This window comes from Catharus ustulatus, chromosome 2 (genome assembly GCF_009819885.2).
Source record: "Catharus ustulatus isolate bCatUst1 chromosome 2, bCatUst1.pri.v2, whole genome shotgun sequence".
Classification (NCBI taxonomy): Eukaryota; Metazoa; Chordata; class Aves; order Passeriformes; family Turdidae; genus Catharus; species Catharus ustulatus.
The window spans coordinates 29,691,598-29,821,082 of NC_046222.1; the positions used below are offsets into that span (position 1 = coordinate 29,691,598).

At 51.2% G+C, this 129,485-nt stretch overlaps 11 protein-coding genes and 1 non-coding gene across 19 annotated transcripts; 11 read left to right on the forward strand and 1 right to left on the reverse strand.

Moving 5' to 3' along the window:
• The first annotated feature begins 5,100 nt into the window (after positions 1–5,100).
• GPR162 (G protein-coupled receptor 162) lies at positions 5,101–11,469 on the forward strand. The gene is made up of 5 exons (XM_033052383.1): positions 5,101–5,188; positions 6,942–8,718; positions 9,509–9,698; positions 10,262–10,413; positions 10,580–11,469. Exons 2-5 carry the CDS (start codon positions 7,879–7,881, stop codon positions 11,105–11,107), a joined length of 1,710 nt encoding a protein of 569 aa, XP_032908274.1. The 5' UTR covers positions 5,101–5,188; positions 6,942–7,878; the 3' UTR covers positions 11,108–11,469.
• Positions 11,470–12,395: 926 nt separating this feature from the next.
• Positions 12,396–23,483, forward strand: P3H3 (prolyl 3-hydroxylase 3). 2 transcript variants are annotated; one of them, XM_033052331.1, is made up of 15 exons: positions 12,396–12,871; positions 13,481–13,633; positions 14,301–14,487; positions 14,609–14,740; positions 15,540–15,673; positions 15,962–16,051; positions 16,372–16,424; positions 16,605–16,657; positions 17,821–17,945; positions 18,070–18,165; positions 19,139–19,289; positions 19,447–19,564; positions 21,911–21,986; positions 22,400–22,540; positions 22,798–23,483. In XM_033052331.1, exons 1-15 carry the CDS (start codon positions 12,461–12,463, stop codon positions 23,008–23,010), a joined length of 2,133 nt encoding a protein of 710 aa, XP_032908222.1. In that variant the 5' UTR covers positions 12,396–12,460; the 3' UTR covers positions 23,011–23,483. The 2 variants fall into 2 exon arrangements, with proteins under 2 accessions (XP_032908222.1, XP_032908223.1); XM_033052332.1 differs by having other exon boundaries at positions 22,400–22,509; positions 22,798–22,890.
• An 82-nt stretch (positions 23,484–23,565) lies between these two features.
• On the forward strand, positions 23,566–35,309 carry GNB3 (G protein subunit beta 3). 2 transcript variants are annotated; one of them, XM_033052334.2, is made up of 10 exons: positions 23,566–25,268; positions 29,848–29,949; positions 30,473–30,511; positions 30,661–30,767; positions 30,871–30,934; positions 31,039–31,201; positions 31,302–31,368; positions 32,273–32,474; positions 33,585–33,801; positions 34,368–35,309. In XM_033052334.2, the coding sequence occupies exons 2-10, from the start codon at positions 29,893–29,895 to the stop codon at positions 34,472–34,474; spliced, it is 1,023 nt and encodes a 340-aa protein (XP_032908225.1). In that variant the 5' UTR covers positions 23,566–25,268; positions 29,848–29,892; the 3' UTR covers positions 34,475–35,309. The 2 variants fall into 2 exon arrangements, with proteins under 2 accessions (XP_032908225.1, XP_032908224.1); XM_033052333.2 differs by having other exon boundaries at positions 23,566–29,949.
• A 788-nt stretch (positions 35,310–36,097) lies between these two features.
• On the reverse strand, positions 36,098–38,480 carry CDCA3 (cell division cycle associated 3). Its single transcript, XM_033052335.1, has 4 exons — positions 38,367–38,480; positions 38,160–38,293; positions 36,796–36,913; positions 36,098–36,396 (listed from the first exon to the last, which is right to left on the reverse strand). Exons 1-4 carry the CDS (start codon positions 38,478–38,480, stop codon positions 36,262–36,264), a joined length of 501 nt encoding a protein of 166 aa, XP_032908226.1. The 3' UTR covers positions 36,098–36,261.
• Positions 38,481–38,853: 373 nt separating this feature from the next.
• Positions 38,854–55,752, forward strand: USP5 (ubiquitin specific peptidase 5). 2 transcript variants are annotated; one of them, XM_033053205.2, is made up of 20 exons: positions 38,854–39,009; positions 40,375–40,500; positions 40,790–40,856; positions 45,843–45,976; positions 46,277–46,422; positions 46,714–46,898; positions 47,456–47,550; positions 48,054–48,247; positions 48,400–48,471; positions 49,710–49,791; positions 50,009–50,134; positions 50,566–50,719; positions 51,076–51,250; positions 52,559–52,647; positions 52,839–53,030; positions 53,575–53,718; positions 53,872–54,017; positions 54,099–54,252; positions 54,903–54,987; positions 55,154–55,752. In XM_033053205.2, exons 1-20 carry the CDS (start codon positions 38,902–38,904, stop codon positions 55,245–55,247), a joined length of 2,568 nt encoding a protein of 855 aa, XP_032909096.1. In that variant the 5' UTR covers positions 38,854–38,901; the 3' UTR covers positions 55,248–55,752. The 2 variants fall into 2 exon arrangements, with proteins under 2 accessions (XP_032909096.1, XP_032909097.1); XM_033053206.2 differs by having other exon boundaries at positions 52,839–52,961.
• A 103-nt stretch (positions 55,753–55,855) lies between these two features.
• Positions 55,856–58,596, forward strand: TPI1 (triosephosphate isomerase 1). The gene is made up of 7 exons (XM_033053211.1): positions 55,856–56,064; positions 56,737–56,860; positions 56,937–57,021; positions 57,148–57,280; positions 57,392–57,477; positions 57,673–57,760; positions 58,032–58,596. Exons 1-7 carry the CDS (start codon positions 55,953–55,955, stop codon positions 58,148–58,150), a joined length of 747 nt encoding a protein of 248 aa, XP_032909102.1. The 5' UTR covers positions 55,856–55,952; the 3' UTR covers positions 58,151–58,596.
• Positions 58,597–62,076: 3,480 nt separating this feature from the next.
• On the forward strand, positions 62,077–67,944 carry LRRC23 (leucine rich repeat containing 23). 2 transcript variants are annotated; one of them, XM_033053209.1, is made up of 7 exons: positions 62,077–62,213; positions 62,290–62,402; positions 63,235–63,488; positions 63,579–63,709; positions 66,378–66,514; positions 67,094–67,316; positions 67,598–67,944. In XM_033053209.1, the coding sequence occupies exons 1-7, from the start codon at positions 62,127–62,129 to the stop codon at positions 67,634–67,636; spliced, it is 984 nt and encodes a 327-aa protein (XP_032909100.1). In that variant the 5' UTR covers positions 62,077–62,126; the 3' UTR covers positions 67,637–67,944. The 2 variants fall into 2 exon arrangements, with proteins under 2 accessions (XP_032909100.1, XP_032909101.1); XM_033053210.1 differs by having other exon boundaries at positions 67,097–67,316.
• A 152-nt stretch (positions 67,945–68,096) lies between these two features.
• ENO2 (enolase 2) lies at positions 68,097–77,643 on the forward strand. The gene is made up of 12 exons (XM_033053208.2): positions 68,097–68,277; positions 71,133–71,224; positions 72,132–72,227; positions 72,503–72,561; positions 73,559–73,628; positions 73,792–73,925; positions 74,641–74,863; positions 75,315–75,512; positions 75,641–75,842; positions 76,052–76,160; positions 76,298–76,356; positions 76,695–77,643. Exons 2-12 carry the CDS (start codon positions 71,140–71,142, stop codon positions 76,762–76,764), a joined length of 1,305 nt encoding a protein of 434 aa, XP_032909099.1. The 5' UTR covers positions 68,097–68,277; positions 71,133–71,139; the 3' UTR covers positions 76,765–77,643.
• Positions 77,644–83,358: 5,715 nt separating this feature from the next.
• Positions 83,359–109,269, forward strand: ATN1 (atrophin 1). Of its 3 annotated transcripts, none has more exons than XM_033051619.2 (10): positions 83,359–83,445; positions 99,994–100,186; positions 100,385–100,522; positions 100,896–101,009; positions 102,301–104,315; positions 104,528–104,750; positions 104,859–105,576; positions 106,877–107,020; positions 107,278–107,458; positions 108,017–109,269. In XM_033051619.2, the coding sequence occupies exons 2-10, from the start codon at positions 100,109–100,111 to the stop codon at positions 108,048–108,050; spliced, it is 3,645 nt and encodes a 1,214-aa protein (XP_032907510.1). In that variant the 5' UTR covers positions 83,359–83,445; positions 99,994–100,108; the 3' UTR covers positions 108,051–109,269. The 3 variants fall into 3 exon arrangements, with proteins under 3 accessions (XP_032907510.1, XP_032907509.1, XP_032907511.1); XM_033051618.1 differs by lacking the exon at positions 83,359–83,445 and adding an exon at positions 83,611–83,884; XM_033051620.1 differs by lacking the exon at positions 83,359–83,445 and adding an exon at positions 83,896–83,975.
• Positions 109,270–109,555: 286 nt separating this feature from the next.
• On the forward strand, positions 109,556–110,598 carry C2H12orf57 (chromosome 2 C12orf57 homolog). Of its 2 annotated transcripts, none has more exons than XM_033051474.1 (3): positions 109,556–109,647; positions 110,042–110,218; positions 110,290–110,598. In XM_033051474.1, exons 2-3 carry the CDS (start codon positions 110,095–110,097, stop codon positions 110,436–110,438), a joined length of 273 nt encoding a protein of 90 aa, XP_032907365.1. In that variant the 5' UTR covers positions 109,556–109,647; positions 110,042–110,094; the 3' UTR covers positions 110,439–110,598. The 2 variants fall into 2 exon arrangements, with proteins under 2 accessions (XP_032907365.1, XP_032907364.1); XM_033051473.1 differs by lacking the exon at positions 109,556–109,647 and adding an exon at positions 109,666–109,935.
• On the forward strand, positions 109,692–109,752 carry LOC116993256. Its single transcript, XR_004417246.1, has one exon. It is a non-coding gene; the product is annotated as a U7 small nuclear RNA (small nuclear RNA).
• A 5,491-nt stretch (positions 110,599–116,089) lies between the features above and the next one.
• PTPN6 (protein tyrosine phosphatase non-receptor type 6) lies at positions 116,090–126,939 on the forward strand. The gene is made up of 15 exons (XM_033051470.1): positions 116,090–118,252; positions 118,510–118,632; positions 118,945–119,139; positions 121,227–121,446; positions 122,216–122,332; positions 122,509–122,625; positions 123,026–123,122; positions 123,514–123,593; positions 123,685–123,834; positions 123,942–124,073; positions 124,348–124,502; positions 124,777–124,844; positions 125,225–125,376; positions 126,048–126,145; positions 126,252–126,939. The coding sequence occupies exons 1-15, from the start codon at positions 118,245–118,247 to the stop codon at positions 126,358–126,360; spliced, it is 1,821 nt and encodes a 606-aa protein (XP_032907361.1). The 5' UTR covers positions 116,090–118,244; the 3' UTR covers positions 126,361–126,939.
• Positions 126,940–129,485: the final 2,546 nt, after the last annotated feature.

The window sequence follows — 129,485 nt, forward strand, 5'->3', positions numbered from 1 at the left end:
CCCCAGACGTGCCAGCCAGAGTGCCGAGCCAAGCACCTGCCAGTAAAAGCTGGCATTTCGCAATTGTTACAGTGTTACCGTGTTGCCCTGGCTCCCTGCAGTCAGCACAGGGGGCGGGGAGAGAGGCGGGAGAGCTCTCTTCTTCCCTCCTCTGCCGCAGCCCAGGGGAGGAGGGGGGGGGGTGCCCGCCATTGCCGCGGCCTGGGGAGGACAAGGTGGGGGGGGGGCCGTGCCGCCATTGCCGCGGCCCGGGGAGGAGGGGGGGGGGGCCACGTTGCCATTGCCGCGGCCCAGGGAGCCGACGGGGGGGGGGGGGGGGGGCGCCGCCATTGTCGTGGCTCCGGGAGCCGACGGGAGCCCCGCGCAGCCATTGCTGTGGCCCGGGGAGGAGGCGGGGTGCTTTGTCCGCGCCCGCCGCCGGCGCCACGGGCGCGGGAAAGCTCCGTCCCCGCCCGCTGCCGCTGCCGTAGGAGCGGGGGAAGCTCCGTCCCTGCCTGCCACCGCGGGGCAGCGCCGACCCGGGGTGACCGAGCCCAGTGGCAGCGACGGCCGGCCCTGAGCGGCAGCACTGGGCTGGGCCACCTGGCCCCGTCAGCGGCCCCTAGCGGGCCAAGCCTGCACAGCCTTAGCTCAGCCAGTAAACCCCGCCCTCCCGCGGTTCTGTTACTAATTCCACGCGGGTCCTCGCTGCGAACCACAGAGCGGCTTATATTCGGGTGCGGCTTATTTATGGACAAAAACCGAAATATTTGCCAACACCCAGAGATGCGGCTTATACTCAGTGCGGCTTGTATTTGTGAATTTACTGTATATTTCCTAGGAGGAAGCACAGGGTTTGTAAGTGCACTCACCTCTGAGCAACACCTCCAAACCACAGCCTTTGCCTCATGGATGTCAGCATCCTTCCTTGGCTTCCCCCCTGCCCCCCGCCCCGAAGAAGCCTTTGGCTCTCCTTATGTTCATTTTCTAGCCAGCTTGGCCAAGTCTTAGAGGTACTTCCAGATTTGGAGAATCAAAGAACAACAGAGTAAGACGTAGTGGCAGAGATTGCCTCGCTGGCAAGGCATCAAAAAGGAAGAAAGGAGAAACCCTAGCTTCTCAATGCTTCAGCACCAGCTGGCTCATGTCAAGGTGCCTGTTTCATGCTCCAGTGATGGGAAGTCCCACCTCTGAGTTTGTCCATGTGCTGTGTGGAGATGAGACTCTGGAGGTGAACAGCAGTAACAGTGATGCTGGCTGTGTGAGGACTGTGGCTCCAGGGAGGCCAGCACACCACCCAAAACAACCAGGGGAGCCAGAGAGCTTCCCTGGCAGGGGCCAGCTGCATCCAGCATCTTAGCAGGGCTCCTGAAAGGCCAGGCTATTTTTGAATTAAATGATTTTTCTGGTCTTGGGAAACCTCAAACATACCTAGAGAAGTCAGAGGTAAAACAAAAATTGCAATTCAGTGTTACAAATTTAAAGCAAAGAAGTAATTTCGGCCCCTTCCAGACATTGTGGGCTTCCAGACTAATGATTCAAGAGCTCCTAATTATCTTTTCTGTATATGAGAACAAACAAGTAAGTGTTCAGTAATTTTGGAAAGCAGCATAATTAAATTCTGAAATGACAGTTTTACGTCTTTTACAGACTGGAATTCACTGAGCTGGGATATCAGTGATGCCACAAGAGCAAGAGGGATGAAAAGGGGGTTCCTAACACTCAGAAGAGAAGAACACACAAAACATTACACTGGATGGGAAGGGGGATGGGGGGAAGCAGGAGGATGTACATACCTCTGCAAAATAGCATGCAGCATCACAACATCATATATTTGACAAAGCTACCCTGGCAATTCCTTTTCTCATGGTAAATATCATATACAAATATTTCTCTGCATGACAGAGGAAAAAAAATTTTGAGAGTGTCCAGCTACATAAAAGTAAAAACATTTAGTGGTAAACAGGCATCCACAAGTCCAAATCCTAGTTAATACATTGTGAACCCTTAATATTTCTGTGAAGCTTATAACCAGCACTAGTCATCTGTCCCCTGATGAGAGCTATTATCAATTGCCCATTTTGCAGATGAAATATCTGAGAAATCTCTCTAAATCTTGCTGTACAGTGCTAGAAATAGAACCTAAGGTTTGGATATGACAAATCTACATTGCAGTCGCTGTCATTGGAGGGAGATGCTTGGCTGGATTCTTGTTAGCCATTAACCACACCCTGTTCAGAGAGGCAGGAAGAATGCCAGGAAACCTGCTTGCAAGCACACCAATGTAGCAGGAGGCTGCAAAAGCCATGTTGGGACTCTGAGGGTGGATTTAATTGCATCTATGATCAGTGAGAATAATGTGAAACCTCCCATGGTCCCTATCAAAGCCCTGAGTAAGAGCTACAAACCATCAGAATCCTGTGAAGTGCATTTGACTGTCGTGTAAATGCTTCTGCTTTTAGGATTCTGCTGTTATTCCTTGGTTAATGAGCTCTGTTCCTTTAAGGATCCAAGGCACCTCTGCGAAGTGCATTTCCCTGGATCTGCAGAGCTGCTGTCCAGAAATAACTGATCTTTATGCAGTGAACTTTTCCAGAAACCATTTCATACCCCGACATTGTAACAGCACTGTTTCTTCAGGCCCAGATGCCTTAGACTATTTTAGTGAGCTGAGACTCCAGACAGCAGGTTGCTGGTCAGAATACAGCCTGACTCTGTAGGAATTAAAAATTGCTCCCAGCTGTGTGAGTCCTCCTAAGAGATGAGTCTTGTGGGGGATTCACACTTCTAGCCTGGACTTCCTGGATACACAGGGAACCCTGCACTGTGAGGCTCCAGGATTTCCAGGTCTGAGTATTCATGCTCCTTTGCAGATGCAGTGTCAATATGCAGCACATACACAGTTGCAATACATCTCTTATGAAAACCAGTGAAACCAGATGTCTGGAAATCTTTAAAATACATTTAAGTGACATGGATGGACAAGCATCTGCTTGGGAGTGTGACAGCCCTAGGGTAAGAGCTCTTCTTCCGACAGAGTTTGTTCTGCTTCACAGTAAATCTTCAATTTTTTGCTTTCATTCAAAGTAACAACCCAGACTAATTTGCAAACACAAGAAGCTTCCTTGAGACTGGAGGACTGCTCTCATCCACCTCTCCTCACCAATCTTGTCAGGGGTAGCCTAAGCTATGAAGAGATGCTGGGCTGCAGCTTGTCCCTTCCTGTGCAGAGAGGAGGCAGGCAGACAGTACAGAAAGTGCTGGAAGCTTGGTTTGCTGTTTGCCTGAGAGAACACGAGGATTTATTCACCCATACAAGCAGGCTAACTACTCCTGTTAAGGAGACTCAACTCCTGAATCAGAAGAGGACGGTGATATGGAAGTTATACATTAAGCAATTCATACAAATGACACAACTGAAGCTGCACAAATGTTTACATTTGTGGATACAAATCTTCTCACTTCAAGGCATAAACCTCCCGCGAACGATACAGGTTGAGAAGTGGCAGAGGAGGGGCATTACTGTCCCTTCTCACATCTTTGGCTCCTGATGGTGCTGGACTGGCCACTGAGCTGAACCACCTCAAGACTGTTCCTCTGTGGGAGTTCCTCACGCCAAAGAATAGCCACATCACGGTAGCATTGTCACGGCCTGTCTTCCTCAAAAATATCTCCTATCACCTACTGGACACAAAGCCGGATCTATTCCAGTGGTTCCTCATTCTACTCACTGTCTCCAAAACAGACCTCACTCACAACAATGACTGCAATTCAAATCTCTTTTTTACCTCTGGAACGGCCTTCTCTGCTGCCCCTGGGCTCAAGAACCAGCAGTACCTCCAGTCTTCTTCCTCAGGAGTCTCTCCTTCTGCTGATCCTACAAACCTCAGATGAAATTCCTTGCTATTTAAGATATTTGGGGTCACCTTAGCCAACACTGAGAATGAGAAATGAAATTCTCCTGTCAGCAGGGTGATAAAACTGAGCAGATCCTGGATCCGTAGGTCCACTTTAGCAAACAGGGTGATGAAGCAGGAGCAGATCTGTAGAGGGAAACAGCTGATGTTGAAGACTTTTTGGCCATGCTGTAAATGTCTGGGAACTTACTTCAGGCTAGCCCTAGCCCAAAGCAAAGCTGAACTCTCATAATGGTCAGAGCATATATGCTGCGCATCTTGCAGGTCCTTTCACCTAAATTGTTCATGTTCTCCTGATCCAAACTGAGGTGCTAATGCAGCTGCACCTTAACTGTCCACCAACACAGACTCTTATCCCAGTTCTGACGGAGCAAAGCAGCACAGAGATATTGGCAGACAACAGGCTCTAAAACGAATGAAGACAAGGAAGGTATTGGTGCCTTCACTTCAGTAGCAAGATGAGGGTAACAGGAAAATGAGATGTCTATTGTCTTGTGAAGACTTTCTAGCCAGGATTGCCCTGGCTGAGGTGACACAGCTGGAGGGGGAAATTTACCCCTCTGACATGACCAAAGAATTCCTCTGAGCACTACTCCCGCTCCTGTCCTCTCTTCCCCCTTTCCCCGGTCTGTAGGACCACACTGTTGGCTGGTGATGGAACAGGCCACCACAGTAGCTGTGCAAACTGAGGCACCCTGGGCATCCTGTGCCCTGGGCACCTTGCCCTCCAAGCACTCTTTGCAGCACCAGCTCTTTGCCTTTCTCCTCACTTCGCACCCATCCTCCCTACGTCTCCTACGGCCGGGTGCCTCCTCATATCTTTCTTTGGGAAAGGGAGCCAGCGCCTTCTTGTCCCGCCAGTGGCACCGTGGGGTCGGCCCGTGTGGCCCCGTGGGGCAGGAGGGCAGCACACGACGGGGAGCCGCCGTGCCCGGGCCATGGCAAGCGCGGCTCCAGCAGCACGGCCAGGCGCAGCCCGCCCCGTCGGGAGCAGCGGAGGGGCCGGGGCGGGGGCCGGTGCCGGGGGCGGCGGCTCCCGCGCCCGTCCGCCCGTCCCGCCCCCTGGCTGCTCGGGCCGGCGGTGCTCCCGCCGCCGTCCCCCGCCGGCGCTCCCCGCCCCTCGCTCCTCGCCGAGCCCCGCCCGGCGGTGGCCGGAGCGCGGGGCCGGGGCGGCTGCCTGCGGCGGCCGGAGCTGCGGCGGCGGCCGGGGCCGGGGGCCGGCACAGCCGGGCAGAGGCGCGCACAGCCGCGCGGGGCGCCCGTCGCCATGGCAGCGCTTGCTCCGGCGAGAGGTAAGATGGGTCCCCCCGGCCCCCGCCACCGCCGCCGCGATCGGCCCCCGCTCTGCCGCCGGCGGCCCCCGCTCCGCCGGGCGCAGCGCGGCGCCGCCGCTGGCAGGCACGGCCGCGCCCCGGGGCGCCCCGCGGGCTCCGCGGCCCCCGCCCAGCTCAGCCCAGCCCAGCCCAGCCCCGGCCGAGCCGCTGCGCTCCGCCGCCGCCGGGCGAGGCTCGGGGCTGCCAGACCCCCGCCGTGCCCGGGCTGCCGAGCGGTGGGCGAAGGGAGGGGGCGGCGGGGCAGCGGCGCACCTCGGCACGGCCGGCCGCGTCTCCCGGCACCCCGGCTCTCTGCGCGCTTCTTTGCAATCATTCTGGGTCACCTTCCCCTCCGAGCCCACTCCCTCGCCTGCCCCTGCATCAGCAGCCTTGCCAGCGTCTCCTTTGCTCTCTCCCGCTGGTGGGATGGGCGGTGGGTGCACCCAGGGAGCGCGGCTGGGTGAAGACGGGTTTCCCCGACCTGGGCATCCATCCTGCATTAGTTCCAGGGCACTCCGGTCTCTGCGAGCGAGAGGACCACAGCTTGAAGCAGAATTGGGCCCCAAAGCCAGCAGAATCGGGAGGCTTCCAGCCCCATCCAGGGATCAGTGTGGGCCACCAGAACAAGCTGGGTGGGAAGGGCGACAGAAGGAGATGCTGCAAGGAAATTCGTTCCCCTGGGATTATCAGAGATGGGTAGTTCTATAACCGTCTCCAGAGGCCACAGGCCTAACTGCAAGAGTGGTGGTGCTGGGGGAAAAAAAGATGAAACAGAGTAGAATGGGGTATTGCCAATCCAGTCACAGCAAACTGCTCCAAGCAGGGAGGAAAGGAGGCAAAGCCTCGGGTGGTCACAGAGAGGATGAGTAAATAGGGAGAAGCAGAAAGAAGGGGTGGGGGGTGGGGGGTGGGGGGGGTGGGAACTGACCCGCTAGCTCAAGCTTGGGTACTGAGCATCCACATAGAGACACAAGTTTGCATCTGCTCTGGTCAAGGCACAGAGCAGGCCTGTACCTTCCTGGAATGTACTGCTTGGGTGTCCCCTGTGCATGAAGACAGAGAAAGGGGTCTGAGCTGGTAGGACCAGGGAAGGCAAAGGTAAGTAGTCTCAGGAATAGGTTAGTAGTCTTGTTCCCTGTGTTTGGGACTGGTGGAGGGGGGTCTCTGTATACCAGAACTGCTCCAGCAGAAACATGTGGATGAAAGACTTGTGTTCCAAGAATGTGGAATGGCAGGGTACTATTGGAATGGTGGAATGCTCCCATGGATGGGACGGGATGGGAGCAGCAGAACCAGATCATTGGCAGAGAGAAGCTGAGGTCCAAAGACTGTTGGAGCTGTGAGTGCTGAACAGCTGAAACAAGGGGTCTAGCAGCACACACATGGGGATGGCAAGGTTGGAATTGCAAGGGATGATGCAGATGAGACCTTCCATGCCAGAAATGGTATTAGTAATGCTTTGGGTAGGCAGCCTAGGACTGGAAGGGCAGGGAGCATGGTGTATCTCAGCAGCACTGGATTGAGTTGGTGGGAACTAGAGTCCAGCCTGAGCTATGCAGGAACTGGTGCAAATTTGGCTCTTCTGTTCCATTAAAGACACAGAGAATGCTCCATACCGTCTAAATCATGACAAGGTGTTAGTGTGGGCAAGGAGAGAGAGGGAGAGTGAGGGAGAGATCTGGGAAGATAGAATGATCTTAAATTACTTTTTCCTCTTTTCTCTCTTCCACAGTGAAACTCATGCCCTGAATCTCCAAGGGAACCTTTGAAAAGGATCTTCCCCTCCCTGCCATCTCCTTATTGTTTGCCAGCTGTGCCCTGTGCAGGAAAGCTTTAAAAACCAGCAAAAAGAGCACAGCAAAAAGGACAATGTAGTGAGAGTATGGTGAGGTCTTGGGTAGGGAGCCCTTTGAATCTTGTTTCTCACCCTTCCCTCTTTGTTGACAGCTCTCTGACAGCCTTGGCAGGAACCTCTACCTGGCCCTGAGCACGGTGGCATTTGGTGAGAGGGGAATTACACGCAGTGTATGCACTACCCTCACATTTTTGTTGGGACCTTTGCTCTTTTTCCTGTCATCTCTGAAACACTTGCCTAACTCCTCAGTCCCTAGGACACTCGGAAGCAGGCAGTTGCTTCTGCCAAACAGTTTGGAGTCCCTAGAAGTCCCTGTTTGTGTGTAGCTTTCACCAGTCCCAGCAGAAGGTGGTCTCTGAGTCAGAAGGAATCTGGCGGGCACATGAAGTAAGGGGAGTTTTTTATTTGGGAGAAGAGTGGAGGAGAGTGATGTAATAGATGGGGAGGAAAAAAAAAAAATGAGCCCAAGTGAGTGAGGGAAGAAGCACTGACAAGTGCTCACGAGAGAGAAAAAAGGTGGAAGAAAGAAAGAAAAAGAAAGAGAACAAAGGGAAGAAGCAGATGAATAAGTTAGAACAAGGGGAAGAAATATAATCAAATAGGAGGGAAGGGGAAGACTGGAAGCAAAACAGAGTTGACGGCTGTTCTGCCTGGCACCTGGTGGCAATGCCTTGAGAAATCCTTCCAGCGTGCAAACAACTCACATTGCAGCAGCAGATGAGGAGAGACGTGGCTCCCCCAGTGCAGAATCCCACTCACCCTCCTACAAAATCCCAGCTGCAGAGGCAGGGTACAGTCTAGCAGGGGTGGCAGCATGGGGGACTCTGAATCAGAGTCCACCTTGCACAACAACTCACTGTGGTGGCTGGCGTGTGGGATGTTAGCTCTGTTGGCCAACTCTTGGATTATCCTCAGCATCACGGCCAAACAACAGAAACACAAGCCTCTGGAGCTGTTGCTGTGCTTCCTTGCTGGCACGCACATCCTTATGGCAGCAGTACCCCTCACCACCTATGCTGTGGTGCAGCTGCGGCGCGAGTCCTCTGACTACGACTGGAATGAAAGCATCTGCAAGGTCTTTGTCTCCACGTACTACACCCTGGCACTGGCCACCTGCTTCACTGTGGCCTCCCTTTCCTACCACCGTATGTGGATGGTGAGGTGGCCGGTCAACTACCGCCTGAGCAACGCCAAGAAGCAGGCTCTGCACGCAGTCATGGGGATTTGGATGGTGTCATTCATCCTCTCCACCCTGCCCTCCATTGGCTGGCACAACAACGGCGAGCGCTACTATGCCCGTGGCTGCCAGTTCATTGTCAGCAAAATAGGCCTTGGCTTCGGTGTCTGCTTTAGCCTCCTGCTACTTGGAGGAATCGTCATGGGCTTGGTGTGCGTGGGTATCACCTTCTACCAAACCCTTTGGGCACACAGAAGACGCCGGCGGTGCCACCATCAGAGAGCGGAAGAAGCATCATCCTGCTCTTCATCAGCACACACAACTTTCAATGTGCCAGCCATTGTGGTGGAGGATGTACGAGGCAAAAGGAGGTCTTCACTGGATGGCTCCGAGTCTGCCAAGACTTCCTTGCAGATGACCAACCTCATAAGCGCCATTGTCTTCCTGTATGACACACTCACTGGGGTGCCTATCTTGGTAAGCATCCAGTTCTCCCTTTCCCTTCAGAGTCTGCACTTAAACCAGATTTGCTTTTCTCTCAAGTTTAAGAGAAGGATCTCTCCTGTCCCACCAGCCACAGAACTGCCGCATCTGAATTTGTGTTATTCTGAGTGGTGGTTTTAAAAAGATTGCTGTAATTCTCTTATCCTTCTGCAGCAACATTTTCTTAAGTCTAAGCCTGGGGAATACACACCTAATATACACAGCTAAAACCACTGTGCAAGTTTTAAATGGCTAAGAGGAGAGGAAATTATTCTGAAAACTTACTTGTGAAAACAATGAGACTTCTGGAGAACTGATACATCAGCTTTAATAGCTGATACATCCAGTTGTCTTTTTCTTTCTGCTTGTATGGCTGTAGGCAGCATTCAGGTTTTGGCTAGCCAATCAATTCTGTGCAATATTGAAGAGCTAGAGAAGTTCTCAAAAAGAACCCTTAAAAGAGGAGAGGCTGAGTCACAGATTATTTTTTTTTTCCCAGTGGCTGTGTCCTTTGTTAGCACCTATTTAACTTCAGCTGGTAATGAGCACAGGAAGAATGGGATGCTAGCACCAGGTCTCATGTTAGAGATGTGACAGCTTGGAATATGGTCCAGCAAACCTGGGGCAAGAGCCCAGGAGCAGTTTTTCAAAGGGACACAGGGTAATTACTTGATGAATCCTTTAGAGACAGATTATTTTCTATTACAGAATTGATTCGTGTTTACCTTTGCTCCTTGATCCCTACTCTGCCTTCTTGGCATTGTTGATCTTTCTTACCTTAAAGGTCGTGAGTTTTTTCAGCCTGCGCTATGATACGGCCCCCACCTGGATGGTTCTGGCTGTGCTCTGGTGTTCCATGGTGCAGACCTTGCTGCTCCCCTCTTTCATCTGGTCCTGCGAGCGCTACCGAGCAGATCTCCGCACTGTGTGGGAGCAGTGTGTAGCTATCATGTCTGAGGAAGACACAGAGGATGGTAAGCTCCTCACCTCACTACAGTCAACTTTCTTCACTAACCAACCTCCCCAGAAGAAGGGGTTTTTGGGAAAAGGATCTTGTGGTGTTGTGGGTGGCTCAGTGACATTCATGTTACAGCTTGAGGTCAGCAACTATGAGAAAATTTATTCTGTAGAGAGGCTCTGCCACTCGCTCACAGCCTTAGGACTAGCATCCAGGAAGCATCAGTGCAACATCCTCCTCACTAGTTTCGAGCATAGATACATTGTGTATGTGGCTGCCAAACCACAACCGAAGCAACATGCTGGGCCTCAGCCCAGCTCACTGATCCAAGGGTCCCACCCTGGCAGTGCGCGATTCAAAGGCGAGATAGGGCACTGTCTGGGTGCTTTAGTGCTGCAAGCAGAAAGATGAGGTCCTTCTTCAGAGGTGAGCTCTGAGGGCTGCAAGTAGGGCAGCACAAGTCAGATAAGCATTAGGGTGGTGTCCTGGTGTCAGATAAGCATTAGGATGGTGTCCAGGTGCCCTGGTAATGCTCCTCTTCTGAAAAGTGTTGACTGCTGTTCTTGTCTTTGCCAACAGATGGTGTGTGTGATGATTATGGTGATGGCAGGATCTGCAAAGTGAGATTCGATGCGAACGGCACTGCAGCTGCAAAGCGGGACTCCCGGGACATCAAGCTGCTGCCCATGCACCACATGTTGTTGCCCCAGGACAAGGTGCACTACCTGCAGGTGAGCCGAAAGCTAGTGGGGCAGCCCCACAACCCACTTCTTTCTCTGTCAGTTTCCCACGCCTTTGTGTCCTCTTGACTCTCTTCTCTGAGAAAACCTCAGCTACTCCCTTCCTGTTCTGACTCTTCAAGTCTTCCATCACCTGCCCCCCCCCTCTGTTTTCCAGGTCCCTATCTCACGGAGAATGTCACATGATGAAACTAACATCTTCTCCGCCCACCGCTCTGCTCCATCCTTCCTACACAAGTGGTCTTCATCTGACGACATCCGCATTTCCACCCCCCGCAAGCCTGGGGGCCCTGGTTTCTTGCCTCCCCAGCTGCATGACTACCAGCACCGCCGGCGGCCCCCAGAAGATGAGCTGACGACCCTACGGCAATTTTTGGAGGGGGGGCTGTTGCCCCGGGGCTCTAGCTCCAGCGCCTGCTTCTTCCGAGATGAGATCACCACGTTCATCGACGAGACACCACAACCCACCCCAGCCTGCAGCCCACGGCACTCCCGTCTCCTGCTCGCATCACGCCGCGACCGCCGCCTCTCCCTTGGCAGCAGGGAGGAGGAGAATTCCGACCGGCCACGGCGCTGCTCTGTTCTTGGCAATGAAGTCTGGCATCTGCAGGACGGAGAGCAGGCGCCGTGTGAAAGGACCCTAGAGGCCTGCGAGCCACAGACCTTCCAGGACCCCAAACTATGAGAGACAGCATCAAAAACATTCAGTGCCATCACAGTTTTTAAATAAACATTCAAGCGTTCCCTTTGTCCCGGGATCCCATCACTAATTTGCATTTTCATCTTTCTCGCCAGCAGGCAGAAAACACGGCACCCCATGCTGGTGGGGGAAAAAGAAGTGGGACAGATCTGCAGAAGGGAGCACAACGGACGGACAGACAGACAGCCTGTGCCTGCTCTCAGGTTACAAACACATCCACCGCTGCCACCGCCACTTGGCACCCTTGCCAGTCCCGTCCCTTTGTGAACTCCACCCTCGCATCCGCTCTGCCCTAAGAGACAAGGCAGACGCAAAATGGTATTAAAATTCTATATTTGGAGTGTCAATTGTGTGTCTGTTTTTAAAATACTATATTAGTAATAATTTTGTTTCCATAGAAACAAAATGATTGGCCCGATGCTTAATGAAGCTTCACAGGCTTTTGGAAAGGAAATGCAGAATGTGCAAGGCTCCTTTCCTCCCTCTTCATCCTTTCTTGTCAGTTCCTCTGAAAGGCAACAGATGCTTAGCAGCCTGGGAAAGGGAGTGATGCCCTTAGAGGAGTTGTTATGGGAGACTGGGTGAAAAGTCTTCTGACCATTTCAGAGTGGTGCTAAGCAGAAGAGGCCTTGGGTTTCTAACATTGCTCAGCAAAAGATTTTGCTTTGAGGCAACTCAGGGCTTGGAAAGAATTCTCTCCAAGAAGACCCTGACCCTTAATATCTTATTTCACCAGTGCAGACTGTTGATTCCAGTGCAGACTTTGTGTGAAACTTCAGATGGCCCGAACTCAGCCAAACAGGAAATCTGACAGAGGCTTCTAGGGGAAGGCCCCCTCAACTGCCCGCGCCATCAAAACTGGAGCAGTGAGGTCTGGAGTAGGCTCCAGACACAGCCCTTGTCAGGGAGATGCAAGAGTTGTGTGTGGGAGATGGACCTTCTGGCTGGTGCTGACTGTAGTTCCAGCCATGGGCAAAGGTTTGGCAGTATCATCCCCAAAGCAGTTCTCCATGTGATGGGAGTATGAAGTGTCCGAGCGTGACTCCAAGGAGAGACCTCGTTCGAGGCCTTTGGGTGACCCACCCCAAAGGGAGAGTTCGCGCTGGGGCGGCCGCCCGGACCAGGGGCCACGTCAGACACTGGGAGCGGCAGCAGCACTGGGAGCCCCCGAGGCAGCGGCGGCTCTCGGCCGGCGCAGCAGGACCTGGGCCCAGCCTGCCCGCCCACCGCGGCCCCGGACCGGCGCCGCCCCCGGGGTGGGCCGAGCCTGGGGCCCGCCAGGACGCCCGCCCGGCCCGGACCCCTTCTCATCTTCCTCCGCCTTCTCCTCCCAGAGCCATGGCCTCGCTGCTGTGCCTCAGCCTGCTCGCCGCCGCCACGGCCGCCACGTCGCCGGGCCGGCTGGTGCCGTTCGACCTGCTGTACGCGGACGGGGTGCGGGCGTACCTGGCGCGGGACTGGGCGCGGGCGGCCGAGCTGCTGCAGCGCGCCCTGCACAGCTACGCGGGGCTGCGGGCGGCCCGCCGCGCCTGCCGCACCGCCTGCGCGCGCCAGGAGCCCTTCCCCGGCGGGCCCGGGCGCTGGGAGGCCGCGCTGCTCGGGCCGGTGCTGCAGCGCGCCGGGTGCCTCCAGCGCTGCCTGGGGCGGCGGCTGCGCCCCGCGCCCTCCGCGCACCGCGCCAGCTGTGCCGTGCGCCGCGACTTCGAGCGCAGGGAGCCCTACAACTACCTCCAGGTGGCCTTCTTCCAGGTGGGCACCGGCCCCCGGGGGAGGGCTCGCCCCAGAGGGGTGGGAGCTGCCACCTCCGGGGGTGCTGTCGTCCACGGCAGGGGGTCGGCGTGGCACGGCTCTGCTCGAGGGTCGCCGGGCGGCCGAGGGGGTGAACGCCCTTCCCGCAGCCAAGAGAAGAGACAACCGAGAGGGAACCTTATTGATGTGCATAAATATCTGCAAGGGGGTTGCCAAGGGAATGGAGCCAGGTTCTTTTCATTGGTGCTAACCGCTACAAGAGGCAACAGGCATAAGCTGATGCGCAGGAAGTTCCACCTTTAGGTGGAATATTAGGAAGAATTTTAATGTGCGGTGACCGTGCATTGGAACAGATTGCCCAGAGCAATTATGGAATCTCTCTCACCGGAGACATTCTGAAACCATCTGGATGCAATCTGGTGCCATGTGCTGTAGGACGACCCTGCTTGTGCAGGGAGGTTGGAGCAGATGACCCACTGTGGTCTCTTCCAATCTGACCATTGTGTAATTCTGTGATTCTGTGAATCTGCAAAGCAGTGGGATGAGGGGTGGGTGTGAACTGCAGAGACCTGCAGGAGCATGACAGGCACTGCTACCTTTTCTCCGCAGCTGAAGAAGCTGGATCAGGCCGTGTCTGCCGCTCACACCTTCTTCATCGCTAATCCCCAGCACCTCCAAATGCGGGAGGACATTGAGAAGTACCGGCGTATGTCAGGGGTGAAGTCAGACAGCTTCCAGGACCTGGAGGCTGCACCACACTGGGTGAGGGCTCAGTGCAGAGCCATGCATGAGCAGCTCTTATTCCATCCTAGGGACCGGTCTGGTACCCTGATCTCTTCCCATACAAAGGCCACGGCTTGAGACAGGTCTTCCATAGACAGAATCATAGATAGATTTAACCTGGAAGGGACCTTTAATGATCACCTAATCCAAGTCCCCTGCAGGGACACCTTCCACTAGATCAGGTTGCTCAAAGCTCCATCCAACCTGGCCTTGGAACACTTTGAGGGATGGGACATCCACAGCTTCTCTGAGCGGCCTGTTTCAATGTCTCACTACAGTCATCATAAAAGTATCTTATCTCCAATCCAACAAATATTTTGTGTCACCAAAATGCTTTTCCAGTTTAATACCTTTGCCCCTTGTTATATCACTGCAGGCCTTGGTCAAAAGTCTTGCTCAGACCCCTTTGTGTCTGAAAGGCTGCAGGAAGATCTCCCTGCAGCCTTCTCTTCAAGGTGGGGACAAACCACTGCAAGTGTGGCGGAGAGACAGTTATTCGGCTTAAGTCTAGGATTTGCTATCACTGTGTGGTTGACAGTGTATGAGCAGGTGTATATCAGCATCACCCTGTGAGCAGCTCAGAAGTCTCGGGGCGTCCTTTAGTGTCATGCACTCTGATGAAGGGACCTGGATCTGTCCTTCACAGGAAGCATACGAGACTGGTGTGCAGCACTATGATGCAGATGAGTACCTGCAGGCCGTGGCCTGGCTGGAGGAGTCACTCTCAGAGGCCTTGTCAGCACTGGAAGAGTGTCGTGCCCTCTGTGAAGGGCCTTGGGAGGATGAGGATGAAGAGGAGAAAATGCAGCCTGGCCTGTATGAAGCCATTGCAGGTAGAGGCATGAAGGATTGGGTAGGAATGCTGTGCTCCCCACACTGGGCGTATCCTGTCTCCCAGCACTCCTGTCTGGAAGGAGTGTGAGCTACTGCCTTTCTTGCTTGTCTCTCTTGCAGCCCATTATATTCAGGTTTTGAAGTGCAGGCAGCAGTGTGTCCTGGAAATTGCCACAAAACCGGGCAGAATTTCTGCCACAGAAGATTTCATACCATCTCATCTTGATTTACTGCAGTTTGCCTACAACCAGGGTGAGCAGAGCCACAAACCAGTATGTTGTGGCACCCCTACACTTGCCCTTTGCCTCTGATCCTGGAGGGCAGCTTGTTATGGGGAAAAGTGGGCATACTGACCTGAGTTCTACTTCCATTTGCCTCCTAACTCTTTCCAGAACCTCTGTTCAAGTCTGTGGCCACCTTGGGAAATAACCCTTGTGGTCTTCTTCAGTCTCATTGCCCAGGTTCTGCAATGTGCGGCTGTTCCCATGTTGAGTGTTTTATACCCTTTTCAGTGCATGGCTCCAGACCAGGCTCCCGCTTCCTGCCTAGAGGCTACCCATGCATCTCACCTCAGCAGTGGTGTTCCTTCTGAGGCAGCCCTACCTGCCCTCGCTGTGCTGATGGCCTGTCATGACACTGGTCATCCTCACTGTCATTTTCACACATCTTTCAGCCCTTCTTTTGCATACCCCTTGACCCCCCACGCTGACCCAACTGTTTCTTAGTTCCTCTCTCAGACTACTTGTAAAACTTGTATCTCAAAGAAGCTGCTAGACCCCTTCTCTTGTCTGTTGCGTGAGGGAAGTGGACCATCTCTCTTTCAGAACATACTTTTAATCTGTTTCTTCTAACCCAGCTCCCAATAAGTACTAAAGGCATGCCTGTTCTGTACCAGGTTCATTCCCATTGTTGGGTGGAGGCAGGGGTTGATGAGTACCTGGTGTAAGGCCAGCTCCAGGTCCTGACAGGGACACTGGGTGCTGCTGGCCTGTACACATTTGCTGTTCAAGTCTTTCAGAGACGTGTTTGTTCTCTTCTCTCCCTGCCCAAGTTGGGAATCAAACACTAGCTGCTGAATGTGCTGCCTCCTACTTGCTATTTTATCCCACGGATGAGGCCATGTTGGAGAAAATGAAACAGTATCGCACAGAACTGGGAGAGGACACAGCTGTCACAGCCAGACAGGTAGTTACAGCTCCAGGTCTCTCCTTTTTGGTCCTCCCCGTCCCACAGGACAGGGTCACAGTCCGAGAGACAAAAAGGGAAAGGTGTTTCACTGCAGACACGTGCTAAGGCCAGGACTGAAGAAACTGGAGTTTGCTTCTAGTCTGTCACAGTCAGTGTCCATTCAGGACAAGAACAGGCTTTAATTGTGCACAGTAGCATGATGGGGCAGGCTTCTGCCCCTGCTTTGGACAGAGATGAGGTTGTCTTGTGTGAGGTGGTTGTTTGACAGTCTCTTTGCTTCCTTAGAGTATTCAGCATTATGTGCAGAGATCTTTGATGGAGAAGAAGTTGATTTATTATGCAGTGGAGCATCTGGGAGAAACATTTAATGACCCTGTAAGTATCATCTTAATCTTCCTGCCATGGTTTCACCAATTGTTCACAATCACAGTTGTCAGAATTCACTTTAGTAGGCCATGATCCAGAAAGGATCAGATGCTGATGAGAAGGACCCCCAAATCCTTACGAGGTAGATCTTTAAGGCCTTTGTGCTGCTCCGGAACTGAAGTTAATTTGAAATTGCTACTGTAACCATATGCATTGGCTCAATTTCACTGACCTGAGAAGTTGTGGGCCACAGTGGTTGGTCTGATATTCACTGGAGAAGCGGTGCAAGGTTTGTTATGTACTGAACCACCTGTGGTTTTTTCCTACAGGATCTTTGGACTCCAGATGAGCTGATTCCTGAAAACCTAAAGCAGAAATACAGGTAAGATTGGGCACATCAGCTAGGACTGAAATATAAATAGGGGTGGTACAAGGAACAGTAATATGTAGAGAAACGGGCACAAAAGGAGCTGGAAGGATGTGAAATGCTGCTACAGAGGAGGGTTGGGCATAGCTCTGTGTGCTGACAGCCCTGGTCTCTGTTTTTTCCCTTGCTCCCGAGAGAGGATCAGGAGAAGCAAAAGCGGGAAACTCTGGAAGAGAGGGAGAAGAGGGGTGAGTAAAAGAGCTTGAAGGAGGTCTTGGATGCAGTCAGCCAGGTTTACTCAGTCAAAGGGCTGTCTTCCATCCTCAGACATTTGAATATGAGCATAGATGCAGACTGACTTGAATGGCTCAGCAAGTCTTCTCACTCTTCTTTTCTTCGTCTTTGATGCATGTGTAATCTTGCACAGTCTCACTGCGTACATCTCTGGCATGTGAACTCAAAGGGCACTGTGGCTGGAGAAGCTGAGAACAGCCTGAGTGTGTGACAAGCCTGTGGACGTGCAGATCCCTGTTCAGTGTGCCAGGAGTGTCTACACCAAACCTGGTTCAGCTCCACCAGCCCAACTTCAATCAAAATTTTTCTGAAAGGGATGTGAAGGGAGAGGCCAGGAAATGGAAACTGGAAGCAGGCTATGTAGCTTGGGCAAATCTTTCCCTGAAAAACAGAGGTCCAAAGGGTTTGTGGCTGAATAATACAGACTGCAGTGCAGAGTCTCAGGTTCTTTCTGGTCCCCTATTGTTATGTGTGGGTACAGAGCCTCTTGGAGGGCTCTGTCATATAGTCTTTGCTTAAAATGACCCCAAGTGGTTCCCTGCTGTGGCACATGTGAGAGTAGAGTCTTCTAAGAACCTGAGTGCCTTGACATTCCTCATCATCCATATGTCAGAGGGGGTGGGAAAAAAGACCGAAGATCAAAAAGCTGAATCAACAGCTAATGTCCAGTGCTTCTCTTTGAGGGATAAAGAAAGCAGAAAGATACACTGGAGATAATTCTGGGAGAAGATGTTGATGAAAGATGATTGAAAGGAGGGTTGATGGAGGTGTTTACCTGCTTCTTTTCTCCAGAGCCTTACTCCAGTAGGCTGGACCTGTTCTGCTGCTGCAATCCACAGTGCACTCAACTTCCCCCAGCTCCCTGCTGCTCTCCCAGCAAGTCCCAAGTCTCTGCTGGCTCCTGAAGCACACGCTGTAGGCCAGCTTCCCCAGCTGGTGCTCTGGTTCCCCTGAAGCATGTGAGGGGTCTGCGAGGAGCGGGCACTTCTGAGGAACTGTCCTGTCTTCTCAGAGAATGTATAGTGTCTCTCCACTTCCTTCTCCAGGCTGGGAGTTGGTGTATGAGGGATTTTCGTCCAAAGCTTGCTCATGCCTATCTGTGCTTGCTTCTCAACAGGTCCTTTGCCTTTTGAGGGTATTGCTGTCACGATGGATTCCCAGCAGATGAATGGAACCCAGAGAGTTGTGTTCGACAGAGTGCTGACAGAGTCTGAGTGTAAGGACCTTCTCCGACTAACAAAGGTGAGGCCAGGATCTTGTAAAAATTCCTGTGTGTGTACTTTCCTCCTTAGCAGGCAGGACAGTAAGGGTTTCCATGAAGAGGGGTGGCAGCCTAATGCATGTCATCTATATCCTTCTATTCCAGGCAGCAGGGGAAGCAGGAGATGGATACCGGGCAAGACGGTCGCCTCACACCCCACATGAGAGATTTGAAGGGTTAACTGTTTTGAAGGCCATGCAGGTAAAATGCATCTGTGAGTCTGCTGCCTTCTTAATTGTCCAGAAAGAGAGTTTGCCACCTGAGTGTTTTCTTCTGTGAATTGCACTCTGGGTGGTATCGTGGGTGTGCTGTCTCCCTCACAACACTTGTGGTCTTCTTTGACCTGCTTCCTCCTCAATCACATTCAGTACTGTTGTGCATGGAGGGCTTGACAAGTGCTTTCTCTTCTGTGAGGCAGGGTTTTGGGACTGCTTGACCCTGTGAGATAGCCTTACAGACATGCTTAGTTTTGAGTTGGAGAATAAATTAAGGTAGAAGGAGCCTCTTGAGATCTCTAATCTATGATGACCTCCAGCTTGCAGCATGTCTAATTCCAAAGCTAGATAAAATTCCTCAATTTTTAGCGTAGGCAAGTTCTGAACATTTCCAAGGGTGGAGATTCTCCAGCCTCTCTGGGCACCTTTTTTGGTGCTGTACCAGTCTTGTGAGGGTGAAATTTTTCTTCATATCTAGCCAAAATTGCCCTTGCTGCAGCTTTTGTCTGCTGCCTCTTTTCGGTGTGTCTCTCTGAGGAGATGCTGTCTCCATCTCATCTGTAACCCCTTTTTAGGTGACAGGAGGCTGTTCCTGTGGCCTTCTCTTCTCTAGACTGGAGAAAGCCTCTTTTTCTTTTGGCCTCTTTTCTAAGTCATGTGTTCCAACATTCCTGCCATCTTAGGACTCTTCATTCAAGACTCACTTCAGTCTGCTAGTATCTCTTGTGTAGTGGGAGACCCAAAATTATGCAGATGTGGCTTCATGGGCCAGGGAGAAGGAGATAATTGCTGTGCTGTACACTTGTACTCCTGAGTTATATTTAAATGAGAAAATGTGTTCTTTTCTTACCTGAGTGACCACAGGACTTTACAAAGGTCTCTTCTTGTGTGCTGTGTACGTGTATAATTTCTTAGAATGTCTTTGTAAGTATTGTAACAGACTTGTTTTTCACTTGTAGCTGGCCCAGAATGGGGACGTGGAATGGAGAGATGCCAAATTGCTTCTGCAGGCTAGTGAGAAATCTCGGAAAATCATAGAGTCCTATTTTACTCCTGGAAAGAAACTCCATTTTTCATTCACACACCTTGTGTGTCGCAGAGCTGTAGACGGTAAAGAACCTTTCATCCTGCTAGTCCTTGTCTCCCAGAGTCTCCTCACTCCTAGCCATGTGCTCTCAGAATTTATTCTCTTTTTCTTTTCCCTTTCTCTCTGCTTTATTCTTTCTTGAAACTGAAAATGCCCATATTCCTTGTTATGTATTTTCAGGGGAACAGGAAGGCCGCATGGATCTTAGTCATCCTGTCCATGCTGATAATTGTCTCTTGGATCCTGAGGGGCAAGAGTGCTGGAAGGAACCCCCTGCCTATGTGTACAGGGACTACAGGTAAGAGCACCTGTGTTAGATCATGTGAAGATATCCCTGGCCCCATCAGAGGATGAGCTTAGTTTATAGAAATTGGGTGATGGTTGGCTCAAAGCCATCCAGGACTGTAGCATCAGGCAGAAGACAGCATCAGCATCTTCAGAAGGAGGTGTGAAACACCTTCCCTGGGTTGGGAAGACCTGCCCTTTTTCCCTCCTTGCTTCAAACAGCCAGCTTTAACAGAGGGCAGAATGAGGCTGGGAGGCTGCACAGATTAGAACCATGGTATCAGACTGTTAACTTGTGGGTCTACCACAGTACTACAGTCAGTTGCCAGCCCTTTTGACAGGCTGTTTCTTGTAGTGGAGTTCCATCTTTTACAGAATTCTGTGAATTACAGGAAAGGGATCGTCAAGTTCCTTGGATTCCTTTTGTTTGAGCAGTCAGTGTACTTCAGTGACTATTCTCTCAAGATTCACTGCAAATACTTTGTGTTGGGTTTTTCCATTCCATGTGAGAGTTTATGTTTTTTCCAGCCTATGGCTGGTTTTAGTACTCCTCTGTGAAAGACCCTGAAATACAGTTTAATGTGATGCAAGTTGTTGCATACTGCAGCCAGATGAGGTCAGTTCACTACAGCTGATTGCTCCTACTTGCCATCTCATCCCTGAGCAACCAGAAATTTTACTTGTCTTTTCTTTAAATGGTAGCTGTATCCAGAGTAGAAATCTCTAAGCAGCTATGATGAGGATATGGGACTTAGAGGGAATTCCATTATCATTGAGTTGTTTCCCTTCTGATACCGGTGTTTACTTGCTATAACCACATTGTAAAGTTACTAGACTTTATCATGTAGCTAGTTGGATCTCCGTCCCTCCTGTGAGAAAGCCATCCTGTCCCTTCACTGCTCCCTGAGTTCTTTGACTTCCACTTGAATGGATGGTAAAATACCTTCCCAGAATCTATGCTATGGTGCTATTTTTGGGAGTATCCCTGTCCTCTTGCAGTTCAGGTTGTGACTGCCCAATCAGCTCAAGGGCTGAGCTCTTACAGTGTCCTTTTGAACAAAGTCCCTGTGTTCCAAACTTCCTGGATCTTTTCTGTGGATCTGTGCTATGGGCATTAATGTCAGTATTGAACAGGATTGGACTCAGGAGCACACGAGTTCCAGTGATCCTGCTCTGGGTGCACAGTGCTCCTTTGGGTGCCAGTGGTACACTCGACCCTGTGTGCTGTTCATGCTCATCTTCACCTTCTCTTTTCGTTAGAAATTTCCCCCATGCCACCATTCTGAGTCCTTCTACCAGAGTCCAGATTGCTGAGATTAAGCATGTAGTGTCTCCTTGGAAAACCCACTATTTTTCCAAACCTTGTGTGGGTAGTCCAATTTTAGTACCCCCATGTTACATTTTAAGACCATTTTCCATTTACTCCTTGTCCTCCAATTACCCTTCTCAGAAATGGAGTCTAAAGCCCTGCAGACTATTGAGGTCAGGATAACACTGTTTGTACTTCAGCCATTATCCCTACCTTCCTGTCCCTTTGGATGTATGAGAGCTGTCCTTGCTTTTCTCCACTCATGTCACCACCCTGGCTTCACAGCCTCATTAAAACCCTGTGCCAGAAGAGCTACAACTTCCTGTGTTTCAGGGCTGGTAATCCTCTCACTGCCCTTATGCTTCAGCAACCAGAGTGTTGATTTATATTTCTTCCTCTCAGTCCCATTAATTAAGAGCCTCTGTTATTCCTCTGATGTTTTCTATCAGTGTAATTGAATACCAAGAGGAACCTGAGTAGTTTGTGGGCCATTCTTTCACCTACTTGACTGTGGTCTCACTTGTGCTGTAAAGTGGCCTCACTACCTCTCTTTTTGTATAACTTTAGTAAAGAAGTTTCTTGGTTTAATTTTCTTTTCTACAAGCACCAGTTCTCTTTTTGGTCATTCTAATTATAATATTACCCTGAAATTCCTTGGCTGTTAAGACATGGCTTTCTTTCCTATCAGTCTCCTCTTCCAGGAGCTGGATTATTCCCAACCTTGAAAGATAAACAACAGGTTAGAAACAAGGTCTGTCAAGCCCAGGGCGTTGTCACACCAGTGCTCCAGATGCATGCTGCAGGGGATTAAGAACAAACCAAAATAAAACGGGACAAGTGTGTGGAGCTAATTCCCTGACACTCTCCCAGCCTCCTGTGGCTTGCAGCTCAGGGACTCCCCTGAGCTAGGCACTGCTGTATTTAACACCCTAAGATGGATTCTCCTGCTAACTGGTCTACTTGCTTTTGAACCTGTGACAAGGAGTATGGGGAGGCACCTGGGAGGAATAAGCTTCACTGTACATATGTACTCTTTCTTTTTGTCTACAGTGGCATTCTCTACCTCAATGATGACTTCCAAGGTGGAGGCCTTTTCTTCACTGAAATGGACACTGTGACTGTCACAGTAAGTCTGGGACTGGCCAAAAGAGGGAGAGAGGACTGAGGGCAAGACTTAGTCTGGGCAGGAGGAAACTGGTTGGTTATTGGATCCCACCATTCCAAAAACAATCCAGTGCTGGAGCAGGGGCAGATTCAAATGGGGGCAGCTAAAGGCAAATTGAGGCAAATCTCAGACAGAGGAGAGTTTGACTCTTTCCTAGCTGAGATTTTCCAGACTCTTCCAGTCTGTGACCTTTGTTGTCCCACTGATTCTCTCTGTCCATCTCCAAAGCCTGCCTTACTCATAGACTAGCTGTAGATGCCTAGCAGCTCTGTGCTTTTCCACATTCCCAGAGGCAGTGTCACCTCTGCAGAAGGACTGTGTACTCCAGAGCAGGGGTCTGCTGGCTTCATGGTCTCGTCTCTCTCTCCTGGCAGGCTGAGGTACGTCCCAAATGTGGGAGGCTGGTGGCCTTCAGCTCTGGCAAGGAGAACCCCCACGGCGTGTGGGCCGTGAGCCGTGGAAGGCGCTGCGCCATTGCCCTCTGGTACACGCACTCGCGGGAGCACGCTGAGCAGGTGAAGGGTTATGTGGAAGAAACAAATACAAGTACCTCCAAGTGAGATGAAATCCCACTGAGGAGCAGCTTTTGGGCTTTCCCTTGGGGCAGGGCCTAGTGCAGCAGCTGGGGGTTGTCCTCTGATAAGGTGTCTGGTGGAGGGGCCAGCTGTGCTGTCCTAAAAAGGGGGATTGGGCTCTGGAGAGGTTGGGTGGATATGTTTTGCCGAGACCCCAGCAGGGAGGATTCACATCCTTTCTATCTCCATGGCTGCAGGAACGGGTGAAGGCAGAGGAGCTGATGGAGCAGAGGGCTGTGGAGCAGGACCAGCCTGATGGAGATAAACATCAGGGGACTGATCGCAGCAGCATATCCTCCTCAGCGCCTCGTGCTCCCAACCGTGCAAGCAAGACTGCAGATCAGAGACAGAAGCCTGGCTTGGACAGGAAGCAGCACCCCAAGGTGTTGCGGGCCAGAGATGAGTTCTGAGTGCACAGGCCCTGTGGACTGTCATACACCGTGGCCTGGCAGGTCACAGGAGGACCAGGACCACAGAGGCCTGGAGCAGTGTATTAGAGAGTGGTAGAGCCGTAGCTATGGGGAGGGTGCAGCTTTCTTCTCTGTGGTGTCCCAGCAGCTGAAAAACAGGAGAAGGGCACACTGTGACACCAGGAACTTTCTTCGCTGCCTCACCCTGCTTGTCTCACTCAGAAGTAAGAAGACGAGCTCTTCTCACCCCACTCCTCTCAGTGCCAACTTCTTGGTCATACAGGGCTAAATCTGAGAGGGGGAGGAGGAGCCTGGAGTCTTTCCATATTGTCTGTCTGACAGTCAGGAACTCAAAACTAAAGCCTTTGAATTTCCTAAGCATCTGCCAACTCCAGAGCCTTGCAGGGTGACTTGAGACAGGAAAGGTGAGGGACTGTGAATATATGGAATAAAAGCCAAATGCTGGACACAGATATTGATGGGACCTTGAGTCTGTATACCAGGTAGACCTGCACTCTTGTGCCTGATTGACATTTAATTAACAAATGATGGGAGGGGATCGCACCCTCCGTGAAAGATAACAAAGTATTTGCCCAGATGTCAGCTACTTCCAATGAGGGAGACCAAAAGAGAAAGTCAGCTGTGATGTGTCTAACATGGAAAGGGTGAGGACTGCCTTTAAGAAAAAGCACTGTACACTCATATTTCCCTGTACTGAGACATCTCTTTTGTTTTGTTTTCATTTTTTTCCCTCTCCATGCACTAAATTGTCCCTGAAAGCAGAAGAGAGATTTTGTTTATCATTTTCCACCCTGATAGAAAGACAATCTGCTGTCGCTGCCCAGGGGATTAGTGTCCCGAGATGGGATTATAATGTAGCCAAATAGGAATTGAATGGGGTGGATATGGAGTATCTAAAAGAGCAGTGACCCTTTTCCTGGGAAGCATTAGAGCAAGAGATCAGTCTGTGGTCATGACATACTCAAGCCCTGGTGAGTTGTGCAGGAGATCCCAAGTGCAGTTCAGGCGGAAGAAATCTGTAGAGCCAGGGCCAGTGTTATAAGAGGTCGGTGGGTGATCCCCTTGTCGCTGTTGGCACAGGGCCCCTGCTTCATGGAAAGGGAAGTCCTTCCTCAATCTGAATCCTGACACTTCTTAACATGCAGGCTTGGGAAACCTGTGTTGGCAACCCTTTTTGCTTCCCATCCTCCCCAGGATCACAGGAAAAAGTTTGATTGTGTGCATTTTGAATTCCCTCTCCCTGGCGAGGGGCCTGTTGCAACCCATCACCCACAGGTCCATCCTTATGATTTGTGGAGGGTGCTGGATGGTTCCTGTTTGATGAGGTCATGTTGGGGGATGAGGGGCCAGTGTCCACATCTCTGCCTTGTTTGCCCAAAGGTGGCCTGGGTGATTAGACTGATGGCATCCTGACGTCAGATGAGATCCGTTAAAAGGTATTTATCTCAGGCTTGGGCCAAAGCTGCGGGAGAGATTAAAAGAGATTGAGGCCAAGATAATCCCCTCGCAGCATCCCACTAAAGTGGCTGCCAAAAGGCATGCCACCAAATCTTTTGCCACCCCTGGCCCCTGTGCCCAGTTCTGTTTTCCCCATCCAGAGCCCTTTTTGCAGTTGAGAGAGGGTGTGGTGGCCCTGCCATTGGTTTTCCCTTTGCAGGCCCTCTGTGGTGGCATCATCCCTCTTTCTACACTGCCCAGGACACAAGTGGCATACTGTTCCTGGGAAAGCAGGAATTCCTGTGACTGGGAGGTACAGCAAGCCCTGCACTGGTGGTTGATAATCCTAGGCTGTTCTGGCTAATCTTTACTTTATTAGTTTGTTGCTGATATAAGCAGAGGGAGTCAAATCCGCCTGGGATTGTTTCTTTCCCTTCAGGAGCAGTGTGCTACTCTCTCTTTTCACCCCTCCCCATCCACCTGCTTTGCATTACGTCCCAATCCGATTTCCCCAAGTCTCTGGTGTCTGATTTAATTTGCCTGACGCTGCTCCTGGAATCAGCCCTCCCCCAACCCCTCCCGTCCACAGCCTTCCAGCTCCCCATGGGGAGATCAGTCCTGGGAGAGGCTGAGGAGCAGAGAGGGAGCAAGGGACTCGCTGGGTGGACGAACGGGACTGACTGGAGGCTGCAGAGGTACGAGGGACTTCTGGGCAGTGAGGACCCATTCTCAGCAAGGGAGGCAGGCTGTAAGGGTCCCATCGAGAGGGGGCTGCAACCCACCTTGCTCTGCAGATCCTGGTAAGTTTGCTGCCTTGTGATGCCTGAGGTCACCTTGGTGACTGGCATTTGGAACCCTGAGTTTCTTGGAGTGATTCTGTGGGGAACCTTTGAACAAGGGCTCATCCCATCAGAGGATGAGGGAGGGTAAGATCATGGAAAGGAGTTGGGGTTAGCATTGAGGTGCTACAGTGCTGAGGGGGCTTTGCACTGGGATGGGGTTGCTTGTTCTCCACTTGGTAGGTAAATCTCACCAGTTTCCAGACTGGAGTGGGAGGGTAACACCTCCCCTGAGCAACCTGGCACTCGCTGCTTGTACGCAGCCCTGCACTCCCAGTGCACCCTGTGCACACCTCTTTGCAGCTGGCTGCTGTTCCAGGTAGAGAAGGAGCCCTCAAAAGCAAGAAGCAGAGCAGGGTAATTTTATCCTGACCTTTGATCTCCATCACAGGAGAGAGGGATCATCTCTGTATCCGGCTCTGCAAGGAGTCCAGGGTCACCAGGGCGAGCCTGTGAAGCTAGTCAGGGATTATGCAGAGACCCAGGGACACTGCCTATTCACACTGAGTCCTTCTTCTTGCACCTTTCCCTTTTCCATTCACAGCCTTCTCCCAACATTTCACGGAGTGAACAAACCTTCCGCAGTGTGGGGGAAGCTACCCAGGAGCAGATAATAAGAGGGTTCACCTTGCTTCTTTTTCCCACACGTTACTTGCACCCTTATCCCCACCAGGGAGTGATGCAGGTGACTTGGAGGGACAGCTCCCAGGAGCAAGCTGGGCCACCTCCATTGTGCAGGAGTATGACCACTGCTCTGAAAAATCAGGGTGTGGCAGCAAAAGGCAGATGGATGGAAGATGGATGATTCCAGATCCCCCTCTGCCTTGCACCACAGCAGAGGCACTTGATCTTCTGTGAGCAGACACTGAAGGACTCAGGATGGGCTTGGTTGCCCAGACAGGAGTGCTGCAGCAAGAAATTTGTTAGAAAAGGCAGGAGTGAAAAAGAACTGTCATATTGGAGAGCAGAAGTGTGATTTCAAAAGCCAAGAGCTGTGAACTGGATGAGCACAGCTAAGGCAGAGCTCAGCAGTGCTGGCATGAGCCAACCAAACCCAGGCTCTGTTTGGCTGTGCCATGCTTGCTCCTTGGTGGTGCTTGCAGGAGGCAAAACTCTGGAACAGTGCCAAGGTCCTCCTGTCAGTAGCTGTGCTGAGAATGGTGAATTGTCTCTTTCAAAGGTACCTAAGGATTTGGTTTCCTCTAGTGTTTAGCATTCACCTGAAAGAGCCCTTTCTTCCAGAAAGCACCGAGTGTGCACCATTTAGAAGCCTTTCCCATTAAAACTGGCCTGGACAACCACCATGAGCGACTGTAAGCTGATCCTTATATCCACAAGAAATCTGTATCCCTAAGGTCCTGCTGATCAAGGCAGGAATGTGCCTTGGCCAAACTCCATTTCCCTTTCCTCTGTTTTCCCCCCATGTTGTTCCTCCCATTTCATGCCCTAAATTTACATGACCATAACAAGCTGCTCTTTTGCACACCTGCCCTGGTCCTCCTGGGAGGCAGCTGCACTACGCTGGGGATCAGGTAACCCAGTCTCCACAAATTGCACTGGGATGTGATGGATAGAGGTGACAGGCAAAGATGGAGCTATTATTATCGCTCCTCTGTGGCTCCTTGTCCTTCTGAGGCTGAGAACAATTCCCAACTTCATTTAGATTTTTCCCTCAGAGGGATTTAAAGGTTCGTACACAGTCCTGAGCTGCACCTTCTCTATATTTAGCCCTTTTTATCCGTCCTCAACATCCTGCCCCTGCTTTTGATCTACCTACAGCTCCAAAAGCCCCTCATCTGGTCGAGCAGCTTTACAGAGCAGTGAACTGGCATTCCCTTGCTAGTGCCAGAGTTGAGAAAAAACCAGAGAAAGAGAGAGAGAGAGAGTAGTAAAAAAACAGAAGCAGTGAAAGGAAGGCTGGGATCCAACAGGTAATGAGGAAAACATGTGCAGCCAGCTTCACCTGGAGCAGAAATTGGAAAGAAGGAAGAACAAGGTTCCCATCTCTGTGCTGGCCTGGGTAGGCAAAACCAGAAGTCTACAAAGGAAAATTAGGCCAGGTGGATGGACAGTGATCTGAAATAGCCAAAGGCATATGAAATAACGGCCTGAAGAACTTGGAAACCAAGCAAAGAAGGCTGGAAGGAGAGAGTCAGAGAGAGGAGGTTACCTAGCAGGAAAAGGCAATCCAAAGCTTTGGATTGATGGATCCATCCTAACAAACACTGGGAAAGGGCAAAATGTGGGCCACAATGGTTGGGCTAGCTGCACAGGGTGGCTGGAAGTTCAGGTGTGCCGCTTGGTGTGCTCTAGGCTGTGACCAGAGCTAGATGGAGCCTTGCAGCCTGACTGTACTGAGGGACAAACACCACAGGATAAGGAGGACGTGCAGCCTATGACTGAAAGCTGCGAGGCTTTCCCCAGCATCTCCCCACTCTGTCAGTCAGCTGAGAGGTGGAGTGGAACATCAGCCTTTTCCCAAAGGAGGGGAAGTGCAGGAAGGTGGGCTTTCATGGCCAGGGTCATTCAGTGAGGTGCAGCTGTGTATCCTTTTTGGGACGATCCCCCTCATGGCTGCTCCATTGGAACAAGAGAAGAAAAGCCAGTGGGATGGGCCCAGCTCAGGTGCTGGTCTGTTCCTATCCTTCAGTGTAGCTGAAGGAGGCTGAGGCTGGCAGCCCCAGGCCATGGCTAAGGCAAATTCCTCTGGGCCATGACAGTGCTGCCCCGAGCTGCTTTCCTGCTCCCTCACCATTTGCTGGAGCTGGCAGCCCCATCCAGTGCATGAGCAGAGAGCAGGAAAGAGTCAGCAGTGCTGTGGCTCTATCCAGCCTTGCAGGCAGCAGGCACAAGTCTCTCTCTGCAAAGTATATACTGAAATAGCTTCCTGCTGGGATAGCCTCCTAGGAGCAGGGGGAAACCTGTATCTCGTTCTCTTTCCTCCACTTAAAGCCATGCCTCAAGAATCATTGAAAAAGCAAAAACTCACTGTGCTTGGGGGATCAAAGGAGAGCTGTGGAGACATTCAAGGGAAAGAATTCTTAAAGAAAACTCAAAGTGCTCTAGCAAGCAACAAGCAAAGGTGGCACTTGGGAACTGTCTGGATGTGCTTGCCTGTAGCAAGAGAGCAAGTGTGGCATGAAAGGACACAAAACCTCTCTGACCAGAGGAAATGAGGCCTTCAGGCAACAGGGATAGAAGTTATGTGACCCAAAGCGACCGGGAGAAATTCTCAAATACTGCTGGAACATTTCTTGTGCTACACCTGGAGTACATCTGGACACTCACATCTATCTGGGTAAAATGTTGAAGCAATTAAAGATACTTTTGTCTATAAGAGTAGGAGATGCTGGAACCACTGGTGAAGATTTAAGTGCACATAACAAGAAAGAGAGAACAAAACAGATGTTGTATAATAATACAGTACTCCTGCATCTTAAATATGGATTACAGTCCTGGTTCCCCACTCTCCCTGCAAAAACATATCATCTCTGCTCTGTAAACAACTGAAAAAAAGCTCACAGAACAACAGAGATAATAGGATGTAACAGCTTACACGGGAAGAATAACTAAGTTTGCCCTGCAGTCTGGAAAAGAGGTGGGTGTGACAAAGATGTGTAAAATACCAAGTGATGCAGAGGTGAATAGAGACCAGATATTTGCTGATTCTTCCAACTCAAAATAGAGCTACTGTCAAGTGGAACTACTGCCACCGGGAAGTGATAGAAGCAGGAAGTTCTTTGCAGAGTCTGCCACCCAGCTGTGGAAGTCATCACCATGAACTTGACATGGGCACAAAGATGGAGTGGATAAATGCACAGAAGAAAAGTCCATCAAGGACTTCCACACAGTAATGCTGCTCTAGCTTTGGTCATCAGTGAAAAGCTGGGGCTGGGCAAGTAGGAGATGTACCCCCATCGGCTTATGTTATTCTTAGATCCTTCCCTAGGGATCCACCTTTTTTAAATTTTTCTTTTGGTTTGCTTTGGGATTTTTTTTTTGTTTTGTTTTGTTGATTTGGTTTGGTTTTGATTGTGAAACTGGAAGGGAACCCTGAGAGAACACCTCAACAACCCCATAGATTTTCTTGGGGATCAGAGAGTTGGTGGGTCCTGCCTGGTGAGGCTTTGCTTAGGAGAATCAGTAGGAAACAACCAATGGACTCCCCCCATCAAGTTTCTTCCTCCTGGAGCTGAGACGGACAGTTTGGCCATGAACAGGGAGAAGCTGATGAAGAGGACTCAGGGTTTGGAATAGAGAGGTTAAAAATGAGCAGACATGTGTGGCCAGAACCTCAGCAAGACGCTCTGGAGTTCTTTAGCTTCTTCACATGTATATATAAGCAGGTTCCAAGACAAAATGGACCTTTGACCAGCACAGTGTTCCCAAATGCTAAGGGCTATGGCCAGATACAGCTGTGGCTGAGTATTCGGCCAAGCAATGGTCACCAATCCTTTATCAGAGATACCTACATTTCCATAACTGAGCAATCACCTTAGTGTCCTAACTCACTCCTCTCTCTTTTGATTTGTCTCCCCAGAATCCAGGCTGCCCCACGTGGAGGAGCCACCCCTAGGTCAGAAAGATGGGGGAAATGGAACAGATGAAGCAGGAGGCTGAGCAGCTGAAGAAGCAGATTGCGGTAAATGCTGGCAACAGTCATGAAACTGCTGAGAGCACGTCTCCCCCCAGCTGCATGCCCAAACTTTCCTCCTCAACCACAAACTGGAGTTGGGCTTTCTCCATTTACATACTTGGAGCCCTCTGCAGTTCTCCACAACCCTTTAAATGCTAATGGAGATCTTCACACCATGGTGGGGGAAGAGCAGTAGGGAAAGGGAAGGAAGAGGGGACAGGTGTCCCAAGAGTGTAGTGAATCCCCAGGGTCTCCTCTGTCTGTGAGACAGCTGGTGTTCTGTCTGGTGGGAGGGTCTATGGAAAGAGTGCAGCACAGCAAACAGGATGCTGAGAAAATTTTGGCTCACCTTCCTGACATTTAACTGGTGTCCTAATCACAGACAAAGATCTCCCTGTGCTGGCCACAGTCCAAACACAGCAAAGCCACAGCTCCTACTTCCAGTAGCCCTCAGACTTGACCACTAATTTTACTTGTCATTGCCTTCCCCACATGTTTTTAATGTCTCATCTGCTCGTCTCTTCTCCAGGATGCCCGGAAAGCCTGTGCAGACACAACGCTTGCTCAGGTAAGGGACGAGGCTGCCTGGGCAAACTAGCACCACTCTGAGGGGGCTTTTGTCCAGTCAGGAAGGAATTAGGAGGCAGAGAAGTGGAAAGTAGTAAAGCTCCTGGTAGTCCAAGATAAATCCTTTCTCTCCCACCACTCTTTCTTTAGATTGTGTCTGGAGTGGAGGTTGTTGGACGCATCCAGATGCGGACCCGAAGGACCCTGCGGGGACACCTGGCCAAGATCTACGCCTTGCACTGGTCCACAGATTCCAAGTGAGAGCACTGCTGCTGATCTGCTGGGTGCAGGGCAGCACATGGGCGTGACGGGCTCTGATGAGAAGAAAGCTACTAACATGATCTTCTTCCTTTCTCACAGACTTATGGTCAGTGCCTCACAAGATGGGAAACTGATTGTGTGGGACACATACACGACTAACAAGGTAGGAGTCAGGTGGCTGCTGGAATGGGTCCCCTTGTAGCTGGTGTCCTTGACCTGCTCTCTCTGCTGCCAAGAGTCCTGACATGGTTTCTGGTCCCCCTGCAGGTTCATGCCATCCCCTTGCGTTCCTCCTGGGTCATGACCTGTGCCTATGCCCCCTCTGGCAATTTTGTGGCCTGTGGAGGCCTTGACAACATGTGCTCCATCTACAGCCTCAAGTCTCGTGAAGGCAGCGTCAAAGTGAGCAGGGAGCTCTCAGCCCATACAGGTGTGTGCAGTGCCTGCCTGCAACTGGGTGCCCCCTGCTTCCAAACTTCACCCTTCTATCCCTTCCCCTTTTCTCATATTTGCTTGTTCCCACTTCTCAGGATACCTTTCCTGCTGCCGATTTCTTGATGACAACACTATTGTGACTAGCTCTGGAGACACCACATGGTGAGTGCTCTCTTCTGCATCCTATTGACATGACCTCTGCTCTTAGCACAGCAACAAGTGCAGTCCCTCTGCTCTTCAGCACTCCCCTATCTAAGGAGGAATGGTTCCACAAAGCCACATGCAATGCCTTAGGAAGCCCCATCCATTCTTCCTCCCTTGGCAGAACACATGCTTCTTTTCTCAGCTGTGGCTAGGTCAAGCAGTAGGGACTGTGTCAATTGTTCTCACAAAGAACAGTGTCATTTATACCAGGACAGAAAGTGTTTTAATTTTATGTGGAGCATGCATGTGTTCTCCACTTCTCAAGTCTTGTCCTCTATGTGATGGACACTGCAGAGGCAGTGCCTGGATCCTTTGGTTCCTGGTTCTCAGGGCTTTCTGTGCTGTGACTCTGAACAGTCCTATTTATTCACCCTACCCCATCCCAATACCTGCTTTGAAAGAACCTCTTGACTAAGGACAAGTGTCATTTCAGTCAGAGATCAGGGTTACACAGAATTTGCTTGCCTGGCTGTGGTGTGGGATTCCACCGAACAAGAGCTTTGCATCTTGCAAGCATGGACATAGAAGACATTTTTCAGCTGTTTGCTATTTTTTGCAGTTTGTGTCCTTCTTACTGTCTCCCAGTATTCCCTTCAGCTGTTACACTTATGGGAATATACCAAACCTCACACACCCCCAGCCTTAGTCTAACTGTTTTGGTGAAGGCATTGCCAACAACAGCTGTGAATATATCTCCTGCTGTATACAGCTGGCTCCAGGGATGCTCTCACCCATTTACTGTGCTGTAGCCACAGCTTCCCTACTTTTGTTTGTGAGTGGGACAGTTCTTCAGCCCGGCTGTAGGTATGCCCTGCCTGGGCTGACCCTGAAACATTCTCTCCTCTCCTCTCTTCTCCTGCAGCGCGCTCTGGGACATCGAGACAGGGCAGCAGAAGACTGTATTCATTGGTCACACTGGAGACTGCATGAGCTTGGCTGTCTCCCCTGACTTCAAACTCTTCATCTCTGGGGCTTGTGATGCTACTGCCAAACTGTGGGATGTGCGGGAGGGCTCCTGCCGCCAGACCTTCTCAGGGCATGAGTCTGACATCAATGCCATCTCTGTATGTATGCTGTCTGCGCAGTGCTAGGGAGGAAAATGGGGGGCAACAGCTCCGAAACAGCCTTGGCACAAGGTTGAAAGAAGCTGTCACAGTCATCAGGGTAACAAGGGTCTTAGACCTTGGCCCCATGATCCAGCCTGAAGCAGGGAGTGCCCAAGTTCACTGAGGTTTGGAGGAGGGTTCTCCCCAGGCACCAAAACATCCAAGTTTTGTGCAGGCAGCTCACCATGGTCTGTGGAGCTGAGCACCCTGACCCAGGTGCTGGTTCAGCTCTGCTCACAGCACCTACTGGGAACTGTGGTTCAGGCATGCTCCAGCAGCCCTAGGGCAAGACACAAGTGAGGTAGCAGGAGTACCTAACTCAACTGAGGTCAGCTCCAGACGGAAGAGGTGGGGACTTAGGATCAGAGGGAGATCTTCTGAAGATTAAATTTTTTTGGGAAGAAGCTCAGACATTTGGGAGGAAGCACCTCCCTCAGAGCTGCAGAGGTGGCAGGACAAGAAACATGCCAGACTAACCCTTGTAGCTAACCAAAGAAACCTGCCAGCTTCCTGCAGTCTGCTGCTCATACCACCCTCCACTGACATCCATTAGTAAAACCTTTCTCAGTTGCCCCATGGCAACCTTGCCAGGCACATGGTTTTCTGCTATACCTGCTCCTGAGGAGCCTTTTATTTACTCCTCAGAGCAAGACCACAGAAAATGAGCCTGTATGAGAAGGCTGAGGTATGAGGATCAGAGGAAGGCTCTGGTAACCAGAATTATGTCAGACCTCAGCTAGGGGATAATGGGTAGACACTTGTCGAGGCCCAACCTAACTAACAGCTGGAGTCAAAATAATCCTTCCTCACTCACTGAGATATCTTGCAACAGCTCTAGCCCCTTAGGCCATTTGTTTTCTTGCAGTGGAAGGGATTTATTAGGCCTTATGAAAAATATCAGTCTGCCCCTTCAGCAGACTCAAATTTTATAATCCAATGTCTGGTCCCACCAGGTTTTCCTGCCTCCATGGCTTCCTGGTGGTTAGCAGGGGGGGTGACAAGTTGAGGAATTCCATCAGGATCTGAGGAAAACCTTATTAAAATATGGTGTGTGCCCTCCCTCCCCAGTTCTTCCCTAACGGCGAAGCGATCTGCACCGGCTCTGATGATGCCACCTGCCGCCTCTTCGACCTGCGGGCAGACCAGGAGCTCATCACGTACTCCCACGAGACCATCATCTGCGGAATCACCTCCATTGCCCTCTCCCGCAGTGGGCGGCTTGTGTTTGCTGGCTATGATGACTTCAACTGCAACATCTGGGACTCCCTGAAAGCAGAGCGTGTGGGTGAGTGGCTCGTCGAGGTCCCTCTTTCACTCCCTGCAAGGCCTCTTGTCCCTACCTTAGGGATAATAAGACACTTAATTTTTTTCTAAACGGAAGACATCCAATACTGACTGAAACAAAACAAAACCCCCCTTGCACTTAGGGAGCACGCTAGAACTAGGACAACTCTCACTGGCACAGAAAAGCAATTGTTTATGATGTTAAGGAACAGCGATGGTAAACAACATTGTTTCAAGGGGGGCAAGAAGGTTCCTCTTAACTAAAACTACTCATAACTACCAATAGAATACCCTGCTTTCTCCTAGTTTGCCGTTTGCCAGTTCCAGGTACTCACAGTGCCACTTGGTGGCCGGGCACCAAGCCAAGTGTGCACCTGGGCTTCTATCCAACATGTTTGGGTACTCTGTGATGCTCATACACAGAACACACAGCACTTTTTTCAGATGTGACCCCTACCCTCTGAGAAGTCATGAAACACAGCCCACCAATAGCGTTACTGTTTCTCAGCCTTAACAAGGACCCCGTCCTATCTTAGTCTTATCTGTGGCTCTTCTTTCCCACCACAGGAATCCTTTCTGGCCACGACAACAGAGTGAGCTGCCTGGGAGTGACAGCAGATGGCATGGCTGTTGCCACGGGCTCCTGGGACAGTTTCCTCAAGATTTGGAACTGAGGATGCCAGCAGAGAGGGGAAGAGCAGCAGAAGCACGGCCCACAGCCCAAGCAAAACAGCATCATCAGATGAGCACAGCAGAAACGCCTACCTACCACTCCCACTTGTCTCTAGACACAGGTCACTTGTAGGAGTCTCCCAGAGTGAAAGGGAAAGGAGATCAGGGAGGAGAAGCAGGGGGAGCTGGGGAGCAGGAGCACATGCACTGGCACTTCTCTCCACCTCTAAGCAGCCCAGCAGTTTCCAGCCTTGTGCAGGCTTGAAGACCAGTTCTTGATATCTCAGGACTTTGCAGTACAATTCAGACACCCTACACATTCCTTCAAACACCTCTACCCATACTGATACCCATCCTTCTCCTTCAGAGGACCCCTGATGCAACACCCCTGAGTAAGCTCTGTCCCTGCTTTACCTCTGCCTAACTTCTCTGTGCAGCTGTCCTGTATCCATGCAGACAGCCTCAGAGACACACTGGGTTTGAGGTTTCTATGGCACCACCTCAAACATAAAGCTAGTGCAAATTTGGCTCATTTCCATGGGGGAACACTTAGCTCGATTCCTATCAACGCATAAAAGGGGGAAAGGCAGCCTTCAGACCTGCCAGAATAGCAGGGAATATATTTATTATTTTCTTAGTTCAAGTCTTATCTATGCAGAAATGGCAGAAAGGTAGCCCTCAAGACCTGCCAGAATATCAGGGAATATTGTATTTATTGTCTGCTTCTTGCTGTTCCTTCCCTCTTTGCCTCACTCCTGCATTGTATGGTAACCCTATCTAACCAGTAGCCATCAGCCCATGTTTTCAAGTCTGTTTAGATCTTCATAGCCCAGGCAAATAAAGAAAGCTCACAGAAGCACTGCAGGCTGTGTTCTTTCCAGCATTGCAATGAGCTACTGCAAACATAACTCCTGTGACTATTGCCTGCTGGTCTCAACCAGTCAACACCTCATCCACAGACCTTGCGTTAGCTCACAGTTCCCAGGGGAGGGTATTCCTCACAAGCTTTAGTTGAGAAGAGGTTGAAGTTGGGATAGCGAGCTGAAAGCATCCTTTTCAAAGCTTGGATATTTTAGCTCAATTACAGGCCACAGCCATTTTATTCAGCCCCTATTCTACTTGTTGGCTCACAGCAGCATCCTGGGGGTCACAAGGCTCTGCTAGGGAGAGCTGGAGATCAACAAAGTTTAGTAACTTATCAACAGAAGGTTCAATATTAATGGACAATGCTGTCTCCTGTTATTTTGGATCTCACCCTCATGAAAGACCCTTGCATAACTCAGTTCCAGGTGAGTGTAGGAGCAGTACAAGTCGAGAGGTGACACTGGATATACATCAGTTTCCTGCTGTGAGCTGCAGTTCCCCAGCTCACGCTGTTGTACATGGATTCAAGGCCACACCCTTCAGCATGCTCCAGGCAGGGGACAAGGAAGTTTTAAGGCTAATGGAAGGCTGAACTATTTGTTCCTGAACACTTGTCCCAAAGAAAATAATGTGCTGGGCAAGCACACTATCAGGACATACAGTCAGCAATGGTTGAACACATTTTATTTACTAGAGATAAAAACTCTATGGAAAAATCAATACAGATGATATACAACAAAAGAGACAAAGCCTGTGCTGGACATAAGACATGACAAGCTAGGAAGAGGAGGGAGAGATCTTTCCCCAATAGGGATAGGTGAGAAATGTGACCACTGCTTTGGGGTTCCAGTCTATTGTAGGATTTCTCCCCCTGAGAAAATTCTCTAAACATAAGAGCAAATTATAGCAAGATCCTGAAAAATGTCTAGTTCTCCACAAAGGGACACTGTTGGTTCTCTTTGTTCAAGTCACTCCAAGCACAGTTCCCAGATTTAAGGCTCCTGCTCAGATCCACTTCCTTCTTCTCTCCAAAGTTCTCTCCCAACACGTGCCTCTTGCCCTAGAAAAATAAAAAAACCCAAACACAGAGTGTAAAACAAAAATTAATTGAAGGTTAGTTAATGCTCAGCAGAAAATGTAGCCTATTTTCAGGCCATTCAGCTTGGACTCTCTTGTGACAACATATGAGCGTGACTATTTTCTACAGCCTAAAGAGAAATAATGCACTGAAATGGGAGTTTCACAGTCAGGCCAAAGACAGACATTGAGCAAAACTCAGACACATTTAGTGTCAAGACTGACCCACAGAAAAACATTTGTTAAATTATTAGTCTCTACAGGCCTGGGAGGCCACAACTCTAAACTGGGATGCTACAAGATACAGAAATTGAAGAATTTGGCTTCTTTTTTTTTTTCCCAGCTCAATCTCCCTCCCTCAGTATGACCCATTAAACTTTACCTGGCGAGGGGCAGGAGCACTGGGAGAATTATCATCTTGTAGAATGCTGAGAGGAGAGCGGCCAGTTCCTCCAGATGTCACCATTAATTTGTTGTTGGGCTTGTGTCTTATGGGCTTGCTCACTAGTTGACAAAAGGAAACACACCAGTGCAACATGACAAGGCTCAAAGGTCCTGGACTTTAAATGCCTGCCGGCCTTTATCAAAGACTTACCCAAGGGCTTAAGGCAAAGGGCTCACAAAAGGTTAATTTGGAAATGAACTCCAGAGGACCTACTCCAGCATGGCCACCTAGAGTCCATTGTCCAGGAATATGTCCAGGTAGCTCTTGAATATCTCAAAGGATAGAGATTCTGCAACCTCTCTGAGCAACCTGCTCCAGTGCTAGGTCACCCTCACAGTGGAGGAAAAAAAAAAAGAAAAAAGAAAAAAAAAAAAAGTTTCCTGATGTCCAGGAGCTTCCTGTGTACCATTCTCTCCTCTTTGCCTCTGGTCCCATTATTGGGCACCACTGAAAAGAGCAACTCTCCCTTCCTTACAGCCTCCCTTCAGGTATTTTTATGTATTAACAACATATCCCCCTGAACTTTTCCTCTCCAGGTTGAACAGTCCCAGTTCTCAACTGTTCCTCTGGGAAGCAGTGCTCAGCACAGAGCTTTCTGAACACAGTCTGTATCAAAGTCTCCCAGCACTGCTCAGCCATAGCACAGAGATGTGCTGCCCACCCTTGCTCCATAGCTCTTCCCAAGGAGAAACTGCAAGGTTCCTCTGGACAGGTCTCCACAGTCACAAACCCATCTCAGAGAGGGGAAGAGCCTCTTGATTTTGAATCCAGATTGAAAACTAATTCTCAACTCTGGACAGAAATCGGTCCGATAACCGTTCCCAGAGTGGTGCCCCGGCTGCAGTGGCTAGAGGCGGTGGGACACAGCCGAACTGCGGGGTAGAGACAGGCTCTGTCGGGGAGCAAGCCTGGAGAAGGCCCCCGAGCCAGATGGTGCCCAGAGCCCCCCCGACTTGTTCGCAGCCATCCCGGGCAGCGCGCCGGGCACACGGAGCTCTGTCACCCCGCATCGAGCACTTACCCGAGGGGAAGCCGTGCCCAGCAGGGCGGCCGGGCCGGGCCGTGCTAGGAGAGGGCGGCCTCTCCGCCCCTTCGCCCGCAGGCGGGGAGCTCCGCCGGGCCGGCTCCTCGGCGGGGCCAGCCGCTCCCGGAGGCGCCGCTTCCGGGGCCCCGGCTTCGGCCCCGAAGGCCTCGCTGAGCTGCTTCACCAGGCGGTCCACGCTGTCTGCCGGGAACGGAGGGGAACGAGGTGATCCTCAAGTCAGGCAGCCCCTCAACCCGCCCACCCACGGTGGCTTCACTCACCACTCGACACGGTTCTCATGGGAGTGCGGGAAATACCGGGCGTGGGCGACCGTGGGTCCCGCTCCTGGTCGGTGCCCGCTGGCGGCTCGGCGGGGCTGGGCTGCGGGCTGCCCGCCGGGGAGCTCACCACCTGCGGAGAGGGCAGCCGTGGGGGCGGCGGGCCGGAGCCACGCAGGGCGAAGCAGCGGCGGGAGGGCGCCTACCTCGATAGGGGTGCGCAGGATGCCGGCGGTAGGGGAGCGGGGGTCGCTGACGTGCGCCAGGTGCTTATTGCGGGGCGCGGCCGGGGTGGCGGGGGCGCTGCCGGAGACCCCCATAGCGGCGGCGGCCGCACTGCGCCCTTGCCCTGCCGGACGCGCCGTTCGAATCTCCCGCGTGCCGGGCTGCGCAGCCGCCCATTGGTCGCTGCGTGGGGGCGGAGCTCACCGCGCCACGCCCACCTCCCGCCCCACAAGCCCGTCGGCTCCGCAGTCCCTGCTCGTCACGTCCCGCCTCGCCCCGCTGTCAATCTTCGGGGACAGACCCTCCCCCTCGACCCTCTCTACGCCGTTATTGGTCTGGGAGCCCGGCACCGCCTCCCGCGATGGCCGGAGGAAGATTGCGATTGGGCGAGCCGGCGGGTCGGCAGGGCGAGTCCGGCTTCCAGCCTCGCTGCCGATTGGATAGGACCCGCCTGACGGCGCTGGGCTGCGATTGGACGGGGCGGGGCTGTGGGCGGTGCCGCGGTGAGCCGCTGTCATGGCGGAGCTGAGCGAGGCGCTGCTGTCGGTGTTGCCGTCCATCCGGGTGCCCAAGGCCGGCGACTGCGTCCACAAGGACGAGTGCGCCTTCTCCTTCGACACGCCGGTAAGCGCGCCCCGCCGCCGGCCCGCTCGCCTGCCCGGGCTGCTCCCGCCGCGGCCGGCTCCCACCCCGCCGCCAGTCGGGGCGCCGCCCGCGCGGGGCCTCACGGGATTTGTGGTTCCCCGGTGGCCGCGGCGGCCTCTCCCGGGCAGCGCGCAGGGCTCTCGCGGACTACTGCGCCCGGCGTGCCCCGCGGCGCGCCCCGCCCGCCCGCGGTGCGCTGGGGACTGTAGTTCCGCGGCCGGGGCGGGCGTGGGCAGGGTGCTCGCCCCGATCAGCGGCGGCCCAGCCCGCGGGCTACCCCTGGAGAGGGAGTGCCCCGCGCCCTAACCTTCCGTGCGGGGGCTCGCCAGGAGTTGTTGTCCGGCGGGGGGCGGGGGGTCGGGCGAGTCCTGGGCCCGCCCTCGGCGGCGGGGGGCGGGCTGGGGGTCCCGCCCTGCCCGGGTCTGAGCCACCTCCCCGGCCTCGCCGCGCGGCGTGGCCCGGCAGGCGGGGGGCGAGGCGGTGCTGTGTCATTAAGATGGCAGTGGTCCCTTCTCCAGCCATCTCCACCCCGCTGGCAGCCCTGCGCTTCTTACGCCAGCCCCGTTCGGCCTAAATGGACCGGGGAGGCCAAGGCAGCAGGAGGGCGAGATCCCCTTTGAGCTTCTTTGTGGGCGCCGGGGAAGTGGCACATGGCATCTTGGCCCTCTTTCCCTCTCCGAGCTCCACGGTGATGCCTGACTGTGCACTGCCCACTCTGTATTAGTCCCAGCAGCTTCTGAAAGCTTCCCTCTCCAACCTTTGCGTTTGGGTCCCCTGCCCGTTCAATTTGAGAAGTGTATGTGCTGAATGAGTGTGGTATTGTCCAGCTGCTGGTGGGATGATGGGGCCGCATTCTGTATCCATTTCCAAGCTGCTCACAGGTTTTTGAACACAACAGCAAAAGTAAACAGTGGTCTGTTAACCTTCCTCTCACACTGTAGTTTGGCATCATTCCCTGTGGCACAGGAGTCACGCGTTTGGACAGGATGCCACAGTTTTGCTGGTAATGATTGTACCATGCTCTGAACTTGTAAACTGTGCATGCTAAGGGCCTTTTACAAGATAAACTCTTGTGGAAACTCAGGCTTTCCTGATTTGGTAGCATCCTGCCATAAATGAACACGCAAATAGTTTTTTAAACACACCATCATGACAGGAGTACCTGTTCTTCTGGACAGCCAGGCTGGGGCTTGCCATCGTATTTCTTACTAGCTACTCGTGGCTATGTAGGAATGAGCTGTTGCCATGACTTAATGAATAATGACTAGTTTGCCATGCCTATCCTGGCAGCTGGAATGGCATTCCTTACCACCTCCCTTCAGTTTTGTCCCTCCTTCCTTCCAGGAGTCAGATGGCGGCTTGTATATCTGTATGAACACGTTCCTGGGCTTTGGAAAGCAGTATGTGGAAAAGCACTATCAGAAAACAGGCCAGCGGGTCTACCTGCATCTCAAAAGAACACGTAAACTGGTAAAAAATAAAAATATATACACTCAAACTTGTTCTGAAGTTGAAAGGTGGGCTATGTGTGTGTATTCCATAAGACAGAGTTTTCTCTCCTGAGATACAGCTGTCATTTTTCCAGGTGAATTGAGGGACATTCATGCTTCAGTTCTGCTTATGCTGAGTTGTTGTAAGGATTTCCCTGGTTATTTCTGATTTTCCTTCTGTTTTCAGAGTAGCTTCATTTCAATCCCTAAGGCTTGCCACAGCATGCCTGTCCCCTTAACTCTTACTTCCCTATTTCTTAATGCCACAGAAGGAAGAAGACACCAACTCCAGTGCTGGGGACCCGCCGAGGAAGAAACCAACTCGCTTGGCTATTGGTAAGGAAGCATCTATGTACTGAACTCCTTGTGTTCAGCCAGTCCTCTGGAGCTGCCTGTTTTGTCTCTTTTGCTTTACTCTTCTTGGCTAGTATCCCTGGCCAAATTAATGTTTTCCAGTGTGTCTCAGATGAGCAGTTCCTGTAGAAGAGTCATTAAGGTGTTCTGTGTCCAAAGTTGCATCTTGTTTTCTGTGGATAAATATGTTTTTTATCCTCTGCCATGACCCCGCATGCCTGGCCTAGCTTGGTGTGGGGGTCACCAGACTGAGACTGTTGCTTAAACACAATGTGCCCAGCATGAGACTGAAGTAAGTTTGAGAAAATATGTGTCTGAGAAAAGTTAAGTTTGAAGCTCCTGGCAGATAAACTATTTTTTAAACTCCTCTGATATTGAACTAACATTATTGATATATATGGGGAAGAAATTAATGGGAAATGTTGCATTAACATTTTTGGCTCATTAGGTCTTATAAGACTGATACTGGAGGAAATACATGTGAGCATTAAAACATAAAAAATATTTTAAATCTTCCTTTTTTAGAAGAACATGGCTGGTGTTCTGTGGATGATACAATTCCCCCAAAGCTGTCTTCCTCTGGCCCCTGGAATTTACTATAATAGATAAGGTCTCCTAGATACCAAGGCTGAACTGAATTCCTTAAGAATTTGGTCACTTTCCTATCACTTAGGAAGATAATTGGTTAGAAATTAGTTTGTGTAATTGGTCAGTTCACCTTTAGAACTTTTGACTTAGATTGGATGCTGCCCTTTGTTTAACTTTCTATTGGTTGTAGTTTGAATCTCCCTTGAACCTATAAATATGACTGTCTCCCCTTTGTCTCTGGGGATCCTGCTCAACCACCCTTCGCATGAAACAGAAATTCTTGTGGAACATGTCTAGTAAGGGCCTCCGGTCTTTCTCTTCTGGCTGTGTGAACTGTTGAGAGGTCGCTGAGGGATATCAGTGCTCTCCAGTCCTGGTAAAAGACCTACCTGAGACAAAAAGACAGTTCACAGTGTTCCATTACTGTCTTTCACCAACTGAGAGGGCTGTCATGGCAGTCAGTGGAGATGCTGCTTGTTTGGAGCAGTCTCAGCTGCTAATTTCTGAGCCATTAAGGAGACACATAAAGGAAGGGACAGAAACTACATTTGTAGCAGTAACAGGTTCTTGGCTTTCTGGAGGCTGACCACTAGAGGGAAATCCAGAATCTAAACTGTGAACGTCTTGATTTTGGATCACTTCTTCCCTGGTTACTTGTCTGCTACCAGAACACAAGCACCACTATTAAGACTGTCAGCTGCTCCCTGTTTTGCTGGTGAGCTGAGTAGAACCCCAACGATCACTTCTAGAAAAATTGAGGTTGGCATATCCGTTTCTTCAGATAGCCGATGCTTTTCTGTATATATGTGTATATATATGTGTATATATATATGATTATGCTGCTTTGGGAGAGATGAGGCCTGGTCTGCATTATGAGTTATTCCTGCATCCTGAATTCTGCAAAGGTTGTGCAACAAGTGGTGTCTGTGGGTCGACGAATATCTGCCTGTGATAACAGCTTAGTGGTGTGAATGGAGCAGGAGAGAATAAAAGAAAGTATTAGCCCTATGAGACAACGGTCTCAAGTTCAGGAGTAGATTTTTTTTTTAATCTTTGTTTTAGCTGCACTGTAGTGGTTTAACTAATCCTGACACGGGAATATTTTTTTAAGTGCTAGAAAAATTTGTGAAAAAATATAGCCCTTGATCTCTCTGTACCTCATTTTCTGCTCTCAATGACAGTGCTTGCCTCCTATGCCTGCATGTTGGTTGATGGACTTTTGTGGTGTGTAGTGCTTAGGTACCATCATGGAAAGGGAGGCAGTGTACCTCAGGGCAAGCTGGTGGCTATTGACCTTCTTCCTCATCTGGAGTCTCAGAAGGGTCCTGAGGGGACCTCACCAGTCTGGTTTAGTTTGTTTAGGGTTCAAGGATTCTGTAATGCCCTGGGGGATTGTGTATTGCATTACTCTATGAAGTGGAGACGGGAAATCTCTGGACTCTGCTGAAGAGGCACAGAAAAGGATTACAGTAATTTCACGACTATAAGGCGCACCCTTTTGACTAAAATCTCCCCCCAAAACCGGAAGTGCGCCTTATAGTCCGGTGCGCCTTATCTGATCTACAAAGTTGCGACATTTGCCACCCCGGAAGTGAGAGCCCGCCGGCTTCGGGGCCACCCCCGCGCGGGGCGGACCCGCCGGCTTCGGGGCCGCCCCCGCGCGGGGCGGACCCGCCGGCTTCGGGGCCTCCCCACCGGCATCGGGGCCTCCCCCGCGCAGGGCCGTCCCGCCGGCTTCAGGGCCGCCCCTGCGCGGGGCGGACCCGCCGGCTTCAGGGCCGCCCCTGCGCGGGGCGGACCCGCCGGCTTCGGGGCCACCCCCGCGCGGGGCGGACCCGCCGGCTTTGGGGCCTCCCCACCGGCATCGGGGCCACCCCCGCGCGGGGCGGACCCGCCGGCTTCGGGGCCTCCCCACCGGCATCGGGGCCTCCCCCGCGCAGGGCCGTCCCGCCGGCTTCGGGGCCGCCCCTGCGCGGGGCGGACCCGCCGGCTTCGGGGCCTCCCCACCGGCATCGGGGCCTCCCCCGCGCAGGGCCGTCCCGCCGGCTTCGGGGCCGCCCCCGCGCGGGGCGGACCCGCCGGCTTCGGGGCCTCCCCACCGGCATCGGGGCCTCCCCCGCGCAGGGCCGTCCCGACGGCATCGGGGCCGCCCCCGCGCGGGGCGGACCCGCCGGCTTCGGGGCCTCCCCACCGGCATCGGGGCCTCCCCCGCGCAGGGCCGTCCCGCCGGCATCGGGGCCGCCCCTGCGCGGGGCGGACCCGCCGGCTTCGGGGCCACCCCCGCGCGGGGCGGACCCGCCGGCTTCGGGGCCTCCCCACCGGCATCGGGGCCACCCCCGCGCGGGGCCGGCCCGCCGACATTGGGACGGCTCCCTTGCGGGGGGTGTTAAAGCCGCAGGAATCGGATCGGCTGCTGCGCGGGGGGGGCGAAAGCCGCAGGGATCGGATCGGCTGCTGCGCGGGCGGGGCGAAAGCCCCCGGAATCACGGTGGCCGCCGCGCGGGGGGGGCGAAAGCCCCCGGAATCACGGCGGTCGCCGCGCGGGGGGGGGGGCGAAAGCCCCCGGAATCACGGCGGTCGCCGCGCGGGCGGGGCGAAAGCCCCCGGAATCACGGCGGTCGCCGCGCGGGGCGGGGCGAAAACCCCCAGAAGCACGGCGGCCGCCGCGCGGGGGGGGGGGCGAAAGCCCCCGGAAGCACCGCGGCCGCCGCGCGGGGGGGGCGAAAGCCGCCGGAAGCACCGCGGCCGCCGCGCAGGGGGGGCGAAAACCGCCGGAAGCACGGCGGCCGCCATGCGGAGAGGGGGAAAGCCGCCAGAATCGGAGCGGCTGCCACGCGGGGAGGGGGCAAGCAGCTGGAATCGGGGCAGCGGCGGCACGGGGCAAGCCTGCCGGCATTGGGTCACCCGGAGCGCCAGGGAACTCCCGGAACAGCGGGGCCCTGGGGATGCTGCACGGAGCGGCGGTGGGCATAGCCCGGCCCTGCCGGGTACAGGCAGGCCCGGGAGCCAATGGCTGCTGGGTTGAGGCGGGGCCTCGGCCAGCAAGCGCGCGGGAGGAGCTGGGGGCGGAGCCTCGCTGCAAAAAAAAACCCGGTGCGCCTTATAGACCGGTGCGCCTTATCTGATCTACAAAGTTGCAAAATGTGCCGGCTCCCGGGGGTGCGCCTTATAGTCCGGTGCGCCTTATGGTCGTGAAATTACTGTATCTAGGTATGTTGCATGATGCTGGTGACTGTTTTCTAAAACCATTGTGTTCATACATAGCAGTTTGTGCATAGTGTAAAACTTGTAGCTGTCTAAGGAGGGAGTTGCAGGAGATATCATGGGACTGGATATATTTGACAAGAACTTTTTAAGGAAATACAGTAGTCGTTACCAGAACTGTGTTGCATAGAGGATTCTTGAGGCAAAGGCACTGAGCAGCAAAAGCTTTTATTCCCTTCAGAGATTTGTTTCAGCTGCAGATGTTCAGATATTTGTTTCAGAGATTATTGCAGTCACAGCATGCAATTTTTACGAAAATAAAGGAAACTCAGGTTGAAAACACAGGGGGTTTAGGCTGCTAAATAAGCCATATATCTTCTGCCTGTTTCCTTTTAGAACGTAGCATGTGAATATCTGCAGAACAGAGAAGGCCTAGCTTTTCCTCTGAGTACATAATCAAAAAACTGTAGGTGAGGGAATCTGCAGAAACTGCAGATGTTTTGGTGAGCATCCATGATGACTTTACAACTGGCAAATAATCTTTTATATATGGATCTCCAGTTTCTGGTGCAACTTCTGGAAAGCTCAGCTAGGTGGGCATAGAAACTATCACTATACCTTTGCTCAGACTTTTTCTGCAATTCTGTATATTCTGGTTCCAAAGGAGCTCCTGGTTCTTCTTGCTTGAGTGTGGGACTCTAGACTGTCCTTTCTGGGAAGGGCAAGAAAGCAAGGCAGGCTTCTTAAAGACACTGGTAGACCTGACATTTGCCCTGGCTTACAAGGTGATCTCTTCATGCATATCTCCATTTGTTGTCTTGAGTATTCTGGTTAAGGATGAACACCAGTGCTTTATCTTGGCACTGTTCTGGCCAATGTTTCTCTAGAGGAGGTTTGATTCTCTTCCTGGTTGTTGCCAGAGTCTGGAGATTGTTTTTAAGCATCTATAAAAAAAGCTAGTGAAAATAAGCCTATTCTCACTATGCTTATATTTTTTCCTGTGAAGTCCACACCACTAGCAGAAGCTCTGGGATCCAGAAGCAGTTGAAAGATTGTGGATCACTGATTTAGATCTTTGTCTTAGTCGTGGTGCCTTATTTCATGTAAGGTGTGGGGAAAGAAGCTTTTCAAGCTCTTTGGTTTCACCTGTTGCCACAATGTTTTTTCTTCTTGTAGGTGTAGAAGGTGGATTTGACATTGCAGAAGAAAAGTTTGAATATGACGAAGATGTAAAAATAGTAATTTTGCCAGACCATTTGGATATTCCACGTGATGGGCTAGAGGGACTACCAGACATGGTCAAAGACAGGGTATGTTTGGGTGGAGGGCTGTGTTTACTGTTGATGAGGAAATGTACCATTACAGAGAAGGAAACTACCCTGTAAGAGCGATCGTGCAGAGCAGCTGCGAAGTCTCAGCTGGCGGTCATCAAGATAGTTCTGCACTTACACGATGCATTATATTACAGAGTCCTAACTTGTGTGTGACTGAGGCTCCCAAAAGTCTCAAGCGACTTGCCTAAGTTAGTAGTGTTGTGGCACTGGAAGTTTCTTGTGCCCTTACTGTGGTAGGCCACCCCTTCATGTTTTCTCCTGCTGTCCTAATTCCAGATTGCCAGTGCGATTGAGGCCATCCTGACAGCAGATTCAGCCTCACGGAAGCAGGAGGTGCAGGCTTGGGATGGGGAGGTTCGACGTGTTTCCAAACATGCTTTTTCCCTGCACCAACTTCAGAACGATGTCCGCATCCCACCGTGGTGAGCATAGTACTGGAACTTGCTGTGTCACTCTGTGTTCCAGACCCTTCTCCTGTGCTGGGCTGCAGCAGCAGATGAGACCTCTTTTGTGAGGTCCAAGTGTGCCTTGTCACAGTAGATGCAGGGGAGGTGGCACACTAAGGTATATCAGGATTCTCAGTGTTCTGTGGTGAAAGAGGACTGAGATCGCTTATGCAGTGGAAATTGCAGTGGGCAGCAATGGCGAGGGCTTGGGAGGTAGAACCCAGAGGTTTTCCTTCTGATCTCTTTTTCTCTGTTCCTTGTCATTAGTGGCTGGAAGTGCAGTAAGTGTGACATGAAGGAGAACCTGTGGCTGAACATGACTGACGGAGCCATCCTCTGTGGTCGGCGCTACTTCGATGGCAGTGGTGGCAACAACCACGCAGTTGAGCACTACCGAGAAACTGGCTACCCGCTGGCTGTGAAACTGGGAACAATCACTCCTGATGGGGCTGGTGAGAAGGGGGATCCTCCCGGGTTAGGGATGCCAGGCACCACTCAGGCTGATGCAGAACTCTTGCAGGTATCAGGGTGGCATTGGCCATCTTGTGACCTGGAACATGCAGTGCCATCTCATTGTGAACTTTGCCACTCCGACCTGCTTCTTGTGTGAGGCAAAGAATGAGCTGATAAAAGAACCTTGCCTTCCTCCGCCTCTCACTTGTGATTGGGAACTTTTAGAATAGTTATCCAGGTTGCCATCTGATTTTCTGTGTTGGGATGTGTTCACAAAGAACCATATGTTAAGTGGAGAATATATGGCACAGTAACCCACTTTCCTTACTTCTGGCATAAGTGTACCTCTGTACCGTGATGGGTGACAAAGTTGTCTTGTGACATGCTTAGAAGGAATCTCAATATTCTGTCTGTTATAATATTCTGCTGAGAAAGGGCAGAAACCCCAATGGCTCAGTTTGCTGAAACTGCCAGTTCGGAGCACTTTCTTCATGCAGCTCTGAATTTGAGATCGTAGACCATTACAAGTTTCTCTTTTTTCTGTTTTCCTGCATAGATGTCTACTCATATGATGAGGATGACATGGTGTTGGATCCCAACCTGGCAGAACATCTGGCACACTTTGGGATTGATATGCTCAAGATGCAGAAGGTGAGGAGGAAGTGGCGTCCTCCATAGGCCCAGAGGGAGACAGAAGCAGCTCTGAGGTGTCTTACCTGGATTCCAGCTTTCTGTGGCTATGCAGAACCATTCCTGGTCAAGAAACCCTGGAGTTTTTTATCACACATAGAGTTGTCTCATCTGCCTTTCTTCTTTGATTGCCTTTTTTGGCTTTCTTTCATGTCCCTCAGATTTATTTTCCTGAGGTTATTTGTCAGTACTGTGGGCAGAGAGGCTCCCAGGTGCTGAGTGTTTTTTGTTAGTGTGTGGTTTCCATGCCTCTTTATAGGGGATGGTTTAGATTTCTCCCATATTTCAGTTCCCTCCTCTTTCTGTCCCAGGTACTTATATATATGGAAACAACTCTTGTTTCTTCCTCCTCTAATTATAGAATAAAACAAAATGGATTTGACTGTTTCTCTACAGCATTGCACTTTTCTCACCTCTGATGTTTCCTTGAGTCTTTGAGGATTTCCTGTTCTTTCCCTCTGCAGACAGACAAGACAATGACAGAACTGGAAATAGACATGAACCAGCGTATTGGGGAGTGGGAGCTTATCCAGGAGTCTGGTGTTCAACTCAAGCCTCTCTATGGGCCTGGGTACACTGGTATCCGCAACCTGGGCAACAGTTGCTACCTCAATTCTGTGATGCAGGTGCTGTTCAGTATCCCAGACTTCCAGAGAAAGTAAGTGAGCTTAATCACTCCTTTCCATTAGTCTGGGATCAGTACAAAGGTCTCCTAGAGCTGGGAGCTTCTGTTGCAGTAATCATGCTCAGAACTGCATTTTTACCAGATGAAGCTGCATATCCCTTAGATTGCTTCATTTTGTTCTGCAGGTATGTGGACAAGCTGGAGAAGATATTCCAAAGTGCACCTTCTGACCCTACACAGGATTTCAGCACACAAGTGTATGTAGAATTTTGGTGAGAGAAGGAAGGCTGAGGCTGCCTGGATGCATCCCTTCTGTGCTGCTTTGCTCCAGGGTTCTCCCTCAAACCTCACCTCTCTTTCTTTGCCGGTCACCAGAGACACTGATCCTCAGTGATCAGTGAGGATCTAATCCAAGGAAGTTCACCTGAATGCCCTAGGTGGAGAGGACAGAGTGGACCCTGTGTGCATGAGAGGCTCTGAAATGTATTATGTGTGTTATGCCTGTTAAACTGGGGGGATTTCTGGAAGGCAGCTTCTGTCTGCATAACAGTTAAAAGAGGCTTGCTGTCTGCAGTGGAGAGAGATGGCAAAGAGCAAGGGGATACATAGGTTTAGGCAGCTTTTTTCTCAGTGGATAACTTACATATGCCTAAAGAGGCTTCCCTCAAGAGGTACTGTGCAGGAGAATATGCAGAAGGAAGAATACAAGATTTGGGAGGGGATTGCATTTCAATTATGTCAAGTCTGTGCTACAGCTGCTCTCAAACAAGCATGTGGAAGTTTGGGGTAGAGGAATGGAAGGTGGCAGTTGTGGACAGGGAGTTCAGTGGTACAGGAGGATTCTAAATTTGAGCAGCCTGGAATGAGGTGTTCACTGAGAGGGGATTAAGGTAAGACAGCCGGAATTATTACTGCCTGGGCAAAGGGAGGAGTTGGTAATGTTTGGTTCCAGACAAATGGCAATAATGATGGGGAAGGACTGGAGTGAAATGGAATAGCAGGAGAGTCTGGGCATAGGAGGAAATTGCTGAACACATACTGTTGTCCATGAAGTGCCTCATGCAGTCAATCTTCCTCTGGGAAAACGGGATCAGTCTGCTCTCGGCAGTCTATTTCTGGCTCAGACAATTTCTATGTGCCCTGTTGTCTCCTGCACAGTCACACACACTGCTCCATTCTCCCTGTCAGGCTGCAGCTCAGCTTGGCTGTTGCGCAGCTGCTGTGTGTCTCAGCACAGGTGTTCCTTCATGTTCTTCTCAGTGTGCAAGCAGTAGTTGAGATTGGCACCCTAAAGCCCTGGTAACTTTGAAGTCAGTGATGTTTCTCTGCCAGAGAGTAGACCACAATAAGATAATCTTGCCTAGTGCAGCAGAGAAAGCTGTTATCTATGAAACTGGCAGCCTGTGGCAGTGTTAAAGCTGGATGGGTTGATGTGGCTCCTGGAGCATGTGAGATTGAAGAAATATTGATCCTAACAGTGACTTTGTCATTCCAGAGCCAAACTGGGCCATGGACTGCTTTCTGGGGAGTATTCAAGGCCAGCTTCTGCAGATGGGGAGCAGCAGTCTGATCAGAAGGTGAGGCTTGGATATGGCATCCTCTTGGTGCATGTGTTGCATGAGGTATTGTGTATGCTGCATGGCAAAAGAGGGAGAACCCTTTCTGAGGACGTGCTGGGGCTTGTTCTGAGGCCTGTCACCTGAAGAAAAACATGGCTAAGAATAGAGTGTTATGTGCCAGGACACATGCTTGGCAAATTGTGACCACCTTCCTCTTCCACATTGTTACTTGCAGGGTGTGCAAAATGGCATTGCTCCACGCATGTTTAAGTCCCTCATTGGAAAGGGCCACCCAGAATTTTCCACTAACCGACAGCAGGATGCCCAGGAATTCTTTCTGCACTTCATCAACATGGTGGAGGTAATGGTTGAGTCTATCTGGCATACCATGGAAAGTCCAGCTTGATTTTCTTCCCACAGCAAGGGGTGAGGAGTGGGGGTGAGAATTTGGCAATCTGAGCAGAGAGAGGGAGAGAACACAGGGAAATGGGCCATCTAGCACCTGCCAGGGTGGAGAAGGAGAGGTGCTTGGCCATGTTTTCAGGGCTGATTCCATGGAGAAATTTTTGGGGAATGGTACAGCTGGAGATGTCAAGTTTCTTCTTTAGGAGCAGGAATGTCATGGCTTCCTGGAGTACAGAAGCCAGCTTCAGTTTCCTCTTTACTGTCTTTTCCAGGGGACTGGGTACAGAAGTGAATACTCTTCAGCCATGTGCTGTGTGACATCATTGTTACAGCAGATAATTTTTTCTGCCATTCTGATGTTACATCTGTCCTTCTAATGTTCTTCAGAGAAACTGCCGCAGCTCGGAGAACCCTAATGAGGTCTTCCGTTTTCTGGTGGAGGAGAAGTTGAAGTGCCTGGCCACAGAAAAGGTGAAATATACCCAGCGAGTCGACTATATTATGCAGCTGCCTGTGCCCATGGATGCTGCACTCAACAAAGGTCAGTAATGTGCCAAGACCAGACTAGTAGCAAGCCCTGTGTTTGTATATTGTACTATTCTTACAGAACTCCTTAAATGAGAAAGGGACTTCTTTGCCACTTCTGAGGCCAGATCCTTCTGCTGTTGTGGGATCGGGCTGATGTCCCTCTAGATACTTTCCCTCGGACACCACAAGCTGGGCTGTGATTCAGCAGCAAAACAGGAATGACTGCAGTAGCAGAACTATGCTCTGGAAGCTGTACTCTGTTCTCGGTGGCGTGTATCTATAGGCCTGCTCTGCCTCTGGGTGTAACTTACACCAGTCACTTTGTAGGTACCTAGAGGTGGTCCTTGACTCCTCTACTTTATTCTCTAGATGAACTGCTGGAATATGAGGAGAAGAAGAGGCAGGCAGAGGAGGAGAAGCAGCCACTGCCTGAGCTGGTGCGAGCCAAGGTGCCTTTCAGCTCCTGCCTAGAGGCCTATGGAGCTCCAGAGCAGGTGGATGATTTCTGGAGCACAGCCTTGCAGGCCAAGTCTGTGGCTCTCAAGTAAGTGTGTGTCAGCTAAACTGTGATGAACTGGCCATAGCTGCATCTCTGGGGACTTCTTGTAGTTTGGGGGAAGAACCATTACTGAAGCTTTGTAGTCCTCCATACCCTGGGTCCATAGAACATTGAAACAGAGAGGGGATCAGTCCATCAATGCTGGAGTGGTTGCCCTCAGTGGGCAGAACAGCAGTGCTAATGACGTCCTAGTCATCAGATTTCAGTTGCTGAGGGTCTACAAAAACACAGTGATATTTCAGAAAACAGTAGCTTTTACTGTAAATTTAAAATTTAGCTTTGGAATTAGTACTGACTGTATCATGACACTGATCTTGCACCATCTCTAAAATTTCTTCAAGTTTTTAACTGTTAAGGTTTGAGAAGAACACCAAGTGTAACAGATGCATGAGTTCTTTGAAAGAATGCTTACTTAAATGCTAGTAGCAAGGTTTAAAAAACAGCTTTAATTTTTCTCGCTGCCTGTAGCACATGCAACAGTGCAAAGTTGCAGTGACAAGATTACAAATGTAGCAGCTTTCTGCTGTGATGCTACTGAGTGTTCTTTTGCAATGAAAGTCCTCAAAGAGTTGGAAGCACTTTTCTGACAAATACTGCACTATTAAGCAATAGCTACTATAAACAAGCATCACATTGAAAAATAACCTTTCGTTTTAATTTTTACTGCGTTTTTTAAGCGTTTGTATTCAAACGCTTTACTGTCACTTAATTAGTTCCACAGCATGTTGCAATTATCACCTGGTAATGAGCATGTCTCACTTAGAGGTGCTTCTCCCTTCACAAACCTTCCTCTCTGTTTCTTTGCTTCCAGACACTTTCTCTCTCAAATTGTATAATTAAATAATGTTTAATCAAATTCAGTTAACTTAAAATTCATTGCTTCTGTTCCATATCCAAAAAAGTGCCCTTGTGCTTGAAAGCTTGTGAGTTCCTTCAAGTGTATCTGTTAGTCTAATAAAAAGATGTTATTTCCACAACATTCCTTAAGGGCTAGAATTTTATAAATAAAATCTGATCAGGCTTGTAAAATACAGGATTGAAAGGTAGAAAATATGTACTATTTTTTTCTTATCTCCAAGATTTGCATTCCATCTCATCTTGTCAGGGCTTATGCCTTAGAAGTGGTTCTCTGTTTGAGGAGCTTTAAGCTCAGCACAGGAGAGCTGCACAGACTGGTGTATCCCTCAGCCTGCTCTGGACATGGCTCTGCCCTACTCACTGATTTCTTGGATCAGCTAGACACCCTTGATCTTTGCTAACAAAGTATTTAAAAATATTATGTGTCTCTTTCAGAACAACACGGTTTGCCTCTTTCCCAGATTATCTGGTCATCCAGATCAAGAAGTTCACTTTTGGTCTGGACTGGGTGCCCAAAAAGCTCGGTAAGGAGGATGAGAAGTACAGAGCATATAGGTACTGAGAGACATGGATATTGTGGTCATTACTACCAGTAGGAAAGTAACTATCCCAAAAGTTGCTGTAGGCATCTCCAGGGACTTACCCTTCTAGATCTCCCATCCGAGTTTGTTGTTTCTGCCCCTACACGGAGCTTGAGCAAGACCATATCTTGCAGATGTTTCCATTGAAATGCCAGAGGAGCTGGATATCTCTGCACTGCAGGGAACAGGGCTGCAGGAAGGAGAAGAAGAAATGCCAGACATCGCACCCCCACTGGTGACACCAGATGAGCCCAAAGGTAGCCTGGGGTTCTATGGCAACGAGGACGACGACTCCTTCTGCTCCCCTCACTTCTCCTCTCCGACATGTTAGTGATTCTCCTCCTCTCTTCCTGATGCCTGACTCATTTCCTTGCTCTCCTTGCCTTGTGTCCCATGCTAGCAGTTTCCCACTTGCTCAGACTTTCCCTGTCCTTTTGTCAGTGATTTCCAGCTGCCTCCCTTGCATGCCTGTTATGCAAGGGTGTTATGCAAGGGGGTTTGTTGATTCCTGTTCTGTGTAAGATGGGGGGGATGGCATGTCCAGTGCATTTAGAGGAGGCGGAGTTGGGATTTATGTAGGATTTAATTGCTAGAGGTATTTAATTTTCACAAACCACAGTGGGAGGTCAGGCATAGAGCTTTGGGAAGAACCAGTGCTCCTGAGTTCATGGGTTGAATTGTTTCGTTCTTTGCTCTGTGTGAGACTTCTCTTCTGAAGAAGAAAGGTGGCTGAGAAAAGCCGAGCGATGGAACTTGGTGTGAAATAAAGCCAGGAAGTGGTGGCTTTGGAGGCTGTGTGACATGAGACAAAATGGACCCACCAGCAGGGATGGGTGGGAGTGGGTGGCTCTAACTTCTGTCTTCCCACAGCACCCATGCTGGATGAGTCGGTGATTATCCAGCTAGTGGAAATGGGCTTTCCCATGGATGCTTGCCGCAAAGCTGTGTATTACACAGGGAATAGTGGGGTTGAGGCGGCCATGAACTGGGTCATGTCACATATGGATGATCCAGGTATGAGGCCATGGCCATGGTGAAGCTTACTGCTTCTGGGCTCTTGTGCTCATGTCCTACTACCACAGTGGAAAACTGAAGTAGTTTGGACTTGGGCCGTACCCTCTTGGCCAGATCTAATTACTCTGAGCTGTGTTGTGTTTCTTGCTGCAGACTTTGCTAACCCATTAGTTCTCCCTGGATCCAGTGGACCAGGGTCAACTATTGCCTGCCCAGACCCTCCTTCAGAAGATAGTGTGGCCACCATTGTCTCCATGGGCTTCTCCCGGGACCAGGCAATGAAAGCGCTTAGAGCCACGGTGAGAGGCATGAGTGACATCAGAATGCAAGGATTTTTTCAGGAACAGGAATTCTGAAGTTCACTGTCTTCTTCCTTCCAGAGCAATAGTCTGGAGCGTGCTGTGGATTGGATCTTCAGTCACATTGATGACCTCGATGCAGAAGCTGCTATGGATATCTCAGAGGGGCGCTCGGCAGCCGAGTCCATCTCTGAATCCGTCCCTGTGGGTCCTAAAGTGCGCGATGGGCCTGGAAGTGAGTTCCAAGCCATAGGAATGTGGATTTTGGGGTGCAAACTCAGTATGACTTTGTCATTCCTGATCCATGCAGTACTGCATGTTTTAGCAGCAGCAGCTATTGCAGAGCTGGTCTGGTTGTAGAAGTGGACAGGGAGGAAGAGGGAAGGAATGGCAAAGTAGTCTAGACCCTTCAGGCTGGATGAGGATAATCAGGAAGCCAATAAGAGAGAGGTTGGGGAAGTGCCATTAAGTGAAAGAAAGAAAGGGCTGTGCTGCTTTTATCCAGTGGTTCTGGGAGGCTTTTTTGCCCTTTTAGTTCCTTCTGAAAAAAGTACTTTCAGTCTGTGCACAGATTTTGTTGCACAGGAGCTTGGCTGTTGGATGCCATAGGGAGGCGGAATCCCTGCCTTACCCATCCAGCACCCATGGCCCAAATAAAAAGTTGGAAGAGAGAAGGCTAAATGGAAGTTAGCATCTCCGATTTCCCTCTATGTTTGGCCTTAAGACTACTCAACAGTCATAATTAGTGGGGATCCAGTTCTAAATTATTACTCAGCAGAGCTTCCTTCAGGAGTCCTTCTCTTGAGAGGGCCTTGCACAGGGCGTTAGGGAGTAAGACAGCTTTCCTCTTTGCTTGACAATCCTCTCTTCCCTCCTTCTTTGAAGAATATCAGCTGTTTGCCTTCATCAGCCACATGGGCACTTCAACTATGTGTGGACATTATGTTTGTCACATCAAGAAAGATGGCAGGTAAGGATTTCCACAGTGCAAGGGAACTGAGGTACTGCTTTAAATCCTCATCGTCCCCTGTTTCTTCAGAGGTCTTGGGGGGTTTGGGCTGAGAGGTGGTGAGTGCAATCGAGTTGTGTTTTAACCACGGAATGGCATTCCTGAGCTCCTCTTGTGCCTATTGCAGATGGGTGATCTACAACGACCAGAAAGTCTGTGCTTCTGAGAAGCCCCCTAAGGACCTGGGCTACATCTACTTCTATCAGCGGATTCCCAGCTAGAACATCCTCTTGCTGTGTGTGGTGGGGGGAGAGTGGGCTAAAGGTGTGGGGGGGAAAGGAGTGGGGGCAGTGAGGGTGGGAGCAGGGTCCTTCTCCTCCCTGCTCCTTTCCCCAGTCCCTTCACAGCCTCTCTGTGGAGACACAGGCAGAGACAAAAGTTCACTGACTAATCGACTGGGGACTGGAGCCCCCATGGACATGAGTGAAGGGAGTTTGGGGGGTTGGGAATATCTCTTTCTATAGGAAATGTCCTCACTGTCCCCATCCCTGTGACACACAGCCCTAATGCTTCGCTGCTTGGTGGGATGATGCCGCCTCCTTGCTGTCCGGGAGGAGAGGAGGGGGCTTGTGTGTACGTGTGGCTTTTGAATGGGGGGGTTCCTTCTTCCCGCCCTGTCGGGCGGGGCCGTGGGGCGGGCAGCAAGGCGGGCCACGAGCAGCGCTTCCCCTTGTGTGCCCTAGACATGCCAAAATACACGAGGGACAAAATAAAAGTGGAAATACCCCCCTGGCTCCTGTGTGCGCCCCGCCTGGCTGGGGGAAGCGCGTGTGGGGCAAGGGGCGGAGCTGTGCGCGGGGCGGGGCACGCGGGGGCGTGGTCTCGGCCGCTGCCGGGCTATAAAAGGGGCGCCCGTTGCCGCGCGCGCTGTCGCCGCTGACCTTCGCGAATCCTCCGCTGCGGTTCTACTCCCGCTCCTTCCCGCCATGGCGCCCAGGAAGTTCTTCGTGGGGGGCAACTGGAAGATGAACGGCGACAAGAAGAGCCTGGGCGAGCTCATCCACACGCTGAATAGCGCCAAGCTCTCCGCCGACACCGGTGAGGGCGCGGCCCGCACGTAGCGCACGTCCCACACGGCCCTGCGGAGCCAGGGACCGGGCCCGGGCCCGCGCGGGGGAGCGGCAAATGTCAGAGGGCGGCTGGGGCCTAATTATAACCCCGCGGCAGCAGCGCTAAATATATCCGCGAAACTGGATCCGGGTTCCCGCGGGCACGTGTGGGGCCGACCGCGGGGCGCTCCCGGCCGATCCCGGAGAACCCGCGGTCCCGGAGGCCCCGCGCCTCCCCTCGGCCTGGCTCCCACCCCCCGGGAGCACAGGAGCTGCCCCTGCCCCGCTGCCGTGCTCGGTTACAACCCACGGCACAACGCGGTGCGGGCTCTCCCCGCTTCGGCCAGACCCAGGCTGCAGGGTGGGATTCTCACCCACTCTTTTATCTGGGCGCTTTCCAAGGGACCCCTTTGACCTGGCCGTCGGCCTAATATTGCCTGTCCAGCCCCCCGTAATGGGCTTTCTTCTCTACTGTTGAGTCAATGGATAGCAGGGATTGCCCTATGGCACAGGGCTCCCCAGATGTCAGTGAGGAGGCGCAGGCTGTGCCTTCCCAGGAGAGAGAGAGATGACCTCTTGGGGCTGGGATTTGGGATCAGTGGCTAGGTACAGTTTCTGCCTTTTGCCTGTCACAAGGGTAGCTATGTGCTTTGCCTTGCAGAGGTGGTTTGTGGAGCCCCCGCCATCTACCTTGACTTTGCCCGTCAGAAGCTCGATGCAAAGATTGGAGTGGCAGCGCAGAACTGTTACAAGGTACCAAAGGGAGCTTTCACAGGAGAGATCAGGTGAGCCGCAGAGAGTAAAGTCAGGGTGCCTCTGGGACGTGTATTTCCTCCAGTGAGTCATCTCCTTTCTCCCCAGCCCAGCAATGATCAAGGATATTGGAGCTGCATGGGTCATCCTAGGCCACTCGGAGCGAAGGCATGTTTTTGGCGAGTCTGATGAGGTGAGTGGCCTCATAGAATGGAGACATGGTCCAGCTCAGATGGGTCTGCAAAGACTGGAAAAGTGAGCAATTAAACCAGATCTCCTACCTGTTCTATTAGCTGCCTTGTTTCTTTTCCATTCTCAGTTGATTGGGCAGAAGGTGGCTCACGCTCTGGCTGAGGGCCTTGGAGTCATTGCCTGTATTGGAGAGAAGCTGGATGAGAGAGAAGCTGGTATAACTGAGAAGGTGGTTTTTGAACAGACCAAGGCTATTGCTGGTAAGATGAAAAAGAAATGTTTGGTTTCGGTTTTTTTTAGTGCTTTTCCAGCTCTGCTCTTCCAAGTATTGGGGGTATTGTGCTCACCTCTGCTCTCTCTCTCCTCCCTAGATAATGTGAAGGACTGGAGTAAAGTGGTTCTTGCCTATGAGCCAGTTTGGGCTATTGGAACTGGTAAAACTGCAACTCCCCAACAGGTATGAGCAGGGGAGGTGGCTGGTTAAATGACCAACTGACCTTTCCCCCTCAGGAAACCTTCCTGAAGATTCTTACTGAGAATCTCCTGGAGATTCTTAGTGACTTAGAGAATATCTGACTGTTCCCTTGTCTTTGGAAAGGAGCTGTGTGCAGAATGGCTCAAGCCTCAGTGTGACTCTTGTGTTGTATTGCAGGCTCAGGAAGTTCATGAGAAGCTGCGGGGGTGGCTGAAAAGCCACGTGTCTGATGCTGTTGCTCAGTCAACTAGGATTATCTATGGAGGTGAGTCTGGAGTGACTTTCCAGGGCAGGAAGTGCTTAATTTTTTTACCTGTTGCTGCAGTTGTACATCATTCTCTGCCTGGCAAGGAAACTCTAGACTTGCAGAGCATAAAGAATCACCTTCTAACTTGTTTGAGTAGCTTTCTTGGATAAATGGGAGACAGTCCTGCTGTCTGCCAGAGGTGGCTGGTACCTTACTAGTCCTGCTGTTGCCCTGGCTCCATTTTCCTAGAGCTAGCACATCTGACCTTAAAACACTTCTCTCTCCTTAGGTTCTGTCACTGGCAGCAACTGTAAGGAGCTGGCCTCTCAGCATGATGTGGATGGCTTTCTTGTTGGTGGAGCTTCTCTCAAGCCAGAGTTTGTGGATATTATCAATGCCAAACACTGAAGCACCCCATGAGGAGCTGTCCCTTGTGGTTAAGAAATGGAAGCAAGAAGGGACCTTTATTGCACATGTCTCAGTACGGAGGCCTTCCTCGAGGCTTTCCCCCTTCACAGTCATTGTTCTAGATGTTCTGCTAACCACCCTCACCATGCTGGAGTCCTCTTAGCATAGGAGTCTGTCTCAGCAGAGTCTTGACAGTCTCCTCTGAGCTGAATCTTCAGTTCCTGTTGACTTGTTCAGAGCCCACAGCCCACCTGGCCAATATCTCTCCCTTGTCCTGCAGCCCTGCAGGGAGAGGGGGCCACTGGTGCTGCGAGAGGGAGAAAGGAAACAGTCTCTTGCACCCTTCAGCTCCATCAGCAAGGAACCTGTCAGCTTTGACCCTTGTGAGATGTCTTACCTCATCTGTGTCCCGTACTGAACAATAAATGAAAAACAGAAAAAGCAAAGGCATGTCCTGGATCTTATTTGGAAGCATCCTGGGGATAAGCAGCATAGAAAACTTACTGCTTTTGGAGGTGGCTGGTTGCAGAGAGGGTTTTGTGGGCTTTTCCCTGAGAGCTTGCCAGACACACCGCTGGGAACATCAGTGTCCCCCAAGGCTGACGGCAGCCTGCCCATCGCTCTGGACTGTGCTCTCCTAGGGGGACCTGAACAGAATGTGCCCTACAGGCATTTGAGAAATATCCATTGACATCTGTCCTCATAAATGCTAACCTTTAAGGCAGGCAGCAGTAAGTACTGTGTCACAATGGCCTTGGGACAGTTTGGAGCCTCAGCCTCCAGTAGCACAGCCACCTAGATAGGGCTGCCTTAAGGCTGTTTCTTTGCTCATTAAATGTAGAGTGGAACAGCTCTGTCTCTGCAAGGAAAGGATTTTATTTAGGCCCTGTGTTGGGACAGTACTTGCTGCCACCTTTTAGCTATGTGCTGGTGGGTGAGGAAGCAAGACTATACTTCCCAGCTGCTGATTTTTTGGTGGTACTGAGAATGATGTAAAAATGTGCCTCACAAGGGAGGAGCTTATTTGTGAGGCAGTACGTCCTTGGGAGCCTATGGGTGATGTTCCAGCTGCTAGTGCCAGCATTAGCCGAGGGAGGAGAGACAGGAGCTGTGGAGCAAGGATGAAAAAGCCTCCTTGATGCTGTGGGGCCTCCTGCCCTATTGCTGGAGGAGCTTCCTGCTGCCCAGCTGGCTGGGAGGTATCTGCTTCCTAGAGGATATCAGGTGATCTGAGAAGGAAGAGCCTGACAGCAGCAAGGATATGGCAGCTCTGTACGTGTATGGAGTGATGTGGAAAGGAGGAGGATAATTCAAAGGCAAAAAAAAAAATCTGAAAACTGTTTTCTGCAACGAGAGCATGTGTTTCTGAGAGGCTGTTGGGCCTGAGTTTGATGCCATTGGGTCGTACTGACCAGAACAGCAGTGATGGCAGCAGGGGCACACAGTGGTCCTAAGGCTGCAGGGACTGGGTACAATCACTGAGGGATGGGCCACTGGCTGCAGCTCTGCTGTCAGCTCCCGTTCCTGCCCAGCCCTGCCCACAACACAAGAGCCCAGGAGAGTGACCTACATAGAAGAAAACAGATGGGAGCTGGGCATTGATCTTGCTGCTTTGAGAGAATGCAGAGGCATGAAAACATTCATTTAATGAGGAATAAACCATGGAAAATAATTTCTGTATCAGCAGGAGTGCCAGATCTTGTTTCTCTTCTTTTTGTCTGCTTTCTGGCAGGACTGCAGTTCTCTGGAATGGAAATATTGCCAGATCCTTACAACAAACTGTAGTGGTTGGATGCTAAACAGGTTGCTGTTGGAGAAAAATGCATTGTGCCAGTTGTGACAGTCTGAGAGAGGCTGCGATGGCTCCTCAGCCCCAAACAATAGCCAGGCTGAGCTTGTATTCCCAGTAGGCAACACACACACGTTGGACTTAATGATCCTTGTGGGTGTCCCTTTAAACTCAGAGTATTTTGTGACTCTGAATGTAGTCCACTTAAACATAGCTATGGCTGGCCACACAGATTACACATCCAGCCACACAGCACACTCCCACACAGCACTGGCAGCCTCATCCCACACCCTGCTCCAGCTGAGCAGGATGGAGGTGCACTAGTGAGTGTCTGTGTATATCTGTGTATTTACAGAGGTGTTTACACACATGTACAGTGTGTCTCCTTGCAGCAGCTCTGCTCAGGCAGTGCCCAGTAGCTGCCCCTCAATCCCAACCTCTCCAGCCCCCCAGCAGCCAACTCCCTGTGGTGCTCTGGCCACAAGTTCCTCACCCAAGGCAAAGTGCAAAAGGAGTTTAATGAGAAGAACAGGAAGAGCTGCACTGATCAGGTGCAGGACATGGACAAACCATCACAAACCATTTACGTGTGACTGCCTTTATTTATTCCTGTATGCTATATTTGTTTCTCTATGTCCCCTAGATCACCCCTGGTTCCTGCCCTAATCCCTCCCTAAAGAGTCCTGTGCAATCCCCAAAATGCTCTTCCCCTGCATCCCATCCTGGGTACCACACCCCTGAACACAGCTACACCCCCAATCCTAAAGGTGCTCTGGGACTGAGGCTCCCCTGGGATGGAGCTGGACAGGGTGTTACTTTCTTTGAGTCCCTGTTTTGGGTTCCCATCTGCCATTGTGCCCCTCAAAATGGGCTTTTAGTGGGTGATGGCTCCTGGGATGGGCCTGGAAGCAGCCTGGTGGGCACTGCTTGGGCTCTCCCTCCTGCCACCATCACCCTGTACTCCTCTGTGGGTGTGCAGGCTGCTTTATAGCACATACTGTCCTGAATTATCAGTATAATTAGGTTTGGAATATATATATAATCTAAATAAAATTTATCTAGTTTAAAGATTTGTGTTTCCTTCTGTAATTAGGGGATGTTTAGGGCAGGAAGCAAAGGCGGGAAAGGAAGTGCTCATAATAATTCTTTACTCTGAGGGTGGTGAGGCACTGAAACAGGTTGTCCAGATGAGTTGTGGCTACCCCATCCTTGGAGGTGTTCAAGGCCAGGTTGGATGGAGCAACCTGGTCTAGCAGGTGACATCCCTGCCCATGACAGGGGAGCTGAGATGAGCTGAATTTTGAGGTTCTTTCCAATTCAAACCATTCTGTGGTTGTGTGATAATGAGCAGGGAGTGAATTTATATGTATAGCACAGAAGAAGTCGGCATTGAGGAGTCTAGCAGGACAAGGCAGGGGACATAGATTGCAGCTTGCTGTGCAGCCCTAAGTGCAGGGGTGCTTTGCAGGGGGAGTGGTGGATGATGGTGGTGTGAGGAGCTCTGCTTGGATCAGCTTATCTAGCACTAGTGTTACCCAGGCACTGCAAAGGAGCAAAGTGCACTGAAGGGAAAGCCAGCAGAGCCTTGGACTTTGTATTAACTTGAAACCAGTGGTGACCGTCGGCTCTGAGTAGCGTTCCCGGCTGGTAAACACCCGGCGCTGTTGGCATCGGCTGGGCACGGGCGGCCTCAACCCTTCCCAGCTCCACAGTCTGGAGGACAGGGCTGGAGCAGTGCATTCCAAAAAACCCGTCCTAGCATCCAGCTGATCATATTCGGGGAGGCTTCATGCACAGCCCAAGGCTAATTCTGCTCAACGTGTCAATTAAACATTTACCAGAGGTAAGTTAAGAGTTGGTTAGGCATTCACCGCCCGAGTGCCCACCACCGTGTGCAGCCCTGCCTGACTCTGAACCGGCCCCGTTTTGAGCTGAGGTGAGCACAGAGGTCCCTTCCCAGCGAAAAAATCCTTCGGTTCTCTGGATACGCTCACAGTTGCAGATGTCACTCAGCTGGGAAGGTGAAGTGGGATCGCACGAGTGAGGGCGGGACACGCTCGGAGCTTTCGGAGCCCCGGGGACGCGGCGCCGGGGAGAGCGGCGGGCCCGCCCCCGTTCCCATGGCAGCGGCCGGGCCGCAGCGAGCGGCCGCCGCGGGAGGAGGCGAGCGCCGCCTGACCCGGGAGGATGGAGGGCGAGGAGCCTGAGGGGGAAGAGGCGGAGGAGAAGGAGGAGGATGAGGAGAAGGAAGAGGATGAGGAGAAGGAAGAAGAGGTGAGGGAGAGGCCTTCAGCACCGCCTGGCTGTGTTTGGGCCAGTGCTGGCGTTGTGCTCTCTCTTTCTCTCCCAGGAGCCGGCTGCCTGTCCCCTGACGGAGGAAGTCCTCAAGGAGGGCCTCTCTCTCCTCAGTACGACCGGCAACGGGCTGGCCTATGCCTACGTGAAGTTTGAAGCCAAAGACAAGTGAGTGTGCAATGTCTGAGCCGGCAGAAGCCCCTTACTTCGTGGCCGTGGAGCTGCTGTGCTGCAAGCTGGTGACCGGCCATGTGGGGTAGGAGTGTATCCAGGCCCTGCTCTCCAGCCGCCTGGATTCCAGTCTGTGCCTCAACATAGTCTGTCCATCCTCAGCCCTGGCCGGGGCACTGCCTCCTCCACGGCCAGACACACCGCTGGGAACATCAGTGTCCCCCAAGGCTGACGGCAGCCTGTCCATCACTCTGGACTGTGCTCTCCTAGGGGGACCTGAACAGAATGTGCCCTACAGGCATTTGAGAAATATCCATTGATATCTGTCCTCATAAATGCTAACCTTTAAGGCAGGCAGCAGTAAGTACTGTGTCACAATGGCCTTGGGACAGTTTGGAGCCTCAGCCTCCAGTAGCACAGCCACCTAGATAGGGCTGCCTTAAGGCTGTTTCTTTCAGCAGCCTCACAGGGTATCTCACCCACTCTTTTTTACACTAGGAAAGTCCTTTCACACAGTCCTTTGTGTCTAACAGACCCCTCCCCAAAATTTACCTTTTTCTCTGTTCTGGTTGTCCTGACAGATACAATTCAATGTGAATAAGTACTCCCTTTGCCAGGAAAGCAGGTCCAGTCTTATCATTTGTCATTGCTTACAGGCCTGTCACTATCACCTGCCTTTTTCTTCCTTCTCTCATCAAGGTTTTCTAGGACAACACGGAATTAGGAGAGAAGGTTGCTGTCCCTCCAGTAGTGGCAAGGAGCAACCCAAAAGAAGGTAGTGGGGAAATATGAGAAATATTATATTTTATTCTCATTTGCCCTTCCCCAGGGGCTTGACAGACATCAGTCTCCTTGAACGCTTCATTCACCTGCGCTATGTGGATTTGTCAAAGAACAAGCTGAAAGATTTGGCCCCACTGAGCAGCCTAACCCAGCTGCTTTGGCTGAAGGTCGATAGGAATCTACTCACTAGTGCCAGCATGCAGGAGCTGCCCTACCTCCAAGTCATCAGCTTTGATTGCAACTGCATCGTGGATTTGGAGGGCATTACTCACCCCCTCCTAGCCAGCCTCAGCCTGAAAGGTGATACAGCCACCTCTCTTCATTCTTGTGAGGACACTCTTTTGGAAAGGTGGGATTAATTTTCTTGTTTCTTCTTCCTCTGGCACTCAGAAAACAAAATCCAGACAGTGCTGGGCCTGAGTCACGACCAGTTGTTCAGCCTGCAAGTCCTGGAGCTTCGAGGAAATAAGATAAAGACCACAGCAGGGCTTGGTGTTACCAAGCTCAAGAAGCTCTATCTGGTAAGGGATCAGCCAGCCTGGGGCGTGGGACAGAGCTGCTGCACCTGCAGCCCAGATAGCGGGAGCGGCCACAAACCACAAATCACAGAGTCGATGTTCAGTGCATTGGGTTCTTCCCTCACAGCCTCCTGCAGGAGGGAAATTGGGCACACTTGTATTCCATGTGCCCTGGTACCAATGGAGATCATTGGGCAAAGCAACAGCTTTGCTCTTTGGGTGACAAAGGGAGGCAATGCCTCTTCTCTCTGATGGGCTTAATCAAATACTGGTTTAAAGCCAGCAAAATTATATGATTCACACCTACAGCTGCCAAAAAAGAAATTGATTCAATATTGCAGTGAAATTAAGATAGAAGAAGGTGTTTCTTGATACCATAAACAATTACTTCAAGGAAGCATTTACTCCTTGAGATGCAAGTGAAGAGAGTATGTATGGCTTAGCCCCATGCATCACACTGTGCTACAGCTTGCAAAGACTAAACAGATGTCCTGAATCACTACCTCTTGAAAAGCAATTAAATATGATAAAGGCTTTGAAAAACTACGTGGCTTCTTTTAATCAAGATTCCCAGCAGAAAACACTGAAGGAGATTGCTTGCTGAGATTGCCTGCAATTTTCTGATGGAAAACTAGGATTTTATGACTGGAGGTGCTCCAAGAATGGAGGAAGTGGATAAGTTACTAGATCCAGTACAGCGTTTCAAAGCATACCCAGTCACCTTAGTGAGTTATTGCAGGAAAGCAAACAGAGCATCTGTATTGAAGGAAGGTTCCTGGCATGACTGAGGAGTTTCTGAGCTGCCCATGTGAAACAGGAAAATTGCAAGGGGTGACTGTTATAACTAGAACAACTGATTCTCAAGAATCTTTGGGGCTTGAATTTGTTTCCCATGTCTACTTGCTCAGTAAATCATTTTGCAGGGAAATGCTTTGGTTTCTGTGTAAAGACTTCGGTGTTACTTCAGCCTTGGGTAAGTGCAGCTGATGCCTCAAGGAAAGGATACAAGACAATGGCGTTTTTTTTCAATTTAAAAGGGTTTTTTTCAATTTAAGGAACTGAACCACGTTTGGTTAATGTATGACATAGCTGCAGATGAAATTTAGTATGTAAAAAGGGGTATGTACTAGGAAGACTACAAGTTGGCTGTGTACCATGTGGCACTTGCATCATTGTTGAGGGTCACAGTAGGGCTCTGTTAGCTCCTGGTATGGTGCAGCAGTGGTGGCAAAGGCTAACCTGAGAAAGGTGGAGTGTGCAGGGATGGGGGAGGAAATAATGGGTAATGTATGGTACCTTTCCGTAAGAAACAGTGGCATCATATCTGGGTGAAGAACTGGTATCTAAGGGAAGGTGATGGCATGTCAGACAGAATGTTGTTTTATTTAGGGGAAAAAAATGAAACAATTCTGCAAAATATCCATTCTGCATTGTCCTGCTAGTGCTTGCAAGGCCAGAGCTGGTAAAACAATTCACACTGAAGTGATGAAGAAAGTGAGTGTGATGGGAGGTTACTATTCTTTTTATAAACCAGTGATCAGGTCATGATTTTCTCTGAGGCACAATGTCCTAATCCTTCCTGACTGTTACATCTGCTCACATGGCCTTCACTAAACATCCAACTTTCCTCTTTTTGTCCTGGTGTTACTCCTTTTACTTGGCCCAGCTGGTCCAGATTCTCCTTTATCCAGTTTCTATTAAAATCCTCCTTTTCTACAATGTCTGTAGAGTGACTCAGCCCTAAAATGTTCTCCTATCCCACCAGTTCAGCCTGCGCCCCTTTTTTAGTCTCAGGTATTGCCCATGTCATTTCTTGGGTGTCTATGAGGAAGAGAGAGCACAACAACACCTCACACCCTCGTTTTCAATTCAGGTGTCAGTACCCTTAGCGACTGCAGTCCCGAGCCACATCGGCAAGGAAAGCCCTGTGGCAGGGAGACGATAATTACCCGGGATACTCCGAACTTGGCTGCACAAGGCAGTGAACAGCCTGACAGAGCAGAGTGTAGGCGCTGGCACCGTGGGGAGCCTTCGCTTGGGCAGGAGACCTCTAGTGGTCTTTTCTAGCCGAAATCCTGCTGTGAAACTGGTACCCGAAATTCAGATTCCCTGCTTCGTTAACCCAGTGAAGTGAATGAAATTCAGTTATGGGGAATTTTAAACTTCCTGAAGTAAGACACAGCCCAGAGGAGTAGAAGGGACTCCTTAGTCATAGATTTTGCCCACAAGAGAAGCAGCTACTGGAAGGTGCCTGGCCTGCATGGACTGTGTGACTGAGAGGGGCTGGTTACTCATCCTTTAAACACATTAATTTTAGTCTCAGGTGTACTTTCTCCTCCATACTGTTGCTCTCTCTGAGGCTCATATTTGGCACTGCCATGGAAGGGGGTGCTGTGCTGGCAGTGGAGTATTCACCTGATGTGGTTTTGTCTCAGACACCAAGTGATGCTCCAGGAAACTTTTTTTCAGCAAACTTTTGGTCCTTGAATCTGAATCCTGAGAACCCACTTTGCAAGACCCTGAACTACCTGACTGCGCTTCAGACAAGTCTGTGTTATGAGTGGTAGGGAGTCTGAAGGATAGAAAGAGATTTAAAGGCCAGAAATAACTGCTGTTCCCTCTCCTGTGTGCCCCCATTTTCCTTCTCTCTTCCTGCATCCCTGGTGCTCAGGCCAAGAACACCATTTGCAGCCTTGAAGGCCTTGAGGAGTTTGAGCAGCTGGAGACTCTGCACCTGCGTGACAACAAGCTTGAGGCCCTGGATGGATTCTCTGATAGCATGAAGTGCCTGCAGTACCTCAATCTACGGTGGGTCCTGCCTGCTCTGTGTTGAGACCAGAGATCCCTCCATCAGACTGCACTCCCATTTAGATCCTTAGGGTTTTCTAGGTTTTTTTTGGAAGTTGAAGACCTGTAGGGATGGGTTGTGCCCAGCTTAGCTGCTGAACACCCGTTAAGGATATTTATCATCTTGAACTAGTATTCAGGCATTTTAACAGCCTTTCCTGGGCTTCTTAGAAAATATCAGCCTCTCCAGTCATTCTCATACCCCACCTCAGGCTCTTCATTCTTTGCCATAAGTTAGCTGGGTTCCTCAAAGCATGTTCTCAGTGTTCTGCCTGCAAACGCCCTTTAGTTCTCGGCATGTGACATGTCACATGGTTCAATGGACTGTCTGAGCACAGAGGAATCCAGAGGAGATGTGCTTTTTGTCCCTCAGTCTGGGGAGCTGCAGACAGATCTGGATCTTAGGTGACAGATCTGTGATCTATAGTCCCTCATGCTGCTAAATTTTGCTTTTTCTGTCTTGTCCACTTACTGTTCCAAATGGATTTCACTACTTGCATGAGTCTCCTTCCCCTGCTCTCTGTGCTTCCTTTTCTTCAGGAGCAATGGGATCAAAAGCTTTCAGGAGGTAGAAAAGCTGCAGGTTCTCCCCATGCTGCATGCACTGGTGCTGATGGACAATCCATGTGCCAAAGAACCCAATTACCGGCTGGAGGTCCTGTCCCGGCTGTCACAGCTGCAACGCCTCGACAAGGAATCAGTTGAGGAAGAGGAGTGGGAAGAGGCGAGGAATATCCGTCAGACAAGGAAGGAAAAAGAAAAGGTGAGAACAACACAGTGCAGGGATTAGAAGGAGGTGAAGAGAAAGAAAAAGGACCAAGCACGCTGATAAAGCCTCTTCTCCACTATATTACATGAGAAGTGTGAGGGATGTCAGTCTCAAGAGCATGAGAGCCTGAAAAAGAGGCCAGGCTTTGCAACCTTGTTGCGGTGGCCAGCATGCAACCCTGCTGCCATTTCTGACCCCGCTAGCAAAGGAGAGCAGTGAAAGGGGAAGAGACATTGGGCATGGAGTCATTAACTTCTCTCTCCTCCCTTCTTCAGAAAAGGAAGGAATCTCTTGAGGATACAGTGACTGAGTGACCGTTTTTAACACCTGTTCCCAGAGGCTGTCAAGATGCAGTGATGCCTTTCCCCATATGTGAGTGAGGCTGGGAAAGTGAGAGCTGTAGGTACCAGCTTCACTTCATTCTGCCTCTGGAGAAAAGAGGAGTGCTGGTCCAGGAAGCTGCCCTGAGGCACTGCAGTGTTTTTGCAGTCACTGCACTATGTTCTATTCTCAGTAGGCCTGAGAGGGGAAAGGGGAGAGTTACAGGTTCTGTGGTTCTATTTGGTTCCTAAGAACCCTGCAAGATTTTCTGATTTGAATAAAAATAATTAATGAGTCTGGAGTGACTGGGATTGTTTATCCTGCACACCCACTCATATTCACTGGCTCTCTCACCCTCATCTGTCTACGTCTATCCCTTGCTGCCTGCCTCTCTCTGTCTCTCCATCCCCTACGTGCTGTTTGCTAAGCTTTGCTAAATCCTGACTCATCGCAGCTCTGGGTCACATGCTGCTGTCCCGGCCCTATCAGGGGCGTCTCCATCCTGCTGCCGCCGCCACCGTTGGCTTAGAGGACACATCATCTCGCCTTGAGGTCCTGCATCCTTCCTCAGCTTCATCCTCTCTCCTTTCTACCAACACTTTCTCAATCTCTCGTCCACCCCTGCCCTAGGAAGGTAAGTGTCTCCCCACGGCCAGCACACCCCTCACTGCGTGCATGTTTTTGCTGCCCACCTTGTGCCCCCCAAACCCCACGCACTTTGGGGTCCCTGCGGAGAAGACCACAGTGAGCGGCATTAACAATTCAACTCCCCTCACTTCCTCCCCCTGCTCCTCCCACCTCTCTCATCCCACCTCACCCCCATCCTTCTGACTTTTCTTTCATATTTTAATTTCAGGTACTCCCTCCTTCCCTCCCAGCACCCCCCCCCCCCCTCCTTTCCCCTCCCGGCAATCATCATTTCAGACGTGAACCCAGGGAATTGCGGCGGGGGGGGGGCAACCAACGAGGATAGGTGGTGCTCCCAAGGGCACTGTCGGGAGGTGCTGCGGGATGGAGCTTTCCCCGGGGGAGGAGGTGGTAGTAGGTTGAAGGCAACGCTCAGTCTGGGCACCGCTGGGGAAAGGATCCAGCCTCAGAGCGGACCAGCCCCCCCAGTCTCTCCAGGTGTTGACATAAACATGGGCGCTCAGGGAGAGGGAGGGAGAGAGGGGATGTTTTCGTATTTGCACAGCCCCACACCACAGGGGAGCGGGAGAGCAGAGAGAGGAGGTGACAGTCAGGCAAGCAATAGCTGCATCAGTCACGGCACTGCAGCAGTGCGGGCTTCCTGGGAGCAGTGCCCAGCCCGGGGGAATCGCAGTAACACACGGGACTGGTGGGAAAGGTCTTCATCGTGCTGGCCTGGCACGGACAGGGAATTGCTGCCAGCACCAGCTCCACAGGAAGGCATTGCAGCAGCACCAGCCTTCCAGAGCACGCTGCCCAGCCCCTGTTCACGGGGGCTGCACAGCCTCCTCTCTCTTCCTGGATGTGGTCTGTGGCTTCCCAGCTATGGCTCCATCCCAATCCCTTATCCCAGCTTATCCGCCTCTGACCTCCTTTCAGGACAGTGCAGCTGATACCAGGGATTTCAGGCTGGTTCTGTTCAAAAGAGAGCAAATGCAGGGGACAAGGGACAGCAACACAAGTGGAGAAAAGGGTTTAAAGGACTACAAGGGAGAGAGGATCATGTAAGTGATGGGGCGGAGCAGGCAAGGCTGGATTTGGGCTTGTCATTTGACTTCCTCATATCTGGCTCCAAGAGGGGCAGGTGGATGTGACCACAGGGATGTGACCCGGCACAACGTGACCACATAAGCAGAGAGGTACAGCATCTGGCACAGGCGTGCTGTCAAAGATGACTTTAAGCGAGGTCCTGTCCCTCTGTACCCCATGGCAGCTATTGAGGCACAGCCAGGACACTGCTGCAAAGGAAGCTCGCGGCTGGCTGCGCCGGCACAACTCTGGAGGAAGTTCCTGTGGCGTGTGCCAGATGGCGTGAGGAGCACTGCCAAAACGGCTGATGGGGGATCCCAGCCCAGATGGACACGGTGGAGGGCCCTGTGCAGGCTCCAGAGAGCCCTGGAGTCACTGACTGAAACACCTCACACAAGAAGCTCTGACTGAAACTTCATAGCAGCAGCACGATTTCCTCACAGCCTTGTGATTTCCACCCACCCGGGGCAGTGGCGTCGACTGTTGACTCCAGCTTCCCCATCCTGCTTCTCAGCTCCCCTCAGTGATGTGATGTGGTGGCTCAAGCTCATTTGCAGCCTGTGCTGGCTACATCCCTGCTCACACACACCGTGGGGAGGTCCTGGCTGGGGCTCCATGGCTACTCTGGCCTCTGCCAGCCCTGCTCAGGGCTGAGAGAATCATCTGTGCGAGCCAGGGAAAGAAAACTTGGCAGTGCTGGGAGCATGGGGGGACACACACCTCATTGCAGCACCCTGGCATTGCACAGCCCCACAGCCAGGGGAATGACAACGCTGACATAAGGGGAATGAGCTGATTTGGAACCCTTAGAGAGCAAACTTCAGCAATAGAAGTTCTTTCAAACAGTCATCATTACTCACCAGCATATTTTCTACTTCAGGTTTAACCAGGTGCCCCCAAAATGCTAGGCTTCCTCAACCCCCCATCCAACAGTGATCCAGCCCAGAGTCTTAACTGTTTCCCTGCCTCAGGAGCAGAGTGAAGGGCTGGCAGCTGGGCCAGGTCCCCCCTCCCTTCAGAGCGCTCTTTGCCACATCTGAGGCACCACAACCTTCAGCTAGATGGCTCTTCAGGCTGCTCCTCCATGCTCCTGCCACCTTGGCACAGCCTGACCCTGCAGCTCATAGGGGACACAGGGAGGCTGAGCAGGCGCTTTGCCAAGGGGGACATGGCACAGGCAGTGTGGGGTCTGGGACAGCCAAGCTGGGATGGCTCTCCCACCATTGGCTGGAGAGGAGCTGGAGGTCCCCCCTGGCTGGCTGCCCCCCTGCCCTGCCCATCATGCTCAGCTGCTCCCTGTTCGCTGCACAGAGACACAGCAGCCACTTGCTATCTGGTCTGGTAGGCGCTGTCCTTGCCTCCCGGCAAGGGGACAGGAGATGCCAGGACCTGCTGCCCCGTCCTTGACACCACAGCCAGGGGCACCTCCTCACTGCACCAGCTGATCCCTCTCTCTTTGCTGCCCGTGGCACCCTCCCCATCCCTGCCATCCAGGCTTATATTGGGTGCTCTGCTCTGACGCAGAGAGGGAGGCAGAGTGCTCCCAGTTTGTCAGCTGCAGTAGAGGAACAGAGTAAATTCGAATAGATAGCCAGTTCCTGGAAAATGTTAATAGATTATTGTAGTCTGGGTGAATTTCTAAATTTCCTGGGGCAAATAGTTTTAGCCCAAATTTCTTTGAATTCCCTTCTGTCAGTCTAGACATAGAAGGGATGAGCACCACATCCTGGAGCCTCTCAGAGCTGAACGTATCCTGTTCTCTCCTCTCCACAGACTCACCATGGCAGTCGAGAGGATCCATGCCCGTGAGATCCTGGACTCCCGTGGGAACCCCACTGTTGAGGTGGACCTCTACACACACAAAGGTATGCGGGTGAGGATAAGAGATGGAGGGCAAACCCTGCCCACTCTGGAAGAGCTGGTGCTGTGGAGCAACCTGGCATGCCAAGAAAATGGTGGGTCCTCACTGGTGAACCCCCAGCAGACAACAAACCAGGGGAAGAGGCAGAGACCAAAACTCTGCTCGTGGCTCTGCTTGTGCCTGTGCTCAGCAACTCTGGACATGTGCCAGGCAAATCACAACAAGACAGCTGGCTGTCCTGTATGGGACTTGAGCCACACCCCTTCTCGTAGCAGGGACGGAAGCTCTTTTTATCATTAATGTCTGCATCTCCTCATCATACCTCTGCTGCAGCTATGCTTTTAGTCCTGGGGCATAGTAGAAGTTTGGTAGCATATCCACGGCCATGCTCATGGCAGGGGTAAAGCTTTGTTCCTGAGATCTCTGCGCAGCTATGTCCATGCATGGGTCTCATCTGGAAGACCTACATTTGCACTGGCCCCAAAACTACTTGGGCTGAGGGGTGAGGTCACAGCAGACATGCAACTATTGCCTTCCTTCTCCAGTGAGGTAGAAACCTCCATCTGAGGGAGAGGAAGCTGAGGGTGCCTGTGAGTCAGGCTGCCTCTGGAATTAGGAGGAGGGCTGAAGAACCAGACTTCCACTCATCACACACAGTTCTGGGATCAGTATGAATCTCTGGATGCCTGACACCCAGCTTCCTCAGCCTAGAAGTCCTGGGTGCATCTCTTTCTGCCACTGAGGTGCTCCACCTCTGGGAAGACCAGGCATGAGCAGCCAGCCAGTGGGGCCATCCATTTGCACAAGCAGTTGCCGCATCCTTTCCTATGAAAGCAGGCAGAATCAGGTGCATGACGGTTTTTCCTCATCACCCTCTGCTTGTCTCACACCCCTGTTTTTCTGTTTCCCAGGCATGTTTCGAGCAGCCGTCCCCAGTGGAGCGTCAACTGGTATCTATGAAGCGCTGGAGCTGCGAGACAATGACAAGTCACGTTTCCTTGGAAAAGGTGGGGAAATACCTGCTCCACAGCTCATCCTCAGGGCTGCCTGTGCATGGGGATCTGCTGGAGAGGACTGTCCACACATTGCTGTGACACATGTGTCCCACTGCCCTCAGGAAGACCACAGAGGCACAGACCTGGCGTAAAGTGAAAGATCAGGCCTTGATCTTCCCTCGCTGTCTCCCTCTCTCAGTCTATTGGTCCTCTTCCTCCCTCTTTCTACTCTTCTCTCTGCCTCACTCTCTCTCTCTCTTTCTTTCTCTGCCTCTTCCCTTCTTTAGGGGTCCTGCAGGCCGTGGATCATATCAACAGCACTGTCGCCCCAGCTCTCGTGGGCTCTGTAAGGATTTCTCTTTGTTCTCCCTTGTCCAACGCTTACTCTGGTCTGCCTCTGTCCCCTGATCTCTGTCTCTACCTCTCTTCATCTCACTGGGTTAACAGACATAGCAATGCTCTCTGTGAACCTGGGCACAGCCCTCCTGCCCTCCATGCCTGTGTGTGTCCACAGCAATCTTTTCTCTGGGAGGGAAGGATTTAACTCTTCCTGGTCCACTGCAGCCTCTGTGTAGCCTAACTAGTCCCCTCTGTGCTCCCTGTAGAGCTCACCCCCTCTTTCAGCTGTGCTCCCCCTCAAGCACTGAATCACATCCACACATCTGTGGCCTCATCCTGGTGTGATGAGCAATGGCTGTATCGTGCAGGGTCTGGCACAGCCTTGCAGAGCAGTGGTGTCACATCTGCAGCCTCTTTACACCTGGAGACCTGGAGCCTGCTTTAAGGAGCGCTGAGCTGAAGCCACATATTACACGCCATGTAGCCCATGGTTGGCTCTGGCTGAAAGTCCAGTTCTCTCCACCCCTGAAAAATACCCAGCATGGTGCAGGGCTGCCTGTGTTGGGTCTAATCTTGCTCTCCACCTCACTCCTGGGGATGGCTCCATCCAGTCTACATTCGCTTGCTTGAGGTTGAGCATGTCCTGTTGTTCTGCCTAGCTTCTCTGTGACCACAGCACTACAAAGCTCCCTGGAAGCTGCCAAAAGGCTGGGTAAATCCCCAAGGGAGTCCTGTGTCCCCAGCAATGCATGGCCTTGACTGGACTGCAGCTGACTCCCTCTCCACCATGGGTACATCTACACTGCACTGCAGCAACACCATCAGGGTGACCTAACATGACTAAATACCAAGGCACCAGTTTCCAGAGCTTTGTGTGTATATGTTCCCCCAAGCTGAAAAGATCCTTGTACCCCCAGCTTCTCCATCAACGCCTCCTTTCCTGCACACTAGAGCCAGCAGCTCTTCCAATCGTCCCCTTCTCATGAGCCGTTTCTTTCTTGCAGGGCCTCTCTGTTGTGGATCAAGAGAAGATAGACAATCTGATGCTTGAGATGGACGGCACAGAGAACAAATGTAATTCATCCCCCTTTTTGGCTGGGAAATCACAAGCATGGGAGGCTGCAGGGCTGGAGTGGGGGGCACTGTCCAAGCTGTGGTGAGCCTTAGGTTGGGCTGGCAAGGGCACCCACTGAGCAGGATGTTGCCACCTGAAGTCAATCTCCTCCTTTGCCCACAGCCAAGTTTGGTGCCAATGCTATCCTGGGAGTTTCGCTGGCCGTGTGCAAGGCAGGAGCTGCAGAGAAGGATGTGCCCCTGTACCGGCACATCGCTGACCTGGCTGGCAACTCCGACCTCATCCTTCCTGTGCCAGTAAGACTCCTCTGTCCTTGACATCCACCTTCAGAAGCTCCTAAGGAGTGTTGTTTCCAAAAGAAACTTCAAAGGTGTTGGGAGGTAGATAAGGAAGGGATGTGGGATTGAAATATCAGCTGAGTGCACTGCACTTGTCACGGAAGCAAACTGAGGCCCGAGATTCATCAAGTTTCAATTGGAAAAAAAGGGCTTGAGGAGGATACAGTAGAAGTTGTGGTGGGGGGCTGACTAAAGATCTCATTCTTAGCACAAGAACCAGAGGGCATCATGCAAACCCTCTGGGGCACAGTTCAAAACAAGGGTGTATGGGTCATCACACCAGGGGAAGCTGCCTTGACAAGCTTTCTCAAAAGGAGTTATGAATGCTAAAATTTTCTCAGGGTAAAGAAGAAAAGTCCTGGAAGAGAGACTGACATCATTGTTGATAATTATGTACAGATAAACAGAGCACAAATAAACACACATAGCTCAGGAGATCTCTGAGAGGGAAACAGGTGGGAAAATCCTCCCCAACCATGTTCTTTGAGCCACTACTGGAAGGAGGAGTCCAGGGTTATGTGTCTTTGGTCTGATGGTTGTAGCTGATGTGCTTACGTTACCCTGTGAGGTATGGCATGAACAGACATGGTGACACATCTGAGAGCCACCTCTCAGGGGTGCTAAGACCGGTTCCTTCAGCTCTCACTTTCTTCTCTCTTATGGACTCTTCTAGGCTTTCAACGTGATCAATGGAGGCTCCCACGCAGGCAACAAACTGGCCATGCAGGAGTTCATGATCCTGCCTGTGGGAGCCGAAAGCTTCCGTGATGCCATGCGCATTGGGGCTGAAGTCTATCACAACCTCAAGAGCGTCATCAAGGAGAAGTATGGCAAAGATGCTACCAATGTGGGTGATGAGGGAGGCTTTGCCCCCAACATCCTGGAAAATAGCGAAGGTGAGAGTCCTATGGAGATGGGTTACCCCTGCCTGCAATACTATGGGTTTCTATGACCAGCTCATAGCATTCCCTAGACTGATTCAAAAGATGATGCCTCAGTGTCATTGACCTCCTGTGTTAGGGAATGTTTCTAAGCTCCTTCTCCTTGGGGTGGCCTTGATCTGTCATAGCCTCTCCATGCAAACCTTTTATGTGTGTGCACACTTTTACAAGACCTTTCACAAACTTGTCTTTGAGCTGTGGAATTGCATTTAAATTCTTCCTTGTCCCTTTGGACACAGCCCCTACAGCTCCTTGTCATGTTTCTGTTGTGTTTTGGGCTGTCTTCTACTTCTCCATCACACCACCAGACTCTAAGCGTCTCTAGGGACCTTCCTAAGGGAGGCTCCCACCAAAAGATGGAGCTCTCAGAATGGGCTGACTCTCCTGACCACAATTCTCCTCTCAGCTCTGGAGCTGCTCAAGGAAGCTATTGACAAGGCGGGCTACACAGACAAGATCGTCATTGGAATGGATGTGGCAGCCTCCGAGTTCTACCGTGACGGCAAATATGACCTGGACTTCAAGTCCCCAGATGACCCAAGCCGCTACATTTCTGGAGATGAGCTGGGCGATCTCTACCAAAGCTTTGTACGTGATTACCCAGGTGAGCTGCTGTGCAGGGCTGTAGGGAATCAGTACTGGTGCTGCATGCCAGCCGGGCACAAACCCTCTGTGTTTTTGGGGTGGGAAGGGAGGCAGTTTTGACTTGTGCCTCTTCCGTTGTCCTTTCAGTGGTCTCCATTGAGGATCCCTTTGACCAAGATGACTGGGAGGCCTGGTCTAAATTCACTGCCAATGTGGGGATTCAGATAGTGGGAGATGACCTGACAGTGACAAACCCTAAGCGCATCGAGCGAGCTGTTGAAGAGAAAGCCTGCAACTGCCTCCTGCTCAAAGTCAACCAGATTGGATCTGTCACAGAGGCCATCCAAGCGTAAGTCCAGTCCACTGCCCTTGTTTTCCTGTGAATGGGCTGGTGATGAACCACAGCCAGGTGTCATGCTATGCACTGGATGAACAGACTTGTGTCTCTACCAAAGTGTAGGATGCTGAGAATGGGAGTAGACTGTGCCTGAATGTTACCCTTTACAGGTGGTAACTGTAGGAATAGGAGCTACTGACTGCATTTCTCACTCCTTGCAGCTGCAAGTTGGCCCAGGAGAATGGATGGGGTGTGATGGTGAGCCACCGATCTGGGGAGACTGAAGACACTTTCATTGCTGATCTGGTTGTAGGACTGTGCACTGGGCAGGTAGGTGAAACCCAGGCCATGCACAGGCCTGGAGGAAAGCAAAGCGGTGTCAAAACAGAATCCCCTGCCCTGCCATGAGAAACTGGTACAAGTCATAACAGTGTCTTACAGTGTTGGCTTTGGGCAATGCTTTACAGATAAAGACGGGTGCTCCCTGCAGGTCTGAACGCCTGGCTAAATACAACCAGCTCATGAGGTAAGGGGCTCCAGGGATGGGAATGCAGAAGAGGGAATGGGGGAGGGACCAAATGAGTGGGAGAAGCTGAAAGCCCAATGATAGATGGGATTCTTGGGTGAAATGTTGCAAAGACAAGGCACAGAGATGACAGTATGATCCCGGGGAGGCCTCTGGGGCAGACTCCTTTCCTCCTCCTTGGCATGAGGGTGAGCCCTGCAGTCACAGCAGCTGGCAGGAGCTGAGCTTCTCCTCAGGCACATGTCAGCTTCCTGCTGATGAGCTGCCTTTCCAGCACCCTGGTGCCTCCAATGCTCCCTCACTATAAGGGCCTGATGTGTGCTGTCTCTCTCCTGCAGGATTGAGGAAGAGCTTGGCGATGAAGCACGCTTTGCCGGACACAACTTTCGCAACCCAAGTGTTCTTTGAACATTGTCCCCAGGGCATAGCCACCCTGCTGCTCTTTCCCACCTCACAGACTCTGAACCTCCCTTTCCCTCCACTGCTCTCTTTTTTGCTCTTTCTCCCCACTCTGTCACCTGGTTTCCTCTCACCTTGAAACCCCTCGAGTTCAGGTATCCCTGGCTAGATGTACCCAGGTGAAGGATGAGAGAGCAGCCTACACGCTGTCCCTTGCTGTGGGGTCATAAGCATTCCTGGATCTGGGCATTGTGTGTCTCTGTTGTTTGTGCAGGGCCATGCTGGGGCCACTCCACTCACGTGTCAGAGCACGGGAGTGTCTGCCTGGTGTGCTCCCTTGTGCACCGAAGCATGTGCGGTGACCATCTCTGTGTCGGCCGGTGTGCTCGGACACTGCCGCACCCGTGGCTGTGTCCAGCCGAGTGTTGCCAGTGGCTCGCTCTCGTTGTGCATGTGTGTACGTATGTGTACGTGTCCTGGCCTACGGCGTCCCTGTGCCCCAGGCGTGTGTCTGCGCTGAGCCCCGGTGGGACCCGCGCACCCCTCGCCTCCACCCCGGCAGTGTCGTGTTGGGCTGTGCTTGCCGGCAGCTTAAGTGTTGAAGTGCACTGCTGTCTCACTCTGGGTGTGCGTGTGTGTGCGTTTGTGTGCTGTCAGTCTCTCTCTCAGCACGTAGTACAGCAGGGCAATATATTAAAGCACATCCGTTAACAAACCCATGCTCTCATTTGCTTCTTGTGACCTTTTTCTCTCTGTTCCCTCCCCTCTTGCACTCCTTCACCCTCCCCTCCACCCATGATGTTTGATTCACCTGGACAGCCCATGCTCAGCTGAGCAACAGACAAACTACAGATCCCTAAACTCAATTAAAATGTATTTCACACCTGAGTTGCCTGACTCAGCCTGATGTTTATCTCTAGTTGCCAGTTTTTGGGAAGTGGGGATGTTTTGCCACCAGAGCAGGAAATGCTAACACAGAAAGGTAACAAAAAAAGGCAGAGGGGACTGGCATGGGGAAGAAAAGGCTATCTTCACCTGCTTTCACAGCTTTGTCCCAAGCCAGACTGCTCTGTTGGCCACCATCTGGGAAACACCAAAGGGAAGGCATGTGTGATGACTTGCCCCTGTCATCTTCACCAAATCGTGTTGCATGAAGATCTGCTGTGCAGGGATTTTAATTGTGCCTTCCACTGATGTAAAGACCTCAGGGTGGGCCCCCAGCCGTCTGTCTGCTGGGCTCAGGTGATAGTAGACAGAAATAGCAAGTCTTTGAGAGAGAAAATTCTGATTGTCCTCCCCCAAAAGAGGCTTGTAGAGCAGTGACTGGAGGCGTAAGTGGGATGGGTAGTCTCTCTCAGCTCCATCTGGTTTCACAGGGGCAACTCAGCAGTACTTGGGAAAAGCTGCCCATGCTCCAGCCAGTGCCTCAGCAGGCTGGGTGCCAGCAAACCCCAGCATTTGCTCAACTAACAGCTTTGTTCTGGACTGACTCAGAGGAAGGCAGGGGGTTGAGGGTGCTACTGTGAGAAATCCAGTTGGAGAATAAATGATAAAACCACCTTGCCATTATATTCACATCAGTAGCCCTATCACGTTCATGCGCACACTCAGCTCCTGCCCCACTTCCCTATAGAAAGTTTCCAGACCCTTGCTTAACTCTTGTAATTTGTTTCTGAGGTTGCTCAGCAAGTCCCAATCCCTCTTGACTATGCCCTTATGCGGACTTAAAAACCCAAAGACAAAACTTCAAAACGCTGGCATTTCACTGCTGATCCTTTACTAAACAGCACATATTAAGGACTGAGTCCAAGAAGGGAAGACAAAGACTTTGGCACACATGCCCAGAACTGAGAAGAGGGTGGGAGGAAGAATGCGAGGGTAGACACAGGATTGGTTTCCAGGGCATCACCAGTGCACACAACACACATCTCAGTGGCAGGGAATAACTTGTGCCCCGGCTGCAGCCCGGCTCTTGCCCATGCTCGCTGGGAGCTGTAGTCCGGGTACCGCGGCGGGAAGGCTCTGCTCCATCTTCCCCCGCCCCCGCGGGGGCACCCGGCCACTCGTGAGGTCCTGTGGGCCCCCCCAGCTCTGCCCCCCAGTCATGTCTCCCGCAAAAGCGGCTGTGACACAGCGCTGTTTTCCTCAAGGAATGTGCGTTTTGGGTACAGGCAGCGGGCTGTCGTTTCCCGTTGTACACCTCACCGCTCCTTTGTTTTAGATACTGGGATTTTGTGAACAGTATGGCTACTGCTTAGCAATCGGGGCGGGTTTTTTGGGGGAAAAACAAAAACACAACCAAAAACAAACCACAAAGAAAACTTCGTTACTTTTCATATTCCCACGAGCATCTCCCCTTCCCCTCCCTCCCCCTCCCTCTACATTAGTTTTTTTATATCCAAGGAAGACAATTAAGTGCCCAAGGTAGCTGGCGTTGCCCATTTAAATGCAGCCAGGCTGCAACAGCAGGGAAGTGGTGTACATGTCCCTACAGCGTGGGAAGAATTTGTTAGGCAAGAGTTGCTGCCAGCGAGGCATCACCACATCCCTGTGTCAGGGAAGGTGCGTGAAAGCCCCGACGGGATGGGAACACATCGTGAAAGCCCTGAGGGGATGGGAACACATCCCGCCACAGCAGCACCTCGCCGTGGTGCCTTTTCTAGATCAAAAGAGTTCGTCACTGCTGGCACAGAAGGAATATGTGATTCTGGAGTGTTTGCTTGGGTCACTGCAAATACTTGCCCTCATGCAGCGCATCCTAAGATGCATATGCTGCTTTCCCTTTGGCTCAGTGGCAGAGATTTGGTTACAGTTTTTTTTTGTAGAAATGACCAAGCACTCAGCTGTTCCTGCACCTGAGGACTCCAGTTGTATAAGCTGATGCCTCCATCAGATTGCTGTGCTGTAATGTGAATGCAGAGCATGAGTAACAGCACGGGGATGGGCTGGCGATGTGACGCTATCTGTGAATGGAAACATTTGTTGGATTTGCTTCCTTTTACCTCTCAAATCATACTCTGCTTAACTTACATTTACAGAGCGATGTACAGCTGTTAAAGGGATAATTTAACATTAGCTGCTGCCTCTTCCCCCTCCCCCACCCCGCCCTTCCAAAGCCTGCAGATATTTTTCTTTTTTTTTCCTAAATATGTGTGTGCATCCATAAATGAGCTGGAAAGGGAGATGTCACTGAATTAGGCTTGTTGGAGTGCAGAGAAAAGGCTTAATGATGAAGAGCTACCAAATTTTGTAGTATGTTCTCATCTGTCTTAAGAAAAGTGAGATATTGTCTGACCTTGGGAAACTGATATCTTTCATATAGGAGGTTGTCAGGAACACTGTCTTGATGAACATCTCACAAGAAGTCAAAAAATTTGGGTGCTGGATAATGAGGTGCTGCACAGCTAAATCAAAAGAGCATTTGGCTCTGTTGCTGGAAGACTAAATACAGACAGCTTGGACGGGTTGGCAGGAGGATGTTATGAAGCTCTCCCTCTAGACAAAGATCAGCATACTGGAGCATTGTGTATCTCAGTGTGGAAGCAGCTGTAACTTGCTTCCTTATTCCTTCCGTCAAGGATGCTACTGTATGCTATGTGTCAATTAGAGTAAGAGTTTCACAGGAAGATTGAAATGAGATGTTTGGAGGTCTAGACTTAGAAACCTCTGCTAATATCAGGGCTAGCTCCAGACCTAGATGAGGCTGCTTGGGGCTTTGGCCAGGCAGTTTCTGACCATCTCAAGGTGAGGAGATTCCCCAGCTCCTAGTGAAATCTGTGTCCGTGCTGCACTATCTTCAGGAAAGAGGTTTCCCCTTTATCTAGTCATAATTTCCCTTCTTGCAAATTTCATAGGCATTTCACTGTGTATCTGTCAGAAGAACAAAAAAAGGCCAAAGAGCGTAATTGCTTACGTCCTAACTTTTTTCTGCTCCAGGCAGAAAGAAGCAGCTCTTTTCAGCCTCTCCTTCTATGCCATGAGTTCCAGCACCTCACTTATCTCATTGCCTCCCCCACAGGACTATCATCACCTCTCTTGTGCAGTATTTCCGTAAGAAGGCTACATCCCAGCCAGGGCCTCTCCTTTTGCAGGTGGCTGTTTGTTCCCTGGTAAAATGGAAAGCAGTGGGATGATGTGGATGGAGAGATCTTGTGGTGTGTCCTATCTCCCTAATCCAAGGGAGGACCAGCTACACCCCAGGAAGTTTCTGCTTGCTGAGCCTCCTAGTTGGCTTACAGACTCCCCAGGTCATATACCTATCCTGAAGAGACACAGCTATAATGCTCTTGGTTTGCCCAAGGCCTTCAGTCTGTTGATTTCAGATGAGGTGAGGTAACTTTATTTCCCATGTTCTGCAACCAGCCCACCTTGGTCTTGCTGCATGAGCACACACAACCACTTGTGGTTCTCTTGTCTATTTTCCACCTAGGCTTACCACCCTGAAACAGAGCACAGTGTGGCGTGGCCTATCAGCAATTTGGCTATGAGCATTTATGAGTAGGGAAAAGGAATGGTTGCCCTGGTATTAGAGTCTCTGCCTCTTCACTTATTGAAATAACAAATGACAGTAAAAATCTTGATAACAAATGTGACATTTAAGTGAAGTTTTTGAACTGAAGCAACTAACTTAGTAACAGAAGATGATGACATGAAAACCATTTGAGGCTTGACATTGCAGTTATATAGACTTGGTGTCACAAGTTACTCATCCAGAAGATCCCAGCAATACCAACCACGGTAGCTGCCACAGAGGCTTTTCCTCAAACCACAAACCTTGGGGATCTGGGTATTTTGTTTAGCATCCAGAGAACAAGGATCTTGACAAGATCTTCCTCCTTCATGAATCATCACTTTGGCCTCTACGGGTCACATGCACTATGAGCTGGGGATGCAAGGCTGTCAACTCCTAAAGGTGACAGTTTGAAGCAGCCGTGACAACTGCAAACACCACCACCTCAACAGCAATAATAATATTCTGTCTTCTTGTCTGGCACTCAGCTCGGTAAGGCACTTTGTGAAACAGATAATGCTTACCCCCTGTGCTTGGGATCCATAGGGTGTTCTCTTCCACACAGCACCTCTCCAAAACAGTATATTGAAATGTTTTGGACTGATCACACAAAATCCAGTGGGCATTTTTGCAAATGTTAGCCACGGCTTTTTCAACCCTCCATGCCAGGTGTGGGAACCAGAGAGTCCTAGGGAACCACAGCACTTCAGGATTACAGATTGCAGGGCAGAGGCTCCCAGCGAGGCACAAGACAAAGAGGCAGGCTGGGGAGAAGGGTGGATGTGAGAATGAATGAGGGCTATAGACGTGAAGCATGCTGATGTTATGCAACAAGGCGCTGCATGCCAGTGGGGCTGGCTTGGGAATGAGAAGCACCAAGAGCAATAGTGAGGCCCCGAAATGGCATGGCACCCCTGGGAAGTGGATGTGGAACACTTGCATTGGGAGCAATCTGCTTAGATGGGTGTTGCAGGGACATTGTTATTAATGATTTTTAAAGCGTTGGGATGAATAGCATTGCTGAAACCCCCACAAGGAGAGGAATACATCTGTATTCAGTGTCGAGTTTGGACGCAGTACAGTAAATAGTGCTCGGAGCCATGTAATGGACAATGAGAATTGCTGAATAAAAGCCTGTGGAGAGCACGCCATCCAGCCTGCTCACTAAGAGGTCCTGCCGAGGAAATATTTTGGGATTGCGCTTGAAGGCCAACAGAGTAAAACTTGCCCATCTGCACATGAAGGTTCCCTTATTTAAACAAACAGCCATGCTCATGTCTGTGAGACAAGCTCCAGGTTTGCCCGCACGATTGCTGTGCCTTCTGCAGCTAAACAGGGCAGGAAGAGCACCACTTGTAGCATCTCCTCGGCCCCCAGCCCCGCGCTGCCGCCGGCCGTGTTCCCGCAGCAGGCAGCGGCTGGAGCTGGATTAGCCCCTCGGAGGGCTGGCCGGGTGACAGAGCCGGCGGGCTCCGCGCTTCCTTCCCAAAGCCTTTCCTCCGACAGCAGCTTTTCCAAGATGGCCATCGACGCCATGAACTTGGCCAGCGAGGGGAGGCAGACGTGGGGGAATGTTTCACGTTTCTACGGCTGAGCCCCGCCGCTCCCCCGCACCGTGCGGCCGCGGGAGGCGGCGGGGGGGCGATGTGGCGCCGCTCGGGCGAGGCCGCGCCAGCCGGATCCCGCATCCCGCCGCTGCCGTGTGTGTGTGTGTGCGTGTGCCGGGGGGCTCGCATGCCGCCGGTGCCGCGGCCGGTGCCGTGTGTGTGCGTGTGCCGGGGGGGTCCGCAGCCCGGTGCGGGCAGTGCCGAGCGGCCCCCGCACGAGGCTCGCGCTCCCTTTGTGCCGTTGCCTGGCAACCGGGCGGGGGATGGGAAGTGGGATCGGGGGGGATGGATGCGCGCGCGGCCGCACGCCGATGAGCGCCCGTCGGGCGGCCGCCGCCCCCGCCCCCCGGGACGCCCCGCCGCAGCCCAGCCGGCCGCCACCCCCCGCATCCCTCGGTCGCCTTGGGCCCGTCCTGCCAAAAACGCCCCTCTGAGCTCTCTCCCCCCCACTTTGCCCGGCCTTTGTGCCGGCGCCGGGGGCCCAGCGGTGCGGGGCGCGGCTGCGGCCGGGGCCGGGCTGGTTGCTCGCCCCGCGCCCGCGTCTCCTCCTACCCTGTCCCACGCTGCCCACGGGTGGGTTGGGGGGTGCGGTGTGTGTGGGGTGTTTCGCGGGGAGGGGCGGCGGCGAGCGCGGAGCAGAGGGGCGGGGGAGGGGGCTCGTTCTGGGCCCTTCGGAAATGGGAGGTGGCTAAGGCGGGCAGCGGTGGGAGCGATGGGAGGGCGGCGGGGCGCAGGCGGAGGCGCCTGAGCACGGCGGGAGAGGGGGCGACAGAGCCGCGGGGCGGGGGGGCCCGCTCCCCGCCGCACCCCCCCCTTCCCGGAGCCGCTGTCCCTGCTGCCGACCGGTTATTCCGGAGCCGCGAAAGGAAACGAGGGAGCGCGGAAAAGGAGGAGGGAGGAAAGGGAAAAAAAAAAAAAAAAAAAAGGAGGGGGGGCAGCATTTAAATCCCTGCCCCCCGCTCCTCGCCGCCTCCATTCCTCCCTTCATTCGACCTCCCCTCAGGAGCCGCCGGTGAGTCCCTCGCCCGCTCCAGCCGCTCCCGCTCCGCTTGTCATTGTCGCCCACTCGCTGCATTCTTTCGCGGCTGGATTTTAGCCCTCCGGTCCGTCTGTCGGGATGGGGAGCGAGGCGGCGCGGGGGGCAAGCACCAAGAGTTGGGGGGGGGCAGGAGGGGCGAGAGTGCGATTAACCCCCGCGGCGCTGGAGAAGGGTCCCCGGCGTTCCCTGCCCCTGCGTGGATATGGCGAGGGGCCGGGAAGGAGCCGGGACAGCGCTGCGGGGTAGGGGGGCTCTGTGGGGCGGGGGTCCCGACCGCAGCTGGGGGCGCTCCGGCATCGCCGGGGGGCGCTGCCCACCCGGGGCTCGGCTGCGCTGGACGCCGGCGCAGCGCCTTCCCTCCCTCCCTCCCTCCGGAACAGGGGGCGGGGGTCGCGGGTCGCGCGGGGCTCCGCGCCCGCCGCGGGGGTCCCGGGGCGGGGACACCCCCCGCCGCGCGCTGGCGTGACGTCAGCGCCCGCGGAGCCCCCCTTCCCTGCGGCGGGAAGTTCGGCGGGGGCAGGGGCGCGTGGGGCCCGGGGGGCGCGGGCGGGCGGGAGTTGCGAGTTTGCGGCCCGGCGCCGTGCGGGGAGGAGGGCGGCACAATGCTGGAGGCGACCGGCTCCCGCCCTGCCTGCCTGCCTGACTTCGGAGGCGCTTCGTATTGTCCCCGCTTTCCCAGGTGCGGCCGCGGAGCGGGCAGGAGGAGTTGGGAATAACGTTTCCATCGGGGCGCAGAGAAGAGTGTCGGCTCGCCCGCCGTGGCTGCAGAGGGCCCGGGTGGGATTCCCCCCTTGCCGCTGCCCCCTGCTCTGACACGGCAGGGTGCCGCTCGAGGAGCGGGGCTCTGGCGAGACCCCGTACGGCTGGGTGGCATCAGAGCGGCGGCTGCGCTTCTCTTGAACAGGCCAAGATCCCTCAGTGTGTTCGGCTGCTTGACCATTGGTTATTCAGGATTTCTGAAGAAGTGGCATCTGGGTTTCCCACATTGCCCTTTTTGGCTATGCCATGGAGCCGGTGGCTGTTTGCCCTGCTGGCTTGTGCTGGCCTGTGGCCGGCTGGTCTGCTGTTGCCCAGCGAATTGCCGGCTGTATTTTGCCGAGTGGCCGCTGTGCTGTTGAAGTGGCAGCCATTTGGTCACCGTGGCATTACTTTGCACGCTGCCTTTGCTTGCCGTGGAGTTCTGCCTTGATAGCTATTGTACGTTCCCGAAGTTGCTTGCCAGATGGGCAGGGTCCTTCCTCGCGTTTGCCTCAGTGCCGTGGCTGCCTTGGGTTCCACAGCCGATTACTCATTTGCCAGGATGTCTGCAGGGTCTGTTTTTTGCAGGGCTGTGCCTCGAGGAGCAGCATATCCTTACCAAGCCCAGCACCCAAATCTGTTGTCATTATTTCTGGTTGTACTGGGTGGATTGTATAGGAGCCGCTATGCTTTCCAGCCTTAAAAAAAGCGAGGAGAAAGTAGTAAGCCATTATTCCAAGATGTGTAGCAGCAGAGTGAAGGAGGAATTGGAAATGCCATTCATTTTGTGCCCACCTGAGTGCTGGAACATGGTTACACACCCTTCAGGTGTGTAAGCTCCAGAGTTCAACCTGGAGTTCTCACAGCTGTCTGAGTTGAAAGCTAGACTCTGTTTTCTTCTAAGCCCGAGGGTATTGTGCATCACCATTGTGCTGCACACCCATTCCCAAGGGGCTGGAGCTCCGCAGTCATTACCTATGGGTAGGACACTTGTAAACGTGAATGATCAAATTGTTAATTTGGAATTATTTTCGTTCTTTTCCCTTGTTTCTTGGCCAAATTGTTAATGTTATTTTGTGTCTGTCATTTGTGATGGCACAACCAATCATTTGTGTATTTCCCCAACTTCGTAGGAATGAACTGTTGTTTCAAACCAGACTTTTCCAATTATGATTGAGGATGGACCTTTTCAAGCATGGCTGAAGAGTGAACTTGTAGTACCATGGCTCTTGCTGAAAATTGTAAAAAACCTGAAAACATTTGAAAATTAAATGTACAGTGAATCTTAATGAACAAGATGAACAGGTTTAACCTGCTGCAGTGACCTGCCTTTACCTCTCTTCATATTAATTTACCTCCTCCCTGTGTTTTGTACCTCTTGGATACCTCTGAAAGGTTCTTGCATTCTCACCTTTAGGTTTTCCTGAACAAGGAATTACTATGGCGTTTCTTGTGGGTGTAGTGGTATTCCAAAATTATAATGGTCATGCAAGGAGCTATGATTCTATAGCATGGTGAGATTGCTGTACTCAAGGCAACCTGATCTGTATTGTTCTTCAAGAGGAGGAGGAGCATCTAGCCCAGTCAGACTAGATGATCATTGTAGGGCCCTTCCAACTGAAATATTCTATCCCGGTTTTATTTGTGGGTGAAATGCATAAGGCAGGTTTTTCTCTTCCCAAAGTTCAGCCCCTGTCACTCCTTGTACACCTTCCGACTTTGTCCTGGAGCTCTCTCATGTTCATCAGTGTTTTTCTTGGGGATGGAGGTGGAGTTGAGAGAAACAGTCCATGTGGAATACACAGCTGTGTAGGGAAGGTTTATTTATTTACCAGGTCTAAGGTGTAATATGTTTGCAAATGCAATCTCTGGGATTGGTTTGTGCACATGTTCAACTGTGCACCTCCTTAAATACCTACCTGAATGTTTATCCATCTTATATTATTCCTCCTTGTTCCTAATGCCTTTTCTTCTGAGAACCTGGTTTTCTTTTCTGTCAGACTTTATATTTCCCAGTTCATTTCCTTCTCCCAGTCTCTTTTGGACAAATAAACTATTTTCTTGCCTTCATTGGATTTTCTGGTCTCATTCTTCCTCCATTAGGAGATGCTTTGGAAGTATGAAATATATTTCTTGTGGTTATCACTTCATCTCTTCCATCTGTACTTCTTGAAGACTGTGTCTAGTGAAGTACAAAATAGCAATGCTTTACAAACTTCTTAAAGGCTGAAGGAGAAGGCAGTACAAGTTCTGACTGTTCAAAAGTGAAGGCATCTCTGAAGAAGTTGTGCTCCTAATCAAGTGAGCATACCTAGGGTGGATATTCTCTTCCTGTGATCCCTGCTGGGGTCTGGTCACAGCGGACGGTTTAACATGAACACAGCATGCTCCCTCTCAGTCCCTTCCCTGACTACTGAGGCTTAGCAGTGCCCTGGCTGGCCAGGTACATGTCCCACTGCTCTTTGTCACATTGAGATGAGCACTGGAGGGTCTTTCTGTCCTTCCAGTCACGTGTTGGGCAGTCGTGGGCCCACAGCCCATGTTCTCAGTGAGGTGTGTATGGAGAATGATGAGAAGGGGATGTTTCCAGTTCAGGTAGCTTGAGCTTCACCTCCCTACCAGTCTGGTTGGCTGTTTGGGCTTTGAATGTTTGGGGACAAGGATTTGGCCATGTTTTAAGTTTAACAGAAGTCAACTTTGTAAGGAAGTGATCCTTTCAGGAGCAGTGCCTAACTTCAGCTCTTAAAATCCTCCTGCAGAAGTTTCTGACTGTCTGTTTTCTGTGTGTGTTGTGGCAGCAAACACTGATTTGTTGTTGTCTCCTCCTGTAAAAATATCAATGTTTGATTGATTGTTGTGGCAGTATTTTCACCTACAAACCAAAGGCTAACTGCAATATCTTCTCCAGGCAATTTCAGCCAATGATAGTCTGTCTGGGCTTTGCTGAAGAAGGGGAGCTGGTTGCTCTCAATCTTACTTCATGTCTTTTGGCCTGTTGACATTCTTCATCACAGGTAGTTTAGCTGGAAAATTTTAGTCTTGCACTTCCCTGCTGTACAATGCTCTTGGTGATAACCTGTTTCTTCCACAAGGTCTCTCTGTGCTATAGATCACTTAAGCAAAGGTTGCATTTGAGCAACCTTCATTTGTTTGGACAGTGAATTGGATTTACTCTCTGTGTGTGTATATATTTATGTGTGTGTGTATATCACAATATATATGATCGTTTGTATAATATATCTTATATGAAATATAATGTTATATAGTTATTAAATTTTATATTGATATATATATAGCAGAGTGTATTGGATATAAAGTGTATCTATAGCACAGTATTTTGGATATACCGCTGTTTTTTTTTCTTTCGGGCAGTGCAACAGATGAAGTGATTTACCTCAGAATTATTCAGAGTTTGCCAGACATGTAAAGAAGGCCCACTGTCCATGGAGAGTGGTTTACCCAGTCATGGTTATCCATCAGGCTTTCATCATACATTGCTAGACTATTGCTTTCAAAGTCTGTTTTCACCCAGAGCTAGGTGGGTGAAGCTAGACCCCATCACCTTTTGGCCAACTTCTATGACTACTAAAGAGTTTAGTATTGAAAAATCTGTTCTCGTTAACTGGCTGGTCTGTGCAGAAAATATTAAGAGCATTTATTTTACAATAAAATAACAGAAAACCCTTTAAAAATTTCAGTGATACACTAGATTCATATGCAAGTTTTTCAGGTGATTGATTTATCTTGCTTTTCCAATTTTGCACTATTCCTGTGTTGGATTTGTCTAGCTTTAGCTAGATCCATTGACTATCCATTTGATGTGTAGGTTAAAGAGCTGTCAGAAATCTTCTCCCTTTGTAGTGCTCATAGGCCATCTTCAAGTCTCCTTTTAACAATTTCTCAGGTAAGCTGTATTTGTTCATCACATTTCTCAATTTGTCAGCATCCTTTTTGGAGTACATAAATAAAAATGGTGCACCCTATTCCCATAATTGCCTTACCCATCCTATGTATAGTCAGACAAAAATCACCTCTCTTTTCCTTTTCCTGAAGAATATTCCTTTCTCTGTGCACCAGTGGATTTCACTCATTCAGGATAAGCCTTCTTAGAAGTCTTCTGCTGAGAACTCATGTTCCAGTCACTAATTACAGGGTCTTTTCTGATCTTCTTTGTGTCCTTAGATTTTTATCCTTGGAAGCATTCTGCGTTCTTCTGTTCTTGATGTAAAAATCTTGGATATTTAAGATGCTTGTCTGTCTCTGCGACTGTGTTGCATCAGTAACACCAACTGGTCTGTGCCAGAGTTTTCATGCCATCATTTACCATCTCACTTGCCTGACCCGCAAACCTTTATTCAGGTATCTGGAGACATTGTTCAGTTGCTGCCTTCACTAGCTACCAGCGATTTTCCACATTTGGCTGCCGTTGCCTCTCACTGACGGGGCCTTGCTTTGTGACAGCGGATCCGTGTGTGACAGTGGATCCGTGTGTGACAGCTTTTTGCTGGGAGGGGTCCTGCTTGTGCCATAGCTGTGCACCAAGCTTTATCCTGCAGGTTGGCACATGCTATTTTACAGAGATTACCCAAGGAGTTAAAAGTATCTTAACCTAAGGTTTCATTATCTCTGGTGCCATTTCTTGTGACAGTGCAGTCTGAGCTTCGTTTGGGCTCAGTCTCTGGGCTTTTGAGTGGGTGCCTACTTGAGAGGCAGAGGCCTGTGGGCTTGCTGAGGCAGGTTATACATCACTATAGATGGTAGCACTTCAGCATAGATTGCCTGCTTTGAATTCCTTTGGGATCACAGAGAATTTTGAATACTTATGACTTCTAATCCTTCACTGTGTCATGACCAGGAAGACCTTGATTTAGCCATAAACCACTTGTTTTCCAATTTCATAAAATCACAAGGACTAAAATCACCATGAGCTTGGTGAAGTGTGTAAGACAGAAGCTCTCTTTCCTCCCAATGGTGGTTCAGCACTGGCACAGATTCCTAGGGAGGCTGGAGATGCTCAGTTCTCTGGGGTGCTTGTCTAGTTTTGCAGTTTGCTGTAAACAGGGCTTTTGAGTGGAGACCTCCAGCATCTTCTTCCAAGGCAAATCTTCCTGAACATACTGTTGGGTGTTTGTTCCTTTAGCCCCAGGGATGAGGCCAGGATCATCCCACTTGGCCAGTCCTGTAGACTAAGGAGAAGCTGTGAGATTGCAAGCCTAAGAGTGACTCAAAGTTTACCAGTGACTTATATCTGCTGTACTATTGTTCCTGTGTCCATTTCCCTGGCCCTAGTTCACTTCTTTTGTTCTGGATGTGTCTGTCCATCTTCATCCTGTTCACATGCTTGTCCTTGGCACACGGCTCTCGTGTTGTCTTTGCTGTCAGTCATGAATCTCTGGAGAGAATCTAAAGTGTGTCCTTTAGGTCAGTGGTGCAAAGTCATAAAATCATTTAGATTGGAAGAGACCTCCAAGATCATTGAATTCAGCCATTAATCTAATACTGTCATTTTCTAATCTAATCTAATCCAATCCTGTGCCATTTTCCTCTGATACTCCTATAGCTTCCAGCTGTTTTCAGTGGAGAACCTGCCACAGCCACATATGGTTTCTAGCTATCCAGAAAGTGCTGGTGATTCTCTCTTGAATGAAACCCTCCAGTCTCCCATCAAACACATAGAACCTTCTTGCACCCATGGTGTCCTTTAATTGGAAATTCTGCAGCCACCTGTTTCAAGAGCTACTCTTTGTTTTAAGTTGGTTTTGAATGTGTTTCTTTGTAGTGTTGTTTGATGGTCATGAAATTTGTACTGGAAAGGACAATAAAAAAATTATTTCCTACCTAACCTCTAATTTTCATATATGGCTTTATGGCCCCCAGTCACATCCTCAACCTCTGCTCTGGGCAGGGATGTCTAACCCACTCAGTCGTGCCTCTTCATTGCCCCTTCTAGTTCCCATGGAAGAAGCAGAATTGCACACACATTTCAAGATATGGGGAAGCCATAGGTTTGTGTGGGGGCATAATGACGTTCTCCTCAGGAAATTCTAGCATGCAGTTTCCTTTCTCGATGGCTGCTGGATGCCAACATCCCATTTTCATGGACCTGCCTCTTACATCCATAGGGCATCACTCTTGAGTTGCACTGATCAGCTCAGCGTCTGTATGTCCCTTCCAGCCAGCATCTTCCTTTAAGTTTCTGGGCAACCGCCTTGTGATGACTTTGAGTAATTTGCTTTGCATTCTTAGCAAAGGGACATCTGTCTATCAAAAGAGGCTTGTGAGGTTTTAGAGTAGACCCTTGGCCCCTAACAGCTCCACAGGTAAGATGTGCTCAGGTGTTGCAAATATAGAAGATGCTGCACTTTATAAAGTGTGGGGAGGATGATGCATTCTTCCTCTGGATCGTGCATCTGTAGGCTCCATCCCACTTGCAGAAGATAGAGGCCAGTGTGTTTTGTTTCATGATACACCATAGGGCTCTGCCAGCCTGTATCTCCCAGAGATCTGGAAGCCCTCCTCTGGGGAGACAGAATGATTCTTCTGGGATTTTTAAGTAAATCTGTTACATACTTAACAGTCATTTTACTGTGCCCTCAGGAATTGTTTTACGATTAACATAACCTTCTTTGGTACATCTAACCTTCATTTAGTGAATCAAACTTTATTTTCAGTTGCTTTTGCAAAATTTAATATCTTCTTCTATGCTGTAAATTAAGCTATTGTTAAATGCATGAATGTTTTTATTATTTATTACCTTGCTTTAGCTCTGTTATTTCACTCTCTTAATCAGAATTTTTTTTCTCAGATACATTTTTGTTTGAATGGAGGTTCCAGAATTAGAGTTTTCATACTCAAAATAACATTCTTGCTCCTCATGGTTGTGCAAAATTAAGAAAACAAAACATTAATATAGGCTTAATAAAATGTAAACTAGCTTTATTTCCTAAGACAGCCAGCACTCTTCACAGTTATTTTTAGTATTCTTATTTGGCACCCTTTCCTGAAGCATAAGCATTTTAATTTTTATTTATTATTTTACTGCAGAGAAGGGACACATAGGTAACAAGTGAATTTGTCAACAAGTAGGACAAGGATATAAGCTGTTGCCTCAAGATGAGTCTCTTTTTTGCATGGGAGGTCTTATTTTAGAATCAATTTAGGATATTTTATACAATGATGAACTGATTTGGCTTGAAAGGAGCCTTAAACATCATGCCGTCCCAAGCCCCCTGCCATGGGCAGGGACACCTTCCACTAGACCAGGTTGTTCCTGGTCCCTTACAACTTGGCCTTGAACACTTCCAGGCGTGGGGCATCCACACCTTCTTGGGAAACCTGTTCCTGTGTCTCACTACCCTCATAGTAAAGAATTTCTTCCTTACATTCAATTTAAATCTGCCCTCTTTTAGTTTAAAACCATTGCCCCTTGTCCTGTCACTGCAGGCCCTGGTAAAAACTGTCTCTCTGCCTTTCTTATAAACCACCTTTATACACAGTAATTTCACAACCATAAGGCGCACCGGACCGGGGAGTCGGCAAAATTCGCAGCTTTGTAGATCATGTAAGGTGCACTGGACTATAAGGCTCACTTTTTTTTTTGCCAGGAAGATCCATGCTGCGTGCAACAAAGTAACGAATTAGTAATGGAAACCCAGCATCGTGGAGTTTACTGGCAGGGGCTCAGTTTGGAAACATTTTTCACAGATCGGCATAGGCTTTCAAAGGCAGCCCCAGGTGCCCTCCCCATGCAGTGGGCCCTGGCACTCCCACCCAGCCCCGGTGCCAGCAGGCACGGCTCGGCGCAGCCACAGGGCCACCTCCCCCTTGCAGCTCCATGCTGCCGCGATGCTGTTCCCCCTCACGGCTCCGCGGAGGCACCGTGCCGTTCCCTCGCTCGGCTCAGCGCTCCTGCCGTGCCGGTCCCCCTTGCAGCTCCATTGTGTTGCCATGCTGTTCCCCCTCGTGGCTCCGCAGAGCCGCCCTGCTGCCTGTCCCTCGCTCGGCTCGGTGGCGCCACCGCTTCTCGCCCCTTTCCCGCGGCTGCATGGGCTGCGCTGCCGCCAATTTCCCGTGGCCGCAGGGGCTGCCCTGCCGCTTTCCCGTGGCCGGTGGCACTTCGCTCCCCTCGCGGCCAGCGGCGCCCGGCGGCTCCTCATTCCCCCCATTCCGGAGCTGGGGCCGGCAGCAGCTGCTTCCCTCTCCACGCAGCTCCTGCCGGCCATGGCCGCGCACTCCCGCCCCCCCTCGCGACTCGGGGCTCCTGCGGCACCGGCCCCCCATTGCGGCTCACACTTCCAGGGTGGCAACTTTGTACATCATATAAGGCGCACCGAACTATAAGGCGCACTTCCGGGTTCGGGGAAAAATTTTAGTCAAAAGGTTGCGCCTTATAGTTGTGAAATTACTGTACTTAGAATATCAGAGTCACGAATCATTAAGATTGCAAAAGACTGCCAAGACCATAAAGTCCAACCATTGACCAAACATCACCTTGTCAACTAAGCCATAGCACTGGGTGCTATGTCCGGTCATTTCTTCAACACTTTCAGGAATGGTGATTCCACTGTTGCCCTGGACAGCCCATTCCAAGGCTTAACCACCATTTCAGTGAAGAGATTCTTCCTGATGTCCAACCTGAACCTCCCCTGGCACAGCTTGAGGCCGTTTCCTCAAGTCCCATTACTTGTTGCCTGGAAGATGAGGCTGATTCCCACCTGGCTGCATCTACCTTTCAGGGTGTTGTAGAGAGTGTTAAGGTCCCCCGGGGCCTCCTTTTCTCCAGGCTGAACACCCCCAGCTCCCTCAGCTTCTCTTCACAGGACTTGTGCTGCAGACCCTTCATCAGCTCTGTCACCCTTCTCTGGACTCGCTTCAGCACCTCAATGCCCTTCTTGAGTTGAGAGGCCCAGAACTGGACACAGGATTTGAGGTGTGGCCTCACCAGTGCCAAGTACAGGGGAACAATCCCTGCCCTGGTCCTGCTGGACACACTTTTGCTGATACAACACCCAGAGTATTTTCCCTACCCACTAGGGGGGTCACCTGCTCTTGCCACCAGCTCACTCAGGACCCTGAGCTTAAAAGCTTCCAGAAGGTCTTTCCAGAGCCTTCCCTTCTCCGGGCTGATCATCTTTCATGGCCTCTTCTGGACTCCTTCCAGCAGGTCCATGTCCTTCCTGTGCTGGGGACCCCAGAGCTGGATGCAGCACTCCAGGTAGGGTCTTGCCAGAGCAGAGCAAAGGTGCAGAATTCCCTTCCTCACCCTACTGCCATCCTGCTTTTGATGCAGCTTAGTTCATGTTTGGCTTTCTGGGCTGCAGGTGCACATATATTAGCTCACGTCCAATTTTTTTGTCCACCTGTATCCCCAAGATTTTTGCCACAGGGCTGCTCTCAGCCTTTTCATTCCCCAGCCTGTGCTGATCCTGGTGATTGCCTTGACCCATGTGCAGGACCTGCACTTCACCTTGTTGAATTTAATGAGTTTCACATTCCGCTCCTCAGTCCTGTCAAGGTCCCTCCAGATGGCATCTGTTCCCTTTAGCCTAACAACCACTTGACTTGGTGTCATCTGTGAGCTTGCAGAGTGCACTCAATCCCGCCATCTGTGTCATTGATGAAGATATTAAATAGTATTGGTCCTAGATTCTTGGGGGACTCCACTGGTTCAAGGTTTCCACTTCGACATTGAACAGTTTACTGTAACTCTTGGGATGCAACCATCCATCCAGTCAACAAATACCATGGAGATTGGTTTGGCAACTATGTCAGCTGATTCCCTCAATACCCTGGGATGCATCTCATTGAGTCCCATGGACTTGTTCGTGTTCACTTTCCTCAGGTGGTCTCAAACCTGACTTCTTACAATAGGATTGTGAGTTGGCTCTATATACATAGATAGATCTAAATTGAGATAGTCCATTCAGCTTGTATTAAAAGTGTGTGCAATTCACCCTCTGGCGCAGAGTGAAGTTTCTGAAAGCATACATTTACATTTATTATTGAAATTTATTTTAACACGTGTCATAGTGACCCATTCTATGCCTTATTTTGAAGAATCTAGTGAAATTCCAGTATGCTGCCAATATGAAATCAATGTCTTTATAGAAAATAACAGAAATTGACAGCTGGCTCTATTTTCATCCTAGATTTATATTTTGACCTCTTGAGCAGTAGTCACAGTTTGCTCTTGTATTCTAGGTGTTTCTGTCTGAGTTTGCCACATAACACTGTGCTTGATGCCAAACCTCCCTGGCAGGTCAGCCCTTCCTGGCTGTGTCTCATGGTTGCTGGTGGTTGGATGCACCTGTCCGAGGCCTTGTGGTGATGTCTGCTGAGAACTGGGAGGTGTGTGCAGAGACCCTGGGGTCTCTGTGTACAGTAACCTGCGAGAAGGTAACCTGCAGGAGTCCTGCTCCTCGATTAATTCACTTCCCAGCCTGAGTTCACAGCCCCTGCATCTACCTAGTGTTATAGTTATTTTTCTTATTTTGTAGTCATTTTCTGTCAGTAGGAGACAGAAAAATTATCTTAATTTGAAAATTACCTTTCATTTGTATACCTTTGTATATTTATCCTTAACAAGATTTACTGAATATAGAAGATTTGCGAGTCATAGCGATATTCACACCCAAGATAATATTAGCCACAAATGTTTACCATCTTGATGTTCAACCATTTTGGCATCCCAATCCCTTTGCTTGCAGAGTCATTTTCCCTTTTACAGCAATGTCACACTCCCGGTATGTATCAAAAGACTTTAACATGCAGCCTGAACCCTGACCTGTTTTTTCATTACTATCCAGCACTGAACATGGTACCCTTCCCCTTCCTTCCCTCTCTTTCTCCATCATGCCCTAGAGTAAAATGCCAAGGTTCAAGCATGAAATCAGGTAATTAGCCATTGGGGAATGCTGTACTTCAGGCTGTCTGATTGCAGTATTTGGGACAAAACTTAATGTTTTCGATCCTACAGAGTTGTTAAAACCGATTACATTTCTGGAAATTTTCCCTTCATTTTACAAAATGAGGGAGATTGAGACAGGAGTTAAAAACTTTTGGGACCATCATTCATTGGGCAGTTACACACACAGAAACACACACACTGCTCTTCTTCTTAGTGATCTTTATCCATGAAAAGGGATCCATCAGTTATTTTCCCAGCTTATTCTCAGGACACTTTTCAGCATCTGCAATGTGTTAGAAAACAGCTGTGTTTGCTTTGCCACCCTGGTTCCTCCCTCCAGTGCTAGTCCATCCCTTTTTAGAAGTGGGAAGAGAAGAAACAGGATGGGAACAGAGAGCCATTGAATTGCAGAGAATCAGACTCAGTTTAATTCTACATCTGACTTCTGAGTCCCTGCCTTTGTGTACCAAATGCCTTGGATTTCATGTAGGATTTTGGATGTGATTCCTACATTTCAGAAAATGACTTAAAGAGTAGTCACTGTGTACTTTAAACAGTTCCCAAATGAAGAAGACGAAGTTTGCACTTCAGAACATCTGTACTTAGGCTAAAGCTGGAATTCCACTGACTCCTTACTCCAAACTTGCATGGACTAGTGGAAGATGGCTTTGTCTATAGTAAATAAACCAAAAACGGGATAATGTTAGCTCTTTTTTTCTTACATGACACTGATGCTGGGAGCCTTCAGCTCTCCCTTCTGCTGGCATTGGCCCCAGAAAGGGCTAGCTAGACCTTAGCTGGCATTTGACCTTCTCAAGCAGACTGGAGCCCTGGACTTGGGCTGCCTATCCTGGGGCTTGCTCTGCCCTTGAGCACCTGCTGAAGTATCAAAAGCCTTCATCCATGGCTTTGGCAGCATCTCCCTGTCTTCCCAGTCTCCGTGGAAAGGGGCTCCGTGCTGCTGGACACGTGCTGGGTGTACCTATGCCTGCAGTCCCAGCATGTGCAGTGGTTTGGGCTTGTGACTCATTCATCATTCACAGTTCTGGCCAAGCCCTCAAATACCACCCCAGAAACTTGGTTCCCATTTCCTCTGTTTCTTTTGCCATCTAGGAAAGTTTATTTCCTCAAACCCACAGCCTAATGTGTAAATACTCTCCTGACCCAAGGACAAACATTCAGCCTGCTTTCTGAGAGGTAAAACCTGAGTGCTTCTCATTTGAGATGGACTTATTTCCAATTTGGTTGCCTGGGAGAATTGCTCCACATGGCAGCCTGGGAAGGAGAGAACCTATTTGTGTCCTTCAAGAAAAGAGGAGCTGGACCTCATAAGCTTCTGCCTGCCCATGCAGGACAGTCCAGGCTTTGGGAAGGAGAATTACTCGGAGCTGGGGAGGAGGAGGAGCAGGATCCATTTTGAATGCCATGTGGGGGATGCCTGTTAGGGTGTGTGTTGCTCGCAGGAGACTTCACCAGGGCTTACAGGAGAATATGGAGGGGTTTGGGCAATAAGCCAAGCCAAGCTGGGTTGTATGAATCGCAAACAGAAAATAGAAACTTGCAATGCCTCATAACTCAGTTGAACCTGTAAAGGGTTTCACAGGGCCAGGGAAAGGTTAACCCTTCCACAGCAGCCCTGTCACACCTCATAACCAAAACCACGGTGCCCTAAGAACTGTTCAAGAGACATTTGCAGGGATCTTTAGGGATGGGAAGGGTTAGGTGTAACTTGCTAATTGTAGAGGCTCACATTGCAAGCTTTTATTTCATAGATGTTAAAATCAGAAGGCAGATTTGTGATCCTCTCAACTGCCTGGAACAGTTGCTATGCTGAGCTAATAATGTGTGCATCAATTCTCTTACATATTTTAGTAAAATCTTCATTGTCTAAGTGACAGAAACTTCTGCCTCAGTCAGTGGTTGATTATGTCTCTTGAAATATCGCTATTGTTTCTGGCTTTTTTGTTAATGCATATTCAGTAGTTGGAGTAAGTATGGAGTGGGTATCCCTTTCAAAAAGGGAAGTTGCAGTTTGTGGTTGGCTGCATGTTATTTCCCTGGCTGACTTTTATGGGAAGAAGATGGTAATTGTTATTCCAGGGTTGCTGGAAAGCTGAAGCGAGACCTGTGTGCTGCGTTATCACTCTGGCTTCTTTGGTGTGGGAGGTGTGGGTGGTATCCCTGTGGAACGCAGGGAGCAGTGACATTGGTAGCATGCTGTTGCTGCTGCTGTGCCTTCAGAGCTGAGCTAATACTTGCAGGTTGCCACCATGGTGTGAGTCAAAGTTGAGTTAAATTAGGATCACCTTACGTGTTGCAATCTTCTGTTTCACATAAGAAATGTTGATTCTGGATGCTTATCTAGAATAGCATCAGTGTAACTGGCTGAATTAGCAACCAAAGGCCAAAGCAAAGCGTGACAGAAATACGAGGCTGTAAAAGAAGTCAGCGGGTGGGGATTGGGAGTGGGCTCTGCCTCCATTAGGTCAGCTATAAAACATCATCAGCTATTTTCCTATTAAAGAAGAGGTTTCAGTTAATGAATTGATGTGTGTGGGAATTAATGCTGGTTGAGTCCCCCTGGGGCTTCCGTGATGAGGGTCAAATAAAATATTAATGGAATTAAAACAAACAATCCCTTGATTTTCTTAAGTACCTTCCGGATCGGTTTCTCTAAGCATTGGTCAGGGAAGATGTGGAGCCCCAGGAGAGTCAGGCCAGTGTCATTACTCCCATTTCAATGTAAGGGAGATGAAGGAGTGGAAAGCAGTGACCCTGGGGCCACACAGTCCAGCAACAGGGCTCCACAGAAGGTCTGAGAGTTCTCCTGTCAGGTGCTTTTTCTCTGATCCCTGTTTTCAGCTCCCTTCTGCAAGAAATGTAAGTCATCCAGGCTGCTTCTGCACTGCTTGTTTGGAAACTGATCTTTCCAGGTGTGGGATGGTCTTCAGGAGTCCCAAATAGACTTCTTATTCACAAAATTTCTTTGTGCTTCCAGATGAGAGAATAAAACCCAGTAGTTGTGGTTTTTTTATCCTGGTGCCTCTTCCACGGGACACATTCCCTTGTCTTTCAGATTGTCTGTTTCAGAAGCTGAGTATAGCAACTCAAATGACAGGCTTGGGAAGGATAAAGTCTTTTTGGTTTATGTGTGTGCAGTGCAGAGCAGTGCTAAAGGTCTTTAGCTTGCTGGTTTCAAGCAAGCTAACTTCAGGAGCTGAATAATTTCCTCTAGTTCCCAGGCTAACACAAACATGGTACTTCCATACTCTAGAGTAGGAACTGTGTGATACAACAGGGTGTTAAATACCTACAGTAAAATGCTTTTGGACATGGCACTAAGCTGTAAATTGTTCCAGAGAGATCTCAGAAATCTTCCTGCTGCTGCAAAGTGTAAGGATGTACTCTGCATCATACTCTCTGGGTATGGCTCAGTCTGGTACACTGAGAAACATCCAGTGGGTTGAGGACGAGGAGGAGACCCTGGCAGGCACTCCAGGCTAAACAGAGCTGATGATTGTGTTGTGCAAAAGCAAAGCTAAATGTGTTTTCTCACACCTATTTATGTACCTTGGGCATGGAACAGCCCAAGCAAGACTTGTCACATTTTCTGTATAACGTGGTGGTGCATGAGTGCATGTGGATGTGCTCTGGAGAGGACAGGGCTGTACAGTGCCCTTCAGCAAAGGCTGCTTTGCTGAATGACAGATGACACAAGGCTAGCAAATGATGGCACATGGCCAGGTAAGGGTGGTGCAACTTCCTTCACTGACAACAAGTGCGAAGACAAACTAACAAAGTCAGAAAAATTGTAATTGGGAACATTTTAAAGCACTTTCCTGTTATTTTTTTCTCAAGGAAAGGAAAATACTAAAATTACTCCAGAAGACAGGTAACACTCTGATAACCATGCCTTCTTGCATCTTCCAAAGCAGCATTATTGGGCCCTGAATCATAGGATTAGATAATCACAGAATGGCTTGGATTAGAAGGAGCCTTAAAGATCATCTACTCCCAACACCCCTGCCATAGACAGGGACATCTTGCACAAGACCCCATCCAGCCTGGCCTTGAACACTGCCAGGACTGGGGCATCCATGGCTTCTCTGGGCAACCTCTTACAGTGCCTTATCACCCTCAGAGTAAAGAGTTTCTTCCTAATATCTAATGTGAATCTTCCCTCTCTCAGTTTGAATCCATTGAAAATGAATACCTCGCATCGTGCACATATCACTCCTAGAAACTGAAAATCAGATATGGCAGTGGGCAAATCTTTTCCCACACTAATGGGAGAGTTTATTGCATTATTGGCAAACACCCTTGAGTCTCTAAATAAGGAAACAATAATAATTTTGTCATATTTCTATTGCAAACCACAAAAGGATGTTCAATAGTCTGCTCAGTCTTTCTCCCCCCTTACCTCTTGTCTGCCTTCCAGGATTCAGTGGGATCTTACTGCGTGGCTGGTGTAGCCAGTCCTTCCCTTCCAGAAGAACTGCCCATCTCCGTCTCCTCGGAAACAGCCGAAGGGGGTTGCAGAGTCATCAAAATTTATGTTTTCATCAAACCGGGCCAAGGAGAATGGGGGTCCCACACCCAAAAGAATGAAGACACGACAGAACAAGGACTCAGTACGTGAGGTGGGAGAGGGGGGTGGGACACAGGAGCCAAGCTGGAGGTGTGCGTTGGAACTGAGGCTCCCTGCAAAACTAGTGGGCATGAGTTTGGTACAGTGGAGTGCAAGAGGTTCAGGGACTTGGGGAGGCTGGGCAAGGAGCAGGAGTGGTGGGAGATGCAAAGCAGGACTGACACAGTGAGGTCTTTCTTAGATGTCAATGCGGAGTGGACGGAAGAAAGAGACTCCGGGGCCCCGAGAGGAGCTTAGGTCACGGGGTCGAGCTTCCCCTGGTGGTGTCAGCACGTCCAGCAGTGATGGCAAGGCTGAGAAATCACGACAAGCGACAAAGGTAATATCAGCTAGGACACAACTGGGGGGTGCCCGAGGACTGCCCAGACTGGGTGGGATCCATTTGAGGATCCAGGGACACAGACCAGAAGAGATCCACTAAGGAACCCTTGCTGGGTTAGCTTCCTGAAGTGGGCAGAATCCCTCTTTGCTCTTGTCCTCACCATCTTGCACTTTCCTAAGAACTGGTGTCCCGTCTCACCAGGCCCTTGTAGTGCTAATTTTTGACGTATCCTGGGTCCATGTTGCTCTGCTAGTGTCATCAGCATGGGTCATGGTGGCTGTGTCTCACCTGCTGCACTCTGTGAAGACCTGTCTGGTTGGAAGATTTCTCCATGACCCTCCACCTCTTTGTTCTCCCTGTCTCCTTGCAGAAAGGCCGTTTGGAGGAATCCTGCACCCCCAAAAGTAGTAAGCAGGGCCGAACAGAAGAGATCTCAGAGAGTGAAGGAGAGGACACCAATGCTCCCAAAAAAACCAAAACTGAGGTGAGCTCTCCCTGCTGTGATTGCCAGCATGTGCCCAGTCCAGAGCAAAGGAGTCTCCAGTTTCCTCTCTGTGCTGCTCATGCCTGCCCACCTTGAGGTTCCTGCTGCTTGGGAGCCCTGACACCTTGGGTTTTGCACTGCAACTCTTCCAACCTAAATGGCTTTTACCTGGCTACAAAAATGCCACCAGGAGTGATGGAGCAGATGGAGGCTGTCTCTCTGATTTGCTGTGCTGTTGGAGCTGGGGATGTGCCCTGCCTTTCCAGTTTAGTGGCAAGAGCCTGGCTCCGTGCACAGCTGCAGGTTGGGTTGGAGTCAGTCCCTTCTGATCCCCAGCACACTGTGAAATGGAGGTGCTTAAGTCATGACGGGTTCCAGGTGACAGTCATGCAAAACCTGCTCATGCACACGTGGAGTCGTGGCAGGGCTTTCCAAAACACTGACAGCACCAGGCTGGATTGATGGTTGGGTGGTTGGAAGACTCCAGCTCTTGTGCTTCTTCATTCCCTGTTACCCTGTTCAGGAACTAGCTGCTAAGGCCTACAAAACATGGGGATGCTTGCTCATGTTAAGAATTCATTATAATTCAACCACCTTGGTTACACTTTTGTAATTTCTCCACATGGACAGTCTGTTCAGCTCAACAGTGATATTTTTTCAGCTTAGCCTCTCTTGCTTAGAGTGGCATTTGTTGGTTACCCTTACCCATGATGACTGCTTAATCACCAATGCACACTGTCTGAGGCAGCAGGTAGTGGGAAGGAGCAGGGATTGGGAAGCACAGGGGGAACTCCTGGAAGCAAGGAGTGAAAGGAACAGTGAGAGGGGTCTGGGGGGAAGCTGGTTTCCTTGTCCAGGGAGAGCTCTGCAGGGACAAGAAGAGCAGTTCTGGGTCTGGGGCCTGTGCTGGGACCCTTGTGGTATGTGCTGCTCCATACCACCAGTGATACCATGTCCTGGCCAACAGCCCATCACCTGTATCTGTTCCCTCTCAGTCCTGTGTGTAACAGTTCCCTGTTCCTCCCTCACTGCCTCTTTACACAAGGTACCCATTGTTACCTCCCTCCTGAACATGGAATGCTCATGAAGGAGACTTGAGAGCACCGGAAAGGAGACAGGAGGACTGATGATCTGTATACCTTGACAGACAATGTCCCTTTTTCCTCTGTGAGGTTTTCTGGTGCTGGGGTTGGCAGAGAAAGGTCAGAAAACAAGTTCTCTGGGAGCTCAAAGTGTGTCATGTATGGTCTGGGACGCCTCATAATGCCTTTCCTCCTCTTTCCAACTTCAGGAGTTGCCCTGTCCTCGGTCCCCATCCGATGTTGACAGCCTTGATGGCCACAGCTTCAATGATGAGATGAGCAGTGACCCACGGGACATTGACCAGGATAACAGGAGCACCTCGCCCAGTGTCTACAGCCCTGGAAGCGTGGAGAATGACTCCGACTCTTCTTCTGTGCTGTCCCAGGGTCCATCTCACTCCTACCACCACCCCCCACTCTTCCCTGAGAGCCCGCCAGTAGCTCCTCCTCCTGACAGCCTGGCTCGTCCACCGGAGCCCAGCTTTGGGCTCCCGGGTGATGTGCACCCTCAGGGAGCCCCCCCAGGAAGTTATCATTCCCAGCTGGAAGGCCAGGCTTCACGCATTTTCCAGGCTCAAGCCCCACAGACACCTGCCTCCTCCTCCTCCTCCTCCTCCTCCTCTTCCTCTTCCTCTTCCTCTGCTGTTGCTGCCCCTTCTGCTCCCCCTTCCTCCTCCTCGACCTCTTCCTCTTCTTCCTCTTCTTCCCACACTCCCCTTTATCCTACAGCCAATGTGGTCCAGGTTGGGGCCAAAATTGCAAGTGGAGTAGGGGGACTCCCAGCACCAGGGGCTCGTGAGCAGACCCTTAGCGCCAAGCACAATCCACCACCTACCACCCCAATCTCACTGGCATCGGTAGGAGGAGGGCTCCCCCCTCAGAAGACGCCCCCAGCCAATCCCCCAGCTCCCTCAGCCTCGGCCCCTTCCTTCCCCCATGTCTCCTCCAACCTGCCTCCTCCACCCGCCCTGCGCCCCCTCAACAACGCAGTGGCTGCCTCCAGCTCCCCAGGGATGGTGGGACAGGCCCTGAGCGGCCACCTGCCCTCGCCCCACAGCATGGGGCAGGACAAGGCACCGGCCCTGGCCCCCTCCCGCTACCCCTACGCCCCACCACCACTGCCGCCCTCCAGCTCCTCTGCCCAGTACCCCCAGCCCTCTCCGGGCCAGCCCCTGCCCAGCTACAGTGCTTCCTATGGGCACTCCTTCCCCCCGCCCAGCGGCCTCTCTGTCTCCAGCCAGCCCCCCAAGTACACCCAGCCCTCCCTGCCCTCGCAGCCCGTCTGGAGCCAGGGGCCACCCCCTTACAGCCGCCCCCTGGGCAATGCTGGCTCCCACCCCACTGCCCCTTTCCCTGGCCAGTCCCCCCATCACCAGCAGCCTCCTCAGCAGCACCACCACGGCCACGGGAGCAGTGGGGGCATCTCCCCAGCAGCCACAGCACCTCCTCAGCCCCCCGGGGGCTACCCCCATGGCCTGGAGTCCAACAGCCATCACCCTTCCCATCCCACCTACGGGCTGCGCCTCTACCCTCCACACAGCCAGGCCGCCTACAGCCAGGCTCCCTCTGCCTCTGCGGCCGCTGCTTCCTCTTCCTCTTCCTCGTCCTCTTCCTCATCCTCCTCTGCTGTCTCTTCCCAGGGAAGCTACCCCAGCATGTGCACGCACCCACCGGGACAGAGTCCTGCCACCTACACCTTCCCCCCTCCACCACCCCCCTCCCCTGCTCATGGGGCTGGCCCTCCAGTCACCTCTGCTGCCACCACCCTCTCCACCGTCATTGCCACCATGGCCTCCCCCTCTGCAGCCCCCTACAAGACGGTCTCACCCCCAGTACCCCCATCAGCTGTGGCCCCATATGGGAAACGGGCGGCTTCCCCTGTCGCCACCTTCCAGCCCCCAGCCCCCTACAAGCCAGGCTCACCCCCCACTTCCTCGGCTGCCCCTTTCCGTGCAGCCACCCCTCCTGGCTACCGAGTGGCCTCTTCCCCTGTGGCAGGGGGCTACAAAGCCCCCTCGCCCGCCCCCTCTGCCCCACCACCCTTGCCAGGGAGCATGGCTGCTCCAGCCCCGCCGCCACCCCCACTCCCCCTCAGCACTGCTCAAATCAAGCAGGAGCCGTCGGAGGAGTACGAGCCCCCAGAGAGCCCTGTGCCACCTGCTCGCAGCCCCTCGCCGCCCCCCAAGGTGGTGGATGTGCCAAGCCACGCCAGCCAGTCCGCCAGGTGAGGGGAGACTGGTTTCTCCAGAGGATGGGGAGGGATGTATGGGGCAGGGAAGAGGAAATAACCCCAAGCCTGAGGTGCAGCTATGCCCTTTTGCTTTTTTTGTGATGCTCTTTACATTCCCACAGTGCCTTTCCCACAGTATCTGTCCCTGTCCCCATCTCTGCTCACCAGCCCTTTCAGCACTGATAGGCTTCACCTCTCATCCCCAGATTCAACAAACACCTGGACCGTGGCTTCAACTCCTGCTCCCGCACAGACCTGTACTTTGTGCCACTTGATGGCTCCAAGCTGGCCAAGAAAAGAGCAGACTTGGTGGAGAAAGTGCGTCGAGAGGCTGAGCAGAAGGCCCGTGAAGAGAAGGAGCGGGAACGGGAACGGGAGCGGGAGAAGGAGCGGGAGCGGGAGAAGGAACGGGAGCTGGAGAGGAGTGTGGTAGGTCTGGGGGTCCCACTGCCACAGCGCAGCCGGGGCGGATGCTCCAGGGCCCCATCGGCCGCTCCCCGCTGGGACCCTGAAGCCAGTCTCTCTGCTCTTTTGCAGAAGATGGCCCAGGAGGGCCGTACGGTCGAGTGCTCATCGCTCGGGCCGGTTCCCCACCGCCCCTCCTTCGAGCAGGGCAGTGCTGTAGCGACTGTTCCCCCATACCTGGGCCCTGACACCCCAGCTCTGCGCACCCTTAGCGAGTATGCCCGGCCCCACGTCATGTCTCCCAGCAACCGCAACCACCCTTTCTACGTGCCGCTGGGTGCCGTTGACCCAGGCCTGCTGGGCTACAACGTGCCAGCCATCTACAGCAGCGATCCGGCCACACGGGAGCGGGAGCTGCGGGAGCGGGAGGCTCGCGAACGAGACCTGAGGGACCGGGACCTGCGTGAGCGTCTCAAGCCTGGCTTTGAAGTCAAACCAGCCGAGTTGGAGCAGCTCCATGCCGTGCCAGCTGCTGCCATGGATCCATTCCCACGCCATGGCGGGCTGAGTCTGCAGACAGCCCCTGGCCTTCATCCTGCTTTTCCCTTCCACCCAGGGCTGGGCCACTTGGAGCGGGAGAGGCTGGCGCTGGCAGCTGGCCCAACCCTTCGTCCTGACATGTCCTACGCTGAGCGCTTGGCAGCCGAACGCCAGCACGCCGAGCGGGTGGCTGCTCTCAGCAATGACCCTCTGGCCCGGCTGCAGATGCTCAATGTGACGCCTCATCATCATCAGCATTCCCACATCCACTCCCATCTCCACCTCCACCAGCAGGATGCCATACATGCAGGTAAGGGCTGCATGGTGATGGTGCTCTTCACCAAGCCCTAATTTCTGTCCTACTGTGCGTTCCTTGCTTTCCCTCTCTCTGGCCCTGGGGAACCCTAAAAGCTGACAAGATTAAATTTTGAGGCCATAGATCTTCAGGCAGAAGAGCTCAATACCATGATCATTCTTCCTTGCCCCCACTCCCATCCCACCAAAGGCACTGCTGATCAGTGGCCAGCAAAATTGTTGGCACTGTGTCCTTTTGTTCTGGATTTGTGGGGCCACAGTACAAGTGCTGGAGTCCCACTGACTGCCTGGGTGATGCTGCTGTGTGCTTTCCTTAGACTGGAGTCTGCAGAGGGAGCAGGAGCCCTGCTAGAACCATTTTTCTGTGTCCTTAGCACTAATGAAATGTTGGTTCTCAGGTTTGCTCCTGTGGCTGCAGATAGTGGGATGGGATGGGATGGGATGGGATGGGATGGGATGGGATGGGATGGGATGGGATGGGATGGGATGGGATGGGATGGGATGGGATGGGATGGGATGGGATGGGATGGGATGGGATGGGAAGGGATGGGAAAGGAGGTGGTCTAATTGTAAGGAACTGGAGGCAGCTGCTTTTCAGAATTGAATGGTGGTCCCTTCCATTTCCAGATCCTGTAGGAAAGCCAAGTAAAAGGTTTAGGGATGAAAATCTCAGGGAAGCAAAACCCAAGCTACAGTGCAGTAGGAAAAAAGTTTTGTGCCTGCTCAGGTGCTGTGAGCAGTCAGTGGGCTCTGGTGTCAGAGACGCTGGCTCTGAGCAGCTGCAACTGCTTGGAGATGGCACGACATACAAATTAATGTCCATTTTCCCTACAGTCCATGACTGGACATGTTACTCTGCGTGTTGAGTCCAAACCACTAGGAAGATAATCTGTCCTGGATAAGACCTGGAAAAGAAAGCAGCCAGTATAAGTATGCATGTGATTGGCTGTCGGGGTGACAGATGGGCGTGATATGGGGTGCAGACCTGATTGCAGAGCAGGTTCTTGGAGAACCCTACTAAACTTTTAAGGAACTGTGCTTCTGAGGAGCAGTATTTCTTCCTGAGGAGTTGTAGGGACAGAGTTCTATGAGACTGGTTCACATAAAGTTCAATGCAGGTAAAAAGAGCAAGACCCAGAAGGAGATGACACTGTGAAATTAGCTGTGTAATCGTCCCATCCCTAACACACTCTGACCCTCTCTCTCCCTATCTGTTTTGTGAGGCCTTGTGCCTGTCTCTGTGTTACCTGCTACAAAGCCTGGGACAATTATCTTGTGGCATCTTTTCTTCCTAGCCTCGGCCTCCGTTCACCCTCTAATCGACCCCCTTGCCTCGGGATCACACCTCACCCGGATACCATACCCAGCTGGAACCATCCCCAACCCTCTGCTGCCTCACCCTCTCCATGAGAATGAAGTGCTGCGCCACCAGCTCTTCGGTAAGGAAGTTCACAGAGGCTGCTGTTCTCCTCCAAAGAGCATCAGCAGAGTTCTGAGGGGCAGGGGCGTCCTGAGGGGTCACAGCACCAAACTGAGGTCTGTGAAACAGAGCGTAGGACAGGCCCACACTGTCAGGATGAGCAGGTCCTGCACTGGGGCAGGGATGGGAATGGGAGTGCAGCAGGGTCTTGATGGAGCTGTGGGGCCTTGGATGGAGCATTAATTCGGCTCTTCTCTGTGTCACCTTTGGCTGCAGCCGCTCCCTACAGGGACCTGCCGGGCTCGCTGTCGGCGCCCATGTCGGCGGCACACCAGCTGCAGGCCATGCACGCGCAGTCGGCTGAGCTGCAGCGCCTGGCTCTGGAGCAGCAGCAGTGGCTCCACGCCCACCACCCTCTGCACGGTGTGCCACTGCCCACACAGGAGGACTACTACAGGTGCGTGACACTGCTCTCGCCTCACAAGAACACCTCCAGGCCCAGCCCTAGCGTGGGGCTGGCACAGGCAGTGGGAACAGGGAAGCATTGCCCCATTGGAGCGGGTAACTGTACCCAAGCTCACACTGGGAACGGGGATGCTTTGCTGTGGGGCACAGCTGTGGGCTGGCTACCAGGAAAGTCATACTTGGCAAGTGGCTATTCAATGGCTAATCCCTTATGTGGTCTCAGCTCCTCCCGTCTGAGGGGGGAGGTAATTTATATGCGTTTCACACATCTTAATGCAGTTATGACTAACCAATACCCCTGCCAAAATACAAAACATTTTATAAGGGTTTGATGGTTTTGCCAAGACAAGGCATTCACAGGTGCACAGGGTGGCACACTGGGAAAGAGAGAAGTGCAATGTTGTACCTTTTCAATAGTATCTCTACTTCAAGGATCTACAAAACTTTCCAAGCCATCTGTGTTGTGTGGTCTAGATGAACAAAGGCAGGGGAATGTAGTAAATTGCCTTTTTCCCTTTCACTATCACCTTGTTCCTCTTTTTTATCCTAGCCACCTGAAGAAGGAAAGTGACAAACCCCTTTAAATGGACTTCTACTGTCAGTGTGACATCATCATGTCTTTCTCTCAAGAGGAGAAATCAATCAACCAAATCCTGGGGGAGGGGAAGCTGCAAAGTGACACATCCTGATCTCACCATGCAGTAGAATACAAGAGAAGATAACAGAAAATATGGGATGGTATCCTGGGAAAAGCGGAGGAAATGGGGAGGGGACTGAAACAACACTAATGGACCTGAAGTGATCGGTACGTGATTTCAGCCGAGCTCTGACAAAAAGAGAATCAGCATTGCACAGAGCTCAGAAAGACAAAGACTGACGTGAATTCAGGGTGGCAGCAGCTCCATCCTTTGTTTTGGAGGAATAGTTGCATTAAATAAAAAGTGCAGAGCATTGCAGGACTTCATGTACAGGATGCTCCTGCCTTGTCTGCTTCTGCAAAGAGGAGGTGCAGCCAAGTAATAACTGCAAACCCAGAAGAGCCTTTTTTCAAGATGCCTCCTCGACGCCCCATCCCCCTTTAGGTGTAAGATACTGCTTATCGATACAGAAAAGCAACATGGAACTTTTTCAGATTAGCCAGAGCAGCTTCCCATTCTCCCAATGTCCCTTCAGATGCAGACAGTGTTCCAGGCCCCTTCCTGAGCAGCCTCTCCTGCCTGTGGAGGGTCTGGTCCCAGCCATCAGGGTGCAAAGCACCACAGGACTGTTTGCAGGACGGTGGCTGTGCTTTCCCCAGCTGATGGGAACGGGCACGGCCATGAGGTGCAAAGCACCAGCAGACTGTTTTGGAGACTGCCATCACCACCGTGACCCTCTGAGCCCCATGGGGAGAGCTGGAGTGGCTGAGCTGTGACACTGCCTCCTGGGACTGTCTATAAGATGGTGGCTGCCCCTTTCCCCTCACCCATCCTAATTGATGTACTTTAACTCATGCACATTCTATTAGACGTGGCAGTTTTATGTAGCAACTTGTGACTCCCTTGCCCCCCGCGTGCGTGTTCTGATTTCACAGTTGTATCTCTCGATTGGTCCCCCATATATATATATATTTACTTAACCATTAAAGGAAAAAACAACCAACAACCCAGCTATGGAAAAGAAAAAAAACAACCACCCAAACGACGTTCCCCACGCACTCCCGAGCCTTGACACACATTCTAATAATTTATATATATAAATATATATATGAAGCTCTTAAAAAAGAAAAAAAAAAAAAAAAAAAGACAAAAAAAGCCCTTCCAGAAACGGGACTCCGGTGTGTTCATTTCTTTTCACTGGGGCCAGGACTGACAGGAAGGGCAGAAACACTCCCGGGTTTTTCACACGGGTGGAAACTGGGAGAGACTGGAAATGGGCACCGCCTCGGGAAAGCCGCGGGGGAGCCGCTGGGTAGGACCCCGCCACCGCGGGGGTTGGGGGGGGGGGGGGGGGGGGGCGTGCGCGCCGCAGGCCAATGAGAAGCGAGAAATTTGCATATGGCCCGGGCGGCGCGGCGGGACCCGTTCGGCGGCGGCGGGAACCACCGGTCTCGGCGCGGAGCGGGGCGGGCGGGCGGCGCCAGGCTGGGGACCAGCTGTGGAGACGGTCTGGGGAGAAAGCGGATCTCGCCCGGACCGCGGGGTGGGTCGGCTCGGATGGGGGCCTCGCACGGAGAGGCATCCGACCAGTGATTTCAGCTCTTTTAGAATTTGTCCAGCAGGTTTCCCGCTCTCGCGGGAAGCCGCTTCCCACAGAGCGGTACAAAGGCAGAGCAGAGCGGGGAGAGGCGGGGAGGCGCAGGCGCGCTCAGCCCGTGCTGGGCTTCGGCGCCCGTTGGCGGCTGTGGGGCCGGGGTGTGCCTGCCGCGCTCCATGGCGGCCTCCGCGCAGCCCGCGGTACTGGCGGCGCTGAGCGCGGAACAGGCGAAGGGTGAGTGCGGGAGGTTCCGTCTCCCGGGCGGGCTGCCGGCGTAGTGCCCGTGTCGCGTACCTGGATGCGGGAGGCCGGCGGACGGCTGAGTGCCCGTGTCCCGCAGCGGTGCTGGCGGAGGTGATCAAGGCGTTCGGGGCGCCCGAGAACGCGCAGCGCATGGAGGAGGCTCGGGACAATGCCTGCAATGACATGGGCAAGATGCTGCAGTTCCTTCTGCCCGTGGCCACCCAGATCCAGCAGGACGTGATCAAGGCCTACGGGTTCACCAGCGACGGCGAAGGTGGGTTGTTCCACCGGCGGGCGGGGTGCTCCGGGCCCGCGGGGCGTCCCGCCCACCCCCTTTTCTTGCAGGCGTCCTCAAGTTCGCCCGGCTGATCAAGTCCTACGAGTCGCAAGACCCGGAGATCGCCAGCATGTCGGGCAAGCTCAAGGCCATGTTCCTGCCGCCCATGGCTCTGCCGCCGCACGGGGCCGGCACCGGCGGTGTTGCTGCCTCCTGAGCCCGCGGAGTTCTCCCGGCTGGTGCCCTCCTCCCAAGGTGCAGGTCCTGTCAGCCCTGGGAATGGGGCACTTGAACATGGGAAACGTGGACCTGGAAGGAATGGGATGCTTCGTGCCCGTTCATGTGTCTGCTCATGAATAAAATGTGTGTTGAAAGTACCCGTGTCTTATGAATGGCCGTGAGCTCAGCAGTGCTGCTGCCTGGTGCACAGGCAGGTACAGCAGTGCTCTCTGCATGACACTTGTGATGCTGTTTTGGGAGGCCCAGTATGTACCATGTTCTGCAAAAAGGTTTGTGCAGATCCTTAGCGCGAAGCCCAAGGATCTGATATCAGAGAGACAGGTATTAAGCACTTTACAAGGGCAAGCATTTTTGGATGTGCTGTTTGAAGCATGCTAGGAAATGTATCCCTCAACATGATCTAGTGCTGTTCTGCAAGTGCTGTAAGTGCCGTTGAAGCCCCTGTCCCCAGCAGGTTCAATGCTAATGTACTCCTGCCTCCTCTAGTGACTGTGGCTGCCTTGTTTTGTGGCTGAATGTGCAATCTAGCACATTATCCTTAGTGAAAAAGGCAGCAGAGAGATGCAGCTGGGAGCGGCCTAGTGTGGGAGGGCTGAGCTTGCCCCATTTGGCTGCAGTCTGGATTAGAACAACATAAACAATGAAATTTTTATCTTACGTTTTTTTGGACTGCAGAGGATCAACCTAGTGGTACAGCCTTGCTCCTTTGCAATGTTTTCTTTCTAGTGTGATTCAGAAGTATATCAAGTATGTCTGCTTGTAGCCTCCTGCCCTTTGTCCCTGTTACCCTTGGAAGAATTGAGATCTTTGGCAGTGGGCGGAAATGGCTGAGAGTGAAAGAGCCAGGCCTGGGATAGCAGGGAGCTGCAAGCCAGGTGTGAGGGAGCTGTTCGGGTTCTGCGTTCTGTACTCAGTTACAAAACAGGCAGGAATGCAGCCAGCGAGGGCGTGAGCTCAGTGGATGGGAGGCAGGAAGAGAGTCGGTCCCTTCCGTCTCCATCTACCTCTCCGAGTTTGGCCTTAGCCTTCCCCACCCCTCTGATTATTCATTAACTACAGTCCAGGAAGTGCTTTGCAAATGGCGAAAATTAAGCCCTCGGCTTGAGGCCTGAGGTTTGCCTGACCTGGAGCTATCTTCTTCATAGGCGGAGTTCGGGGCCTCGCCTGTGCGGATCGGGCTCAGGTGAGTCACGGGAGGTGTTGCACCCGCAAGCACTGCCAGCTGCTGCTCCAGCACGCCGGTGCTCACCGCCATGAGCATCCAGCCCTGCCGGGAGGGTGCCAGGACACCTCTTCTCTATCAAGGTCTTTGATCTCTCTCCCAAATCCGTCTGGAGATCCTTTCTTGGTAATTCCAATATTGCTTTATTTTCTTTAGTAGGACCCCCCTTGATTGAGGGCTGTGGTACTTCCTCCACCAGCTCCTGTCAGTCCTCCATCAGTGGGGATCTGAGAAACAAGACCCTGATGCCATCCCGTGGGTGAGTGTTGTGAATGCTAGTTAGGGCAAGAAAACAAGAGCTGTTGGTGAGAAAAATAAAAACATCAGCAGTAGGAATCAGGCATAGAAGGGAAAAACCCCTCTTTCTAATTGGAGCTACCTGTTAGAGGTAGCCAGAGGATTGGAGCTCGCTGTGCTTTACGTTGTTACTGTTGCTCCTTCTCACTTGGATAACCAGCAAGCAGGGTTTGTGATGCTTGTCCACTGCAGTTCCTGTGCCACCCTGCACCTGCAGCATCTCTGAATGGTTTTGCAGAGAGAGATGTCAGCTGCCTGGCCGTTTAAATCCTGTCGTCTTTCTGGCCCTTTGTGGAGCAAAGAGTGGGACATACAGTCCTCACAGTCAGTCCACACAGGCACCATGCTCTGGAGACTGCTATGGCAGTATGTCAGGGAATGGGATTCACACTGGCATTACTCTCTACTAAGAGTTTGGGCAACCACAGTGGTCCAGCACTGTCCTGAAGCCCCATGGTCTGATGTAGAGCATATGGCTTTGGCAAGTCACAGTAAGATGGTCCATCTGCCCATTCCCAGGCAGCCTTTGCTCTGCACTAATGACTGAACTACAACAGAGTTCTGTACAGAGAAGCAAAACCTCCTGTCTGAAATCATCCCAGTGCTGAGATTTAGGAGTAACAAACACAATGCTCCTTCTCAAAAAGGGCTCCAAATTAGCTCCCCCCATGTGAGGGAAGTGTGGAACAATAAAGTTGTTATCTGAAAAAGTGTAATGGGGAAAGCAATTAATGTGATACTAAAGAAAGCATCAGCATCTGCTTTTATAAAGGCAAATATGGTCCTGTAAAACTGGAAGGTTTTGAGGGACTTAGCAAGCTTGTGGATAAGGCAGGTCTGGCCAGTACAGTTTGCTTGGATTTAAAGAATTTGACAAGATTTTCTCATCAAAGTCTTTAAATAAGGCTGAAATAATGGAATTTAGGGAAAAAAAAAAAAAAAAAGGTTTTCTTGAGTGAAGAATTACTATACTAGAGAACAGTAAATGGAAGGTAGGAATTATTAACATCCCATTTTTACAGCAAAGATAAGTCACTAGTGGCCAGATCACAGGGGCCTAATCTGAAATACATGCTGTTCAGTATATTCTCAAGTGTCCTGGGAATTATGCTTGGTGAGGTGAGAAAATTGGATGATGGTAGAAAGTTATTCAGGATAATAGCATGGGAGTTGATTTGTGAATAACTTCTGAAAGACCTAATGGCAGTGGGCAGACCTCCAGTGGGCAGTAGAACAGTGGCAGCAGATGAAAAGGCTTATGTAAAACAACATTCATAAAGAAAAATAATTTTTAAATTGCATATAAAACAATAACTCTGAACTAATTGTAACCTCTGTGAAGTGAGACTTTGATTATAGAAGTCCATGCAATTGTTAACTTAATGCTTGGTTGTGGTGAACATTAGAAATCATAACTGTCCGTGACTCACCAGCATTTTGAACACCACAGTTCTGTCCCAACTTTTCACTCTTATCTCCAAATCAAGATGCCAGATTTGGAAATATGTCTAGAGGGACAGCAAAGGTGTCAGAGGTGTAGAATAGCTCTGTACAAAAAGAGCCCCTTAGCAGGGCTGAACTCTTCAGCCTGGCAAAGAGTTGAGGATGGATATGGATGTTTCAGGTGTGTTACCACAAGCAGTTTGGAGCAGAGGGGTTGAAACAGGAATCACCCACTGATTTTCTTTTCTTTACAACAACCATGTGTTAAAAAAGAGGCAGGGAGCAGGTTATAATCGAGTCAAAGGAGGGGGTATTTCTGTAACTGAGCAATGAACCCTTTGCCAAAGGATGCAAAATTTATTATGCATTTGACAGTTGACTACAAGGAACTGCTAGTAGAGGCTTAGGAAGTACAAGGGCAAAAGAAACTCTGTACATAATCTTTCTCTTTGCTCTTCCCTTGACAACCATTTTGACCTCTGGATTGCCTAGTTCCACCCCCAGCTCGCAGCAGAGCCTGCCCCAAAACTAGCTCAGGTGGCTCAGGGCCTTGTTCAGGTGAATCCTGAGACCTACCAGGGTGGAGGCTCCTCAGCTGCTCTGGGGACCTGTGGCAAGTGCTGAACCCCCCTTGGGGGGAGCATGTGTGCAGTTTTTCCTGATACCTAACCAGAATTTCCCTTGCTGCAAGTGATGCCTGTTGCCTCTTGTCCTTTTGTTGTGCCCTGTAAAAAAGAGCCTGACTCATCTCTAAACCCCCACAGCTCCTTTTAGGTAGTCTCAGACAAGTGTTAAATCCTTCCTTAAGCATCTTTTCTTCAAGCTGAATAAACTCAGCTTGCTCCCTGTTATATACTGCAGGCTCTTCACTGCATTAGTGGCGTTATGCTGAATCCTACCTAGTTTCTCAGGGCCTTTTTTTCTTGCAGCAATTCAGATGTGTGTGTCTTTTAATTAGCTATTTCATTTATCTTCTGCTGTAGATTTGTTACTGCGCCAGCTGTGGCCTGGTTCCACGAGGGATTTACAAGATGAGGTTCTAACACCTGAGTTGTACTGAAAGCCAAAGAGTGTAAGAGTAGTCTCTTTGCTGAAATCTCTTGACCTCTTAATTGTATTTAAAAAGTGTCTCGAGGGCTCAATTATAGTCTTATTATATTTAGTGACTCATCTGTTCCATACTACAGCCATTTGAGAGAGTGACCTCAAAGATACCAACTGATGGCTTCTCTATGGTGACATTTCCCTCCCTTACTGGTAATTTTTAATTAGATGGCTCAGATCAAAGACACCAGGGCAGCTGCATGCATCTACAGTAATTTCACGACTATAAGGCGTACTCTTTTGACTAAAATTTCCCCCGAACCCAGAAGTGCGCCTTATAGTCCGGTGCGCCTTATATGATGTACAAAGTTGTGACATTTGCCACCCGGAAGTGTGAGCTGCAATGGGGGGGCGAGTGCCGCAGGAGCACCAAGTCGGGGGGCGGCAGGAGCAGGCAGCCACGGCCGGCAGGAGCCACATGGGGAGGGAGGGAGCTGCCGCCGGCCCCAGCCGCCACGCGGGGAGAGAGGGAGGGGGCACCATCCCCGGATGCGGCGCTGGGAGAGAAGGAGGCGGCGCCGGCCCCATATGAGCCGCGCGGGGAGAGAGGGAGGCGGCGCTGGTCCCATACGAGCCGCGCAGGCAGAGAGCGGAGCGGTGCTGCCCCAGCCCCGTATATGCCGCACAGGGAGACAGCAGCGCCGCCCTGGCCCCGTGCATGCCGCGCGGGGAGAGAGTGGTGCTGCCCAAGCCCCGTACGTGCCGCGGGGGTAGAGAGCGGAGCTCCGCCATGCCGGCCCCCATGCGTGCTGCGCAGGTAGAGAGCAGAGTGGCACCACCCCAACCCCGTACGTGCTGTGCGGGTAGACAGCAGAGCAGCACCATGCCGGCCCTGTGTGTGCCGCGCGGGTAGCGAGCGGAGCGGTGCCGCGCCGGCCCTGTACATACTGCAAAGGGAGAGAGCAGCGCTGCCCCGGCCCCATGCGTGCTGCGTGGGTAGAGAGTGGAGTGCTGCCGTCCCACCCCTGTACATGCCGTGCGGGTAGACAGCGGAGCGGCGCTGCCCCAGCCCCGTACGTGCCGCGCCAGCTCCGTATGTGCCGCGCGGGTAGAGAGCGGAGCGGTGCCGTGGCAGCCCCGTACGTGCTGCACGGGGAGAGAGCAGTGCTGCCCCGGCCCCGTGCGTGCTGCACGGGTAGAGAGTGGAGGAGCACCGCGGCGGCCCCGTACAAGCTACGCAGGGAGAGAGTGGTGCCACCCCGGCCCAGTGCGCACTGCATGAGTAGAGAGCGGCGCTTCCCCGGCCCCGTACGTGCCACACGGGTAGAGAGCGGCTCCATGCCGGCCTGTATGAGCCACACAGGGAGAGAACGGAGCGGTGCCGGTCCCGACCGCCGTGCGGGGAGAGAGGGAAGCGCCGCCGCTGGCTCAGCGCTAGCCGCGCAGGGAAGGCGGGAGTGGGCGGCCACAGAAGCCGCGAGTCGTGGCCACCTCGAACCAACCCAGACCACGGGTGGCCTCGAGCCACCCCAGACCGCTGCGAGCCGTGGCTGCCCTGAGCCCTGCCTCGCCAGCTGGCACTGTGGGCAGGCAGGAGTGCCGAGACTCACGGCACAGGGAGGGCGCCTGGGACTGCATTTAAAGGCTACGCCAATCTGTGAAAAATGTTTGCAAATTGAGCACATGCCAGTAAACCCGCGATGGCGCGATTCTGTTATTAATTCGTTACTTTGTTACATGCCGTGCAGCTCCTCGCTGCAAAAAATAGTGCGCCTTATAGTCCGGTGCGCCTTATATGATCTGCAAAATTCGCTGACTCCCAAGGGGTGCGCCTTATGGTCGTGAAATTACTGTACTCCTTTCTAAAATGAAAGCAAGCAGAAGCATAAACTCATCCTGTAAATTATGTGACATGGAATTTGTGTCCACAAAAATACTATCAAGAGATTACACTGCACCCTGTAGCTTGTCCTTCTGCAGGATATTAAGTTACATGGGGTAAGTGCTCTCTCACTCTTGTTCTGGTCTGGGCTCTTTGCTTTCTTGTTCTTTCCTTGTTTCCTCGTGTCCAACTAATGTTCAGTTCCTCATACAGGTTTTGTCCTTCACTCAGTGTAGGGTGCAGGAGTGCCTAAGTTTTGGTTTTCATCTGCCTTGGCTTCATATTGACTCAGCATACTCTAATATTCTTTTGATATCAGGAATTATTTTTTGTGACTTCTCCTTGGAAGTTCCTGCCTTTTCTCCCTTAGCTATGAGCAATACTTGTTTCCTGTTCCTGATAGACTTATTCTGGTGCCATCTTTCAGGTGCAACTTCTACAACTTTATGCAGGAGTTGTTCCCTTGAGTTGGTCCTGTGCATTTAAAATCCCCTTGTTTTTTACTATCAGTTCTAAGTTAGTACCTCTGGCTGCCTGCAGCTTACTGCACCCCAGCTCACCATGTGCATGAAACCAGAAGCATTTCTAAGGAAGCGCTTGTACGTGCTTGGGTTGCCTTTCTAGCAATGAAGTTTAGCTTCTCACTCGTCTCTCCTGTACTTCCTTTTGTTGCTGGTTTCTATCTTGGCCATGAGTTTTTGTCTAGGTCTCAGCTAGCAGCCTGTTCATCTTTTTGCAGGATTTCCCAGTCTGGTGGTGTGTAGGGAAGTCTGCAGCTGCTGCTACTTGAAATGAGCAAGGCTCTTGCTGTTGCTGCTGCCCACACCACACAGGGTAGCTGAGATGTCTCCAGGGAAAAGTCAGGCTCCTTTCCCAGTTGTATTTCACTCTTTGGCCACTGCTTAGCTTCCATTCTTTCACCAGACCTGCAGACCTTGAAGCCAGTGTTGTGGGCAGGGCAGTCATGGGCTACAGCTGGAAGCAGCTAGGTGACTGGAATGGTTTTCATTCTTTTTGTACCTGGTTGTCCAGGTTGTCAGCTTTGGCCTCAGTATGGTTTGCTGGGATTTTGAAGGTCCTTGGCTCACTCCTGCAGTGCTGTGTGGGCTCCCTGTAGGTATTAGCTCTTTGTCCTGGTCTCTGCCTGCCTTCCTGAGCAGCTTTACCACCCTCTCCCAACCTCTCCATCCCTTTTGAGCTACCACTGCCTGTGTCAGTCCCATCCCATGGCAGGCTGGTTTCAGGCAGGCACAGCTGTGCTCAGAGCACTAACCTGGACCTTGAAGTCTGCAGCTCTGGGTTCACACAGATTCCCCCTTGTGCCTTTACACAGCATGTAGGACATTTGGGACCATTTATGTCGCTCATTGGTCTTTTGGAGGAAAAGGGGAACAGAGAACGTGCAGAACTGAGTTTTGTGAATATGGCCAGAACCTAAGAGGAATGCAAAGAGTCAGCCCTTGTGTACTAAAGACAGGGACCCAAAAATAATAGGGGCTATGGGGAGGAAAAACACAAAAGGAGAAGCAGAAGTGTATGCAAAGCAGTTTGGGGCTGCGGAGTGCTGCTCGGAGCACTTCCTGTTCCCGGAGTCGCGCGTGCCCCGCTGTGTACGGGCTCGCGGCTGCCCGTGCCCAGCAGCACTGCACAGCGGGCCAGAGATCAAGGCACCTCTCCAGGAGAAGGTGGAAGGGGAGAGTCTGAATGGACTGACAGCAGACTCCAGGAGAGATACATGGCCAGCTCCCAAGAGGCACCGGAACAGTTTGGTGTTGGGTGCCCCAGCACAGACCTCCAACTTCCCTTTCCTTTCCAGCACAAACTGATTTTTCGTCTGTGTTTTTTGAGTTGCTTTAGTGGCAGCCACTTGGCCACCTCTTCTTTCTCCCTCCACAATGGTGAGGTAAGAGGGTCTGAGAGGTCTGGGTGTGTAGGAAATTGGACCAAGAAAATGGGGTGGATCAAGGCAGGGATGGCCCTGGAAGCCTTATGTCTAATGGGAACCATCCATAGGCTGGGGGAGGCATTGGGCAGGAAGGGATGCTGCTGCTGGTTTTCACCTAGGGATGCTGACCAGGGACCATTCTTCATCCTACAAATCTCCACAGTAGCGCCCGGCCTTTTTTATTCACTTGGTCTTGCTTTTATTTTCTCTGCTAGGTGGTTTCACCGTGACCTAAGTGGGCTGGAAGCTGAGGCCTTACTGAAGGGACGAGGTGTCCATGGGAGCTTCCTGGCCAGACCCAGTCGGAGGAATCAGGGGGATTTTTCTCTTTCAGTCCGGTAAGTAACTTGGACTCCAGCTTCTGTCTTTGCAGTGTTACATACACAGATTCCCTAGATCCTTGCATGTCCTGTGGCATCTTCTTAATCCTGTCTCTATTCCTTTGAGTTCTTTTCAAGCTGTAAAACAATCTTACTTTCCCAGCATCTTCTAGAGCCTCCCTCAAGTTACCCAAGGATCTTCTCTTTCCAGCTTCTCCTCCCCATTTGTGGGGATGGTTTACTCTGGTTCCATGGTGGGAGGTAGTGCAGGACACTTTTCTGCCCCTTTTCCAACCACCTCATTGGATTGCCCTGTTCTTTATTCCACAGGGTTGGTGATCAGGTAACCCACATCCGTATCCAGAATACTGGGGATTTCTATGACCTGTATGGAGGGGAGAAGTTTGCCACCTTGTCAGAGCTGGTGGAGTACTACACACAGCAACAGGGCTCTCTGCAGGACAAAGATGGAACCATCATCGACTTGCGATACCCGCTCAACTGTTCTGACCCCACAACAGAGAGGTACAAGGACAGCAAGGCAGCTACTGTGTCTGTGATGAGGTGTTTCATGGCCTCCTTTCTGTCCTGCCTGCATCCTCAGAGCAAATACTGCAAAAAGTCCCTCCTGCCTTTCTTAACCTCGTATGTGTCCATGGGAGCAGCATCCCCAGGAATAGCTGTGCATACCTTGATCCATCTCTGCAGACCTAATGGGCTCTATTTTTACTTCTGGTTTCTGGTTGCCTTTGCTATTTATATACTGTTTCTGAAAGCAGAGGTTGTGTCCGCTGTGGATCTGCAGTGGTCTGTGGAGGGACACATTGTGTGGAAGCCCTCAGTCTTGCTCCAAACCTCCTTGGTTATTCTAGGCCTGGATGACTCACAGAGCTGAGAGGAGGACCATGTTCCCCTGCTATTCCTGGCCTGCTTAGTCTCCTTCCTGTCCCCGCTTTGCATGTGTCTCTGACACCAAGTTCCTAAATCAAATCAGGTGGTTTTGCCCTTGCATTTTGCTTTCAGGCCCTCTGATGCAGCTCAGGGGAGCTGTCATGCCCTGCTCTGGGGTGGACAAGTCCTTCTTGCACAGGTCTTCCTTGGGCACCTGGAGGCAGGGAGCAGAGATACCCTGGGCCGAAACATCAGGGTACACCCCAGCTTGCTCTGGGGCCAGGCTGCAGAGGGGGCAGGTCTGCTGCTGGCTGTCCTCTCCAGTCAAGGCCATTGCATCTTGGCCCTGCAGCTTCCTCCCTTCCTTCTGCGGTTGGAAACTTACCCCCTCCCCCCATGGGCTCTTACGAAAGCTCCTCTCACTCTCTCCCCAAGTGATTTTCCATCACGTGGCTTTGAAGAGCTGGGCTTTGCTGGGGGAGGGAGGAATGAGACCCATTAACCCCATCCTACCTGTGGAGGGGAGGCTGGGAGACCTCTTTGATGAGCAGGAGGGGCCAACCGATCCCAAGGTGGCATCTGAGTACATGGTGGCTGAAAAATTCTCTGAGAGGAGGTTCAGAAATTAATGACAACCGTGCACTGAGAGTCACCAGCTGATTCTTGCAGTGCATGAGGTGAGGGTCAACAAAAGTTACTTACTGAGGCCAGTAACTGTGTGAACCTTTTGCTGAACATGGAGTAACCCCTTGCTTTACTAGATGCAGGGGAGAATGAATGAATGCCCCAGCTGCCTCTGTGACTGGGCTGTGGCCTCCTGAACTCCATCTCAGTTTTTGGGAACAAATAGCCCCCCAACAATGTGAAATTCACCAGTACCATGCCAGGCCTTCCCTGTTAGCTGCTCCGTGTGAAGTAAATCTGTTCCCACATCCCCACGGCAAGGCAGGGAACACCTTGGTCAAATGGGGGTGATCCCATGAGGAGCTTGTGCCAGGAGGAGAGAAGGAGCTGTTAAGTGTTTGCTTTGAGGACAGGAATGTGCATGTGGATCAGTTTCTGGTGCTCACTCCGGTGGCCAGGGTGATTGCTGCAGTATGATGTACCCAGAGAATGGGAATTATCCTTTGAGTGAAGAGGTGACTGGGTTTCAGAGAGAGGAGTTGGTGGAATAGTTCTTTAATGGATCTGCTCTCAACACAACCATCTGGGTGCTGCTAAATCTGATGGGAGAGTTTCTGACTCAATAAGGGCTTATTTTTGTTTCCCTTGTGTTTGAGTTTCCAGACCCCCTTGCAGCAGTAAGGCAACAACCCCAATAATACTGTGAAGTGCTGAAACACACAGACTACCCTTTCCCAACTGGTGTTCCAGACAGAAAGTATCACTTACCTGTGCCTCTCTGTTACATAATGGATCACACTTGGTGCTTTCCTACTGTGTCCTCTGGTACTAGCCTTCTACTCCCTAGGTCCTTTCTGTCTCCACCTTCTTCTCCACCCTTGCACTTTCCTCTTTTGACTAGCTCTCCACATTCTGTCTCATCTGCTTTTCCCAAGATCCTGCTCCTCCTTCGCTCTGTCATTCCTTCCTCTCTGTCTCTCCCTTCCTTTCTTCCTCCCTCACCCTTCCCCAGTGTTGCTGTTCTTCTCTCATCAGCACAAGGACATCCACTTCCTGCATCTCCACCTCTTTTCTGACCCTTTCTTGTTTTTTCTTAGGTGGTACCATGGGCATCTGTCAGGCCCTGCAGCTGAGTCATTGCTCCAGGCCAAAGCTACCCCTTGGACCTTCTTGGTGCGGGAGAGCCTCAGCAAACCTGGGGACTTTGTCTTGTCTGTCCTCACTGACCAGCCCAAACCTGGGTCTGATGCTCCAGCTGGAGCAACCGGTGCCTCTGGGACTCGGCTCAAAGTCACACACATCAAGATCATGTGTGAGGTGAGCAGTGGGAGGGCAGAAGGACAGGCAGTGGTCTGATGGATGTCACCCAAATGGCTGTCACAATTTCTCCTATTTCTTTCACGTGGGATGAGGGGATTCCAAGAAGAGAATGCAACTGACCTTAAATGAGAGTAGCAATACGCCTGCTCTGGGCTTTGATCCACTGAGAGCACTGTGCCATAAACTCCGTGTGCTCAGGGCAAACTCCTCTGACCTCCCTGCCAGAGGAAATGCTTTCCTAGGTGGTACCTATGGATCTGCATCCCAGCAATGCCTTTTTCTTGAGCATCATCAACTTTGTCTAGGGGACAGGTGGAGAGAGTGGGGGCTGTGGAGCCTGGAGAAGCTCTGGGGAGTTATCACAGCACCTTCCAGTACTTAAAGGAGGCTCATGAGAAAGCTGGAGAAGGACTTTTTACAAGGGCATGGAGTGATAGAGCAAAAGGGAATACCTTCAAAGTGAAAGAGGACAGGTTTAGCTGGGATATTAGGAAAAAATACTTTACTGTGAGGTTGGTGGCACTGCTACTGTGAGTTGGAGGCACTGGCACAGGTCTCCCAGAAAAACTGTGGATGCCCCATCCCTGGAAGTGTTTGAGGTGAGGCTGGAGGGGGCTCTGGGCAACCCAATCTGGTGGAAGGTGTCCCTGCCCATAGCAGGGAGTTTGGAATTAGCTGCCCTTTATGAAGCCTTCCAATCCAAACTATTCCATGATTCTGTTATGAATGTTATGAGTGAGATGTTACAAATTCTTCCTCTGTTTAGAATGGACGCTACACAGTTGGAGGTGCTGAGATGTTTGACAGCTTGACAGATCTGGTGGAGCACTTCAAGAAGATTGGAATTGAGGAGATGTCTGGTTCCTTTGTGTACCTGAAGCAGGTAAGTCCAGTTTCCTGGTTTTTAGAGCCCCTTTGGAGTAACTGATTTGCTGTTTGTTTCTGCTTTTTGTCCCTTTCCTTCTTTTTTCCATGGTCCACAGAGGACACTTCGCTCTCCAGCAGCAGCATCTCTCTCTCTCTCTCTCACTCTCACCTATTCTGTTTTCCCATCCCCAGCCCTACTATGCTACAAGGGTGAATGCTGCTGACATTGAGAACAGAGTGCAGGAGCTGAACAAGAAGACAAATCTGTCTGAGGAGACGTCCAAGGCTGGATTCTGGGAGGAATTTGATGTAAGAAACTGCTGGGGGACATTATTTGGCTTTTTGGGAAGTCTGTATGCACCACCTCATTCTCCACCCTCGATTTCTTCCTGTACACAAATTTCTTGTGTGTCTTGTCAATTTCTCTCTGAAAGAAGTCTCTATTTGGAGCCAATTCCCCTGGGGAATGAGCCTCATCTTTAAGTGAACCCAGTGAGATAGAAATGTGCTTTTTCATGGTTGGGAGCATGAGTCACCAAGACAGTAAGGGCACAAACCTCAGACTTCTCAAGTCTAGATTTTGTTTTCACTTCTCTGCTCCCCCACAGCATGTCCATGTGTCATCAGAAGCACCACTGTGCCTCCTAGTGCCCACCTCTCCTGTCATACATTGTGACCTTGCCATGACTATTCTTTCTTCTGCTCTCAGAGCCTGCAAAAACAGGAAGCCAAGCACCTGTTTGACCGTCATGAGGGCCAAAGACCTGAAAATAAGAGCAAGAACCGATACAAGAACATACTGCCCTGTGAGTCTTGCTTCTCCACTATAGAAAAACCAAATGGACACAGACAGGCAATGAAGAGCTGTCCAAGCAATCCTTGCCCCAGCCCTCCAGAGCAGGTTACAAGGTGTATGGCACTGAGGATTTAAGAGCTGGTGAGGGAGGTCACAGCCTTTTCCTGTCCTTGAAGGAAGGAGAGTGGGGTGCATCAGACTCATTAGCTTCTGTGGCCCATCACAGAGGCAGAGAGATGGGAGTATGGAGTGAGACTGGCCTGAAGCCAGAGAGGGAAAGCTGAGGATATGGGGCATGCACTGGGAATCATGACTGAGGTGGCACAGGGCAGTGAGGGAGCTCCGTGTGGCTGTGCATGGAGTATCTCATTGCACTGTTCATTCTTTCACTGCACCCACAGTTGATCACTCCAGAGTCATCCTCCAGGGAAGGGACCCAAATATACCTGGATCTGACTACATCAATGCCAACTATGTCAAGGTGAGATTCTTGAAAGATGGCTGCGTGCCCAAAGCAGGGGAAGGCCTGCCTGCTCCTGCAGCTCTCCTGACCCTCCCCTGTCTGCACCCAGAACACCCTGATCAGCCCAGACGAATGCACCAAGACCTACATTGCCAGCCAGGGCTGCCTGGATGCCACAGTCAATGATTTGTGGCAAATGGTGTGGCAGGAGAACACGCGCATTATTGTGATGACAACACGGGAGGTAGAAAAAGGCCGGGTAAGTAGCAGTCTGGAGGTGTCCCTTTTCCCTTTCAACCATTGCTCTGCGTTTTCTCTCTCTCCTGCCTTCTGCCCATCCTCACCCTGCCCTTTCTGCCCACACAGAACAAATGTGTGCCTTACTGGCCAGAGCTGGGCACCACAAAGGAGTATGGTCCCTACCTTGTCCAGAACGCTGGAGAGCACGATGCACTGGAGTACAAACTTCGGCACCTCTGCGTGTGCCCTAAGGATAACGTGAGTGTGTCTGACCAAGGACTGCCATCCAACCCCTGGGTCTACCAGCCACCTAAACCTGGGAACTTCTGGGTGCTGTGATGATGCTGCTGTTTTATCATTCTTGGGGCTGCTGTTCCCACCTGGTTTGGGCTGGAATCACACTGGTGGAATCACCAACAAGTGTGCAGGAGACAGAGAATCTCTCTGGCTTCAAATTCACCTCTCCCTGGAACAGAGGCCAGGGACAGGGCTGGATTGCAGTTTGACCAGTGGGGTGCTTTGCTATTCTCAGAGCAAGGCTGTGCGTGAGATCTGGCACTACCAATACCTGAGCTGGCCTGACCATGGTGTACCCAGTGAGCCAGGAGGAGTCCTCAGCTTCCTCGATCAGATAAATCAGAAGCAAGAAAGCATCCCCAACGCAGGGCCTATTCTGGTACACTGCAGGTTGGTACAGAGGTTGGAGTTTGAAGCATCCTCCATCCCTTATCGAGGGTGAGACAGAAAGTCTGTCCTGCTGTACCCTAGGACTTGTGAGTGAAGCATATGCCACTCCAAATGTTCACTTTTTTCCCTCTTTGATGCCCCCACACCAAACTCTCTACCTGTTGAACCCATGACTCTTGTGGCATTTCTGAACAGCTGCTAAAAGAGCCATGTGCTTCCCCATTTTGTTTCAAGACCTGTCTTGCTTTGACTTCTGCTTGTCCTCTCCTTGCAGTGCTGGGATTGGCCGCACTGGGACTATCATCGTCATTGATATGATAGTGGAAACAATCTCCACCAAGGGTAAGAGGACCCCAAAGGACCTCAAAATGAACTGGGCTACCCAGTAGGACTTTGCCTTTAAGTTCAGTTGCAAAGGGCTGAAAACTATCAGGTATCAGTGGAAGAAGATCCTGCCATGGCCCTAAGAAAGTTGTTCTGCTGGATCTCTGTACTGTATCCTCTGCTTATGGCTTCAGCCTTCTCTTGAGCTTTGACTCTTCCTCCAAGGCCAGACTTGAAAGATACTGAGCAGAGGGAAAGATAGGAAGTCCATGCAGGAATAAAGAGTATGGAAGGAGGTAGAAACTTCTTGACTGCCCTCCACTGTGGCTGCTTTTGGTAGAGAACTGGGAGAAGGGGTAGTGAACATGTCCATACACTTTCCTGGTGCTCCTTGCTAGGGTTGGACTGCGACATTGACATCCAGAAGACCATCCAGATGGTGAGGTCCCAGCGATCTGGGATGGTGCAGACAGAGGCCCAGTACAAGTTCATCTACATGGCCATCTGCCAGTTCATAGAGACAACCAAGAAAAAGCTGGAAGTTATCCAGGTGAGAGAAAAGGGGCTCTACTGCCCTGTGAGGTGGCTCTGAGCCCAAGTGCTCTGTTTCACAAGCTTTAAGCTAATGCTGAGATCTACACAGACTACGGTGCTGCAGTAAGATCTGTGTCCCTGTTCCTCTCTTCTAAGGCTTTTAAATTCAGGAGACAAGTTCATTAGCAGCTGGACTTGTCTAGAACTTGTCTGAACTGCTAGACAGCAGTTAAACTTTAATACAGTTACTTCAACTATGTTCTGAATAACATCAAAGTGCTGTTCTGTTACAAACTTAGTTTAGGACAAACAAAGACTTTCCTTGCCTCTTCTTTCCTCTTTGTCTTTCACATCCTTGTTTTGCAGCTGTTAAGATCTTTTCTCTCTCCTTGTAGCCTCTGGCAGCATGCTGTTTCAATATTCTTTAGCTGAAATTTGGCATTTTCAGGCATTCTGGTGCCTCCAGAGATTTGTTGCTCCACTGTTGCCTCCTGTACAAGGCTGCATTTGCAGCTGCTGCTACCTCTGGTGGTGGTGGACAGTGTGCTGAGCCCAGGCACTTCAGCAGTCCACCTACTTCCACTGAGATCCTGGCACTAAGTGGGATTTAACAGCCAGAACTCTTCCATGGTGTCTCAAATGCACCTACCAGACCACACTCTTCTAAGAGTTTTCTCTCTCCTGCAGTCTCAGAAAGGCAAGCCAAATGAATGTGAGTATGGAAACATTGCCTACCCCCCTGCAGTGAGGAACGCGCACCCCAAGGTTTCACGAAAACCCTCCAAGTAAGAGCTCACCTAAAGCAGAGACCCAGCTCTGCTTGCCTCTGGCAAGTCTACCTGCTGGCTTGGCTGACTTTTTCCTTTCCTCACTTCTCCCCTGGTCTTACAGGCAGAAAGAGGAGTCAACAGTCTATGAGAACTTGGGGAAAAAGGAGGAGAAAGTGCGGAAACAACGCTCCTCAGAGAAGAAGCTGAAAGGCTCATTAAGGAAAAAATAATCATACATTGCAGCTAGCTCCATGGGACTGCAGGACTGGAGCTCACATCCCAGCTGGCCTGTCTCACGTTCCTTGCTCTTGGACTGGAATGAAGCCTTCCCCTTCTTTTCCATGCCAGCTTTCAGTGCTGTGAAGCACTGCTGCTTTCCAGCTCAGCTGATTGACTCCATGGTCCCTTGCCTGTGCAGGCAAGCAAAGTCTCTTGCTGCCCCCTCATCATCCATTAGCAGGAAAAGGTCACACCCCTCCTCTTCTTGCTCCCTGAGCACCAGGGCGCCAACTCAGGGAAGAGCTAAGGAAGGTCAGCCCAGGAGCTGCATCTCTGCCCACTGCTGAGTTAGTTTAGACTGTTTGTGTTCCCTGAAGCCTCAGCTTTCCAAGTGTGGAGGTTTTGGCCTGTTTCAGCTCAATTCCTCTGCAATTCAACCGCAGACTTCCTCTTTCCTTAACACCAACCTTCTGCCCCTCTTACCCTTTTGCTATCTCATCCCTCACCTGGATGCTGTAAATATACCAGAATTTCATGTGATGGCTATGTTTTCTTCTTTGTTTGTAAATAAACTTGTATTTGTTTGACTACTCAGTCCCAAAAGTTTCTTTTCTCTAATTTCTCTGAGTATTAGCTGTACTCCTGATTGTATCTGCAGACCTACAAAGATTTACAAGGATGGCTCCAGATTAGCTTCCTGATTCCCTGCTGCCCTCAGGCTTCTGAACAGAAGCTGTGATCAATTATGGTGGCTCCTTGCTGTGAGGCTCAAGTGTTGATGGTCATCAGGGAAGTCTGAGCATGGGAAGTCAGGTGTGACAAACTGACACAGGTTTTGCACCTAAATTTTACTTGAGGGTTTTCAATATGTGAACAGACAAAACCACAGCTGCTCTGACCTCATGCAGTGTAGCAGCCTGGTCCGAAAGCCTCTGGAGCACCCTTACCACCATGATTTATACACAATGGGAGGAAGGACACTGATTGCCAATAAGCTTTAAACCATAGGAATCCACAGATCATATCTGTTCCTTTAAACACTGTGCGCTCTGCTTCACCAGAGGAAGAAGTCCCTAAAGGCCTCTCTTCTTCCCTGGAGAGCCCAAGCTGGGAGTTGTTTGTAAAAAGAGATGGTTGGTTGTAAATAGACACGGTCTCATGGTGGCTGTCTTGACCATGAAGATTACGAAATAGCTGACTTCAAAATCTTGGTGATTAGAGAAAAACTGGAAGTAAAGCTACTTCCCTGGACCTGGGGAGAGCAGACTGTAGGCTGAAGGGAAGCAGTTAGTAAGGTCCCCTGGGAATCTGTTTTAGAGGATAGTGGGGTATACATAAAAGCTGCTCACTTTTTAAGGGCCTCCTTTCAGAGCACAGGAGCAGGCAATTACAATGTGTCGGAAGTCTAGCCGGTGAGGTAGAGGGCTGGCTTGGCTGAGCAGGGCTCTCCTTCTGAAACTTGGCAGAAAGTGTATGGATTTTGGAAAGAAGGACAAATTATGCAGGAGGACAGACATACTCCTTGTCCCTCTAGGGAAAAAATGCCCAAGCTTGAGTTGAAGCTGGCTGGTACTATGGCAAGTAACAATAGGCCTTTTAAAATATGTTAACAGCAGAAGGAAGACTAAAGGAAACCTACTGGTGGGTCACCTCATCCCTGAACCATGATGAAGCAGAGACATTTAATGCTGCCTTTGCTTCTTTCTCTAACACTGGTCTGGTGATGGGGGGTGTCCAGAGCCCTGGGCTGGATGGCCATGGCTGGGGGAGTGATGAACTCCTGGCTGACTTTGAACTCGTATGGGATTTGCTGCTGCAGCTGAACACACCTAAGTCCATGGGGCCCAGTGGGATTCCTCCCAGGGTACTGAAGAATTGGCCAATGTAACTTTGAGACCTGTCTCAGTCATTAATCAACAGCCTTGGGAATTTGTGTAAGTTGACGTGGAAGCTGGCAAATGCTGTCCTGATTTTCAAGAAAAGCAAAAATGAAGATCTTGGTAATTACAGGTCAATCAGTCTCACTCTGGTGCATTGCCAACTTAATAACCTTTCAGGAGGCTACCCACCTGGTAGTCAAAGGGGAGCAAGATGTGGGGTTTCTTTTGGTTTTGGAAAAGCTTTTGATAGTCTCACCATCTCTCTCTGGCCAGCGTTCAGTGTACAGCCAGCTGTGTACACAATTTCATCCACACAAAATTGAAGGACAAATGCCAGATTCTGCACCCAGAATGCTGTAATCCTGGATGTAAATACAGACTGAAGGATGAGACTGGGGTGCAGCCCTGCAGAAAAGGCTCTGGACATTTTGAATGATGGCAGGCCCTGCCAGGTGTGTTATGCTGGGGTGTACTAGGCACAGAATAGTTAACTGGCCAAGGAAGTGAGGGTCCCACTGCACTCCGGGCCAGCCTCACCACCACTGTGTATACTTTCTTGCACCACAATACAAAGAGGATATAAAAATATTATAATGTGTCCAAAGGAGGGCAACAAAGACAGCAAGGAGACCTGCAACTTACAAGAAGCAGCTGAGGATACAAAGTTAGCTCAGCTTGGAGAAGACTGACCTAACACCTCCTCATCAGGGGCAGCAGAAGGAGGATGCTGATCTCTGATCTTTAGTGTACAGCAATAGGACACAGGGAATGGCTTAATGCTGCATAGGGGCAAGTTTAGATTGTGTATCAGAAAAAAGGATTATTTACAGGATGGCCAACCTCCCCAGGGGAACAGTCATGACCCTAAGTCTGTCTCTGCTCAAGACATGTTTAGACAATGCTCTGACTTACAGTTTAACTTCTAGGTTGCCCTGGAATTGATCCTTGTGAGTCCCTTTCAACTCAGGACATTCTGCGATTCTATGGTGCTGTGATAACCTCCAAGTCCTAAATCTTAGTATATATAGGGCAGCCCAGAGAAACAGCAAAGAAGCTACCCTTAAAGAACACAAGATCTTGCTTTTGAAACACAAGCAAAGGATAATTTAGTCAGTGGAGGAAGATTTCTCCCTCCTCTTTTCAGCCAGGAAAGCAGAGAGGGGAAAAAGCCCAAGGTGTAACAATGGAGGCAGGACACAGCACAGAGATGCTTCTGTGACCTGAAAAAGGAGGTAAACCCACCCTCATCTGCAGCC

Coding starts and splice junctions, on each gene's coding strand:
- GPR162 (XM_033052383.1), top strand. CDS start 7,879: ATGGGGGACTCTGAATCAGAGTCCACCTTGCACAACAACTCACTGTGG. Junction 9,699..10,261: donor TGAGGAAGACACAGAGGATG/GTAAGCTCCTCA, acceptor CTTTGCCAACAG/ATGGTGTGTGTGATGATTAT. Junction 10,414..10,579: donor ACAAGGTGCACTACCTGCAG/GTGAGCCGAAAG, acceptor TCTGTTTTCCAG/GTCCCTATCTCACGGAGAAT.
- P3H3 (XM_033052331.1), top strand. CDS start 12,461: ATGGCCTCGCTGCTGTGCCTCAGCCTGCTCGCCGCCGCCACGGCCGCC. Junction 16,052..16,371: donor GAGAAACATTTAATGACCCT/GTAAGTATCATC, acceptor TTTTTCCTACAG/GATCTTTGGACTCCAGATGA. Junction 19,290..19,446: donor GTGTCGCAGAGCTGTAGACG/GTAAAGAACCTT, acceptor ATGTATTTTCAG/GGGAACAGGAAGGCCGCATG.
- GNB3 (XM_033052333.2), top strand. CDS start 29,893: ATGGGGGAAATGGAACAGATGAAGCAGGAGGCTGAGCAGCTGAAGAAG. Junction 31,202..31,301: donor GGAGCTCTCAGCCCATACAG/GTGTGTGCAGTG, acceptor CCCACTTCTCAG/GATACCTTTCCTGCTGCCGA. Junction 31,369..32,272: donor AGCTCTGGAGACACCACATG/GTGAGTGCTCTC, acceptor CTTCTCCTGCAG/CGCGCTCTGGGACATCGAGA.
- CDCA3 (XM_033052335.1), bottom strand. CDS start 38,480: ATGGGGGTCTCCGGCAGCGCCCCCGCCACCCCGGCCGCGCCCCGCAAT. Junction 36,914..38,159: donor AGAACCGTGTCGAGTGGTGA/GTGAAGCCACCG, acceptor TCAACTAGTGAG/CAAGCCCATAAGACACAAGC. Junction 36,397..36,795: donor GTGCTCCTGCCCCTCGCCAG/GTAAAGTTTAAT, acceptor TTATTTTTCTAG/GGCAAGAGGCACGTGTTGGG.
- USP5 (XM_033053205.2), top strand. CDS start 38,902: ATGGCGGAGCTGAGCGAGGCGCTGCTGTCGGTGTTGCCGTCCATCCGG. Junction 52,648..52,838: donor CTGGGTGCCCAAAAAGCTCG/GTAAGGAGGATG, acceptor CATATCTTGCAG/ATGTTTCCATTGAAATGCCA. Junction 53,719..53,871: donor GTCACATATGGATGATCCAG/GTATGAGGCCAT, acceptor TTCTTGCTGCAG/ACTTTGCTAACCCATTAGTT.
- TPI1 (XM_033053211.1), top strand. CDS start 55,953: ATGGCGCCCAGGAAGTTCTTCGTGGGGGGCAACTGGAAGATGAACGGC. Junction 56,861..56,936: donor GCTTTCACAGGAGAGATCAG/GTGAGCCGCAGA, acceptor CTTTCTCCCCAG/CCCAGCAATGATCAAGGATA. Junction 57,761..58,031: donor AACTAGGATTATCTATGGAG/GTGAGTCTGGAG, acceptor CTCTCTCCTTAG/GTTCTGTCACTGGCAGCAAC.
- LRRC23 (XM_033053209.1), top strand. CDS start 62,127: ATGGAGGGCGAGGAGCCTGAGGGGGAAGAGGCGGAGGAGAAGGAGGAG. Junction 62,403..63,234: donor AAGTTTGAAGCCAAAGACAA/GTGAGTGTGCAA, acceptor GCCCTTCCCCAG/GGGCTTGACAGACATCAGTC. Junction 63,489..63,578: donor AGCCAGCCTCAGCCTGAAAG/GTGATACAGCCA, acceptor TCTGGCACTCAG/AAAACAAAATCCAGACAGTG.
- ENO2 (XM_033053208.2), top strand. CDS start 71,140: ATGGCAGTCGAGAGGATCCATGCCCGTGAGATCCTGGACTCCCGTGGG. Junction 73,926..74,640: donor ACCTCATCCTTCCTGTGCCA/GTAAGACTCCTC, acceptor GGACTCTTCTAG/GCTTTCAACGTGATCAATGG. Junction 76,161..76,297: donor TAGGACTGTGCACTGGGCAG/GTAGGTGAAACC, acceptor AATGCTTTACAG/ATAAAGACGGGTGCTCCCTG.
- ATN1 (XM_033051619.2), top strand. CDS start 100,109: ATGTTTTCATCAAACCGGGCCAAGGAGAATGGGGGTCCCACACCCAAA. Junction 100,187..100,384: donor CACGACAGAACAAGGACTCA/GTACGTGAGGTG, acceptor GGTCTTTCTTAG/ATGTCAATGCGGAGTGGACG. Junction 107,021..107,277: donor GCTGCGCCACCAGCTCTTCG/GTAAGGAAGTTC, acceptor CTTTGGCTGCAG/CCGCTCCCTACAGGGACCTG.
- C2H12orf57 (XM_033051473.1), top strand. CDS start 109,878: ATGGCGGCCTCCGCGCAGCCCGCGGTACTGGCGGCGCTGAGCGCGGAA. Junction 109,936..110,041: donor GAGCGCGGAACAGGCGAAGG/GTGAGTGCGGGA, acceptor CGTGTCCCGCAG/CGGTGCTGGCGGAGGTGATC. Junction 110,219..110,289: donor GTTCACCAGCGACGGCGAAG/GTGGGTTGTTCC, acceptor CTTTTCTTGCAG/GCGTCCTCAAGTTCGCCCGG.
- PTPN6 (XM_033051470.1), top strand. Junction 123,835..123,941: donor GGGAGGTAGAAAAAGGCCGG/GTAAGTAGCAGT, acceptor CTGCCCACACAG/AACAAATGTGTGCCTTACTG. Junction 125,377..126,047: donor AAAAGCTGGAAGTTATCCAG/GTGAGAGAAAAG, acceptor TCTCTCCTGCAG/TCTCAGAAAGGCAAGCCAAA.